At 44.0% G+C, this 144,179-nt stretch overlaps 1 protein-coding gene and 3 long non-coding RNA genes across 9 annotated transcripts; 2 read left to right on the top strand and 2 right to left on the bottom strand.

Annotated features, from left to right (window-relative positions):
* Nucleotides 1-54,985: 54,985 nt before the first annotated feature.
* On the bottom strand, nt 54,986-60,107 carry LOC137478354 (uncharacterized). The gene is made up of 3 exons (XR_011001523.1): nt 57,135-60,107; nt 55,574-55,731; nt 54,986-55,064 (listed from the first exon to the last, which is right to left on the bottom strand). It is a non-coding gene; the product is annotated as an uncharacterized lncRNA (long non-coding RNA).
* A 17,174-nt stretch (nt 60,108-77,281) lies between these two features.
* On the bottom strand, nt 77,282-86,257 carry EMX2 (empty spiracles homeobox 2). Of its 2 annotated transcripts, XM_068198192.1 has the most exons (4): nt 84,836-86,257; nt 83,601-84,081; nt 81,282-81,466; nt 77,282-78,745 (listed from the first exon to the last, which is right to left on the bottom strand). In XM_068198192.1, the coding sequence occupies exons 2-4, from the start codon at nt 83,989-83,991 to the stop codon at nt 78,578-78,580; spliced, it is 744 nt and encodes a 247-aa protein (XP_068054293.1). In that variant the 5' UTR covers nt 83,992-84,081; nt 84,836-86,257; the 3' UTR covers nt 77,282-78,577. The 2 variants fall into 2 exon arrangements, with proteins under 2 accessions (XP_068054293.1, XP_068054294.1); XM_068198193.1 differs by lacking the exons at nt 81,282-81,466; nt 84,836-86,257 and having other exon boundaries at nt 83,601-84,522.
* Nucleotides 79,346-80,455, top strand: LOC137478587 (uncharacterized). 2 transcript variants are annotated; one of them, XR_011001680.1, is made up of 3 exons: nt 79,346-79,602; nt 79,743-79,833; nt 80,272-80,455. It is a non-coding gene; the product is annotated as an uncharacterized lncRNA (long non-coding RNA). The 2 variants fall into 2 exon arrangements; XR_011001679.1 differs by having other exon boundaries at nt 80,267-80,455.
* Nucleotides 84,596-140,961, top strand: LOC137478352 (uncharacterized). Of its 4 annotated transcripts, none has more exons than XR_011001522.1 (4): nt 84,596-84,678; nt 86,415-87,365; nt 107,625-107,675; nt 140,366-140,961. It is a non-coding gene; the product is annotated as an uncharacterized lncRNA (long non-coding RNA). The 4 variants fall into 4 exon arrangements; XR_011001520.1 differs by lacking the exon at nt 140,366-140,961 and adding an exon at nt 117,845-118,098; XR_011001521.1 differs by lacking the exons at nt 107,625-107,675; nt 140,366-140,961 and adding an exon at nt 102,217-104,952 and having other exon boundaries at nt 84,597-84,678.
* Nucleotides 140,962-144,179: the final 3,218 nt, after the last annotated feature.

Raw genomic sequence — 144,179 nt, 5'->3', positions numbered from 1 at the left:
AGATTTTGCATGTGTTCCATCAAAAAGATCCTTATCTGTGGGGAATTGGGGCCTGATTTGCATGGAAGAAGACTTTGCTTTTGTAGGTACAATTTTTCTCAATATGTCACTCATTAGTATTTATAAACTACAGAGCAGTGAAGCCTTCAGCCCCTATTCATAATGAACAGTCATATCCCTGCTGGAGATACTGAACAAAGCTGTTTATTTATTTATTTAGTGGTCCTTTCCCTTTTGTAGCTAACCTAACCTGCAGAAAACTTGGATCTAAGGAGAGCTCTGAGCAACTTACATTTCATTTATTTTTTTGAAAGGGATGTGTGCATGTATATATTTGTATACATTTATATCCCTGAATGTATATACACAATTATTTAAACAACAATTAGCTGTGTAAGCAACACCTTTGTTTACACGCAGCAAAAAATCACCTTCCAAAATTTTCGATACCTTTCATAGATTTATTTTTAATTTCTCTCTCCCCGCTGCCAAAATTAATTCAGGCCCCAGTTCAGCCAAGCTTTGGAGCTAAGCAGGGCTTTGCTGAATGGGGGATTAGTGCTGTGCAAAGTGCTGGGTTAACAGGGCTGCAGGATGGAGTCCAGAGAGAGGCACAATGCTGCTGCCTCCTCCTCCTCCGGCCGCCCTTTGCTGCTGTCACCGAGTTGAACTTCACCTAGGGATAAGTGAGTGTTTAGTTCTCATAATCACATGGTCTTTGGCCCCTTAATGGAGGAGACAGCAGGGGCTGCCAGCACCTGTTGAGGTAATGGCTTTTGTAAGGAGGATTATCTGCCTGCCCAGGACTGGGCTGAGGCGGCACGTGGCCAGTTCTCGGGGTGCTCTGGATATGCTTATCCCAGGGTTTTGGATGGTTTTGCTGGAAATTTCTGACTGCTCTCTCCAGAATCAGCTGAAGCAAAAGTGTGAACAAAGCCCTGACCTAAAATTTCTCCTCCACTTGTATCTGGGATTGAGTATTCTGCAAAAATTCTGGCTTAGAGACTCTACAGGAGGCTCTTTTCTCACATCAATTTACTGTTTCACAGGCTGTAGATACATTTTTTGTTATTTTTAATATCTCCGTCTCAGTTCTAGATGCAAGAAAAATGCACAAAGGTGTATCAGACTTAAAATGAAGTTAGTATTTGTTTTACACATCTTAGTTTCTAACACAAAAACAGTCTTCTGCCAGCAGAAACACTGAATCTTGTTTGGTTAGCAAAACTTGTGCTGTATTTACATGAGCAAGTATCCAACAATTTAAAGGATAAAAGCCTCCCTAGCACAGAAATCAGTGTGAAAATAGGTCAGAGACCAAGCCTTTGGAAAACAACACGATAAAAGTACTGTGGAGTGATCAGTTCCAAAGTGGGTCAGGACTCTGTCTGCAGGAACAACACTTCTGCTTTATTTCTCCTGGAGAGTACTAATGTGCAAGCTACACCCCAGGACTCCCTTCTTCTGCAGGCTGAAGAGAAAAGGTTGCCTATGCCCCAAACAGCTCCTAGTCAAAACTAGAAATAAACTATAATGGATGCACAGAGTCAAAAAATGTTGTCAGAGGACAACACAAGGAAATTAATCTGCCTACTAAATGGCAGGGGGAATGTAGGATGGAATGCATCTGAGTCTTGTTTTATTTTGCTTTTCTACCAGCCTCTTGCTCCCATTATTTCCTTCTCTCTAGGATCTTAAGACATCTAACTCATTAAAAATCTTCTTTTTAATTATCTGCCAGGAAAAAAAATTAGCATAATTAAGGACATTGAAATTTAGATTAACAACCAACATGGCACTGCTTCCAAGAAGAGAACGTTTCTTTTAAATCATCATAGACTACCCAAAGATTTCCTTTTGGTTTCTGTCTAGATTTCTGCTCAGTATGGCTCTGAGAACATATTTGAGTGCATATCACTTGATCTGTTCAGTGGCGTGCTCTTGCTGGGTTTTTTTCACAGAATTACAGAATCACTGAATGGTTTTGATTGGAAAGGACCTTAAAGATCAAACCCCAAACCCCTGCCTTGGGCAGGGACACGTTCTACTAGACCAGGATGCTCAAAACCCTGCCCAGCCTGACCTTGAACACTTCCAGGGAGAGGACAGCCACAGCTTCCTGCTGATCTCCCATAAATTTCTACAGGAGCACCATCCTGCCAAATGCCTGCATGAACAGTGTCTCACTGACCTGAGGTGGAGCAGGTGGGTTTGTTCACCTGCTGAATCCAAGTGCCGCTGGTAGGAGACTGAATTTCAAAGGCTTGCTCTATCATCACTGCTGGAATGACTGGGTTTCAGGTGTAGACAGCCTGAGTACCTAAAAACAAATTTGAACCTACCAAAATAAATAAAACTGGCATAAATAAGACAGGAGAACATGTTTCCTTAGCTCACTTATAAAAACAAAGGTGTGTGTTGCTCGTGTGGCTTACACACACACATAAAAAAGTGATTTCAACTCTGTGTGTTCCCTTCTTGCCTTGTTTTCAATGATCTCTTGGAAATTTTCAAGTCACTAGTCAGTTCAAGCTCACCTGCCAGCAGAGGAGAAGTGACATGGGAAGGGTGTTCTGCAAGCTGAGGCATCCAGGGGATGCAGCTTCTACAGGGGGGAAGGAATGCTGACCAGTGTCAACACCAAGGCTGTGCTTGGTGAAGGAATATTCTGGTGGGGCTCCTCTCGTGTAGGAAATACCAGAAAAACTAATGGAACAAGTGCCACCAGGCACTGGCTGCACTGATTCTTGTGCTGCAACTTGCACCCTGTAAAATAGATGTGTATCTTTCTGTTTTGATGTGTTTCTGACAGTGGCAGTGTGATAAATATGCTGAAAACCCAATGAGACCCTACATCCAGATCTGCCCAGACCTTCTGTATGTCTCTGATCTGCACCTATTCAACAAAACCCAGCACTTCCAGGAGCCCAGAAACCCTGGATGGACAAATTCCCTAAAGAGCAGAGCCAAAACACCCTTAGCATTGTCTGAGTAAATCCCCACTTCTCAAAGCCCCACGCCAGGGACGGCTGCAGCAGGCGTGTGTTCCATGATCCACGGGGCTGAGCTCAACCCACAGTCACAAATCTTAGAGGAAACCAGGTTTCATCAGCTCTGCCTCTCACAGAGCTGTGTTGCTGTTAAGGTGAGAATATCCCCTCAGTGTGGAAAAAAAATGAAGCCTGAATAAATTAAAAACGGGAGCTATGTTACACGTTACTGTCATTTAATTAACATCTCATAATGTGTTGCTTAAGGAATCAAGGCTCTATCAGGATAAAGCCTATAAGCATTTTTCCTGTTTAATCAAAAATGTAGATCACATCACATTTTTTTTCTTAAAAAAATTACACACTTATTGAAAAAGCTATGATTAAATTTTATATTAAGTGCATTTCTTGGAATTAATTCTCCTCCTAAAAATTCAGTGTCAAAGAGGAACATGGAAATTAGTGTATGAAATTTGGAAATCTGCAAGGATAGATAGATGGGTTCATTTGACTTTATTAAATTTTGTTCATTGTACACTGATAATGACAATATTTATCCCTATAACACTCTATGTGAGTATATTCTGACATTGTAGTTTGGACTAGCCACCTCTTCTTAGACAACCTGGCAATTCCTACTGGAAAAAACTATTTTTTTTAGGTTTCCAATCTTCTTTTATTTTCTTTCTTTTTTTTAACTAGGGTGGATTTGTATTGTTTGGACTGAAATTGTGTGTGCTATCTGCCTGCTTCTAGTTAATAACCTATTTATTTTAGTCATCACCTTTCAGATCAGAGACAGGGCAGGGATGCTCTCATACGTTTTGGAGCACAGCATGAAATTTAGATAAAGCGAGGGGAAGGAAGCACAGCATCTTTTACTGTCCTTGAGAGGAGACCAGACCACAGAGCTCTTGTGACAGCTCCTGTACAGAGTAAAGCAAACATGAATGCTACAGACTCGCCTCCAAGGGCATTCATCAGTCACTTCTCAGAGGATAATTTCAGTGGGTGCAGTAAATTAGGGATGGAACCCATGCTCAATGAGCAAAATGTAGTACTAAATTGATGCCCTGAAAAAGCCCAGAGGGTGGTGAAAAAAAAGAATATTGTGTGACTATGTAGTTGCAGGCTGTACCACCATGGGGATGCACGAGGGACTGAGCACTTGACTACAACCCTACTTTCAGTCTTTCACATGTGAGGATTGCTGTGTAATCTCAGAAGAGAGATGTGATGAGCCATGCCCTTCCTGATCAGAAGAGTTTGAAGGGTTGGGCCAAAGCACTGTGATGTTGTGGTTCAGGTTTTCTGCTGCTGTCTTCTCCTTTTGTGGCATCGATGGCAAAATTGAGTGCCACAGAGCTTCACCTGGGTGAGAAATGTTAGCAGCTTTTATGACCCTCTCCATGGAAAGGAAAGGACAAGTTGGCCTGAAAAAAACACATTTCTAAGGGCTTAATTAGGTTACATTAATCTGAATTTGCATGAAGTTGTGGCTGACCTTATCAAACCATAAAGAGTGATAAAACTGTATTAAACCTTTGCCCTCTATCTGTCCAGACAGTACAGAACATGAATGATTTCACAATAGCTCTACATATATAGTGTTGATTACAGAAGTTTAATATGTAATAGAAGTAATAATAAGAACAAAGAAGAAGACTGCAGTCTAAAAAGCAACGCGTTAGCTGTTATATTTTATTAAAATAAATTAGCCAGCTAGACAGGGCTTGCTTTTCAGTTATCATGTAAGCTTTTCTTGAAACCCAGTCCAGACAGAAACAAGAGGCTTGAAACTTAAATTATAGGGAAGCAGAAGTTCCTCTGGGTGGAAAATAATCAATCTCCTCAGTGTTAACACCTCCTTTCAAGGCTCACTGGCATTCCCTCTGAGCTGAGTGGTGCATCTGTTTGCACAAGAGAAGGCATGGCTGGAGGTAGGAGTTGTGCCTGGAGCTACAGAAACTCAGTATCTCACTTGTAAGCTCTCTCAGAAATGGACTGTGGGGGGCCTGGTGGCTCCGCTGGTCCTTGCCTGGACTCTGGTGGTGGAGAGTCTCTTCCAAGGAGCTGCCTGACACTTCTGCTTGTAGCTCTTGGCAGGTCCCTCAGGTCTATTCGTGCCTCCAGCCACTGCCTGTGATGTAGGAATACTGATGTTTGCCCAGATGGGGCTAATCCTGTACAGATGTGTTCATGCATGTCTGAAATGGACTCACTCATTCTGACTTGGAAAAAAGATATCAAACAGGCATTTCCCTGGCAGGTATTCCTGTCTTAACTGACACATGCAATAGAACTGATGTGATTGTCATTTTGTGAGTACAAGGAAGAAAAATCACCTCTCTATATTTCAGCATGGTTGTTTTATTCCAGAGGGAGCTCTTTGGTTGCTGCCACCTTAGCGTTCTTGGTAGGACCTCTTGGAGTGCACCAGCTGACCATGAAGGGAACTGCTGGACAGTGCTTTGTGATTGCAGCCAACTCGCTGATTGCAGCGAGCCTGTGGAGCTCGCTGGGCAATCCTGGTGGCATCCTCTGAGCAGCACCAGGGAGTGCCTCTTCAGGTTCAACAGAGCTCTCAAAACACAGCACAATTACTGCTGGTTTGGGCATAAACAAAAAAAAATTCTGAGCTTGCAAGTCAGAGGCCATGGAAATTAAAAAAACATATACAACATGGACTTATTGCAAAGTTATCGAAGTTCATCATGGGTAAATAGCTGGTTAAATAGATTAAATGAGGAAAAACTCTGGAAAATATCCCAGGAATTGTCTTAGCCTACACAGTTTTCTATGCTGTTACATGTTTCATATTTGGTTTTAGGTGTCCATGGACTGAGGTCTAGGAAGAAAAAAAAAAGAGGATCCCATGTTCTGTGGGTCTGAGGGAAAAAAGTTTATAAAAATGGTAATGGTCCTGTACAATGTATCTTATGCCTTGGAATCCTTGCAAAGATCTCATTTCATAATCACTGATCTCATATCAGAGCTCAAAAGGCATCATGGTAAGAAAAAGTTTCCAAGCCCCTCTTGAACAATTAGCTGGTTTTGTATTCACGGAGAGGGATTGTACACAAGGTCCCAGGAAAATGTAGTTTTAGTTTGGAAGCTACTGCCTATATCAGGTGAAGGAAATGAATCGATTTGGTGATCACATCTGACAGAGAGATAAAAGTCACTTACTACCTTTGCAGTTTATTATACTTTTGATATCATATCTCATTTTCAGCATGACTGGAAAACTCAATTGATTTAAAGACAACTGTGCTTTAATTTACAGCAGAGGAAGCTCAGATCATCAGATATCAACATTTTCAGCAATCGTTAGAATTTCTATAGTTGACAGTTGCCTTTCTAGACATGGGCAGGCCCAGCATGTAAGCACACAGAATGTGCAGATCTTTGACTGCTTAGCCATTAATTTCTTTCTAAACCATGTGCTTGGCTGCCTGTACAGAGAGGGACAGTGTTTGAGTGGAGCAGGAGATAAAACTCCATATTTACGCTTCCATCTGCACATAGCCACCCACATCTCAGTGGAAGTAATATGGAGCTGAAAGAGTAACGTTACACAGCATTCGGTAAGATGTTTTGTTTCAGTACTGTGCTCTGTTTCCCTATAAAAAAAACAGTTGTTGCTTTCCAGCATGTAATACCTAATTTATTAGCAACCTGAGGATACCTGTGGGCCCTCAGAGCTATTTCAGGCAGCTCAGGACCATTATGGTTTCTATTTAACCATCCAGAACCAATGGAATGACAACTACAAGGAAAGTCAAGCTCTCACACTCAGACAAGTTCTGGACATATAGGATAACCCCAAAAAGCAATTGTGACAAACCTTCTCCTGGGTGAATCAGAGATCTCTTTGTTTGAGGCCTGGTTCCATGGGGCTTTGAGCAACCTGGTATAGTGGAAGGCTCTCTGCTCATAAAATATCTTTGAAAGCCAAGATATAGAAATTCTAGAAACAACCAGATATCTCAAAAAGATAGTCTTAAAATTTACGCCATTCTATATCACCCAATAGCTGATTCTTTAGTGCAAGCCTCAGACTTTATTTAGAGTTATGTTTCTTATAACATTATTTACATAGCAATGTGAATGGGGGCAAGGCTTTGCAGATGGCTAAAGATAAACTCCTTAGGGAGGGGGTGGTTTAAATATAAGCAACAATCGATATAAACTCAACTTTCAATAGCTAATGACAGTTCTAAAATTTATACCTCACTTGAAAAAAGGATGATGGTGAATCACTCTAGCTATTGAATTTTTTTGATAGCATTCTTTTTGGCTGATAAACATATGTCTGATGCTGGAGGAGTGTTCACTTGCATAAAAATGTCTGGAATATTCTGGTTTACCCATCTCTGACACAGCATTGAACTCGCTAGGAATGTTATGCTTTGCATGAGAAAGGAGCATCTTTTGTGGGGCTACAGATATTGCCTTGTTTTAACAACATCTGCAGAAACAAATTGTGATAACGATCACGCCTTATTGTGCATGAATAACTGCACTTTTCACGCTTTCATGGGAGTCTGGGAAAAGAAGAGGATGATCATCAGCTGAGTGAGAGAGACATCCACCCATGTGTTCTGCAGGAATTATGAGCATCAGTCACATGGCTTATGTGCCCACACAGGACCCAGGTACAACAGGGACAACTACCACCAAAATTGTGATTAAAGATATGGCTTTTCCAGTGCCTGCCTAATCTTGACAGTGCCTGGAAGTACCTGAACTCAACCCTCACAGATGCTTTGTGTAGCTCTGTGCACCCCCAGAACAGCCCCTATATCCCAAGCTGAACTGTGAAAAACTTTGTTGTCCCTGGTATTTACAGTGTCTCTGTCTGCTGCCTCCTCACACCAGATTTTTATACAATAGCACAGAATTCACAGAATTCACAGAATTCACAGAATGACTGGGTTGGAAGAGACATTAAAGATCATCAAGTCCAATCCACGCCCCAACACCTCAACTAAACCATGGCATCGAGTGCCACATCCAGTGTTTTTTTAAACACATCCAGGGATGGTGACTCCAGCCTGGTGGTGAGGTAGGGCAGAGAAGGAATGACTCCTTGGTCCTGTTCCCAGGATCTTGTATAGGTCATATTTAGTAAGACCTTACTATAAACCATGGGGGCTGAGGGAAGTACCAAGGTGATGACTCCTTTTAAAAGATGTGTTATTAGCACTAGTCCAGACAATCATCCTCTCTGTGCCTCATCTTGATGTGCAAAAATGTGCAAAAAGATCTGCCAAAATAATTCCAGCACACCTTTCTGCATGGTTCTGCTCTGGCAGCTTCATCTCAGCCTATAGATGGACAGGGAGAGCACTTTTAGGGCTGGATGGATGTCAGTTCCCACACCTGAGGAGACCTTATTGAACTGCACTTAGCATTGCCTAACCTCTGGATGCACTCTCCAAAAGAATAAAGGTCCTTTCACTTCTGGTAAAGTTTGCTTGAGAAGTGAGACCTCTCAGGCTATGTTAATATAGCTGATGTTGTGCCTCAAGGTATGAAGGAGGAGGAGATTTCCAAGGGCAGAGGGGACTTTGCATTCCAGTGGCATTGAACTTTTCATAGACAGAACTTCTAACATGCCTTGGAATAGCATCCTCTTTGGTATTGTTTATTTGACTCATGCCCCTTTCAGGAAGAAGGAAAACAATTCTGATCATTTAGAAAAACACAATTCTAGATGGATTTCGAGGTTTTTCTAAGCATCAAATTTTAATAGAAAAAACACATTAGTTTACAGTATTCCTTTTATCAATTCCAGACTCCTTGCCACTGTTCCATAGTTCTGGAAAACCATTCACAAATGTTAAAATAGTCCGACAGGAGTGAAGTAAGGATGGAAAAGAGCAGTGTGGGTCTGAGGGGGGAGGGGTTGTATCACAGTTCCCATCTCCTGCTTGCTGTCATATGTGACTCACAATCGGTTTTTGGCTGTGTGTTTTGTTAGTTTTTCCAGCACAGTGGTAGAGAGAACATTAATTGGGCTAATTATTGTGAGCCATAATTTAACTCAGTAATCAAACTCATAAACCAGGCATTATCAAATTTATAAACTCAGCATGCTCAAGTGCACTTAGCGATAATGAACTCGCTGAGTCAGATTATTCCCCTCCCACTGTTGATAATGTCAGAAACAGATTTGGACTGTCTTGAGTTTAGTATTTTCCACTGCTCTATTGCATAGAGAAGAAAAACTGGCAATACTTGAGAAGACAACTGTCAATATGGTTATTTTTTTAACCTAAAGCAGAAACTTTGTTTTTTGCTTGCATGTTTTAACTCTGCAAGACAGCGTTGTTCAATTTTCACTCTAATCTTTCATTACTTTGTGTACCTCAGTCCTTTCCTCATAATCATCTTTAGGTAAGACAAACAAGATTCTGGTATCTACAAAACGTCATTTCTACAGATTCAGAAAATTTTGGCCTCTTTACATAGGTCAAATGTTGTGCCAACAGAAGCAGGGCTGACTTCCTAACATTGTTGTATTAACATACCTCAGTTTTAGCCTGGGGGAGAGGGAAATGATGTTGTTTGGAATGAGATGGTAATTTACTTTCCATGCTTTCTCAGTCCTAAGGCATCTTTTCAGGATGAGATAGCCAGCTGTGTAAATTGAAATTGGTGAACAATTGTCCACTGGAGGCTCTAACATCTGAAAAGCAGAGTTATACGCTCTTCTCTGTCCATGTAGAATATGGTGTTTTCATTTTACAGGGATAAGGGGTTTACTGTTAAATTAATGGACATTTCAAATGGCGGTGGCAGCACATGGTGCTGCCTGCATTACTGGGAAATAAGTTGCATCTGTTCAAGTTATCACTTGGAAAGAAAAGCTTCCGGTTTCTGTGTGATGGCATGAGAAAATAACACTTTCTCCCTGTGTGCCAGGGGAAATGAGGTCACAGGCTCTTGCCACATGCCTTGCAGGTGGATATCTCATGTACAAGTTCGGACAGGCATTAAATTGGTTATGCTTCGACTTCTGATTTTTGTTTTCATTAACATCTGCACTCTTGCGTGGCCCGAAGCGTTTTGTCCTTTTTGTAGCCTTCATTGGTAAAGCCGTGGAAAGCTGATCTCAAATTCACATTAGTGGCCTTGGATTTTCAGGTCATTCCTTACAGCAAACGCTCCATTCTGCTGCTTTTCTCATGGTGTGACACCTAGAGCCCCACGGATATCCTCGCCTTCACAGCCTCTCTTCACATCAATGTTTTCAATTCTCCTTGGCTAAGTCATGACATCAGTCTCCAGAGTAAGTCAGACCTAAGTGCATCTTGACCAAAAGGATCAGAAAGCTACCACACTGCAAGCCACAGGGCTCTAAGGATTAGTGGGAATTTGCCCTACACACCACAAAAACCTGAAATCTACATGCACTCCTCAAGGTTTACAAGTGATCATACACTCTGATTCCTGAGCTTATTCCCTGTCTTCCTGAGTTGAGAACAGGAAAAGTAATATGTCTCATTTTTTTTCCAGCAAGACAGTGTATTTTGCAGAGAGTAATTATAATGTTTCTATATATACAGCTGAGATATAGATCAAAATTAAGTGAAATAAATTTGATTCAAATGTCTGTCTGTATGGCAAGACAATCTGGCAGAAATCACAGTGGTGCTAACACCAGTGCAGCTGTATAATTACAAGTTGTTGGTATGAGGACAGAAGGGTATTGCACGTAGGTGAAAAATTAGGGAAAATTATTGTGAGGTCAAATAACTCAGGCTGTTCGACCATTATTAGAAGTAGCACAGGTGTGATAATGAGGCAACTCCTCTTTCCCATCAGAGAAGTAGGATCACAGAACCACAAAATCGTTAGGTTGGAAAAGACCTATAAGATCATTGACCCCAACCACTAAGCCAGCAATTCAAAGCCCACCACTAAACCATGTCCACAAGCGACACATCTGCAAGTCTCTTGAGTCCCTCCAGGGATGGTGACTCCTCCACAGACCTGGGCAGCTGTTCCAATGCTAGGCCACTCTTCTAGTGAAGAAATCTTTCCCAATATCCAATCCAAACCTGTCCTGCTGCAATTTGAGGCCAGTTCTTCTCATCCTCTCACTTGTTACCTGGGAGTTTGACCTCTACCTGGCTCCACCCTCCTGTCAGGCAGTTGTAAAGAGTGATCAGTCCTCCCAGGAGCCTCCTTTTCTCCAGGCTAAGCCCCCCCAGCTCTCTCAAATACTCCTCATCAGACTTGTGCTCCAGATCCTTCCACAGATCTGTCTGTTAATGGTTTCCTTTTTTCTTCATGTAGCAAAGCTGCAGTCCAGACTAGAAGGAACTTGCACTGAGAAGAGATAAATTTTGCTATGAACCAAGCTTTCTTATAAAATAATTTATTTTAAAGTACATTGATATCATTAAGTGGTTCAGAACTTCTGCTTCAGCTCAGGCTAAGCAAGCACCACTCTAGAAGCATGTTCCCAACCCATTTTAACCTGGCAATAAATGTTTTTTTTTTCCCTTCATCTTCCTTTTTTTTGCCTTTCTGAGTTTAAGAAGAGACCATGTGGTAACACTGCTACATTGTCAATCAGATGACAAGCTGTCTTTTTCTATTTAGACGTGGTAGGAGGCCATTCTGAGGAATAAAAGATAGGTTCTATCCCTGGAACCTGGCAAAGCATTGAAAAATAATACCCATACAATGGCAAATTCTTCTAAGTATCACTAAAAATGATAAATCCTAATTTTCTCAGGCCTAATCCTGCAATATATTTTGTACACATAACCTCCAAGGTCAAAGGAAGATAAAAGACCTGGAAAAATACCCTAAGTCTGTCACATACCTCATTGTTTATTGCTTCTTCTATGAAGGAGTTTCAAGAAGCAGAAACACATAATTAAGACTTAACTGATGCTCCTATAATAACTGTTTTTGATTTAGGAGATAAAATTAAATTAGCAGATAAGCTCTTTTATTTCTGCTCAGCCACTAGCATATTCAAATAGGGTGTGACTTGTCCCTTTAAAAGGCACAGTAACAAAAACAAACGGGAAGGCAGTCACTTATTAATCTATGTTTTTGTATAGCTATCTGGAAACTCTGCTTTGCTGTCATTATTTAAAACTCACAAACAAGACACGCTGTCAGTGATTCTTGAGACTGGAATTCATGGGAATTGTCTAAACAAAACATATTCACTCCTCTTATGTGTAACCAAATGCATAAATGTTGTTGTCTTTTTATTCTTTACAGATGGTTTGTATCTCCAGAGATTTATAGAAGAATTCATAAATTGGCATCACTGGTATGTCAGAAATGTGAAGCAGCCTCTGCTCCCATTGTTCCCTGACTGTGAACCTGCCTCTGGCTGAAAGAGTTTGCTTAAAATATCAAACTCGGGGCTCAGCTCCAGTGTGATCACTAAGCTGAGCCTCTGCTGCTTGGGGACTCCTCAGCACTAAATATACAGCTTGATAATTAAGAATTGTCATCTCTTTTGGTCATCTATTTTTACATCCTTTCAGCCTCCTGGCCTGGCACCGCAGCCTGACAGGAGATACTGATTAAATAGCTCAAAGGGAGTGATTGTAACCAAATGCTCTGATGAGTGAACCCTCCAAGAGCTTCACAATCATAAGTGAGCTGGTGCACTTGTCATCAGGAGCAGCTTATTCATCCAACAATGACCTGTCAAATTGACTTGTTAGCATGGCTGATAATACTCCTGCCTTTTTCCTGCTAGAGAAAAGCAAGGAACATCCCAGATGCTTTTGAATAACTCACGAAGAGCATCAGGGGAAAAAAAAAAACTTATTCTACTTTCACCAAAGATTTGTGGAAAGGCTGGGAATTGAATCCAGATTGCCTGACTCCTTATGCAGGGCTGTATGCACAAGGCCAGCCCCTCTTTTGAAGCTTGATGTTCTGTTCTTTCTCTATTTGACAGTCCTTTCCCTTGTTCTCATTTGTCTTTCAGATATGCCGAGTGGCTCATGTGAAGATTGCTAAAATCACAGTGCACAGGATTTTATCAGATATGATTTTTTTTAGAACCTGTGTTGCATATATGTCATCTCACACAAGAACTGTGTAAATGGAGGAGGAGGAGGTTTCTATGAGACTGCCTGTAGGAAACTCACCTGTGGAAGAAGAGCAGATCACTGAGAATTTATCCAAGCAAAACCAAAAGTTACTTCTGTGAAATTCCCAAGACATGTTATACACCACTGTGGTATCATAGTGCTTTCCCTGCAGAATTAATGATTATATCTTTAATACATTTCCTCCTCTTTGAACGAATCCAGCAGCAATGGTGAGAAATGGATGTAAACTCAGTGGGTTTTTTGAGAATTAGAAGGAGATTCAATACTGTGCCAATCATTTACCAGAAAATTGCTTACGAAAGAAGAAATTCCTGAATTGCTTTCAAAAAATGTTTAAAACTTGGATTTATCTGATATTTTAAGTGAATTTACCCCATAAATTTGACCTCTTAAAAAGTACTGTCTCCAGATCTCAGACACTTTATTATTCTTTTTGTCTCCTAATGGATGCATTTGGTAAAATTATTCCTAGATATGTATTCACCTTACACTCTGCAGGATTGGGGGGTAATTTGCTAGGACATTAAGAGATTAGGACCCCAGCCTAAAACCAGAATCCACTGGACAGTGACCTTGTATATGTGAAAGGGCATAGGGATCATAGCCTAGAGCAGGGTAAACACCCATTTCATGCACAGCCAATGACCATATTCTGGCCTGGATGCAAAAAATCCCTGGATTTCTGTGGCCAAGTAGATGGGGCATAATTTTCTAATACTCTAATGGTGGAACAGTGCTTGTCTTGGCAAGTGAAGATACCAGGCCATCCAAGTGGAAAGAGAAGTCAAGGTAGAACCAAAGACCTCACTCTACTTGGACCTTACACGTGACCAAGATAAGGCAGAAACTGCCCCCTCTTTTTTTTCTCTTTGCTTGGCACTACTGGAGCATAAAGATTTCTTTTCTTTCATTGATTTTTCTTGGATACTCTCATATTTTAGTTGTGCAACACTTGCAACAGGTGAGAATCCACTGACTGAGCAGCTCCAGGAACTAAGAGGAATATAAGCAGCTGCAAAGGAGTCCCCAGGACCAGAAAAGAGGCAAATCCCAGCTTCATCTGTGGGATTCCAAGGAGCAGGGATGAACCTTGATTTATGGGGAGGCGCAAATCCTGCACAGGAGAATGCAGGAGGAAGAGCCTCAGGGGAACCTTTGATGAGGGAAAACAATCTAGACATAAATAAAGACTTCAATGGATTTGTCCCTTCATTACTTTGGAGCCTGATCCAAAGTCCCGTTAAGTCAATAGAAGGGCTCCAGCTGGGGTTTAGGTGAAGAACTGAGGGTGCAATTTGCACACAACTTGTGTCACTTGGGAATACTTCCTGTGCTGTAGGGAAAGGTGCTTGTTAAAGCACTGAGCTGATACCGAGAAGCTTTCAGCTATTACAGGATACGCTTTCATTGAGTTACCTGTTGCTGTCCCATAAAGTAAAATATAGGAAACCCTTTAGTGTTTCATCAAATTCTTGCTCATTTCAAAGAGGAGCAATATTTCTGTGTCTGTCTCACATATTAAAAACTTTCCGTGCATATTAAGTTTCATTTTTTTTTGTCATAGGCTTGGCTTCAGATCTTTCTATGACTTTTACTAGAGGCTATTTTTGAAGGATTCAAGTCTGTTTTGACAGTATAACCTTCAATTTCTAATGAGTGTTATTTCAAAAGAGACTTTTTCACTGGTAGGTAACAGAAAATAAAGTTACCTTGAAATTTAATAAGCATTATTTACTCTGTATCTGCTAATAAATCCCATCATACATCCTGCTTTCTAAAATGCTAGGGGTTATGATCTCTTCCTATTTGGCATACAGAAGTTAAAGAAACATTAAATTATTTCACTTGGGGGAATCAGACTTTTCTTTTTTTCCATTTTGATTTTTTATTTGCATGGCCAGGTAGTATTGTTACTACCACCAATTTTAAGAAAGCTTTTTTTAATAGGTACTGTATTTATTCTTCCTTTTCAGTCAAACATTCTCCTTCCAGTATTATGGTGATAATACATATCCTATTTTCATCATAACATACAGATATTTAATGCACTCTTGCCTTCCCATTTCTTCAAGGCCCAGTGCAAACCTAATTATAATTTTTGCAAAGGCTTCCCTTGAACATTAATAGATTTTAGATAAGGGATAAAACATGCCATAAATTCACATACATAAGCATTGCATGTGTATGTGTGCCTATATAAATCACTTGCAAACCATGTTACATTTCTTGGTAAATGTTTTTTTTAACAATATGCATATTTGTATATATACATATATACAAATATATATGTGCTGCAATAGCCCATTCACACCAAGAAGCTTTTTAAAATCAATTGTAGATATAAATCTGTATCTGCAGTTCCAGTGACCCAAATGCATTGCCATCATCTATAGTGGGGGGTTTTTGTTATAATATGCCTCCTGTGTTGTATTTTTAACTTTCAAATATACTATATTAATTGTCCTGCAATACCTGGGTTATAATTGGAATGAAGTGAGCACATTAAGTTCTGTGGTATTAAATATTTCTTTCCTTGATCTACAAGGATGATTTTAGTGCTGCTTTACAGGTAAAAAATATATAAGCATCTTCATCAGTTTAAGGAAATTTATTATATTTTTACATCCTGCAAACTGAGTATCTTTGGAGAGTTTCTGAAAATGTGTTTGAAGAAATAATCAACCAACTGTTATAAAAGTTAATAACCAGTATTTCCCAAATTATTTTCTGTTCATTAATGCAGCTTGAACAATTTTAATTTTCTTAAAAATAGAAAAAATCTGTTTCAGCCCAAAGTTTCTTCCTCCCCCGTTACATCACTAGTTAGATATTAAATATAAAATGCACATTAAAATGTAAACATCACCACACTGAACCGTTCTCTTTTGATCATTTTGAATTTGACTATTAATACTTTAATTTTCCTTACTCTGTGTGTGTAAGCGTATGGGTGCATGCATGTGCCTCTGATCTGGCTTATACACTGTACTAAATTGTTCAGTAAATACTCTGCAGCAGGATAAGGTCTAACTGGAAGAAAATTGTTGTGAGTTACAGGAAATTAAAAAATTCCTGCAATACCAACCCACTACTCAAAGTCAATCTGTGGTATCCCACAATCCACTCGGCTCTGAAGTCAAGCCAGAATGATTTTTGAAGAGTAATTTCAAGCCTTATAAAGGGTCACATCATGTATTAAAGCCATATTTGCTTCTGTGTTTTGTAAATTTTGAACTCATTACTAAACCATTGTCTCTTATGCTGTACGTCTGGCTCTGAACTCTCCTTCATCAATCTGATCCTTGAAACTCCAACAAAAAAAAAAAAAAAAAAACCCATGCAACACATTTTGCATGTGAAAAAGTGGTAAAACATAAATAGTTACAATCTTGAGGTGCCGGTATTTAAGGAAGGCTTTAAGAAGCTTATCTCTTTTTTTGGTACTTTAGATAGCAAAATCCCAAGCAAGAGGTTGCCCAAAACTGCTGTTTTCTGACCACCTCGGGGAAGTGCTGAGTGCCCTCAACTCCTGTTGACTTCACAAGAGATTAAGAGAGCTCAGCACCTCCCAGTATCAATCCCACTGAGACATATCTATATCTATACATATCTGTACATTTATATTTGTATATAAAATGAACTGCTAACAAATAGAGGCTCGCCTACTCTTTTTCTTGGCCAAAGTCTTTGTGAAAGGATCAGACCCAAAGTTAGAGGTAAAACCATATGCAATTTATGATAAGCAAAACGTGTCTATAAACAAAATACAATTGGAAATCTGGGAATCATTTGTATAGAAAGTGCTGGCAAAGTGCAGGCATATGTGTACAAAACAGTGCAGCACCTCTACAGATTTCAACAGTTCCATTTCTAAAGTTTCTACACTAAACCTTTATCACAACCTGGGGCTGAGAAACACACTGTTAAAGACAAGGGGGTTACCCCCACAACACATTCGGTGCTGGGGTGGGACTGCATGTCTTCAAACCCAACAAAGCTGTGTGCACAACTTGGGCTTTGATTCTTCTAAGCTCTCTGTTCCTGAAGGATATCACCACTGGTCTGCTCTCACTCAAGGTTTCCCACAGTATTCATTGTGTGCCTATATCACATTTACACCGACTGCTCTAAATTCCTCCCATTTTCCCTGAATACTTTCTTTTTTATACTGGTAATAGTCCTGGGCTGAATCAGCTAGAAGAAACTGCAAGAATCTAAACAGGGATTCCAAGAAAATATCCAGTAAAGTGGTTGCAAAATTAGAATGAGAAGCAGCTTGGGCAGGGCTGCAGCCTGCAGCAGCACGCGTGATGAAGCACAGGGGAAAAACTCCCCACCATGTGGCTTTCAGTGTCTCTGTCCCAAGGATGGCCCAGCCAGGCCTGACATGAGCAGGAAGCAAGAAGGATGTGCTTTGCCTTGCCTTCTGCACGTTGTTGAGGTCAGAGCTGGCCAGGTAGTCAGCAGAGGAGCACCCACTGCTGCTCTGAAGCCTGGCAGATGTTCCTGACCTGTCAGGGTGTGCTAGGCCAGCTGCACTGACCCAGCTGGGGCTGGGTAAGGCTCCCAGCTCTGCTCACACTCCAGCACGTCTGTGTGCACTGGGCCAGGTCCACACCTGTATTCCCCACGCCTCTGCTGTCCTTCATCAGCTCCTCAGGCTCCAAGAGACCACAGAGACTTGGCCCAGTGACCACACAGGTTTGAGTTTCAGGATTCAGTATGAAGGCAAACATCTCATCTCTACAGCCACTGTACAGCAGGAGCAGTCTTAGGCATCCACCTTGGTTCCAGAGCATATTTAGACTGCACAGGATGCAGCACTACCAAATTCTGGTTCTCTACACAGCCAGTGGAAAGCAGCCTTGATGCCTTTTTTTAGCAGCTTGAATAGGAATATTAAATGCAACCTTAATTTACCAGCTGTAAAACAATTGTACTCATTAGGGCAAGTAGTATTCTGTAGGTGTGGGGAGAAGAAGTATTTTGAGAAAGATTATGGGGATTATCTCATGCTATTATGATGAGGCAAATTTTCATGGCAGAAACCAAGAGAACTGAGATTAAGCAGAACTGGACAAAATTATGGAGGATTATGGAGACTGTAGAGAAATTCTACTGCAACTAGTGAGATACAAACTTTGCTCTGAGACAAACGAGACACAAATTCTTGTGTCTGATAATACAAGGCAGGTGGGTGATACATGTGATCTCTATGAGTCACTGGCCATCTGAGGTGGGAGAATGCAATATTAACAAGTATTCTACCAGAACAAAGAATCAAATACAAGGGTCTAGAAGTGAAATAATATCTGTTAAAAATACATAGATGAAATATATTTCAAAGAACACTGAAATTGTGATATAACAGTAAAATATGTGGAGGAAAATCTATAGAAGAGGACAAGAAAAGCAAAAGCTTACTTTATTTTTGTTTCAAGGAACAAAAATATTGTGTAGAAGATGGCATGTTGATATTATAGCACATAAAGGTTTAAACATATTAATTGCTGATCTACATTTCTTAATATAGATATAGGCTCAAAGGGTGTTGCATAGTATCTGTCTCTACCTGCACTTGTCAGAGCAGCTGTGCTTCTAGTGCAACAGAATCCTCTAAGCCCAATACGATGTAGACTAAATGACATAAACCAGCTAATGCAGCTCCACCTCTGACACGATTATACACATGGTTGTTATAAAATTACGTTGATAAATTTCTTTAGAACTGTAAAACTCATGTTTGGGGGGTTGGTTTCAGGTAAGGTGCATCAGAACCAAAATATGAAGAAAGAGGCATTCCTGGAAGTTCAGTGTGTCTGATTTAGAAATGTTTTCAGCCAAAAGACCTCTCCTTGGTGGCCAATAGAGAGAGGTTCTGCAGACCCCTTCTGCAGGAGCATATTCACATGTCAGAACAGGCATCAGTCCAGTCTGATCATTATATTCCCTTGAGCACTCCCTGTTAATTTGTGTCAGACCAGGTGACTGCACTCACACACAGTTTCCAGGTCCTTTAGAATAACTTCAAAATCTCAGTTTTAACAAATGAAGCGTCCTGGTAAAGCTGATTCTTTCAGAAATCAAATGGTTGGGAACATTGTAAAGATGTCTTGAAGCAATAGTCAGTTTGGATTGAAAATCAGACCTTCACCCTGCTCTACACAGGAAAATAAGGTTCTCCAAATGCCCTGCAAATTACATATTTATTTCTGTACATATCCCCTTCTCCCTCACCTTTTCTGAAAAGCAGGAAAATGAAAGATGAAAGAATATAATAATTTTACTCTCTTTGTACATTGAACACCTATTCAGGAGACAATAATTGCTAACTCACAGAAGTAGTTTGAGGAAATTTTGTAGTGGCACTAAATACTTACTTGTTGTGGAGATAGGTGATGAAGGAAAACCAAATTAAATTGACAGAAAGAAATTTAGCTCATTTGAATATTTGCACAACTGATTCTGATGTGATTTCCTTCTATGAATATAGGGTGCAAAAAGAAAAGAAAAAATTAACATGGAAAAAAAATGGCATTTTGTAATGAGACAGTGGCAGCTCTACCATAACTGTGGTTAGGATTATTTCCATCATAAATCCAATTTTCCCCTCCCACTGGTACAAATTACAATAAAATATCTTCAGCTTAAGATATGGCATATATGGCCCCTGGCCAGGAAATTGTTTGGGCAAATTTTAGGTCATATGTCAGACACCAAATATTTTATTGAAAGTGAGTCACAGTTTGTCTATTTCTATTCTATTTAGTCACACCATAAATAGCTGCTGTACCATGGGGCTGATCCAGAAAACATAAAAATATATTCCTGCACCTAAAATCTAGCCTGAGATGTGAAAAGCCTTTCATCGCATTTTAAAATTCCTTTTGAGAAAAATTCAGAAATATGAGATTGGTTAATGTATAAATCTTTGAGATTTAGAGCCAATGGGAAATTTGCCATGCTGGTGAGGTGTATGAAAATCAATTTTATCACAAATGCCAGTCTTTAGATCAGTGATCTCAGCACCACACATATCTGTCGTGGGGCTGAATGAGTGGGGACTGTCTTTGGAGCACTGTTGGAAGGAGTGTGAGTATCAGCAAAAAGGCAGCTTGTTTTCTTCTGGGCCATGTGTACAGAAATGTTTGCCCTTCTCAGATATATTGTGGCAGCATATTGAACTGTATTAATTGACAGCCTTCCTGTACAGGGAAAGAGGGACCTCCAGCAAATTCCAGCGGATGTTTTGGATAGGGGCAACTGAGAGGCCAGAACTGGATACAGCTCCAGAAATCATCTCCAGGACTGATAGCCCTGGAGGACATTTAAGGTTTCCAGATTTTCAATCTACATTAAATGTGTTTCCTTTTTCTTATGAAACTAAACTCTAGAGAGGAGTAGTTTTATATAAATCCTATCTTTGCCACATTTTAAGAAACTATGTGTTATAGATTCTTTCTTTAAAGGAATTCCTCTTTTTAGAAGGCCTGTGGGTCAACATGTAATTCAACGTACTTTAAGCATGACCAGGGAGAAGTATTCATGACCAAAGTAAAAGTTTTCTTCATAAAAGAACATATGATTGTCATCATGTGGAATTTGGGCATCACTACAGTGACTAACATATTTGTGGTACTGCTCCTCCAGGAATTTGATTCCCACCAATATAAGATCAGGTTCATTTGATGTTTATATTGAATCTTGCCATTGGTTTTGCCATAACCAAGTTGCTTTTGATAATCCATTAAACAGTTTCTGGAAAGTATTCAATGCTAAAATATCTTTTTATTAAGCTAATGGAAATCACTAGCCTGATATAAAGAGGTGCAATTATTAAGTCCACCTTGGAACAGCTGAACCTCTCTCATTTCATCCTGATAAAATCACAGTACAGCCATAATTTAAATAGGAGCCATCCTTTTAAAGGGTTGTGACTGAATGTTTTAGGTTAGCTGTAAGTTTTGGTAATACCTTAAGGATGTCCAAAATGCAAACTGATACTTAATACAAAAGTATCAAACTTCCAAATAATCATTAAAAGTTCATACAAAAAAAAAGAGCCAGGAAATTTGTATATAATAAAATTATGACATTTCTGTATGAAATGCGAAGACACATAACTGTTCTATCTCTGATTTTGAAAAGCCATTAGAGAAATTCTCTGCTTTTATTTTACTGGAGATAATATAGTTCTAGTCTAGCCTGGAAGTCTCTACTATGAAGAAAGTTTGACAACCCACGGAGATGTTTTCTTTGTCATTTGTCTTTTTTAAATAGATATTTGTAGTAACTTAACACTCAGATTCACTGGAATCATGAACTACAGGTTTTGATGCCAAATCCTGCAAATTAGTTCAGCTGAAGGTGAGTTTAATCACAATTCCCATTTACTTCAGAAAGGCAGGAATTCAGTCTCAGGTTAAACTACCACTAGAGTGAAAGATACTGGGAACGTGTGCTGAAATCCAAATTCCAAAACTCCTCATTCTTTCAAATTTTGGGTGCATGGAATTTACATAATCCAATATTTTAAGCCAAATAGACTCACATATTCAAGAAGGACATCACACTAGCCTGTATATTAATTAAATGGAGTGGTCATCTCCTCCTGCTTCCTGATGGATTTTTCTGGTTCTTTCACCAGCCCTGCCACATCAACCATGATACCCAGCACTTGAATGGAGCCCAATGAGTCTGCTTGTCCTTGCATACCAATAAAGCCAGAATAAACTGGGTTTTCTGAAGCTTTGCTTCATTGTTCAAGGTAAGGAGGCAGGGAGAGAGGCATCTAAAAGTGTTTTTCTTTTCTGCTAAAATGTTCTTGTGGAAAAATTTATTTGAAGAAGGGAAACCTATTGAAACATCTTCCAAAATGACAGTTTAGAAGTTTTTGTGTCTGAAACCACTTTCAATTACACAATTTCCTTCACTTTGATTGAAAAATAAGTGTTGAAATTCAGTATGAAAAATCTCATGTGCATCCAGAATAATTGTGTCCCATCTGGACAAGAGAAATACTTTTATCCATCATGAGTTTGTTTTCTCAATTTCTCAGAATTCCGGAAAAGAAATAGAATATCCTTGTATTTACACAGTTTTTAAACAATGATTTGGCTTGTTTGTTTTGGAGTTACCAGCAAGCCAAGAAAACAGTCTCATTCTTGATGATCTCCCTACTGTTAGGAAGCAGCATGAGAGGGAAGCTGCTGTTGTGCAATGTGAGGAGATGGGAAATCAGAGAGCAAAACTAAGAAATAAAACGGTAAAGGGTTGAAATCTAGAGAGAGGAAGGAGTGAAGACACAGGCAAGGAACAAAGAGAGAGATTATTTCTTTCATGGGGACTTCTGCTTCTTGCTGACCTGGCAGGGTGCATCCAAAGAATCCCCCTGTGGAGGATAATGAAAGGAGCCCAGAGCCAAAGAGTAAGCAGTAGTGCAAAGCCCCCAGCCACAATTATAACTGACAGCACATCATTTTTAAACAGAGATCTGGAGACTAGAGAGATGTTCAGTTTCTTAGCAAGGCAAAATTCCACGGAAAGCAGATATTGCTGGGGGCAGAAGTGGTAGAGAAATTAAAGGGTCATCATTCAACCAGATCCAGCTTTCCATCAAAAAAAGCCTTGATGCAAAATCTTCAGTCAATCTTGTTCGCGGTGCTTTCTTAAACTTGAGACCATGAAGGTTTTTTATATATTTGCATTCCCTTCTCACTTTTTAATGTGAAGTTTAGTTAAACCTGTGTTTCTCTAAATTATGTGTGTGCTCTTGAAGTAGGAAGAGGTGGCTTTAAGTTAGAGCTGGGGTTTAATATGAAGGGAGGTAGACTCTGTGAATGGGTTACATCAATTAAAAGGGGCAACAACAAGTATGCTGACAGATTATATACATGCCCATATTTGGATAAGATCACAGAATAAAAGTACTGTTGAATAAATCATCAATAAATATATAAATGCTAGTTTCCTCCTTATGTGGTTTTTCAGCATAACAACATTGTTTTTATTTGCACAGAAATATCTTCTACCTGTACACTTAAAGAGAATTAAGCAACCAGACAAATCTTCCTCTGTTCCTGAATTTTCGATGCCAGTTCACAGTGCAACAAGTTAGCACAGGCTAATTGGATGGGGGCAGAAATCTCTATTTCACAGCTGGTGTGTTCACTTTCCAAATGACACTTCCTAGTTCCTCTCCCAACAGAACCAAGTGGTCTCTTTACGTGTGCATTCTTCAGGACCTTGTCAGCTGGATCACTGCCACTTTTTCTGAAAGCTGGGAAGCAGACAAGATGATGGCATTTTTAATTGCAATCTCCAGGAGGAAGTCTTCTTGTCGAATAGGGTTACAACCCTAAACCCAGTGAATGTTATGTGCAGTTTTGGTCACCACAATGTAAAATATTAAGTTATTAGAGAGTGTCCAAAGGATGATAACAAAGATGGTGAAGGGCCTTGGGGGGAAGCTGCATGAGGACTGGCTGAAGGCACTTGGTCTGTTCAGCCTGGAGAAGAGTCCCTTGCAACTCAACGTATTCTGTGATTCTGTGATCCATCCATCTAGATCTCTGCACTGGTTTTGGGGTTCCTTGCTCTCTGAGTGTTGGCAGAGGATGCCATGGGTGCTCATCAAGAGCTGTTGACCATAAGCAAGCCTCTCTGCAAAGCCACATCCTTCCATACTAAGAGAATTAGGAGTGGGCTTTGACTTCCAGCACCAATTCAGAGTCCAATTTTTTCAGGAGGGTACAGAGAACATTAAAGATGTTGCTAACCTCCATACCAATGACTTTGAGAGGTAGGAGATCCCTCTTGAAAGCCAGTCTCTCTTCTCAGCACAAACAGGAGACACGAGCTGCACAAATAGGAGCATGGATTTATAGCCTCACAGCTGTGGGGATCTGAGCTGCTATTTATGTCTGTGTTGCAAGTGGGTTAAACTGCTGCAAGACACAGGAAAGCTTTTATTTGGAACTGACTGATTCAACCATCTCAGGTAGACACAGGTTGGTAGCTGTTCTGAGCTCTCCACAGACCACCTCTTCAGATTCATAATATAGCACAGAAAGGCCAAAGTTTAAATTCTGTGCTTGCCTTCTCTTCCACACTACCTCATATCTCCAGGCCAACTCTTCCCCATGAGGATCTCTCTTCAGTGGTGTAGACTCAAATGCTAAAATCCTTTGGGTGTGGAATCACCCAAATGCACTTGCCTTGCAGTGTGAGCAGAGCCTTTTTTGAGCACACAAAACCATTTCTCAGCCGGGGGTCTGTGCTCTGTAGAAGGTATATTTGTCACAGACTTTTATCATTGCACTACAACAGGTGCATTTCTTAACTTTCTGTCAAGGAATTTCATCCACTACAAGGCATAACATCCTGGCACTAGGCAAAATTCTTTCCAGGGAATATTTTATAGTGTGCACATGAAAAGGCATCAAGAGAGTAAACACCAATTAGGGAAAAGGCTAAGAACACTGTTAACCCCTAAGGTTCCGAGTAATCATTGCCAAAGTCTGTTTATTCAACCGTGGAATTTGTGTGCAACCACAGGGGATATAAAATGGAATTGAAATATGAGAAAGGGCTTGACTATGACTGCAACATAGCACGGCAGAGCTACTTTGATTCATTCCAGCAAAGATGCTGGTGTCCTGTGATTCACACTGTGTAGCAGCATTTTGGTGCATGACACCGCTGAATGTCTTTCCAGGATTTTCTTTGCCTTTTAAAATTAACTCGCACAACTCAGTGTGCTGAACCAGCTCACAGAACAATGGCACATCTTCAGAAGAAAGGGCTTTCTGAAGAGAAATGTGGAGCTTTTAAGCTCCCCTGCAAAGATGGGCAACAGAGAACCCACAGGGAATCCCCTAATCTTCCACCAGCAGTCAGAACATCCTGGGAGAGTGCACAGATTGAGGCATTGAACAGTAAGGACAAAATGTGAACGTGTACAGAGGCCATTCTCTGTGGCAGTGCCAGCCATGGGGAGGGCATCTCACACGGAAGGAGAGAAAACATCTTTTAAGCAGAGACAAGTGAGCAAAGACCATCACTGTCTTGCTTATGACATCCTAGATCCTCTCTGCTTCAACTGATAAGATTTCAGTGCTTGGACCAACACCAATCTACTCCTGCCTGACAAATAGGAAAAGGAGCAGTGGATGCTGTGCAGGAAATGGGACGTGAGCCTCACTCTCCAGGTGCTCACCTGGGAGATACCCACACAGAGCCCAGCAGAATCCTACAGACAGCTAAAAAGGGCCTTCAGTGAAGGATAATGAGGGACACAGCAAGCTTCTAAAATCTATCTTACAACAGGACCGAGTTTTTGTTGCTCTACCTCCACAAATGGTCTAGGCTCTGAGAGCAGGACTCGTATCTCAGCAGGCTGCACCTCCTTCCCCACACGACAGCCTCAGCCCTGTCTAATGGCATTTTCTGCAGCAACCATTTTATCCTTTCCCCAGCCATTCCCTGGGAAGGGGGCAGGCCGCAGCTGTGCTCAGGCCATGGCAAGAGGTGGGTCCTGCCAGGGCTGGTGGAGCCCAGAGCTGCACAGGGGGTTGGCTGCGTGTTGTTTGCCCCATCTCACCCATCAGGGGCGATGGGAGAGGGCAGACACTGTCAGTCTGCAGGCAGCACCGTGCCAGCATCACTGCACAGCTCTCAGATCAGGTGTCTGCCAGCCCTGAGCTCTGGCAGAGGACACAATGGTCTGTAAACAGCCCAGGGCTGTAAACAAGGGCGAGCGTTTGCGCGCTTGACTCTTGTTGATTTTGGTTTTGTTGATTTTGTTTTTACACCGTTGCACTACTCATTTGAAGCTTCTGAAATTTTTAATGGCTACTGTTGATTCAAAAGTTTGTGTAACTTCTGTATCTGACAAAGTCTTGATGTCTACACTTTGCCTGTATCCATTTTTTCTATTTTATTCTATTAGAATAAAGTCTGTAATGAAAAGTTGAAAACAAAAACTCCATGGAAGCACACTTCCTAACCATGGAAACACATTTCTCAACCCCAAAAGAGTGTATGATATGTGGAAATTTTAGAGTAATACTTCCCAGGAAATCTTGGGGTTTGGACTTACTTATGGAATATTATAAAACATTAATTACTACACTTTTGATCTGAATACAGTTATTATCCAAAATCATTAACCTTCATTTCTGTCTATACAGTATCTCCTTATGACATATTTCTTGAAAATGCACTAGGATACCAAGATGTGATCATTAATTACTTAAATATTCTTCTATTTTCAAGAAAAAGTCTTATTTCTAGTTTCTTTTTCTCTGCAGAATCAATTGCATGAATGCAAGCTCAAATCAATCTTACTGCAAACAATATTTCATATATATATATATATATATATATATATATATGCTGAACTACTACCACATCTGCTCATTGGCTTCTGTAGGGATCTTTCATTTGATCCAGAGGCAGAGAGAGGCAGGATAAATCATTCCAGCAGTCTGTGGCCTGCAAAGTGTTAACCAGTGACATCACTGCCAACAGCTGAGGACTGCTCTTAGCAGAATCAGCTGCTCCAAAATTGGTGTGCTTAAAAGCCAGTTTACAGGCTGCCCTGTAGCTTTTGGGGAAGGTGGAAGGGGGAAAGAAATAAGAGGGTTTATAGTGCTTCAGTTGCCTTTGATCCTGTGGTTTAGGGTGTGTTTGCTAAAGAAATCAATTTCTTTTGATTTAAAACAAAAAGTAGGGTTAAACTCATGCCTGATGTAACTCTCATAGAGTTACACCAGTGATTAATATTTTAGGGGAGTGGCATAAGCTCTTTTAAGTGCTGTGCTTTCTTTCAAGCACCTTTGAATATATATGTGAAATTCTAGAGTAGCATAAACTAAACATTATAAAGAGTTGTAAATACAGTCTGTGAAAACAGCACAAGAATCTAGTAACACAAAAAAAGGTGTTCTAGTCAGGAATGGATATCATTGGCTTCAGGATACCAACATGTCGCCAACACTGAGAAAGTCTTTTCCATAAAGATAACAGGAAAAAAATTAGAAAAGGCACAGTAAAGGCACAGATGAGGGGATGCCATGTTTATGACTCTGGAAAACATCCAGAGCTTAAGTTGAGGAATATATTGAGCTTTTTTTCTGCGTAGATGGATCCCTGTGAAGTGTAACTCATACCTCTGCTGGTTTGTGTGCAATGGGTTTCCAAGGGGACTCTGGAAAGAACATGAGATTATTTCCTGGATTCAAAGCAGATTTCCAGTGTGAGAGGTGGCTAAACGAAACATGGGAGAAGCACTCCTAAACTGGCTGCTGTCCTGATATTAAGGCAATACCTTTTAAACAGTTCACCTTTTTCCAGTACTAACATTTTACTCCTCCAATACTAATCTTTTACTTAGTGAATCATGCCTTAGAGGCTATTGCTGTTTTCACAAAGCATTTTATTCCATTTCCATAAGGTTTAACAGGAGAAGCTGCTATAGGCTGTGTGATGCAGTGCACCTGAAGGATGTTGAAAAGCCCTTTTCTTATCTCTTCACTGTATCAAATTAGACAGTTGAAAATACTCCTCTTTCCATGAGTATTAAAGATAGGGTGTTGGGTGTTCTGATGGTATAAATTTTCAGAAATGCAATTTTGTAAAATACATATAATTAGAACCAGCAGCATTCTTTTAGAAGAGAAATAGGTCTGGGTAGAGTTCTTCAGAAAAATCAATCTGCATTCACCAGCAATTCCAAAGAATTTTTCCACTCTGTCAACTGTTTCAAGCAGTAAATCATGGTTACTTTATATTACTTTACATAGAGATAACTTAAACTCTGGCTGATCGACAACGTTCTTATTCAGCCTTTGACATCAATTATCTATTATCTATTCTTCTGTCAATATCTGCTGTCTAAATCTCATGCAAAAGAATTACACCTTTAGAGAGGAAAAAGTGCCTTTACTACACTATCCAACATTTGAATGACTACATTTATTCAGTGTTCAATAGGACTGGGCAAATAATTTAATCAGCACAAAGCCACCCCAAATTTGTTAGAGTTAATGAGTTTTTTCAAGTCAAAACTTGAATGTCTTTACTATTCCCTTGAGAAGCCTGGGCAGGAAGGTCTCTGATGGTGGATCTCCCCACCTCTCTCCAGGCTGCTTTGCAGGGGGAGGAAATCACTGATGATGATCCTGTGCCTTGCAAATGCCCAGCTGCTGTTACAGCCCCTTGGACACTTTACTAATGGAAAAGCACATGCATTGATAAGGCAATTGTGGGATGGGCTGAAGGGACACCATGGGAGCAGTTCAGGTCTATTGAGATATAAATTAATTTAAGACTACCAACTAACTGCATCTCTTCCTTACTTCCAAACAGCTTTCCAGCCTCTGTGCATTAATAATGCTGCACAGTAAAAGAAAACACACATCTAAGGTGGAGCTGAGGCTTATACTCAAGTTTTCTAACATGGTGGGTTTTTTTTTTTCTGAAAGACTTTTCTTAAAAAAAAAATTAACTGAAAAATTGAAATTATATCAATGTCTTTATTCCATATGTATCAAAAAGCCACAAACCTAGCTGAGATGCTTCAGGTGCTTAGCAGTAAGTTTACTTTTCTCAAGAAAACAAAAATCTGCCAGCAAATTCTCAGTTAAAGCAGCCACCACTCCTCATGGCTTTCTTTTTAAGCTGACGCTAGCCCAGGTCAGAGTGTCCCAGCTTTGTCATTGTGTGTTTTAAAGCACACTTCAATCATCATTTTCTCTAGTGTCAATGTTTCCACTTTATTTTCCAGCATTGTTATTTGAACACAGTGACATTCTTCCATAAATCTAGGACAGGACTCGACAATTTGGATCTTGAACTAATGTCTTCTAAAATAGTGAAGGAAAAAGCAAAAGAAATGAAAAACCCAGGCACACACCATAAAAATTATTGAATTTGGATACATTAGGATCTTTTGGCTGTCATTTAAAGGGCCATTGTGATTTGCAGCAAAACAAGTCTATCCTTTAAATTTATTTTGTCTCTCACCAACAGCATCCACGTGCCTCTCCTGGAGAGCAGGAGCTCCATTCTGCTCAATGCTGATGTAATCTTTGCATTTCTCAAGATGCTAATGAATATAGCATTAATGTAATAAAGATCATTCCCCATGGCATGGAGACACATCTCCTGTCAATGCTCATTTCACAAGGACCACAGCAAGTTTTCACTGCCACCCAGCCTCACATTCAGACCACGTTGTAGTCACCTTATTAAATTGGTCTGTTCTCTGTGTATTTTACACATTTCTACAAAAAGTACAAAGTAGTTAGGGAAGAATTCTGCATCATTTATGAGCTGCTGCCCTGGTCTTCACTCCTTCAGGTGCTAATGAATGAAGATATTAAGAGATAGTAGCTAAAGTTCAAATATTATCAGAATTCTGGCAAGAAGTTCCCTTCACAATACTTGCCAGAATTTTGGAATTGACTTCCCTCCAGCCTTTGCAATGCCTTGACCTTGAGACAGGAAACCCCAATAATTGCTGTGTAAATATCCAGGTTCCTGTTCTGGCTCCTGAATCTCTTCATGGCAGGTTAGACCTACATTTTTTGTTGTTATCAAACTTTCTTCAGTCTTCTGGAGACAATTGTTTCACACCTTTGAAGCATTTTGAATATAGATTTTTATTAAATTTAATACAGAAAATTTACTAATGCAACTGTATCCTAATCTCTGTAGTATTTTGTTTGATAGAACTTTAGGTTTAGTGAGCACAGTCTGAGCATTTCCAAACCATGATACGTCCGTTTATTGTCTTCAGTCATCACAGCTCAAAATGGTCAGAATGCTGATTTCTACTCCTTGTCATTACTCAGATAAAAGCTGAGATTCTGAGTGAAAATTAGCAGGAGGGTGAATTTCAATGAAAATGCTGCAAACACAGAATACATATACAAACTCACTCTCCATTGTACCTCAGTGGTTTGATTCTTGAAAACTCATGGTAACCATGAACAGAAGAGCCTCTGGCTGAGACTGACAGCAGCAGTCAGATCCTGAAATGAGGAGCTGGGACTTAAAATTCTTTCAGAAAATGCAAAACCCTATCAATTCTAATAGTTATTAAAAGCTCAGAAAAAGCATTCTGTAATATTTTTTCAGAATTTCTAGCTTCCATTCATACAGGGGGTGTTTGTGTTTCACAAAGACATGGATACTCTCAAAAAGGGAAGAGCTCCCTTTTGAGGCTTGATGGATGATTCACATTTTTTCTACTAAATATTCATCTGATCATAACATCCAAGTTGAGAAAAGGCAAAAATAATCTCAATCCCTGGATATCAGATTAGTGGTTTGTTTACATGTGAGTTTTCTTCTCGTGGATGACAGGAATGAAAAGTCTCATTGTTCAAAGGCAGATAAATAAAACCCCATCTGCTGTAGACATTGAGAGAGTATATGTATCTATACTCTGTACAGAACTCTGCCATTAGCTAATAATAGCATTAACAGTTCAGAAGTAAAAAGAAGAAAAAAGTCTCTAATACTCAGTCTTAGCAGCTGATAATGTAAAATAGGGTGGCATTTGGAAGCATAGGATGATGCCAGTCCCTGGGGAGAGAAAGGTGTTAACTTCTAATAGCTTTTCAGTAATAGCCAAGCATCTGCAGTCCACCATAAAAAAGGGTTTTTAAAAATTAATAGAGCTGAATGTGCTTCACACTGAGGAGAATGCCAGATTAATAAGCGCATTAAGGACCGCTTTGGATTGGAAATAATTATGGAAGATGACAAGGAGCAGAGGTGGCATTGGTGGTGCTTTCAGGAATGCATTTTAAAAAGCAGTTTAAAGAGCCTTCAGATGTTGGTATTATCCTGCGTGACCAAATTAAGAGCAAATGAGAAAAGTTTATCTGGCATTTTGGAGTATTGAAAGGGCTTAGTGTTATAAATTATACAGTATGAGGATAGGCAGTGGTGAGTAAATTCGTGTTAAACATTATTGGCAGTTTAAATAGCAACTGCTTTATACAGCACTAAATATTTTAATTTGGAAGTAAAAGTGTACTCACTCCCCTTCCAAAAAAGCATGTTTGACTTATTTACTTGCCAGCCCAATCATTTAAGACAGTTTTTCACTGATGAATTGGTGAACATTGTTCCCAACAGGCTGTTACAAATGTAGAATAATTGAGGTGGGTTGTAGGTTTAGAATTCATTTAGAGCTCTACTGATGAAAAAGTTGAAAGCCACAATGACATCTTCATCTTCAGCTGTAGGGCAGGCTGCGTGCATTCAGGGCTGTTTCCACATGGGCCTGGTGTTTACCAATATGTAATCTTGTTTCAGCTCCTTTTTTACTACTTAATCTTTCAGCCCTTACAGCAGAGATATCTTCACACCATTGTTCTTGATGTTATTGATACAAACCAACCAGTCTCAGTCTCCTGATGATGATAACACAAACCCGGGCTTCCAGGTTTTAATTTTGTGGCACCACAAGACCTTTCTGACCACATCAGAGCTGTTGCAGTCCTGTCTGGTGGCTGGTTAACACAAGAATAGCCATCCCTGAACCACACAGATGCTCCCAGAGCAATTCCAGCAACAACAAAAGTGCTATTTCCTCTCTGTGTCGTGATCAGTTTCCCTAAGTACAAATAGAATAATGAAAAGCTTTTACATTAATAGAAAAGTCTGTGAAAACTCCCAAAGTGGTTTTAAGACTTTTTCCTCTCAGTCTAAAATGTGCTGCTTTTTTCTTTTACCTGAATAAGTATTTGCAAGAAGTTACAAAGAAAGAATGCCATTAATATCCAATTCTCTAATAATTACTTTAGCAAAAAGCAAAACTAATGCTGAAATATCTTTTAGGTGAGTGAAACTTGTGAAGAGGCAAACCCCACAATTATAACAGCATCTTCCATTAAACAGTTCTAAGTACTGTATATGCAACATGCTGGAGACTCATTATTTCAAATCCAACTTCTCAAAGATTTATTTTTCTTTTGAAACAATTTCTGACAGCTTTTGATCTTCTAAACTGAAAAAAATCAAAGAAATCTGTTTCTCTGGCATATTAATAGCAAAGGAATTTCTGGATGCTGCAAAGTAGGAACTGAATATAATAGCATCTCAGTTTTATTCATCTTCAAAGAAAACCAAATATATTTTTGAGACTAAAAAAATAGGATACCCTACAGATTTTGAAGGGATGGGATAAACCTCTTTTCACAAGAAAAGATGACAAGAAATTCATCTTGAAGGACGTTCACTATGCCTCTGTCCATTTAATACATTTACAAGCCAGCTGCCATGAGTTAATCTGGCTTTTACATCTGAAGCAAAATTATTTTATAATTTGGGGCTCATATGCCTAAGGGATTTTTTCTGTTCCCAAATTCTTTGGATATTGTGGCTCAACCTGCCAACAGACATGGCACTAGCAAACACTGTTGTCTAAAATTTATGCAAGGGGTTCATTAAAAATCCTTTTGTTAAAGTTATATATAGGAATCTTAAAATCTTCAATTCATGGCTTCCTCACTGAAACTCTTTGCAGGTGTAAAAATTAAGTAATAGCAGCTGATCAATTATCAGATGTGTGTGTTGTTTATCCATATAACTAGAACAGAACTAATATACGGTCAGACCCCTAAGAAATAAATACTTACAAAACCACATTTTACAAAGGTTCATAAATTTGGGTAATCCTGCAGAGTTTTTCTTGTAGAGCTGACTGGTGGAAATATTATCTTTGCTTAATGCCATGGTGCTCTCTGAGCAGGCCCAGGACATTCATCACACACAGCTACGAGCTTAGCTATGGCTGCCATGGGAAGTTGCAATCCTGGGGGAATTGTGTTACTTACAGTGCCAGGCTTGTCAGAAGGAGGTCAAAGGGATATCACAGAGAAGAGCTGCTGGCCACTAAAAATCAGCTGGGTATGCAAATTTCCAGTGATAAATTATACCAAAAAAAAAAAATTTAGACTGTAAGCAGTGAAGGGACAACGCCAAGGAGCTACCAGCAGTGATAGGGCTGAAAATCTCTTGCTGTGGAAACTGCTTAATTACACATCATAGGTGTAATTTTAGCACCTGCACGTCATTAGCACCCAAAAATAACAAAATAAGGAGCTGTGCACACTAATGTACATGAAATGAGTTGTACAACCTGCAGCCATTCTGACGGCACAGAGGATTTTATGTGTATTTACCAACTGAATTGCATCTATTCTGCTGTTTAGTAGAGGCAATTAGTGGATGGCATAAATACCACTTTTCCAAACTCCTTGGTTTTGCATGTATAAATAAAAGCTTTGATTTAATCTTAAATACCAGAAAGTAACAAATCTTGATAAAAATTCTTAGCTGGTGTAAATTGCTTTCATTTATTTATCTGTGGCAAATTCTGCCAGGTGAGATTCAAAGGACTCTAGAGATGGCATTGCCTCAGCATGATTAGGCATCAAGTCACAGTAGAGACATTCAGAGAAAAATGATGAAATTTAAAGGCCATATTTTAAGAAAAAGGAAAGAAAACCTGACATTTAAAAAATCACATTTAGGGGGAAAGAAACCCCAACAAACAAATGTTTGACTCTGCTGGATATGAATAACAAATGTACATGTAGCACTACTAGTTAGGCTTTCTCATGTTTTTTTTTCCCCAGAAAGTATTTTTCTAAACATCTGTTAAAAAAATAATAAAATATCTTATGGCAGACACCTGTAGCACACTATAGCAATTAAAGCAGCCACTCTGTAATTCTAATACTTCTTTGCTGGGTTTCTTTACAGAAGGAAATACAACTAATCAACCACAAACATGGGATCATACAAGAACAGTGCTACCTTCAAGCCAAAGATCTGAGGCACTGGAATTTGTACTGGAAATAAAAGAAGAAGTCTAGAAATTCATATGAGACTATATATCAGCAACAGTTTTGTAGAAAAGATTTGAATTTCCATTAATCACTCAGATTGATTAAAATAAGGAGGAACCAGAGTGTCAAGTCTTGACCTAGATGCAGATATTTTCAAATATTCTAAGGTTATAGTTTCACAGTCTTTGTCATGCAGCTGCAGAAGACAGATTTAAATTTTCCTGAGTTTAGGGTTGGGCTTTCTGTTTGGAGCTCCTTCTGATTTCACCACAAATTATCTCTCTACATAGGATGAGTAAAAGGCATAGCTAAATAAATTAGTTTCTTGAAAGTTCACACAGTCCTAAAGATATAAAATGCCTTCGAAAATTTGACTTAAAAAGAAGAAATAGGAACAGAAAAGTGAAGTCTATTCTACAAGAGACTCCAACAAGATTTTTGGTAGATTGCTGAGAAACAAATTATTCACTCATTTTCTGATTCATATGGAACAACTATTCTCTGCACTGACACAATTTATTAACTGGAATTCTATTATTAGAAAAATGTGAAGAACCCCTACAAATGAACAAGGCTTTAAAAATCCAGTAATTGTTTATGAAGTCTAGGAAGTCTCATTATGATTTCTGCCCCTCATAAAAAGCCAGGAAAGTTGGAGATTTATGGACTATTATAACTCACCTCAGACCAGGAAAATATGGGAAATAACCTGCTTTGAAATTGAATAAGTCAGCAGCTGTGTCCATGAAATCTGATGGTGAACCAGAAAAATTTTACAAAATACAGAAACACAGTCAACAAAATTTCATACAATTATTTGTAAATGCTCATACAGAGAACCTGGTTTTCTTGACTACTTTGAATTTAATATGTTTGTAAATTCTTTGGAGCAGGACTGACAGCTCCTTTGTCTTTGAACAAGGCCTAATGTGACTTTTTGTTTGGTTTTCAGTCATGACCACAGTGTTAACAAGGATTAAAAAAATCAAAACTTATATAATGCATATATTAAATGTATGTAATATTTATTTACATAATTATAATTATAAACTTATATTCTTTCATCAAAGTATTGGCAAAAATGTCATGGGATTCTAGATACACATCCCAATGAAAAATAAACATCTCCATATTCATGTGTTTGAATATAAGGTCTATGTTTGGCTTAAGGAGAAATAAGGTGGCAGTAATATTTTTAATGAATTCTTTATAATTCACCAGAAATTTGACTCTTGTGGTCCACAACTATGATTCAGAATTAGAAAGGTTAAAATTAGTGTCCTAAGCTTTGAAATTACACCAGACTTAGGCATTTGGATTCTTTATTATTATTATTGTTATTATTAGTGGTGGTGGTGATATTGTTGTCATTTTATTTCAAATATTAACCTATTCTTATCTCAATCCATGAATTGTCTCATTTTACTGGTCAATGGAAATGAAATCTCTGGAGTTCCTCACCCGCAGCAAGCCCAGAAGGAGATTTGATATTGTGTGAACGCAGTATGGGAAGCAACTATACAGGATCCACATAAGTATTCCTGTGCTTACCACCAGGAAAATCTTCAGCCAGGTCTCCGCAAGGTCCCTGCTAACAGAGGAGCTGTCAGGAAATTTCAGGGAGGAAAGGAGCTTGGAGTGGGACCATGAGAGGGGTTGGTAGATCAGAACCTGCAGAGATCTCCTCTAACATTTCTCCGTTCTTCACAACCAGCACCTTCATCCCTTCTAAAAAGGATCTAACCCTCTGCCAAGGGGGCTGAGAAAGGTGACCAAGAAATAAACTTTCCATGGAGAGAGCTCGGGATGGAGTGCTACAAGAGACTCCACACCTAACGAAACCCTATGGCACCAGCAAGCTCCTGAGCTGCTCACAAGGCTTTGCCTGAAAGCTTCCAGATATTTCCAAAGGCTGCATCGAATTCTCAGTGGGGTGGAAAGGCAAACAAAGCAAGGCCAGATGCATTAGCAGCTCCCACTTGTGTTGCTGTCCTCTCAGTTCCAGGCTCAGATGCATATGGAGCATCTGGATGTTTACAGCATTTAAATTCCATTAATTCTGTTAATTTGTGGTGTTTTCAGGATGGCATCGATGGGGCGTGGGGAAGAATAGGACATTCCCTCAGCACTGATGTTGTATTTGCCACTGCAGAAATTTTACAGTAATATTATCAGTTTTCCACCAGTTATATATTTCCACTTGTAGACTGGCTGCTGCTTCAAGCATGGAACTGGGTCTGTAACTTTAGACAGATAATGTGAAGCCTGAGCTCAAACGCAGTTGCAAAGCAAAAGAAACACATTTGTATCATTCAGAAATAATAAATTGCCACACATAATAAATGTAGGTAGGTAGATGATGTCTGTATAACTTGCTGTCCCAGAAGGAAGATAAAAACAAACCTGTAACAGACCTGAAAAAGAGACTGTGCTGATACAACACAAGTTCAGGTGAAAATCAATTCAGGTTAGGTTGTTTCTCATGTTACAAACTCTTCCTATAATCTGATGATCATCTTTACTAGCTTGAATAATTTTAAAGAGTAAAGAGTAAAGAGCATTAAGTCATTGAGCTGACAATGAAAAAGGAAAGTATCTATTTGGCCAGTTAAGTGAATTCTGTAATCTTTAAAGTGTCTTTTTATTTGAGTTACACATTGCTGATGCCAGAAAGTTTTGCTTTGTCACAGAAGACTTGTTTGTACCTGCAAGGAAAAACAGACTGTCAGCAAAACTCAGCAGGAAGTCAGACAAGAAATGTGGTATAATACCCCTGCAGACACCACCACACATGCTGGATTCAGAAAATAGATCAAAATGTTCAAAACAAGCCTCTACTTTGCAGTGAGACAAGGCTGTTGCTGTCACCAACGTGCCTGTAGGAGTGATGAGCGTTTGGGAGTGGGGTGCTGGAAGATGTTCTGTTTCATCACTGCTGGAAGATGTTCTGTTTCATCACTGCTGGAAGATGTTCTGTTTCATCACTGCTCACCACTCTGGAAGTGGTCAGCCTGAAGCACAGGAAGTTACAAGGAAATTGTGAGAAGTGTGGAAAGCACATGAAGGTTTACATGGATGGTGCACGCTGAAGGACAGCAGGTTTGCTCACTTGATGGGACGCTTCTTCAAAGCAGCTCCTAATGACCACTGCAAACATCAGAGTAGTCACTTGGAAGCTCTAGCAGCCAGCATGAAAAGCATCCTGGATGATTTTATCAGAGCTATACCAATAGAGTCATGTCTATTTTCAGATCTATGTAATGAAATGATTGGCAAACTTGTGAGCAATGGTTGTCAAAGAGCAAAGTACTTACTTAGTGCTTTGAACTCCAAAACTTCTTTCATGATGATCCATTTAAACATCTTCTTGAAATCTAAGCATGGCTTTGCTGAATTGTTTTCTCTCTGGTTGTTTTCATTCCTCAATGATTTCAAGTTACTTTTGCAAGCAAAGAGACTAATGGCTTTGAATATTCATGCTAGAACTGAGATATGAAAAAAAATCGGGTTTGAATTTAAATAAGGATTGTCCTTCATCATTTTTTGGCTCATAGTGATATAGGAAGTGAAGCAGAGGAGCACTTCTTAGTGTTCAAATGTAATTTTCTCTAATACTTCCATGAAGTGAGCACAGGGGGTGATTAGATAAGAAATGGAAGTGCTGCTCTGGTTGTAACCTGGCTACTGCAGAGAAACAACAAATTGCTTGAATTATCCAGCAAAGGTGACCTGGTGCTTGAATTCAAGCAAGACCCTCTTACCTGAATACAACAAAAAATGAAGAAAGAGAACCCTGGCTTACAGAGTAAATTATATTTTTATGCCATTCACAGCTGTGGATTTTTGTGAAGCTGGTGTTCAGTACAGTGCTAGTGAATATACAGTGCAATTATGAAATAGATATAAAAAGAGAACTCTATTTTAATCTGTCCTATCAAAGCTTCACTTTTCCTCTGCCAAAAAGCAATCTCAGTCATCTCAAATTATAAGTACATAGAGGTGTACCATTTTCTCCATTATTTTAACAACCAGTTTAACCATTTTTAATTAAAATGGTTCATTACAGGTACATTACAGATCAATTTATGTAAATAATGGTTCTCCAGATTCTCTATGTGTAAGGAATGACAAAATACTAAGGGTTCATAAAGTTTTTGTCAGATTAAGAACTTACCCTGGAACTGGTCCACTTGTTTTGAAGGCTTTATTAAAAGAAGGAATTATGGTCAGCATGAAAGCTCTCAAAGAACCATAAGATCTGGGGTTTTTTTACCTTTCGGTGATTTCATTTGCCTTAGTATAACAATCTGAGAAAGGCATTTTCTTAGTCTTATATCTGCATTTTGTTATATTTTATTCGTGTTTGAAAAACAAACCAACACCTTCATCTATAAAGCACCTGGGAGGGAGATGCTACAAGAGGCAAGAGAAACTGTGAGCTGAAACAGAAGTGCTGAATTTCAAGAACTTTCCAATCTGTATCAGAACCTCTCCCTTCCATTGATTACCCCAATATTTGTTATTTGCAGACCTCTAACCGAGGAAAATATGAAGAAATTCTTACCATAGCTTTAATTAAAAACTTTACTCTCTAGTCATTTAAGCTGTTTGAGGCAAAGAAACAATTTTTTTCTTTGTGTTTGGAAGCTTAAGAAACCAGGAAACAACAGAAATATTCTGCCTCCTGTTTTAAATAAATTGTTAAGGAACAATGTTATCCTGAAACCTGAACACTCACGTTAAAGGGGAGGGCAAATTTCATTTCGTGATCCCTCTATTTATTTTAATCTGCTCATTCCTGGGAAAAAATGAATGAGAATTTAAACACACACAGCAGTTTTACAAGAAGCAACTTTTTTTCTAATTATGTATTCTTTACTTATTAATCAGTGCTACAATTTCCTGTGACATTTAACACAGACACAAGTTATTTTCATTCCAAAAGTTAGCAGCTCACTGTATCCTATACACATGGCACAAGCATTGCAAATGTAAATAAATGTAGGCGTCTGGGTTTTAACCACTGCTTTCAGAGAAACGTCTTTTTTAATGTGGTATAACTTGCAATCACACTCAATGTCATCACAGCTTTTGAGAGTGGGCAAGTCTTCACGCAATCTTAATTTTTCACTGAAAAGAAAATCCTGGCATCTGTGCAAAAATAATGAAGTCCATAGAAGAGGAAAGAGAGGAATGTAGCTAATAATCCTATTTATGTTCTTACGCACTACATTTCATTTACGAGACATGGCATGGCTAAATTCTAATAAATAAATATACTAATTGGTCATTGGAAATGCAAATTTCAACAACAATCTTTAATGCAGTATAATAAAACCCATTACAAGCACCAGCTTTGTAGATGCTTTGATTGTAAATAAGAGATTAGTTTTAAATTCAGATGTGCTGAACAGGTTGGCATAATTTCAGGTAGCAGTGGATTTAGGCTGCTTGCCAATCTGTGGGAAGAGCAGATATATAAATACCTGCACTGTTTCTACTCTCATATGTTCAGTCTGAGTGTTTGCTATTTGCTACAATAAATTATATTGAGTGGCAGACATGAATATGGTTTTCGTCTTCCAGCTTCTTGCAGATCACTTTTCTTAAGTTTGGGAGATTCCATGGGGCCGTTTTGCCTCAGAGCTTGTCTCAGTTTTTCATCATGTCCAAACAACCTGTCTTGATGGCCACAGGATCAGCCACTTTCCCTTTGAAAATGAAAAGCTAATTTAAGTCCTAATTTCCCCTGCGCTGGGATATTGCAAACATGTGCCCTCACCACCCTTCATTTTCTCTGTCTGTGGTACTATCCATCCCAGCTCCCATGCAAGCAATGAGTAAAAGTCTCCCCTGGCAGATCTGCAGATGGTCTCAACTACACTAGCTCTGTGCCAGTTTACATTGGCCAAAGATCTATTCCCTGCCTGACACGACTGGCTTTACCACTGGGAGAGGGTGTGTGTGACACCACTCGAGCAGACAAAGGTCTTGGTGCTACACCACACCAGGCAGGAGAAGTTTTGGCCCAGTTTCTCTCAGAGGCAGAAAATCAAGCACTTAATTTTGGATAGGGCCACAACAGTGGGATTTATAGTTTCTCACTAAGCTCTGCTGGTTTTTGGGAGGACTTTTATCAGTCTAGGCTGTATTTTCATGGCTCCAAACTTTCACTCAAGCATCCATTAGAGAAGAGTATCTTAATGGGCTGTTAATAAGAACTGCCTGATTTGCCTGAACTCTGCTGCCCTGCTGAGAGTTTATCAGGTGGTTCTAGAGCTCTTTGAGCTTTCCCAGCCTCAGCCACCTGTCCTAATTCCTAAAATGAAGAATTCAGCTGATACTTGGGTACATAGCTGATAAATTTTGCAAACCACGCATTTCAGATTTTTTAAAGCACTTAAGCCCTAAATCACAACTGTATCCATTTTAGTTGTTTATACCTCAGCATAAAAAAAAAAAAAAAATTACAGCTGAGTCTAAACCACTGTGTGGAGCTAATCAGTGTGACCACTCAGTGCCACTATGGGTTTCCTTTCCAATCCCCTCACCTTAATTACTGTCTCACATACCCACTTGTTGCATCCTGCCTTAAATTACTTGTAAATTCTTTGGCACTGGGAATGTTTCCAGTTAGGCTTTAGCATACCCCTAAGCACAGCAGTCTGAGTAGGACCTGAGGGACTTTTGTAATAAGAATAATTAGTACTGAAATTGGGATGCTTTGGCCTGAAGGGGAAAAGCCACAACAGAGAAATTGATTGAGGTGTCTAAAATGAAGTCTGTTTAAAAAAAGAAAATGAAAAGCCCTGAGTGGCATCTCTGAGTGATGATATAACACAGTGACAGGTCTTTTTGATGCACTAAGTAAGCACAGTACCTAAGTAAGACAGTTTTGACATGTGCTGTAAGTACTTTGGGGCAAGACAACCTTTCTTTCCTTCAACAGCAGACAGCTGCCTTTTTTATCTTGAATTTTCCTCAGATTCTTTGGTGGCATACAAGCTTTGGTAGGAATTTTCATGGCCAAGTCCCAGAAAAAGTCTGGACACATTGAGAAAATCCCAGTCTGTGTGCCCAGTAATTTTCCTCTCTCTAGCTTGAAAGGACAGTAGACCTTCACAGCACCCCAGGTTCTGTGATAACACCATTTTATCAACTTTTTGAGATTATTGACGTTGGTATTCTTTAGGAATGACTGGTAAATTTTAGCTGACTTGTGTCAAATTTTGGTACCCACGGGATACAAAGGACAGGCTCCAATTTTACAGACCTTGGACATTTTGTTTAATGCTTTTCTCATAACCCATTGCAGACTGATCCAAACTCGTATATTTTTTATAAACTGGATACTCTATGAAGTGGTTGTCTAGTTTGGTTAACTATCTATATCTCCCTGCAGGGCATTTTTCATTCTGCAGCATTATCTTTAGCATGCCAAAGATCTTTGTACAAATGGATCAATTATTTATTAAAAGAGTGCTTAACTGAAGTACAACAGATCTAGAGACCCAAATTCCTTGCTAATGGAGTTAAACCAAGCTGTACATACTTCAGTGAGGTCCTGCCTCCTTACACTACTGCTATGTTTGACTGTCAGCCCTGAACTGTTATTAATAAATTATCTTAACGATTGTTTTTTAGCTAAGACAATAATTTGAAAATTTCCTGAATACATGCACACACAAAATTGCCGTGAGTTTTTACATTTTGATCTTTTACTTCTCATATCCTGTTGAATGCCCTACATAAATTATTCATTTTTTAGCCTTGCTTTGTCCCTTTCTCTTAGTAATGACTTGCTGGTGCCAAAGAATAAGATGTGATTCAGCATGAAGAGGATGAAGAGGACCCAGTGGGGCTGGCTTTAGTCTACTCCCTGTCATTGCAACCTGCTGGGTTTGTGCAAATAAACATAGCTTTGGGGCTAAACCAGCTAGACTAGGTATTTCCAAGGTAGTACCATATTAATGATCATAAAACACACTTCCTGACTCTATCCCAAGAGACCTTTTCAGAGCTGTTTTATGAGAGACTAGGGAGATCTGTTAATGAGTGAAGTAATTATTACCTGTGGGCACAGATTTAGAACGACTTCATGCTTCAGACTCCAAAAGCGTAAATCTCTTTGTTACAACTATGTTGTGTGCAGTAAACAAAAGGGATGCTCGCAGAATGACAGATATGGATGTTAGGATGCATAATGCTTTTTTTTTTTTTTTATTCAGAAAAAAAGTCACTGAGATAAACAGAAGATTTGGTATCATAAGCTCTTGAAACAAAAAAACAAAAAAGTGGCGTAATTTTCCATATAATGAGCATGATGAAATATACGACGTGTTGTTTATATACAAGCATGCACAAAATTAAACTTCATTGCCTGTTTAAATTACAGCATTAAACAAAGGCATAATATCAGATCCTGATACCACTAATTCAGAATGTGCTCACTTTTGTTTTGTTTCCAATATTGAATTCTTAATGTAATGTTTTGTGTTTTTCTGGTATATTTATAGAGTTACACATGTATTTGTGAGATGATATTATATAATTATAGTATAATCTATTTCATTGTAGCTTTTTTACACAGAACCAGCACCATACGAGACTCAAAAATGTCAGTGGCCATCTTGTGCAGTAGCTTTTGAGGTTTTTTGGGATCCTTTAAAGGGTTTGATAGTGCTCCACAACTGGATAAACTAGATGACAGGGAGGAGAAGCAGGGTTCTGGGTAGCATGGCCCGTACTATTCCTATTTTCAGCTTTCCACAGTCTTCAAGGGGCAAATATAACTCCAAGGAGGTCTTGAAGCTGCCACTCTCCCAGGGGCCAGGTGATGCCTGAACACACTGAGAAGCCATAAGCACAGAGCTACTACACACACACTCAGAGGTATTTGAGCCAGGATCTGCAACCCAAAGTCCCATAAAGACAGGAAAAAATAGACTGACAATGTTTTGTTGTTTTTTTTTTTTTTGACTCCTCTCTGCAAAGCTTTACTGAAATTATGTGGTTATAATGAAATGATGTCACACTTTTGAGGCACTGAGAGAGGTTGCCCAGAGAAGTTGTGGATGCTCCATCCCTGTTCGAGGCCAGGCTGGATGGAGCTCTGAGCAACCTGGTGTAGTGGAAGGTGTCCCTGTTCACTGCAGAGGATTGGAATGAGATAATCTTTAAGGTTCCTTCCAACCCATTCCATGATTCTGTGACTCTGAGAAGCACACTCATGCACAGGCATGCAAAACTTTCTTTCTGGACTCCTCCCGCAAAAGAGGAGATTCAGAGGGTGAATTCTTTCAAATATATACCAAATGTTATGTTTTCTCCTCTGCCTCCACTTCTCCAAATCCCCCAACAACCATCAGATGATGAAAGAAGGGGAAGGAAGCACCTGGCTTCATGTAGCCCACTGTGGTCTTGCTGAGGAGGAGCTTTCAGGGGTCTCTGCAGTGCTCCCAAGAGGAGAATCTCAGCTATCAGCTTCTCTAGCAAGTGGAAGCCCCACCATGGGGCAAATGCAGACTTGAGAAAACCAAGTGGGAAAACGGGTGTTTTCACAGAAGAAAAACTTTCCTATTTTTTTTTCTCTATTCCCATTTGGTTTAACTTCAACAGCTGGTGGGTCTATAGTGATCCCTCCTCAAGAGCCTGGTTTATCTTCTGGTAGTTTGAATAATTACAATTTAAAAGTCATTTTGATGGGTCTCCTCACCTTTAACACACGGCCATTACATTCCTGCTGGGGTATCCAGAGGGCAGAACACAAGGAGATGAGTGAGGAAGGAAAAGCTCTTATTTCAGACTAAATGTTTTTAGAACTTAGCAGTGATTATCTGAAAAGATTTTAAAAATAACTGTGTCATGGCTTAAGGTTCATTATAAATACATGTGAAGGTCTGAATTGCTCTGGGTACCTGCTTGCAAGCACTCAGTGGTTGCAGTTGTCAGGACAGGTAGGGAGCTCATTTAAAGTGTAGCTTAATGCAATCAAAAAAGAAAAATTATTTCTATTTGCAAAAGGAAGATGACTAAAAATAACACCTGGAAAAACCGATATAGTGGTTATCAGAATCTCACCTAAAGCAGTAAGAAAGGCAATTACCAGATCAACATCATACAGGAAACACATGGTCTAAATCTTGATTTTTGTTAGAGCACAACTCCACTGTGAGATTCTACCCCAAGAGTTGCATTTTGCTGCTTTGTGGATTTCTGACAAGTTAATTTAAGGGACATTTGGGGCTGGCTTTGGCCAGGTGTGTGATAAACATAAAAGATTTCTTCAGTGTTCTTTAATTCAAAATACTGTCTCAGCTAATGCATCCTTGGTGTAAAGCCACTGAAATCAGATATTGTCCAATCAATCAATTTTATTTTACATTCTACAGTTGAGCAATTGATATTCACCTGGCCTAAACTGGATCTCATCTTACTTGTTATTTCACTTTCTGGAAGATTTTCCTCCTTAAACAGTATTTCTTATTTTTGCTGTGGATTTTGCATTTTATTCAGGGGAAAAAAAAAGTCAAACATGCACATATATACCCCAGTAGCAGCTGGGTCCTGTATCTCTGTTTACTGAAAACATTAAATTAGGCAAGCCTTGATAAAACTGCTCATGTGGTTGTGTTTTGGAGTCTTCAGAAATGCAGAACCCAGTGAGTACCTGGACAAAGCTTCAATCCTTTTAAATGAGAACCTCTACTATGAAAAAAACTTTTAAAGCATTTTCATTCCTGAAGTCATAGTTTATCACTTATGTGCTTTTGTAAACTCCATTACACATTTAGCTGCAGCTTGAGTACCTAAATAGGATAAAAATATAACTTTGCTCCTTCCATATTTTTATTTTATATTTCTTGTTTAGGACTTATATCACAATGACTTGTCTCAAATAGGAACTGAACTCTTTTTTTTTTCCCACTGAAAGGTATGAATTCCTGAATGGCAATTTAACGTGGACACTTCAGGGAAACACTGGGTTTTCACATGATTTACATTAAGCTTTCATTAGAAATGAGAGTGGCTTAGATCCTACTGCATAAGAGCAGCAGAAAGTAGATGATGGTCTCCAGAAGCTGAATGGAGAAATGGAGAATTGTGTTATTCTTTGATTTTTTTACCCTCCCCTTTTCATATGTGAGGAATTGTAAGGTAGTTCTCCAGATAACAGGAAAAAGCTGAGGAGCAGTATCAGTTTGGGAAGATGGACTCATAGGGATTGAGCTGGTCAGGGACCCTCTCTGTTCACATGGAATAAAATCCAAGATTTTAGTGGGAGAATGGTTAAATTTTAGATCTTGTCCATGTGAGCCAGTTTGTCCTTTGGCCTGCATACAATCAGGAATATGGGGCTGCTAGCTATGTTCTTGCCTGTTGGACTCAGCACCAGCACCACCAGCTAAAATCTACAATATTGTCATGCAGAAATCCAGATTAAACAGAGATATTGGTCCCTGCTTGCCTTAAAATCTATGAATACATGCCCAATAAATGAAGATCATCTACCATGTAATTTTCAGCGAGATTGGAGCCATGGCGAGGGTGGGACAAGAATAGCATCAAATAAAGGCAAATATTCCTGAAATCTGCATGCTATTACTTCTACTCAGAAAAAGGGGTCTGCAGGTCCAGGATGGTGGTAGTGGGAAAGAACATCTGGCAGCTGGAAGGTAACCAGAAATAAGGAACATATGGAAAAAGGGCTGTGGAGAGGCGGGGACGGGGTGGTTTCCAATACCCTGTGTCATAATGCCTAACCCCAGATTTAGTAGGGGCCACTGAGTGAGTTTGTGTGGTTGCCAGTGCTTTGTGTAGCATTATTGTTGCTTTGTTTTGTTTCTAAGGAGAATTACAATCTGTTGCTATATTAAATAAGGGGTTTGTGTGTGTGTGTAGAGATGTGTGTGCTTCTCCTCTGCTTTCAGACATCGTTTTCAGCTTCAGAAGTAATTTTCAGATTCAGAAAGGGTGGGAGAGCCAAGGAAATGTGATTTGTTTGTCTACATTATCTGGGAGCTACATGACTTGCTGTTTCCTAGGGAAAGCTCTATAATTTGATTGCAGATCTATATTTAAATGTGGGAGAGAGTCTAAAGGGGACTTGACACCTCCACTGTAAAAACTCAGATAATACAGACTCCAGGAGTTTAGAGTTCAAGGTATTTACATATTGATGTTTTCCAGCACTGGTGCAAGCAATCTAACAGCACAGGATTTACCACCAAAGTCTGTTTGGTTTGGGAGTTTCTCAACTCTCATTTAAGTGCGAATTCCTAGATATTTGAATTTACAAAGGCAGGTCCACTGGATTTCCATTTGCATATTTTTGGCAGCAGTCCACCTCATTAATGCAGGAGAGAATCAGACAATATTATAAGAAAAACACATATGACACTCAGGGGAATTAGAAATATATTGTTAATTTGACGGAGTGTTAATAGGCCCCCTAATGTCACCAGTTTTTCCTAACAGTTTTCTGCAATGTTTATTTCTTGTTGTACCAACAAAATCATGGTTCATATTATAGATGTGAGCTCGGTGATGGTGGCTCTTTAAGAGAGATGTGTTCTCCAGTAGCTGTTCAGCACTTAGTACTTCTCTTCATTTTAATCAAAGAAAAGTCTCTAAGTCAAAGGAGGGAGGAAATCAAACTCTGACTCAAATCTCTCGTGTAGAAGTAGATATTATTTTTGAATGATGCCTCCTGAGAAACTTTCCATTGACCTCTAAAGCAGAAGGGCTGCAATGGAGCGGTTATCAGGTTTAACTTTTGTGACCCACAGCTGAAATCATTGTAGACGAGTGGCTACGGGGAGATTAAATTCAGAATGTCCTGTAAGCTGAAAGAAATATAAATCTAAGCAGTGCTCTTTAAGAAGCATTAAAGAGTGTGTATAGAAACTTTAAATTCCTCTGTGTTAAGTTACTTGGTATTCCTTTTCCATTCCTTGTAGATTTATGAAGGACTACACCATTATTTTCGACCTTTTCCTACGAAGGGCTGGGAGGTTATAAGTTTTGCTCTGGTAATTACCTATCAGTCTAACAAAGTAACCTTAATTAGTGGGATTTCTTCATCCCATATATAGGAATGGGGCATGGTGTGAACACATGTTATTATGATTTAACACCTCGCTCAGATCTCATGTATATCCTTTGTCTTCTGCTGTCACCACTGTAATTAGGCAGCAGAGGTGCAATATATTCAGATTTTTGTCAATACCTGCCCAAAGCTGTAAATGCACGTGTGATAGAAATGAAGGCTAATATGCAAAGAAAAGCTGTAATGACCATTGTAGACAACCAAGCTCCATTTAGCTCACTGTAGTGAGCCCACTCTGGTTAGCTCACAGAAGCTTTGCTCATGGGATCACTCTGGTTTCATCAAGATGGATTATTGCTTAGGGAGAGCAGATTTTTTTTCTCTTTCATTTTAGCACAAATCTGTTTTATCTTCCCTCAACCTGGCTTTTGATTAGAACAGGTTCAGAAGTGCTGCAGACAATACTTGTATCACATAATCTGTGGATTTCCAATTTGACTTGCACTGATTAACCAACTTCATTATGCACAAATTCCAAGCAGGCAATCCCACACATCCCTGTGCCACATTTCCTCCCTCCCCCTGTAAATCCAGTTCACTAGAACTTGGGAAAACATCTTCTTGCTGAACACAAGGGAGTCTTCCCTCCCTCTTCCCTCCTTCCCTGTGCTTACACATTGGGATTACATACACTCAGTTATTTTGTGCAAATTTCACAGGGAAAAAAATGAAACTAATCTATTGCTAGAGATATCCATTAAAGATTTGTTCACACAGTTTCCTAAAATGTTCCATTGCTTACTTATTTGTTTCCCATCTAGTAATGAGGTCTCAGTCTCCAGAGAATTTCTTCTCCTGATCCCAAGAGCAATATTTATTCACTCAGAGATTAGAACCTATAGGTGATATAGGGTAATAGGTGATATAGGTAACTAATCACATAACTCAGACAATGACTATCAAATAATTTCAATGAAATGTCTCCATGGAAAGAGAAAAGCAGCACAAAAGCTCTTATGGATGAAATGGGATTTATTTTTATTATTTTAGGTCTGCCAGGAGACAGTCAGAAAGCAGGAAAAAGGCAAATTTTGCTGCATAAGTTATTGTAAACAAGATGATGTCACCTGCTTTCTTCATCAAGCTTACAGTGTTCAGCAGAGAGCATGAACAGTGCTCTTAGTCCCTCTCAGTGAGAGACCTGCTTTTACTATCATTTACACTTTTCCTTCAATGCTTTGTTTGGAGCTATCAGCACCGCTTTACGACTGCTGCAGCAGTGAATAACTAATTTCTGAGGATCCCCACTGCAACCTTCATTGTGATAAAACAGCAGCTGTGCACAGTGACATTTGCGAGTGACCAGTTTCTGAAAGAAATTTTCTCATCTCTTACTTTTTTGGAAAGCTCAAGGGAAACTTTCCTCCAAGCCACCTTAGGGTGCAGCTCACTGAAGCTGTGTATGAGGTGAAGAGCCTGGAGGGGAGGGATGGTGCTACAAGACACAGGAGGGGAATGGATGCAGAATACACAGGATGTATACGGTGGGAGAGAGATGGAAAAGGATGAAAGGAGTGTATGGGAATGCAATCTAAATACTGGGAAAATATAAATTATTGCAAAGCCATACGTTGGGCTTTAAATTAAGTTTGACATGTCCTTCCAGTGAAGTCCATGGGTCTTCTTGAAAATAAAGTAGTAATTAGCATTAACTAATGTACACATTTTGTAAATAAACCAAGAAAACACATAAAGTGGGTGGTTAAAAGCAGACATCCAGGTGCAAGTGACTTGCTGAACTTTTCCTCATAATCAAATAAATACTGCCAGGACAACCCATCCTACCAAAAAAAAATCTAAAAAATTCTGTGAATTGCACCTTATTCTTACCTGATGACTGTGATAATCACATCGCAGTCAGATGTCATCCAGAAAAACAGCTCAGAGGAAGATATCTGAATTTCATGCAGCTAAACTAGGTGAGAGGAGCATTACCCACATCCCATCAAATTCAGAGAAAAAATAAGCAACAGAAGGAATAAACAAAATTTTATACTAGCAAAAGACATACTCTCCACCGAGTGACTGTAGTTTTCATTTTTGTGATGTAAGAGTTATAATGCTCATTGACTGGAAGGTGACAACTCTTGATACTATGAATTATCCTTTGACATCATTAAAATTATAATGTTAGCAAAGTTTCAGGAATTATTAAATGCTTCTTTAACTATGTCTTTAAGTTAAGTAACATAAATATATTAAAAGCCATCTATTTCAGAGGTATAGGTCATCCTTTACTAGAGGCACAAGAGTCAATGTTCTGTAAATATCACTTAACACATTTTTGTCTATGAAATACACTATGAGAAGTCTCATCAGGTTAATGTGTCAATATATCCACGTTAAAGAATGCTCTTTACAAAATAAATGTATCATGATATCTACCTTAGGTTTAAAACTCAAGGCTAAGAAAAGTAATGTAATTCAGAAATCTAAGGCAACAAACCATCTCTGAAGGTAGAAATGCAGGATGATTTCTTCTTTTCTGCTGGTTCCTGTGCAAGTGGCAATGTATTTTATTTTCTCCAACAGGCTTCCTCACCAGACAGGCAGATCCATGGCTGAAAGATGCACAGGAGGACAGGCTTTTGCAGCTTTATTCCTGTACAAATCATCTGGCTGTACCAGGACTTGAAAAATATATTCATTTTTATGTACATTTCTATGGTATCCACCATACTGTGCACAAACTAATGCAGGCCTAGGCATGGCTCAATTCTTACTCTGCTTTCTGCCAGTGCAACATTGACTTCAATGTGCTTATTTCAGATTTTCTCTAAAGGAATTGAAATTGGAGGCAGATTGCTCTTTGAGCAGCACTCAGAGCTATGTAGTTCAGCAGAATTTACACAGTTTCTATTAGCACTTATTCAAAGTTGGCCACAAGTGTCAAATGAAGCTCCCATTTACAGAAATCAAGGTACTTAATTAAAATCTTACCAATAAAAAAGGGATTTTCCATTGTGTAATTGGAAGTCCAGCTACTTAATCCTACTTAAAAATAACAAGTGCTTACACTTTTAAATCAAGAAGTGCCCTTTTTAGTTTACTTTCAATAGTGTGTGAACAGTAAGCTCCCTATGGTTTTAACCACTGAATTATTATAATTTAAATGTTTTTGAACTTCTAGTGAGTGTTCATATTTGTTTTTGACTTTGAATTTGATTATGCCATTTATACTGTGATGTCCCCAGAGCTTTGTCAGGGTAGGGAAGCTTCATTTAGAAATCAAGATTTCCTTAGGATTTATAGATGAAAGTAGGCTGTATCTTTTTAAGCTAGTGCTGGGAAATATCTAATTTGCCAAGTCACTTGAACCAGCAGTTCAGGATCATGTCCAGAGGGTTGGATACTGCTTTTCTACCTGGCCATCCAAGGCAAACAAGGAGGTAGAGGATGCCTAATGATGATTTGGAGTCTGTGTAGCAGCTGTAGAGCATCCTGGAGAACATCTCTATCATGGAGATACAGACTTCAGACTCTTTTTTTCAGTGGGAATCTACATCTCATGCTCTAATTTAACAGATGGAGAAACCGGGCTGTGGAGGATGGGGTAAGATGTATTTCAGGTGATGCAGCAGGACGGTGGCAGGTCTTTGTGAAGACCTCAGGGCTGCATCCAGGAGGTCAGGCTACCTAAAAATTAATTTATCATGGCCTCAGACTCCACAGCTGCTTTTCAGGGAGCAGTCAAGTCACTGAAAAGTCAGTCACACCTGTGGAAGACACATCTTTTGACCAGTGAGAGCTCCAAGTACAGAAAGACCAGCCCAACACTGTTATAACAATTACACCATTCATTTCCAAACTGACAGCCATGAGGGTGCTCACTGAGTTTCCTGAGGTGCTATAGCAATTTATGAAATGATCAGGAAAGTATTTATTTGGACATTGTTTAAACAGGACCCTCTGGGAATTCTTTTTAATATAGGCAGAAACTAATGGAGAACTTCTCCAATTTGGCAGGGTACTGTGCAGGGACTGGTGTGTGCTTACATCTTCAAATTAAATTGCCTTTCTGCTTGTTCTGCATACCAGGCCAGCCATGAATCATTGTCTCTGAACAATTTTATCTACAGTTTGAGATCATTGTGCTGTGCTGGGTTACTGTGGACAGAGTATTTTTTAATCACTGCTGAAGTGCAGGTGGAACAACAGGAGGCATCTCAGGAGTCTTGTAACATTCACCTTCTCTCATTTGAAGGCAAAAAAACTTTGTGAGGTTTCTCTTTGTGGAGAATTTCCTCCTCTCCAGAAACCACCATAGGTTTTGGCAGAGTCACATGCCATTTGGCAGGATTCATGAGGGTTCGAGGACTGCCAGGCCTTCTTTTGCCAGGGAATAAAACTGATCCAAGCTTTAAAGAAGTCTGTTGAGAGCATTCCCATGGATTTTGAGAGCTTTAGAGCAAGCCTAGGTCAGAGATGATGCACCATAACAAAGCATTTCTAAGCAATAAGCACAGCCTTGTGCCCACTACACCCAGAGAAGCCAGTTTGGTTACACTGGGTGAGATTCACTGGCAGGATCCACTGCGATGTCCTGGCATTTCTCTCTCTGGGGCTTTCATTTTTAGGATCATTGAGACATTTCACCTGATATGGAAATAGGAACACACAGCTGGGTGCAATTATAGGGACCTCAGTAACCCATATAAGCTCTTTTAGACCCATTTATTCTCCTGCTGATACACAGACCCAGTCAAAAGGGACACTGGGCTGTCTCTGGCATAGTGAGCTCTGTTCCCAGAGGGAGTGGGAATGAGGCACTGCCCACCATCCTCCAAAGCCTGGGCAACAGCACAGGTAAACCAACAGTATGCTGTGACTCTCAGACAGACAAACTTTCAGAGGTGTGACACAGGGGCTTTGGAGGTGCGCTGTTTACCACAGAGATATTTGCTCAATTTTTAATAATTCACATGACTAGATATATTGGATATTACATCTCAACACTCTAGTCATCCTCTATATCTCCTTTGCAGACTTCCACATACTGCAATAAGGGAGAGACTGCACTAAAATAAAACCTGCGAGAGTCTTGTCCACTGTGCAGAATGAAGTTAGCTAAATACAGTGCCTGTTTTCAGTCTCCTAGTAAAAAGATGGACATCATCCTTAGAGATAATTAAACTGTAAGCTTTCAGGTCTTGTAAAGATGTTTAACTCTCCTGAATTTGGGCAGCGTTAAACCCTGACTCTGAGCTAAAATCCCTCTCTTCCTATCCACAAGCCAAGCTGTGTGCAGTGTTCTTAGTGTAGGATCCCACTCCAAGAGGAATCTGTTTACGGCAGACACAACACAAACCACAGCCACCATTTAGCTGATAGGATCAAAACTATGAATATAAGAATAGCTGTCGTGCTCTTATTCTAATTATTATCCACTTTCTCTAGTTCTCTCCAGAGATTTGCAGCTTGTTTGTTGCAGCAGACATATCTATTATTAATCTTTAGGTAGTCAGTAGAATAATTTGCAGCATTCATTAAAAAGTATCACCTTATGGATTACTAAAAAGCATCTATGCTTTTGCTAATGAGCCCCAGTAGTGCAATACTTTACATATTTTATGGTCAGACAATTATGTGATGTCTTGTTTTTTATAGTCAACCTGAAAATAAATTGTTTCAGACTTAGAGATAGTAGCCAACATGAGAGAAGTTAGCGCTGGGAAATCTTGCCTCCTGAGCTGCTGAGTTATAACTATGAAGAGGTGGCACATTCCCAAAGCATTCTTTTATTATTTTTAAAATCCTGCAGCCCAAAAAAATGTCTGTTATTCACACTTAGGATAAAGCATGATAAATGCAAACAAAAAGAAGCCAGGGAATTTCAGAAATAAACTGTTCCTTTATGGATTTTTTTTACTTTGTTTTTAAACATGTTTCATCTGAAAATAGTATAGGTATTTAACATTTGCCTACTTAAGGTGATAACAAAATCTGTGTTTCATCTATAAGTAGATGGTGAAATCATTCATCTCTCAAAAAGAGGCAGCATCAGTATGAAGTTATTTGCTCATATGAAGTGGTTGCATCCGTGAAGAGTCACCAGTTTACATAAAGAAATTCACCCATTTGACCTCACAATTATCCAAGAAAAAGTACTTGCTTCTGTTCCAAGATGCCTTTGAGAAATAACATGCTATTCTTTTATTTTCCCTGCTACTCTAAGCTTCTCGTTTCTCCCTTTTGTCTTTATCCTTTAAAAATATTAGTGAAGCAAATCCATCACCAGAGGTGGCAGCTCAGGAGTCTGGCTCTGGCCTGCCCAAGCACAGCCCTGGAGGGACCACCTTGAGGCGTGTGGCAATAATTCACTCTCAATGCCCATTAAATCTTTAGCCTCTCCTTGGAGACTGCAACAAGGGTGCCAATTAATGTCAATTGTCACCGTGGTTTGTGTGGCTGGGACACCTGCCCACGAGGGGCTGAGCAGAGATCCCCAGCAGCCCTTGTCTGTGGTGCTCCAGAGTAGAAATTATTGCACAGGTGAGGAAGCAGCACTGACTCATCACAAATTTCATTCATTGCTGGCAGGAGGGGGACAGGAGCTGCAGTTCAGCCAGAGGGGAGGACTCTGCAGCACAGCTCAGCCCTTCTGTGATCTTCTCCTCTTTCCATGATGTCTCTCTTGTAGCAGGGCTGACATTCTCTATTTTCTCCTTTGCAAACTGACAAGAATCAATACTTCATTGAAAGCTGCTGCTTACACAGCTTTGCAGCCCAGCAGGTACAGACCAAGCTGCTGACATGACAGATGCAACTTATTTAAGTAATATTTGTTCTAGACCCATAAAAGTGGTCTAGAAATAGTGTAGGAGTTATCAGTTATTGCAATTTATTACTCTTCAAATGTTTCTTAGCTTATTAAAAAGAGAGCAGAGTGTTAATCGGAAAAAATCTCCTGTCAGCTTCCACTCTCCTCAGCTCCCCATTTTGTATCACCAGCCACAGCCTGTGGAGACTGGGAATAACTGCCCACAGCTTGGGTTTCCAAAATCTACGTTTTGGCAGCGGGCAGTTAATTTTGAGAGTGAATATGGTGAATTATAATAACTGAATTATGACTGAAGGTACTTGGGCTTTCCCCAGCCAGGCTTGTGCAACCTGTCCTGCCTGCAGACCACACTTAGGTCTCCCTCATGTCTCATATGTTTATATATTTCCTCTTTCTTTTTCCCCAGATGTAAACACTCACCTGATTTTCTCTGGAATAATATTTGGCCTCATTCCCTGATTTTCAGAGGAGCCTCTGTTAAAATTAATTGGTCCCCTGGGACTACCATTTGCCCATATCACCAATAACCTGTTGTACACAGAAGCAGATTCTGCTCACCCAGGGGAATAATTAGGGAGAGAATTCAGTGTGGAAAACTTTGTGGACCTTTTTTTCACTCTCTTCCTCACTGACATGGGCTTTACCAAGAAATTTGCTCGTAATCCTGACATGCTAATAAACTTTTTGTTGTCAGCCAGTTCAGTGAGCTCTTATATTGTGCCACAGGATGAGATGGACAATTTTCTTCCTTTCTTCTGACATGTCCAGCTATTAGTCAGTTATATTCTGTTTTTAAACTGGCCCAATCACCTCAAAATCTGAATCATCCATCTAACAGTAAGCCATGAAAACTGCAGAATGCAATTAATTCTATGATATAATTAGTGTATTTTCCTGGATTTCTGAGTCATGTCTTTCCAACATTCTGCAGTGAGAATTATAGAGGTGTTTCAGGCTTAGGTGTTCATGGGAATGAGATTCCTTTTGTGAGAAGCTCCTGAAAACATAAAAGGCTGTTCAGAACTAAATTAAATTATATTGAGATATTATGCTGCATTTGAGAACTGATGCTGGATTGCACACATACAGGCACACTGTTGTACACACTGGAATAAGAAAGAATAAAAAAAAACTTCTGAACATTAAAATCATATTGTAAGTACAGCAGGGCAATGTCTTTATCTTCTTGCAAATTTAGATACCATTAAACCCCTGAAGAACATAGAATAGGTATTAAATATCTGATCTTTTAATTACATCTCACATCCCTCCAGATCTTTCCCATGCATAGTGCAAAACTAAGGCCTGAGCCCATCCACTGTGCAGGTGCATCCCTCCTTGGACAAACAACAGAATTTTCCTCCCATCAGAGAACTGTGGGCAACATGGAGAAGTTTTCATCTGAGCTTCTATTTTCTAACCTTTTGATGGCTGACCCACAGAAAATGGAAACGGACACCCACATTTACCCAGTGGGGATCTGTTGGCACCCCGGTGGATCCCAGGGAGAGGGGAGGCAGGGCTGAGTGTTTGTGTTTGTTCTGCACTGCCTGTGGGCTGGGCTGAGCGCTGAACGCTGCGCATTTACTGATGCGTAACCAGAGTTTTTCTCATTTTGCCAATGGCCCTGGACCCTGGCTGGGGGGGTGTAATTTGCATAATCACTACCCAGGTACAGGCAGTGTGTGCATGCCCTGCTCTGGCAATCAGCCCCTGCTCACCCAATCAGGGATTTGCATAATCCCCTTGCAGCTCCTTCCCAGCAGCTTCATTCTGGATATGCAAAGCCCTCCATTCTCCTTGGTTGCTGCAATCCCCCTGTGCCTCTGCTGCTTCATTTTTCATGTGTTTTCCAGCAATAAAGACATTTCTTTTGCCCCTGATGTCCCATGAAAAGAAGAGAGAGAACACACAGAAATCTTGGCACAGATTGGTCTTTCCAGTAACTTCGCTTTCCATTTCTTTTTGATCTTATCTCTAAATTTCTAGGGTGAGGCTGAGGGAGAGGATTCTGCTTATCTAACCTACTTCAGCAAGACTCCACCTGGAGTTCTGTGCCCAGTTCTGGGGTCCTCAGCACAGGAAAGACATGGACCTGTTGGAGCAGGTCAAGAGGAGAACCACAGAGATGGTCAGAGGAATTGAACACTTCTCCTGGGAGGAAAGGCTGAGAGAGTTGGGGTTGTTCATCTGCAGCAGGGAAGGCCACCGAGAGACCTTAGAGCACCTTCCAGGACCTACAGAGGACAAGCTTTTCAGCAGGGGTTATTGGAAAAGGACAAGGAGTGACGGTTTTGAAATAAGAGAGGGTCAATTTAAATTAGATATAAGGAAGAAGTGTTTTACCATGAGGGTGACAAAACACTGGAGCATCTTGTCCAGAAAGGTGGCAGATGTCTCTTCCCTAGGAACATCCAAAGCCAGGCTTGATGGGGCTCTGAGCAACCTGATCTAGTTGAAGATGTCCCAGTTCTTTGCAGGGGGTTGGACTAGGTGACCTTTAGAGACCCCTTCCAACCCTGCCATTCTAATATTCTGTGCTTCTGTGATCTTCCCTGTCCCATCATCCTGCACAGGGCAAGGCTCCCAGGCCATCTGTCCTGGTCATGTTTCCACCAGGAGAACCATGTCCCAGTTCCCGCTTGACCTTTGCAAGATGGCAGGTACACCCAGGCCAGGTCCTTTGGGAATGAAAAAGGGAAAGGAGGGGAAGAATGGGGAACACCAAGCAATTTATGAATGGAGAGATCACCTCCAGTGATACACATCCCAAATACCTTGCTGTACTTAGTCTGTAAAATTTCCTCTGCTCTTCCTGGCCTTTCTGGTCTTAGACTGAAGATTCTAATTTGTTTTCAAGGCAATGCAATATATAAAAGCAGCTAAAATGAGCTCCATAATACCAGTGTCCCTCGTGTATCCCATTTAATATCATTGTCTGTTACATAGCTGTGAAAGTTAGAGATAAATTCCTTGACTTCACCAAATGAAGTGCCAGTGAGAGTAGAAGCAAACTGCACAAAAGCAGCAGTGAGTGTGACTGATTTTCCTTCCAAACTAATTTAAATGAAGATATATAACTTAATTTGCTTTCCATGTGTGGTACAACTACACAAGAAAATCACATTTAATGAGTGCATGAGGCATCATCAAACTCAGAAATAAGGTTGATTACAAACATCAACATCATCCTAAAGTTGAGCTCACGGCTTCAATCTGGAAAAAAAACATTTAAAACCTCAAGGTAATGATTTTCTTTGTAAAAAAGTAAATGGCATTAACTTCAACTGCTAATGGAGTAAAAGGTGCTCCCAGCCTGGCTCCTGAGGTCATAGACTATTTGTGATATACAACACCTTTTCCAAGACCTATCAAGGAAATAACCTTAGGAATGATGTATGGCAGAGCCTAATGGTCTAAGAAGAGTCTTTTGCTGACCACCAAATAGTCGTGCACTCAGATTCCCCACATTTTATGATGTCACAGAACATAGCAATCCATAAATCTTTGGTAAATGCCTACTTATCTCTAAAGCACCTACACACATTGTTGACAACGTTTTTTGTAGAACTGTAAATTCTTACTAGTTACAGGTATTTTAATGTTTCTACAGCTCAGATATTTACTGTTCTGCCTTAGGAAGAAATATGCTCAAGGCAAAATTTTTACTTTATTGCTGTCTGTAATAGGCAGATATTTTTCTTGCAAGGGATTTCCTGCAATAAATACCATTGTCATTCTTATGACTGAAGTTGTTGGCTTGAAACACCTTGTCCTGAAATACTGCCTTTCCAAGCCATTATTATATAATTACTGCAGCTTTTGACCTAGTTACACAAAACAGGATGCAGTCCTTTTCTCTTCAGTATTCCTGAGGAAAGGACAAAGGGGACATATTTATTTTTCAGGTGAAAAATTGTTAACTTAGAATTACCAGGAGACAGGTACAAACCCCCCTTTGAGTTGTGTCTGGGGCTGAGTGTACTTTATAGCCCCAGCAAACACCTGTGTTTGCAATGGAGAACAATTGCAAAAAAACACAGCAGGCATGGTCCAACTGCCATTAAACCAGTCAGACCACAAGGGGACAAAGGAATTGCTGTAAGGGGTACAGGGGTGTCACAGACTGATGGGAGTTTTTTACTGTGAGCCTGTGAGCTCTGGTGCACTGAGAGGATGGGCTCTACAAGGCCCCTGTCTCCCATTCCCAGGGTTATGCGGTGCTGAAGGGGCAGGACTGTCCCCCGAAGCTGATCTTTCATGTCAGATTTGTGGGGACACAAGCAAACCAGAGGAAAGGAAAGGTTCAGTGGAGATAGTCTAGCCAAAAATAGTAGCCACATTCAGCCACTTTTGGGTATACCCTCAGCAGTACAGTTCATGCCTGGGTGCTGAGGAGAAACAATTTGCTCCCATTCACAGTTATCCACACCCAAGTGCTTGAAAAGCCTTCTGCATAGAGGACTATGGTTAGCATCACCACAAGAGGCCTGAAGTAATCTTCCCCTGTCAAATAGAAGCCTGAAGGTGAAAAACTATTTTAATATGTCCTTGGGAAAATTTTAAAAATTGCTGTGAAACCAGATGAATGTGGGAGATGAACCTCATTGTTTGACCATTCTGAACAGTTGCTCTTTTTATTCATTGCATATTTGTCCCAATACTAGTCAGACAATTCTAATACAATAATTAAGAATATGGTATTTCTACAATGCAAAACACAAAAATGCTTTATTATTATCCCAGACTTTATTGCAGTCATATAGCTTAATTTGTTTTCAAAAAAAAATTCTTTTTTCCATCTGAATTATGCTCTTCCTTTACATGCAATGAAATGTTGGCTTCCTTGTTTGAGTGCTGCTGCTTCTTGTTTGCAAGTACCAGAACCCATGCTCCTTAAACTGCAGTTGTTATTAATAAAGGTCTCAATGACTGACAAATCCCTACTTCATGCCTCTTTATTTTACCCATGGGAGCTAGTTAAGCTGTATTGTTTGATTTGTATACATTGATGTTCTGATAGCACTGGCCACTTCTGTTTCAGTTGGAGTGGAAATACATTCCTTGTTGGCTCCTTATTAAACATTTCTTGGGCAGCTTTTGTGTCCACTCACAATCCCTTATTTTCAAACTACTTAAACACTGCTCTATTTTTTTTTTTTTTTGGTCATTTTCTAATCTCCTGTGTCTTCTGAGTGTAGGAAGAAAAATAACTCACTTATTTATGTCTGGTTCTCCCTTAACTTGCCCGGTTCTTCCAAAGAAGAGTCTCTGTATAATTACCGTGCTGTTAAACCATCGCTCCAGAATTCCTTAGAAATTTACTTCTTATCTCCCTTGGAAGTAAATCACAGTTTAATCACCTGCCAAAGCTGGTATTAAGTGTCCAATTAAAAACCAAGCCTTTTGCAGCTTATCACCTTATGCTGTAAGGAACAGGTGTGTTTTTAGGTGAGTCCTGGGCTGATTTCTATTGAATTATCTGGTAGGACTCCCACTGGCTTCAGGGCGTGTGGAATGAGGGAGATGGTGGAGGGTTTCTTTGGAATAAGGACCTGATGGATGTCTTCCGAGCCTAGATAACTCCCCCAAGGCTCATTGAAGCCTGCAGGTCCAAAATTCCCAACGATCTAACCCTATTACATTCCTCAGCCATACAGCTGTGGATTTGTAAATTAGGCAGAACTGGAAAGAAGCAACATTAGGAAAAGCTGCTGGAATAGCTGGAGAATGACTGAGGGGCACATCCTAAATGGATGTCTCAGCCACTGGCCCAGGATTCCTACCTTTGTTTTGAGATGGGTGAACACTTGTCACCGTGCACCCAGAGATGATAAATTTGGCAGAAAGTTTGTCCTGGTTGCGCCTGTGCCATGGTTGTCACATTATTCATGACTATGAAGTGTCAGCAGTTTTGTGCATATTTCACCAGACACTGTCCCAATAAAATGTTCAGCCCATGCTGTTGGGCATTTAGGTGGGTTTATGCTGGAAAGCTGCTGATGTCTCCCATCATTCACAGTCATATCTGCCTTGCCCTTACCTGCCCATGTTTAGAATCTGATCCCTACCTGCTACATCAGAGCTACTCCAGTTCTTTTTCTGGGAGACTCTGCATCTGGGGAGATAACCAGCTGGATTTGATCTTTATGAACCTGCAAGGATTCCATCACCATGCACAGAGAAAGATTATTTAATTTATACTTGTTCTGGCCTATTTGTGTGCCAGTGACATTCACATACAAAGCTCTGTCCCATACATGGGAAGTGCAGCAAGCCCTGAAAGCCCTTCCTGACCACAAACACCAGAGCAGCTTCAGCATCACATCCCAGTTGTTCTTATCAATGCTCACAACCCAGACAGTCTCCAGAGACTCTCTTCTTTTCCTGCACATTGTATTTCCCTGGTGCTGAATAATCCACTGCACACTCCCTTCTTCCCACATATCTCCATTTTCTAATCTCTTATGTGATCGTTACACATGATATATGATAAAAGGTAACTTTTCCATAGCCAGAAATGGTGTCATTCCATAAACAGGACATTTTGTCATGAGATAGCACAAAAGATGTTCATACTCACTTAGTAAATGCCCTAAGGGGATGCCAAGGCACAGGAGATTGTGCCTGAATGGAAACTTCAATTCTTCTGATTCACTCTGCTATTACCATGTGCTAAACCCTTTCCAGTGGCTGTTGTTGCAAATGGATATGTCTGGGTCAGACCTGGAAGACCCTGCCTAAGGAAAACTCTGCTGAACTGAAGCCCTGGGTGAGAAGTAGAGTCAGAACCTCAAAGTCTGTTCAAATAAATCAGGGCTGATTATCAGTGATTGGTGAAATTGCAGTTTTTACACAATGATATGTACACATTTGGCTGTTTGAGTTTTTTGTAGTTACATTCATTTTCAGTCATCTTGTTAAATGCAAAACAGATGCCACCAACAAGTATTAGAGCTCACAAAGATGGATTTACACATTTCTTTTACTGCGTGTTTTTATCAATAATGCACATGAAAAAGGTCTTGGAAGTTTTATTGCATTAGTTTAGCCACCATAAATCAGTACAGAATACAAAGCTCACTAAAATTACCACCTTAGGGCCAACATAGCAAAGCTGAAGTGTTATGTTCTAACCCTTAGAACAGAGTGGGGGATGACCCTCTTCGCTAACATTGGTGAAGTGATCATGAGTGCACTTTGTGACTGTTTCATTCTGCTCATCCAGAAGGAAAGCAAAGGCAGGCCTGGGGAAAGCAGCTCTCAGGGGATGCTGTGTTTTCAGCCAGGGCCAGGACAGGGTGCTGTGGCACTGCACACTGCTGGGTGTTTGCTCAGCCTCAGTGCAACTCCTGCTTTTGCCTGACAGCAGTTTCCTGGAGGAAAGTGATCCTCTGGAGGAATCTTCACTCAAAAGGGATTTGAACTTCTGGGGCCAGCCAGGAGGAAGGACACAACCCATGGGTGACCCTGTGCCACTGCTCCTCCCCACCACAGTGCATCTCCAGGAAGGGTGGGAGCAGCTGCAGCCCTGCCTGCAAAAGCAGGACCCAGTTCATGCAATAAAAGCTGCTGCTTTTGAGTCTCAGGCAGTGACAGCCTTGGTTCTGCCCCTTGCCAAGGCAGTGCAGCCACAGATGCTTTCCTAATCCGACCACAGCTTGCATCCCTCATCTCAGCCCTGCTTTGCAGTAATCCCATTCAACTGCATAATTACTGCCATACTCAGACAACTGTATAATTTCCTCTTGTGAATTAATAACAGTAATAATAGTACTGATAATAATAACAGTAATAAACTATTGTTGGGATTCCCCCCGTTATTAATTGCTTGCTCCTTTGGCCTTCCTATGGAGATGGCCAGCAATAATGCCAAGCAGAAAATTGTTCTTTGATTTGAATATTGTCATATGCCTCCTAGAGCTCCTGTAGAGACCACCAGTTTGTTCCAGAGAGGACATGCTCAGTTACTATCAGATGATGATGACTAACTGGTTTATGAGTTCAAGTCAGTGGTCTAGAAGTGAAAGGATTTATTTTTCTGTTTGCTTTTTTAATCTCAGCATCAATCCTCAGAGCCAGAGTCATCCCATTTTTGTCCCTCCATCAAGCTGCGGTTATACTTATTCATCAAGATGGTTTGAAATTCTTTTCTCTTGTCCTTTGAGGTCAGAGGCTTCTTTGTTCCTTAATATTTTCCTCTCCTCAGTGTATTTTAGGATGATTCTCTAACCCTGTCTTGTTAAAGCTAATTGGACAGGACCTTAATCAGGGTGACTACATCAAATGTCCTGTTTTCCTCTTCTCTGACCACTACTGTAGCCTCTTCCAGGAGTTATTATTTTGGAGAAACTTTTTCTTAGGAAGTATAAACATTTGGAAAAGAAATTAGCTCCAAATGTGACTAGCCACTCACCCATAAGTCATGATTTGCCTATTTTCCCAGGCTTTGTTTCTTGTACCAGTCAAAGGAAAGCTGAAAACAAAATTGATTAAATGTTTTTGCAACGTAGCATCAAAGGCTATAATTTTGCTCATTCAAGTAATTTAAGCAAGATCAGACAAAGGGAATACTTGGAAGGGACCCATTCTAAACTCACAGGAAACCCAAGCATTTCAGGAACCGATGGTGTCTGTGCGAGATGGGCAGTTAGTGCTGAAGCGATGCCACAGTGTGGTTTTCAGAGAAAATTGTGAGAAATTAATCAGTTTCAATAGATCCAGTCAAAATAAGGGAACATTTTGTACATCAGATTTATGGCTTTGGTTAGAAGAAGTGAGATTCATTGAGTACAACATATCTTTTGAAAGCACTTTAAGTGGGGATGTGGTGCTTTCCAAGCACTGAATGTTGTTCGTGTATGGGTTTTTTTTTCCACTGGCTCCTTTTTTGACTGCCTTTTTTGACTGAAATGCAAAGCTTTTTTCTTGATCCCATGATACTTTTCAAAGTGGTTAGTACACAGCTGAAGAAATATGCACCGTGAACTAATTAGACAGTGAAAACAAGGCTGTTTTCCTTCTTGTGAATTGTCTCAGCAAACATAGAACCTTACAAATCCTAACACTTTGCTCATTTACCGTGCCAGCAAGGAAATACAAGAATCTTTGGATTTAAAATAAGGCTGGAGCTGAGGACTTCACCAAACCTTTCTAACGATGTTCAAAGCCCACAGTGACCCTCTGCCCACCTCCTGTGCTGGGGACAGCACCAAAGACAGCTGCTCAAGCCCAGCAGGACTTCAGAGGCCACAGGGCTGTGTTTCATTAGTGTGAGAGCAAGTCAGAGAGACAACGGCAAGCTTTTTCTTGTGTCCAACAGGCTCATCAAATCAAATATGTTACATCCGTTGCACTGGTGTCCTGGTGAGCTATTACGTCACCCAGCAGGAAAAAATATTCACATTTGGATCATCCAGACGCAAACCCAAGAGCTTATTAGTGAAACTGTGTTTGGAGACATTGAATCACACTCAATTATGTGTTCTAACAATTGCCCAATTGCATGTCATACAACTTCAGCCTTGAGTTTCTCTTCTTAAATTTCTTTACACTGCTCATGAAAACATTGATTGCTCTGTAAAGGCTAAAGAAATGCCTAATTGCATTTCAGTAATGTATTTTTCTACAAAACAATTTTTAAAACCACTCACAGATAAACCCATTGCCATTTAAACTGTGTATGAAACATGAGTTTTTATTCAGGGTGAAATCCTGGCCCCAGTGAAATCAATGGGAGTTTTGCCATTGACTTCAGTGGGGCCAAGATTTCTCCCTTGATGCACATGATATATTTTTCCTGACATTTAGAATGATGAAACAGCCCTGGTTCTGATTAGCCCAGGGTATAAATAGTATCACTCAACTAGAGCAAAATTCAAATCAAACCTCAGGCATCTTTGCTGATGCTGCTTAGTTTTGCAGGGCTGTGCGCTCATGGAGAGACCCAAATGGCCATTTGGAGTCAAGGACTTCATCTGAACCCTGTTTTCTGGGCTTACCCTTCAGTGTACATCAGTACATGGGGAGCAAAGGGTTAGTAAGCATGGAGGCATCCAGTCATATGTCTTGTGACATGCATTTTTCCAGCGTGAATTCTTCATTAAAAGAACCCTTGATGTCTCACAGCTTGTTACCAAATTGGGCCTTGACTCTTAATATAATTTAGATGAGTCTAAAATACGCCTCTAAGAAAAGCTGCCTCCACACTTATAAAAACTGTATACCATAATATTAGGGAGAAATCTGCTGCTTGTTTTGACAAGTTGCATTTTTTTTAGTATCTTATGAATATATTTTAACCTGCTGCTTTATGTTTGAATCAGCATTACTGCAGGAGGAAAGCAAAGTAGTTGGATTTCTGAGACTATTCAGTAAATTGCTTGCACATTGCACAGCGGAAAAAATTATTTCTATCCTTTCCCTAAAATTTAGGTCCCTTTTTTAGACAGAAGGAGTCATTGGTAAGCAGAACTAATGGAGACATGGAGCAGAGATGAATAGATGCTGAATGTAGAGGGAATCGTTGCAATCATGTCATTTACTTTGCAGAGTTACTCCATAGCTTCCTGGTTGTGTAGTTTCCCTGGCCATCCTCAGAGCATCTTCCAGACAGCTCCAGCATGGATGGGAGCTCACCAGCTGGAGGGAGGCTCTCTCCAGAAGTGGGGAGGCAGTGGCACAGCCCTTCTGCTCCTCCTGCCCCTCCCCAACCCCTCTTATCTCCACCACTCCCTTATCTGCCTCTGCAGCACACGTGGGGCTGTGATAGTTCATGAGACATGATAGAGAGTAAGGACCTGTTATTGGCCTGCTATTCAGGCAAAACTCCCACTGGCATCTCTGAGCCCTTAAATAGTACAGCATGTTGCAAGTGGAATTGTTTATTGTGTTCAGTCAGAGCCGGCTGCAGCCAGCTCTCACTACTGACTCAACTACACGAAATCTCACCCTCCTGTCATCCCACACTGCTGCACTCACTGGGCCCAGCTCTGTTTCCACTTAAATGTTGGGGGGAAAATGGAGTTAGGATTGTTCCACCATCTTCTTCTTCTTCTTCTGAATTCTTTTCACTCTTGAAAAACTGTGAAAGAGTCTGAAAGATGAAGACAGCAGGTCAGGCACTGTGTTGGTGCAAAAGGCAGTGTGATTTACACTGCCCTGGCAGCCAGGGGTGACCTGAGCCCAGGACCTGCTTTTCCTGTAGCTCACCCCTCTGAAGACCAGCAGATCAAAACCATGGAGTGGCTCAAGGTGAATATCAACAGCAGAATTTGATCCCTAGTGGGTCAAACAGATAAACTGTCCCTGCTCTTCTGTTTTGTGCTCCAGTAGCATCCCAGCTCCTTCCTGTAGATTTTTCCCCAACCATCAAACAGTGGCTGGACTTAGGACTTACAGGTATTTTTGCAATTTACTTGGCTCTATAAAGCACCCTTGCAGCCTTATTCACACACACCACTGAGGAATGCCACATGCAGCAGGTTGTTTTGTCACTTTAGCAGTGTTAAAATTCATCTGGTATCTCTTTCTTGCTAAGTGCAGGTAGAGACACACTCTTGAGTGAATAGGATATGCTCCACTTGTGAATTGTAGAAGCAGGTCAATAGACAACTTTCAAAAGGAACCATTTAGGATAATTAAGCAGCACATACACACCAGCAAGAGTTTATTTTGTATTGGAAGGCATGTGGTTAGGGAAACAATAGCAGTTTTTTCCCTGGAGAACGTTAATTAAATTGAACACCCTGGAAAACTGAACTATTCTTACCACAAATCTATAAATCAAACTGTTCTGTTTGCTTAATATAATGCTTTGCTATTCTAGTCACACTGAAGTGGGCCAGCCACACAATGCCAAGATATTTCCATGATGAGCACATTAGAAACACTGATTGACTATAGATCTTACGGATGTGAGTCCAAACCCGTATCTCATTTACTCCAGAATAACCAAGATCAAAATCTGGCCCACACTGTTCAGATTAGTACATAAATAACATGAAAGGTTTGTGAGCTCTGTAGCAGATGCATTATGTACTTGTTCTTTGTGCTGTGGAAGTCCCTGGCAACTCCAATAATGCACCAGGACTCTGCTGTGTTAGGTGCTGTGCAAATACAGGGCAAAAGGATTTGTCTTTTCTGCTTTGCCAAAGTAGCTTGAAAATACCTGTGAGTATTCACCTCCCCAACTTATCTCAGCAGAGTGAGAGGGCAGCACTCTCTGCTAGAGGTACAGGAGGACAGGCATTAGCAGCATGGTCTGCTTGGTCCTGTCTTCTCACAGGCTAAAGGGGCTCTTTTCGCTAAGATTTATTCTGACTCTGAAGCTGAGATTCACAAATTTTTTACCCAGGGGCCAGCTGAATTTTCATCTGGAATAAACCAAATTTCTCAGCCAGGCTGAGGCTGCCTGCAGGGGGTTTGGCCAGCTCAGCAGCAGGTCCTGAGAGCATCACCCACAGCAGGGCTCCAGTGCCACGGTGACTTCAGCTGCCACTCAGGTCTGCATCACGAGAACACATCAAAATGCACTGCACACGTGGTGTAAACCTGGTGAAGCATTTTCATGTTTTCTTGAGTAGGCTGTGACTCAGGTTCCCATGGAAAACCCTGGCATGCAGTTGTTTCCCTTCACACGCAGTTGTTACTCATTGGAAGAAAGGTCATTTTACCTCCAGCCTGCCAGCTTGTTATCTATGTCTCACTTAGATGCTAAATAGAATTTAGGCAAGGAAAAGATCCAAAATTTCAGGCTCTGAAGGGAATTTTACATGCACTGAGGAAAGTAGCTTAATATCTGGCTGTTTGCTCTGCAAATGCAGTGCACATGACTGAGCATGCCTCCCTGAGTCAGGGCCAGGCTTCAGGAGCAGCCATGTACAGAGGAATGGAGGAGCCACACCAGCTTCACGTGGGAAATCACTGGCTGCACCAATCAGCAGTGGATCACTATCTCTGGAAGAGGTGCTCCTTCAATGGAAGGGATCCAAGAAATGCACAATTGGGAACGGTCTTTGTGGTATACAGAAGATTTTCTAGACTTTGTTTGCATCACAGAACGTGTATCAGTCAGCAGGGCAAAGACAGAGAGAGCTGGGCTTGAATAGCCATAGGAATATAGAATGCAAAGGCACCTCAAACTCACCAGTGACACGTCTGCTGTGCCCTGTGCTGAAGGGGCTTTCACTGTAAGGTCACCTGCACAGCATCCCAGCACTGAAAATAAAAGCTTCTGACACCAGTCATGACGAAAAGCAGCCTCATTTATCACAATCCGCAAGTCTGGTTCATTGGAAAATCAAAACAGGTGGCTTTTTCCACCAATCACAGGATGGCAGCTGAAAGGCTTGCACAAATTTCTGCATTCTTTTCCAAGCAGTGCTCACTCACCCTCTTTCAACCTCATCCCTGGGCCAGAAGTGGAAAAGTTTCCAGTGTTTGACCTGATGGCTCCATTCAGAATAGCAATCTTATCTTGAATTATTAAGTCTGGGTGACAGTGGATAGGCAGGAAAAGACAGATATTTTGTATCCCCCTAGAAAACTAAGTGACATTATGGAAGAGGGGCTATTAATATCTGCACAGCTCTTTCACAATTTACTGGCCTTCCTTTGTGAGATAAAATGTAAAGCCTTTATTTTAGAGCATGTAGAGTTACTGATCTTTAATATATAGCCCAAATATGCTACATATACCCGCTGGAATGGTTTAGCTGCTACTGGATTGCAGTTATCACTTGTAAAAAAAAGACAATTCTTCAGCAGTAAAATAGCGTCATGAGATGTATACAGCTGTAACTTTCCAAACCATGTAATTTAGCCTTTCTGAGGGAGTTATTTTTGATTCTGTCATGTATGAATGTTTTGGGCTCTCTCACAAGAATTGCAGATATATGTTATATTAAGGGAGAGGTCTGGTATAAATCACACTTGTTCAGCCAGACATCAGTCACATTACAGGAAAAAATGAACACTTCTTTCGTTCTCGTGTCTGACCCCTCCAACACAGTATTGTCCCTGCTAATGAGCTGAACATTTTTGCTGATTTGTTACATACAGCAAATATAGAAGCAATGAAACCCATGTGTGTAATTTATTCATTGATTTCGACTTGAATCCAAGTGTGTTCTAAGTAGTTCTTGTCTGTGTGCATGTGTGTGAGAGAGAATAGCTCACCAAAAACAAAAAGTCTTAAACTTACCTGCTTGAAATATTTATGAATAATGGAAAATACCCTGGATCTCCTCCTGTGCAACCCAGCAGCCATTTCAGAAATGGTTTAGTGTTAAGTAAGGGCTGCTGGTTTCAGCCCTCTATTTGCAGTAAGATCAAAGACCATTTTTAGGGAGGTCTCCTGATAATCCTTTCCATTTAAAAAATGAACAAATAAAAATATCAGGGAAGGATGGAAGGCTGAAATAAAATAAAGGAAGCTCAAACACACTTTATATCTCCTCCTTAATGCTGAAAATATACATTGTGATGGTAGTTTTGTGCATCCCCTATGATTTCAACTTTCTGTAAAAGAGTTTTAATTTGGGGGAGCGTCACTGTTTCTACCCTGCGCTCTTCAAAACACTGCTGATTCCAACTCACCTGTTAAAAATCTGTTTTCTTCAAGCTACCTAAGGGCCTATCTCTTTTATTTCAGAGACAAAGTAATGTTGTGAAGGAATTGGTTTTAAACAAACAGTTGGTTTGACCTTGTTTAAGTTTCTATTTCACATCTCCAGCCACTGTGGATATTTGGTTCGGGATGCAGGGCTTGTATAAAGCCTCCCACACAAACATTCCCACCTGCACAAGCAGCTCTTTCTGTGCTCTATAATGAATGACAGAGGGAGGTTTATTGAGCAAAGCTTCTGGAGGGGTGAAGGTTTGCATGTCCATCCCGAACTTTCCGATCACACGGCTGCTTTCTACATGGGAAATGCAAAGGCAGAGGTGCTGAATGGTGCTCCTGCTCTGCAGACACCCTCTGGTTCATAATTACAACAGGCTGATGCCAGACCTCATGGGATCCAAATGAAGAAAGGGAAGAAAAAAAATAAATTTAACAAAGAAAGGAGAACAGATTAAACCACGGAGGATATATTACACTCAGCAAATGGAGTAACAGTCGGATTGAACACAGACAGGGTTCGCTCAGAAACCCTTCCTTCTTTACAAGTGGAACATTAACAAACTGACCAGGTCTGAGGTAAGTCAGACTTTTTCTCCATTCTGCAGGTTTTTTGGTTTATTATTTTCTCCCCTGACTGAGTGCTGGTGGCAACAGATTAACAGGTCACCGGACTGGCTCTGAGAAGTGCTGCCAATTACCTCGTCTCTGCTTGTTGCTCTACAGTCTAATGGCATCATTTAACATGCGCCTCTCTCCCCGCCGCTCAGCTGGTGGCACCCAATAAACAGCCTGGCTGACATAAGTCTGCCTGGGTACGTCGAGGGGGAAGTGAGGCTCATCATTTCAGGGTTAAATGTCCTTTCCCCTTCCTTTATCTTCTTCCCCATCCAGGCAGGGTGAGCCGGAGCCTGCGGAGGCAGCTTGCTGCGGGGCACGGAGGTGTCGGGCCTCCTGCCGTCCGTCCTGCCCAGCCGGGAGCAGCGGGGCCCCGGCCCGGCCACTCCGCTCGCTCCGGCTCCGAACCTCCGAGCCCCAGCTCTTCCCCCTCAGACAGCAATGACGGCGAGAAACATCTGAATCAACACAGCAACATTTACTTACAGAATTGACAGCCCTTCCACTCGAACTGGTTTAAATTAGTCGACGCCACATTCTTTTCCTTCTGTGTGTTTTGTTTTCTGCCTTTTTTTTCTTTCCCCCCCTTTCAATAGGGATATAAAACCGCTATTTCACCCAGCTGAATGCGAAATAGTCCAGCGCAGGAGAGAGAGAAGCGGCGGGCACGGCTGGACTGGTGAGCGAGGGAGATGAGATGCGCAGCCGGGAGATGCGCAGCCGGGAGGTGCGCGCCCGCGGGAGGCTGCGGAGGGCTCCGCGGGTGCGGGTCCCGCCCGGGCTGGGCAGTGTTTCTCAGCCCTGGCTTCCTAACGGGAACTTACCTTCCGGACATGTGCAGATGGAAAAGTGGGGACATTAAAATCAAATTACATGCAGGTATAAAGACAGAGCCCTTCGCTGGCAGCAGGAATGATTAAACGGAGCAGCTCGGGAAACCTCCTGTATGAATATTTCATGTGAAATGATGCGATTCCCCCCAAGGTACAAGGACCCTCCTTAATTAAACTGGTGTAAACGTTGCCTTTTACACTTTTTTTATTTAAGTTATCGGAAGGAGCGGGCAGATTGGCCGAGTTTTACCCTTACACCCGAAAAAGAAGGAGCAGCCCCTTTCTACGGGAGGGGCACGGGGCCGGGGCTGCAGCTCCCGCTGCGCTGAGCGCATCCTTGGGGCCGGGTGCGGGGACAGAGATCCTGGGGCGACACGAGAGTCGCTGGCTGGGACGGGCGAAGCTTAAACGATGGTAGAGGAGGGCAGGGATAAGCTCTGGGCCCGTAATTGCCGGCCCGCATCTCCATCCTCTCCCGCGGTCGCCCCAACAAAGCGGGGACGAGAGAGGGTTGTTGGCCAGTGTCAGTGCCCGTTTTCTGCCGCCCAGCTCAGAGTCACCCCTCGCCTATCTCTGACCCTCCTGTCAGGGTGGAAAAGGAGCCAGAGTGGCTCTTCCCGGCAGTCACTCGCAAGACGAGCTCCTGCCCACCGACGGACGAGGCGAGGGAAGGTCGATTCGGGTCCCGACAGCGGCAGCGCGGCTGGGGTCCCTGGCAGGTCCCTGCCGGGGCACCCGGAGCTGAGCCTCCGGGAACTTTGATGTGCAGCTGCCGCGGTTTCCATGGCGATGCGCGGGGTGGCAGCGGGAAGGTGGTCCCCGCCACGCAGGACACGGCTGCCCACCGCGGGCAGCCCTCGCTCTCCCTTCCTGCCTTTCCAAGGCCAGGATCGGGCGCTCGGGTAGGAGAAGCGCCCACTGGGGAGAGGGGAAAGGCCCCGGCAGAGGGGCCGCCCTGCCAGCCCTGCCCGGCGATGTCCCCGGGCGCTGCACTGGTGGCACTGCTCCCCGCCCGCCAGGACCCTCCGCTTTTGATTTGCAGGGAAAACCTACAGTAAACACCGACTGCAACCTCTCAGGACTTCGCCACAATGGTGGGAAGAAAGCGGATTTCCGACAGCCCTTGACTCTCCTAAAGACAAATTGACGTGAATTTCCAAGTCGGTCGGAACTAACGACCCTTCCGCCCAGACTCCTGGCAATGTCCCTGCGACGGTTTCACTCAATCCCACACTGGGACCTTGGCTTCTCCTTACACCCGACATTTCCTTCCTTCCTTCCTTCCTTCCTTCCTTCCTTCCTTCCTTCCTTCCTTCCTTCCTTCCTTCCTTCCTTCCTTCCTTCCTTCCTTCCCCTCTGTTTTTTTTCTCTTTTCCCCTATCTCTCACCTGCATTTTTTCATCTTTATTTTTTTTTTCACTCTTTTTCTTTTCCTCTCTGTTTCCTTGCAGATTTTCGTCAGTGTGGGCTTTCTATTATTTTTCATTCCCAGGGAATTTAAACAAAATAAAGTTATTCTTATGAAAATACCTTTTCGTGGTTTATTTGAACAACCTTTATTCTTCCAAATCACGTCTTCCCCTTTCCTCTCTTTTCCTTGATTCTGAGCAGATATTTGGCAGCCCACGGAGAAGCAGGTAAGGTATGGGCTACAAAAAGGCAACGTGCTTACCGGGACAAGGAGGGTGGCACAGGAGATAACTCTCTGAAAAAGGTTTTTAAATCATATTTGGATCTTAAAGTTCCCGTCACAGCAAACGCCTCCTCTCGACACATGTATGCCAAATAAAATAGCCGTGATCGCGTGGATTATAAATGAGATCACAGAAGAGTTTATCTGGGAATATCTCAGCCTCGCAACCCACAAGAATGCACTTTCTTCCCTGCCTCTGATACCCACTTGCTGATCTAAAGATAAAATAACAGCCGTGCTTGTATTCTCCGGCCTTGCGGAGAAAGTCAGGACTTCGCGCGTTCTGTGAGCACAGCAAAACCACAAAAAGGTTGTTCAAATACTGATAAAACTATGAGTGTAACTCCACAAAAACACCGGAATCCAGCAGCTTTTCATGAGTCAGGCTTGCATCAGCTGCTGCTTCCAGTTGTTCGGGATTTGACAGATGAGTTTCCAGACCTTATCTAAGTTTATTTGGGTCCAGGTCACCAACACTCGTTCAGACAACACTTTAACTGGGGGAAATTGTTTCGAATTCTTCATTCCTTTTTTTTCTTTTTTTTTTCTTTTTTTTTTTTTATTATTTTTTCAATTCATTTTTAAATAAAAAGCACAATTATATAGGAAAAGGGAAAAAAAAAAAAAAAAAACGCAGCTGAAGCCGAGCATCTCTGCTCTTCTGAACTGTTCCCTTCCTGACTGGAAATCCCTGGAACTTTCCAGAGCTCCATGTGTCAGGCGGGAGAGAGTGGAGCGGGGAAAATGAATACTACCAGCTTGTCCTTTCCTTTATAGGTAAAGGACTTTTAGAAAGGTAATTCCAAGCAGGAGTCTAGGTAAGAACACTGTTCCCTGTGGAGCGTCTTTCTGCCCCCTTCAAGCCCCCAAGGAATGTTTTCAGGCATTGCAGGAGGCAGGGAGATCCCCCGGTCCCACTTTATAGCCAGGCTGTAAACGCCTCGCGGAGGTTTACTCACACTCAAACGCTTAATTAAGAAAACATTAAGGGTCCAGCTTAAACCAACAAAAGCCAAGCAGCTCCAAGACGGATTCCCACTTTCCACACGGCGGCTGCGAGCCCCCTCCCCGCCCAGAGCCGCCGTGCCTCCATCCCCTGTGGGTGTAGGCTGGGGCTGCCCGAGTGCCCGAGCTCCGCATCCTTCTCTCCTCCTGCGGGGCTGATGCTTCTCCTCTCCTTCCCTTCCAGGGGCAATCGGCACTCAAAGCCTTTCCCGCCCCTTCCCTCAGCCCAGACCGACCAAACGCAGCCGGGACTCGATTTTTTTGGAGTCCCCCCCCCCCAGAATCTGAAGGAAACAACCACTCGTGGGAGGGTGTCCTGGGGTCTGTGCGAAAGCAACCCGGGGTGGGGTTGTGGGGGATGTCCCCTCCCGTGCCCTGCCAGTCCTCACCACCCCGAGCGGAGGACCAGGGCTTTTCTACCTGTCCGGGATAACAGGCCGGGTTTCTTCGGACTGCGAGATCCTTTGCTGCCCCCAGATCCTGCCTCTGACTGCTCCCTATTATTGAACTGTCCCAGGGAAAAAATGGGCCCGTTTTTCTGTCTGTCCAGCCTTGGGGAAGGAAGCAGAATTAACACGGGGGAGGCGACGTGCAGAGCATTGGCAGAAAAGCGTGGACTATGTTTTAAGACATCAAAAAGGAAAGACAGAAAAGGATGGACACTACCTTCCAATACACTTTAGTTGGCTGGCGACAAAAACTCCGGGCATGCTCTGAATGCGTAATTACCCCCAACTGAAAATTCCCTATCTAATTTGATATTTGGTGCTCAGCAGAAGCTAGCCTTCGTAAATAATATACAAAGTAAGAAACCTAATCCAGCAGGCTAGAATGTTTAATTCATCATTATGCGAGCTAATTGGAAGGTGATTATATGGTAATTGCTCATTAGTGGTGTATATTTATCGCTGTACCTTATGTCAAGGCCATGGGAATTGTGTAGAGTCTGTTCTCTCATTTCAAGGATCAGTTTCAGAAGCAGGAGCAAAGCGGGCGAGATCAAGTTCTTCCTGACGTCAGGTCCAGCCGTGGGCGATGGAGAGCGGGTCTATAAATGCTCTCCGGAGCCCCCGCAGCAGCCGGGGCTCCAGCCAGGCCGTGCGGGGAGATGGGGCTCCCGAGGCAGCAGGGCCGAGCGGCCCTACGGCGGGGACAAGGAGAAGGAGAAGGATGAGAGAAGGCAGATCCTGCTCTGGCCAGGGCAGCCACCTGCGAGGCGGGCTGAGCCCGGTGCGGGAGCGGTGCCCGCAGCATCCTCCCAGCCGTGCCTGGCGGGGACACCCGCGGAGCTGGGGCGGCCACGGTCCCCCCGGGAAAGAGGGGTCCGAGGGGACAGCGGGAGGGTTCCCGCACAACCGATGGGTCGCCTTCCCTGCAACAGGCGCTAATTGCAAAAGGTCAATTAAAAGCGAAGGAGGGAAGGTGATTAATGGCCCTTTCGGTTTCAAGCGTGGGCCACGGGCTGGGCTTCCCGGCTGCGAGTGTCCCACCAGGAGAGAGGCTGGCGAGGAGAGAGGTTACGGCTCGGGGTCAGGAGGTTCTCTAAACTCCCGCTTCCCCCTCGCAGCGGGACCCTTTGCAGAAGTAAATCAATGGCTGTATTAGCTCCGAGCGGTTCTGAACCGCTGATGGACACGGGAGCAGGGGCCGGGAGAATCCCGTTCATCAGGGACCGCGGCCCGAGCTGCTCTGCCTGTTTCCTACGGGCTGTGCGGAGGCTGGGTGCTAATTAGGGGGGACCGCTAATTTCCGCCGAGCCCTCGCAGGTAACAGCGCCATCCGTCAGAGGAGGAAAGCAAATAAACAGCGTTTAAACACAACAAAGAGAGGGCTCCAAAGGCCTCCGGCCTCAGCCCGGTCCAGTGGCAAAGAGAGGGCTGCGTGGGTGCGGCTTGCGCCGCGTGGGGAGCGCAAATCCCACCGGTGGGAAGCAACTCTGCCTGGGAGCCGCTGGCTGTGTCAGAAGGGAAAGGGTTAAAAAGGCAAGGCCGGAGGGGTCAGGTCCCGGACGCGGAGCCAGCGGCGCTGCGGAGGGTGCGGATCCGGCCCCCTGCGGGAGCGGCAGCGGCGGGGACCCCGGGCTGAGAGGGGCCGGGGGAGGCGAGGGGCGGGGGCGGGATGCGCTGACCTTGGCCGACAGACAGAGCAAAGCCGCGGAGGAGGGACAGCACGCGAAGCCGGCCGGCCGGAGCTGCAGCCCCGCTGCCGGGACGCTGCGCAGGGCAGCGCGCTCCGCTCCGCACCCGCGGCCGCCGGGCAGCGCTGCGAGAGCGGCCCGGGGCCCTGGGGTGCGGGGGTCCCCGCTTGTCCCGCAGCCCCCTGAGCAGCCCGGGGAGCCAGCGGGCCAAATTCTCCGCGAGGCACCGAGGGCCGCGCGTCCTCCGGAGGGAGAGCCGGTGCCCGGCAGCCGTCCCCCAGCTTTCCTTCAAAAAAGCCGTAGAAATCCGCCCGAGTTTGCAATTCGCCACCCGGAATCCACGCTCCCTCCCCCACCCCTCTCAGTTATTTAATATAAAATGTATTTTTGAACACCCGCTCGGATAGCATCTCGCCAATATTTATATTTCCACGTTGCCTGGCATCCACTGTCCCACATTAGACTCTGCCTCTCTCTCCCTCTAATCCTGCCACTTTAAATAGATGAATTAATAAAGCAAATGAGGGTCTAATAAGCTGACTGTCCTGCCTATTGAGGCAGGGGGAGAGAGACTAGAAAGTGCGCCAAATTTGTTTGCAGTGGATCAAGGCTAGCCGCCTTTGCTTCACTTTCTTTATCTTAATTCCGACTTGAAAAGATATAATTATCTAGTTTGAACAGAGCTGCTATCAAATCCTTCTCTAGGCAAGGCAGGGGAGAGCTGGAGTGGATTGCAGTGTTCTGAGCCGCTTGGTGCAGCCGGAGATAGGGAGTAATGAAGTTGTGGAGTCCTGAGATACAAAGGGCATTAACCTCATTAGCATGAAACCTTTTCTTCTAACCATTGTGGGACCCTTTCAGACTCCTAATCCCCCCTATTTTCAAAGCTGGGTTTGTAATAAAGCTTTTAGGGTTTTTTTTCAAAGCTAATGGCATTCTCTGAAGATTTTATTGCTGTTACGCTACATAGGACGCTTAATTTTTTCTCCTCTATCCCTCTCTTCCCTCACGGTTAAAAAAAAAAAATAGAAAAAAAAAAAGGGTGGGGGGAGAAGTATATGGCTCCTGCAGAAACAAGCCTTTTATCAAGATGGGAAACAATTTCTAGAAAGGCCCAAATCTGCTGTTCGGCCGCAATCCGTTTAATGTTTGCCCATTTGCCCGGGTTTGAAGTGGAGAGCAAGGCAGCTTGGGCGAGTTCAGGGGAAATGTGCGTCCTGCTTGGTTTCCAGATCTGCACCATCAGCTGTTCGAGGAGGGAAGAAACGCGACGAGAAGTTTACCTTGGGAATAGCTCTACTAAATAATTAGCCTAGGTTTAAATGGAAGGGACTGCATTGCGACATGCGTCCTAACCCTGACTGGGCCTCTCTCATATTTGTAGCACAAGTGAATGGAAAGTCACCGGGATTGTATAAGAAGAGATGCTAAAAAAAATAATAAGAGCGGATATTTTTTAAAAAATAAAATTTACATAGTACCCGATAGAGCCAACACGTGCACAGAATGTCTAATCTTAACTTTTCAAGGCAGTATGTTTAACAAAGCTCGTATTTTTGCGATGCATTGTAACTTCGCCTTATCACAGTGTAAAGGGTAGTCAGATTGTCCTAAATTATGTCCAACTAGCCCCCCTGGATCCACGGATTAAGAGATTAAAGGAGACCACTGGGCAATGCCTCCTCTTTCCCCTTCATATTCCTGGTATGATAATTGCCTAAACTGATTTGCACTTTCACAAAAGCTTGCAGGATTCTTTGTAGCTCGAACAGAGCAGACGAGGTTTCTCTATCAATGGAAATAAAACTGATTAATGCAGTCTATCAGGCTAAGGAGCAAATGAAGCATGAAAAAACAACTGTGTACCCCCAGAAAACCAGCTAGTTTCCTCAAGGACCCAGAGCAACATTTCTTTTCTTTTTTTTTTTTTTCTTTTTTTTTTTTTTTTCTTCCCTTTCCCCACCTCTTTAATGTCAGAGTTTTACTCTGTGCCCAGGATCGCTCCCTGAGAGCGGCAGGGAGAGCAGCAGCTGGGGCGCAGCCTCTGCTCTCAGGACCTGTTCCTCACCGCACCGACCTGGACAGGGAATGAAAAAGATGGGGAAAAAGACCAAAAAAAAAAAAAAAATCCTCTGTCGCTGAATAAAACACATCTTTTTTCCAAGGAAAGCCTCTCTCGGCGGAGCGCGGCTGCTGCCGACCAGTTTCACGATCACGAACCGCTCCGCACTTCAGTTTCTAACCAGAGAAGGGGCTGGGTTTCTCCTTGAGGTTTTTGTTTGGTTGGTTGGTTCTGTTTCGGGGGGTTTGGGGTATTTATATACAGCAAGTGCGCCTCTGCGGCTTATTTTTAGAGGTCTATTTAGCAGCCAGCGAATACATTAAGAAAATGCGCCTATGGCCGCAGGAATGCGCGGCGCGGCCGCGGGGGTTCAGCAGCTAAAAACAAGGCGGTGTGGGGGGAAACCATCGGTTTCCGAAAAATTTGGGGGTGAAGGGGAAAAGATATTGCTTTAAAAATTAGGGCATATTGATAAATCTTTATTGACAAAATATTGACAATGACATACTTCTTGGAAGTATATAGTGTGTTAGAATTCTAACAAATTAAACACAAAACACAAAAATATTTACATTCTGGTATAGGAGACATGAAGAAAACATTTGTCACTTTTTTTTTTTTTTTAGTAGCTCTATGATCTCGGAATATTATAAGGTCAGTGCTTGAAAATTGACCCAATGAAAATGGTCATTAGGAAAAAAAAAAAAAATCAATCCGCGATTTTAAGTCCCTTTTCTCTGGATCCTCCCAGCCTAGAAGGTGTCCCCACCGCCAAAACTGGTCGCTGGGTTTGCGCTTTGTAAATCTTAAAAAAAAAAAGTGATCATCATCCGGTTTTGCAATGGGGATACAGCTGGGGGGAGGGGGGAGATAATTCCATTTGATTTTTTTTCTTTTTTTTTTCTTTTTTTTTTTTGCGGCAAAAGTTATGACCAACCCCAACCTCCCCCGCCCCCCGCCTTTCCCTCCCGTCCCTCCCCTCCCCACCGTGTTTGTCCATCCGGAAGGAACACTATGCTTTGTTACTGCTACTTCATTTAGCTTTCACAAACACTTTGACGCCAGAAGTTATTATAAAATGTTTACAGACTGCACATTTCTCGTAAAATAAAATTAAAAAGCACACAGAACCTGTCTTAAAGGGAAAAAAATTACAATTAATTTCTGTCTTTAGGAACCGGAGTAATTTTTTTTCCGGTTTTCTTCCTTTTTTTTTTTTTTGTTTTGTTTTGTTTTTTTCCCCAGACGGCTTTACACATGCAATTCAAGTTTCTGAAACAGGTGTGGATTTTGGCTGCTTATGGAAATTTCTCTTTCAAAGACGGAAAAAACCGTGAAGTGCAAAATGTCCCGTAAGGTGTTAATTTTTGTGGTTTGGTTGGGGGCTTTTTTTGCTTCTATATTTTTTTTTTCCTTTTTAAGATTTTTTCTATATATTTTTAATTTTTTTTTTAACGTTATGCTTTTAAAAGCGGACTGCGATAAACGGAATACCTGTCAATCACCTCGTCCCGGTGTTTTGGCTTTGATTGACAGATCCCCTTTGCCAGAGCGGTGCCGGCAGTGCCACAGTTCGGAGCCCTCGCTGGCTGGCCCTCGCTCGCTCCCGGCTCCCTCCCGGGCGGGAATCGTGTTTTGATGAAGATCTCCGTGTCCTTCCCCGCACCGCCACGCCGCGGGGGTGGGGGGGGGTGAGCCTTTAACACTTTCGGTTGGTGGGGTGCTGGCTTTGAAAAGTCCTAAAGTGCCAGTTTTTAATCGTCCGACGTGACGTCGATTTCCTCTGGACTGGCTTGTTTGGTGGCGATTCTCCACCGGTTAATGTGATGAGTCCCTTTTTTCTTCTGTTGTGAGTCTGAACCTTCCTCTTCCAACTTTTGCCGCTTGAACTTTGTCCGTCTGTTCTGAAACCATACTTTTACCTGCGGGAGGAAAGGTACCGGGCGTTAGTCCGACGCCTGCCCGGACCAGGGAGATGCTTCACTCCCGCCTGCTCCGTGTGCCACCGGGGCCGTGCCCTGCCCGCGCTGCGCTCTGTGTCCCCACTGCTGTCACCCTGGCCAGCCTGGCGGGGCCGAGCAGAGCCGGGGCCCCGCTGCCACCCAAACCTCTGCGAGAAAGGCACGGGCAGGCTGCCCCACGCCCCCCGGGCACCTCCGGAGCTCCCAGCGCTCGGGAGCGGGCAGCACCGCCGGGGGATGCACCGTGCGCGCACCCGGAGCTTCCGCGGGCGCGCAGCCCCGAGCAGCGCCCAGGTAGCCCACGCTGCGCGGAGCTCGCCCGTGGGCCGTCACCTCGACGGCCCCGCCGCCCGGAGAGGCTCCGGTTCCCCGCTCCTGGCGAGGCGTTCCCCGGCCCCCAGCCCCGGGAGAGCCGTCGGGGCTGCGGCGGGGAGGCCGGGCCGGCCGCGGGGCTCCCACCTGCCCGGCAGAGCACAGCAAAGGCAGGACCTCGTCCGTTCTAACGGGGCGCCAGGATGGGGCTGGGGAGCGGACGCACGGGATTTTTTCCTTGTGGAAAAGCGAAAAAAATGAACAAAAATGCCCCGAGTAGAAAAACGTCCATCGCTCTCCGCAGCATCTCCCTGGGACGTGCCGTCCAGGAGCGATCACAGCGCGGCGAAACCGGTAAGTGGCATCATAAATATCCCTCTGATTTTGTTCAGCGCCGCGTAAATCTGACCGAACCATCCGGCAGCTGACTTCAGTGCTTTAATTACAGATAGTATTGATCTGGGAGCTATCTCCAGGGCTGGCCACACTCCTTGTAGCGTCCAAAGGTAAACTTTTTTTTTTTTTTTTTAAAGCAATTTAAACTCTGGTTCTGTCTGAAAGTGTCTGATAAAGGCCTCAGCAAGGGGGGGAAAGGGAACTGGAGCATTTTAATAAGCTGGTTTAACCCGCTTCGCTGCCTCTTCAGAACAGAGACCTGACTGGCCGGACACACATCTCTGCTGCATTTTCATATTCTCCAAAAGTCCCCCATTAAAAAGCTGAGCGGGGAACAAGGGGTGAGTTTAATTTGCTTTTAGTTTGCTAATTGAAGGGGAGGACGGTTCATTTCTGCACGCTGATCTCCCAAAAGGGAGCTCATTTGTAGGGGACTGGGGGTTTGACATCCGGACAAAAGACCCCAACCAGCTTCGGAATCAAGCAGCACAAAGACCACCTTAAATACAGCTTTCCAGTAGAAATAAGCCTGTGACCGGTCCCTTGTTCGGGGAACCTCATAAAAGTGGCGATCCCTTTTTATTGTTTTGTTAGGGAGACATTTTAAAACAAAAGCTCCAACCTCTTTATTGCTTCCCCCACGAAAAGGAGTTAAGAAAAAAAAAAAGTGTTACAACTTAATCCGCCCAGAGAACGCTGTGTTTACTGGGAACTTTGAACTAGGCTGCGGCTGGGTATTTTGGCTTTTTTTTTTTTTTTTTTTTTTTTTTTTAGTACAGTGCCACATACTGTAGCAGAGACAATCCCCATCTGGAACCCTCTCTCCACGAGTCTCCTGGAAGGGCACAAAACAAAAGCCCGACACAACAACAACAACAACAACAACAACAACAACAACTACCACCACCAATCCTCCAAACTCCAGCCTTTCTTCCGGCGGGGAGAAAACCGCGTGAAAAACGCGCTCGCAGCGGCCCCGCCGGCCCTGGGTCCCCGGCCGTCGGGGGGAGCCTGCGCCCGCCCCCGCCGCCGCTCTCGGCCCGTTCCGCCCCCCGCCACGAGTGCCCGGCCCCGGTACCTGCCGAGACCCTCGGCCCGGCACGACCGTGGCAGAAACATCGCCGAGCGTCCCGCCGGAGAGACCGAAACAGGCTCCGGTGCGGTTCTGGCCCGCAGCCAGAACCGGGGCGGGGGAAGGAGGGGGGGTTCCTTGTGAGTAATTTCTCTGCTTTTATTTTTCATCTTTCTGCCCTCCTGAGCCAGCTCGTCACATCCCCTCTGTCGGCTAGAAACGAGCGAAAATTCATCCAAGAAACAGTGTTTCTGCTTTAGGGTCTAAAGGGGAGGTTCTCCCCCTTGCCCCCCTATTTGTTTTGGGGGCTTTTCCCCTAACATCGAACTCCTTCTTGAGGGTCAGACCAGTCCCGCAGCAAAACGACCGGACCCTCAGATCGCAGCTGTGGCCGCTGCCTCCCCGCTCGGGCCGGAGCTCCAGCCGGGGCTGCCCGGGGGATCCCAGATGGCGCCCCGAGCGCTGCGGCTCCCCACGCCCGGCCGAGGCACCGCGACCCCCGGCACGGGCCGTGAAATCCCGAACGGGAAGAAGATTTTACGACACTCAGGCTGGGGAGATCCCTCTCCCCACTGCACCGGTTCGGGACTGGAGGCCTAAACACCCCAAGAATTTGCCCTTACCGCTGCCCGAATCTCGGCCCGGCCGGGTGGGTTTTCCAAAGGAGATGCCGGTACTTTCGCTTTCCCAGCTGCCCGTTCCCTGCTTGCCCCTTACCTGAGTTTCCGTGAGGCTGAGGCTGTGTGCCAGCTGTTTTCTCTCCGCTCCTACTACATAATGGTTCTTCTCAAAGGCATGTTCCAGTCTCAGTAATTGGGATGGGGAGAAAGCTGTACGGATCCGTTTGGGTTTCCTGGCCAGTGCATTGTGCAATAGGAAGCTCTCCGGGCTGGTTTCATTCCCTGGGAAACAGGGTAAAACAGATTAGTAAAACACCTTCCCCAGACGCATTCGACAGCACTTTTTAGAGCAAGAATTTTTGTCTCCCACCATTATCCTCAGGATAAATCCAACAACAGTTTCTTTTTTATTTTTCCCCTCCTTCTTTGTATTGAATTTTCCTTTGATAAATACGTGGAGGGGAAGGATAAATAAACAGGGGTAGGAGAGGACTGGTATAAATTAAAATGCTAAAACACAACCCGGGGAGCACTACAAAAAATAAAGCAGAAGGAATAATAAAAAAAAAGAATTGGCCAGAGAACGGCTGCGGTGTCTGCGGCTACACCTCACGGCTGCCCCCCTGCCCCCGACCACCGGAGCCTCACGTCTTTCCCTATTTGTTTGTTATTTCCACCTTCCCTTCGCGGCCAGCTGCTCTTGGGGCTCTCTGGCCGAGCCCCGCGCGTCTCCCTGGCCGCCCACCAGGCTCCGGTAGCCGCCCGCCTTCTCCCCTGGCCTGTCTCGGCTTCCTTCGCCCAAAACTTCGGCCGGAGCCTTTCTCCCGCCGCTTGCCTTCGTTCCACCGGTGTGCTGCCCGCAGCGGGGCTCCCACCGCCGCCTTCCCCGGCCCAATGACCCTCCCCGCTGCCTCGGCGGCGCTGGGGACCGGCGTGGAAATGAAGAATCAAACTCTGAGGAGGCCACAGAGCAGCCATCCCATCCCATCCCATCCCATTCCATCCCATCCCATCCCATCCCATCCCATCCCATTCCTGCCGGCCTGCATTGGAGCGGGGGCGGGAGCGGGGGGTGGTGAGCCGGGGCTTTTCGGTGGGCATTTCCCTCCGGGGTGCCCCTGTGCCGCTTCTCCGGGCTGGTCCTTCCAAAGTGGAAACGGCACCGAGGGGCTCTCTCTGTAAGTGCTTTAAAATCGTTGGAGGAGGAGGGTGTGTTTGAAATCAGGCTGTGGCTCAACACCAGGACATTTCCGCCTTTCATCTACCCCTCGTTACCAATCGCCTGGTGCCTGCGACAAATAATTTGGTGAGCGAAACCTGTAATTTTATTCTGAAAGGGTAATAATCCATTTTGTGTCTCAGACCGCCTGGCTTCGGAGAGAGTGGCTCCTTTTCCAACCCGGCTGCAGCGGCCCGGCTGTGGAAGGCCGGGGAAAATGCAACATGCAGGTGGTTTGTTTTCGTTCCGAATTAATAAATAAAAATACAAGGAAAAAAAAAAAAGGCAGATGGATCCCTGCGAGTGGAGGCTGATTTGTTTGTGTGTTTGTTTGTTGGTTTGCCTATAATGAAAGTGGCAGAAGCCGGACCCATTACGGGAGAAATCGGCTCACCCCTCGGAGAAGACGCTGCTGGTTACAAAGGGTTAAGCAAGGGGGATCTTATTGATTGTCCGCCATTGGATTCGGTTATTTCGCTTCAGCTGGTTATTAATCGCTTGGCATTTGGAGCCCCTCGCTGACCGCACGGTCGGGATCGCCCTCCGTGCCCCTTCCCCGGCTATCCTACGCAGCCCCATCTCCCCGCGCTGCTCCGGCGCTGGGATTAATTCCCTCCACACACTCCCCTCCTCCTTTCTCTGGGGTTCGCTTCGTTTCTTCCCCTCTAACAAGGGCAGCGGCCGGACTTGTGGCGGCGGCGGGGGCTTCCTGCGGCCCCGCAGCTCGGCCCCGCAGCTCGGCGGGCACCGCCGCCTTCCCGGGGGAACTCAGCCTCACCACCTCTCCTTTCCCCGCTCTGCGCGGCCGCTTCCTTCGGGGGCTCCTCTATAGCTCTCAAAACACCGGAACAAAAAATATCCACCTTTTCCTCTGCTTTTAACGGGGGCAGAAAGCTGACGAAGTCCCAGCCGGCCTTGCCTTCCCGCTTGCCCCCCCCTTCCCGGGAAACCAAAACAAACCGGGAAAAGCAGCAAAACAAAACCAAGCCCAAGCCCCTCGGCTCTGACAGCTCTCCCAAGTTTGGCGGAGGGGGAGACAGGGACAAAAGACCCCGGGCCCGGCCGAGCCGAGCCTTCCGCTCCGGGCAGGGGCCGCCCGCCCACCCGCCGTCCCCCAACATCCGCACGGCGGGGACCGGCCGGGGGCCGCCGCAGGATGCAGGGCTGGATCGGAAGGAGACGAAAAGTTGCACGTACCTTGGAACCTGTGGCCCAGATACCGGTAGCGATGTATTAGCCACGGGTAGAAGGTGGAGGGGTCCCTTTGCTGCGAGGCGAAGAGCGGGTGCGTGGAGTGCGAAGCAGGCAGCGGGTGGGCGGCCAGGGCGTGAGGAGGGGGCACGGGATGGACCGGCACGGCCGGGTTCGGCGGGTGGGAGACGGCCTCTGCAAAGACCAAGTCCGGGTTGGAGTAGACCCCCCTGCCAGTGGAGTGGAAGCCGTTGAGAAAAGGGTTCATCGGGCTGGAATTGGCATAGCTGAGCGCCGCCGGCCGGATAGGATCCTCGGAGCGAGACGCGGGCAAGGGGCTGTCTTTGGCCACCAGCGACTCGATGGTGAAACACCGCTTGGGTGTGGGCTGAAACATGCTGCCGCGACGAGAGTCCCCGACCCAATCTCTGCCCGTCTCTCTCTGGTGCGCGGGAGACGATCCGGGGAAGTTTGCAGCAGGGAGTGACTTGAGGAGGGATAGATACACACATAAATAGACAGGGGCTGGAGGAAAAGGAGGCAGCGGCAGCCAGCGGTACCCAAAAGGGAGACACACACACGCACCACGCACACACTCACAAAAAAAAAAAAAAAAAAAAAAAAAAAAAAAAAAAAAAAGTTGCTGGGAGAAGTTTCCCTCCTGCAAGGAAAAGGCGGTCGCGCCCCCCCCTCCCCCCCTAAGTCCAAAGACAATCCATGGATGTGATCGGCCCCTTCACAAGTTGTGCAAACGATTTGTTAGTTCATGAGCCTAATTAGTGCTGGGATCACATAAACAGCTTCCTCTGAAGCCTGGTAAATGGCTTGATGATTGGTCGCTATTACTCGCCTTGAGGTTGAAGGGGGAGACTCTTTAAAGTGCGTCAGAGGGGAGGCGAGCGCCGGGCAGCGCCATCGGGAGGGATGGAGCCGCGGATCGGAGTGCGGCGGGAGCGCGCCCGCCAGCGCGGGGGGAGCGCGCCGCGCCGCGCAGCCGCCCCCGCCCCGCCGCCGCCCCCGCGCCGCTCCGCGCCCCTCCGCAGCCGCGCTGCCCTCCCTCCCCTGCCGCCGCTCGGCGACCAAGGTAGGCGGACGGGGGCCGGGGGGGGGAGGCTCAGCGGGACAGGAGATGGGGGGCCCTGCATCTCCTCGGGTGGGGGCAGGGGGGAGTTGGGCTGCTCCGCCAGCGCGACACCCCTGTCCCTGCCACCTCTCGGGTACTCTGAGCCCGGCGAGGTTACCTTGATCGGCCCCGGGGCGTCAGGGAGAGATGCCCCGCTTGGGAAAGATTTCGTCTCGGTGAGAGAACGGGTCGTCCTCCTGCTCCGAACTTATTTATTTCCCCTTCGCTCCTCCGCGCTGCCCGCACCGCGCGGTGCGGAGCACAAAGCGCAGGGCAGCCGCATCGTGCAAAGCTGGGACACGCCGGGCTCCCGCAGACGGGACAGGGGATCGAGTCTCCGGTTCCAGCCTTGTCCGTATTTTCGCGTTTACCTTTGGGTCCGGAGATGATTTTAGGGCTGAGTTCTCCTCCTCCCATTGGCTGGAGCTGCAGAATAATTATGATCACATCCTAATACTCTTGGCTGGTGCTTACTGTTTATTGGTAGTTAAGGATCTATTATCTATTCATCAACCTCCCATTTTTGCCAATTACATTCTTCTAAAGTGAAGTACCAGCAGGTATTTTGCACATTTACAATTAATGATAAAAAAATCTGGCGTACTTTAAATCTATTACGCCGCTGTGTAATTTATCTTAAAGATGCAGAATTGCTAATGTAAATTAATGTTTCTGTTGAACCAAGGGATGGGGGGAGTCTTAAAACCAGTCAAGCGTTTCTTTCTTTTTCTCTCGGACGTTGTTTTCTATTTTCTTTCCACTTTACACACTAAAAATCCGTTACTTCACTGCATTAAATTATGCTAAAAAACAAATCGCCGTCTAAATGGTTGTTTCCAGTAAAGGGCGAGGTGAATTCTATTCTCCTTCCCCACTCTCTGCTAAAAGCATCTGTTCCCAGCCTGCCGATATTTTTAACACAATACCAAATCGAGGGGATAATGTAAGTGACAAAACAGTGTTGGGCACGCAATGATGCCGCTGTTCTTGCTCCTTTGTTTGAGGCCGTATTTCCCTTTGTGCACCCCGCGCTGTGTGCACTTTGTGGAGGGAGAAGTTCACTTTCTGTAGGAAATGTAAATCTGATCTCCAGGCGTGGGGCGGCTGCACGTATAGACACCCACAGCCACACGTGCGTGCGAGCGCAGAACAAAGTGAGCTTTACACCGCAAAACTCAAGTCTTTGGGCAGATTTTGCTGCGAGGTGCCATTCTCCCAGGTCTCACACGTTTGGGAAAACCTTTCCTGCCCGAAGACGCCAGAGTGCAGGGCTCCGGCCCCGCTGAGCTGAGAGAGCCGAGCAAGGGAGAGAAGGATTTCCCTTCAGCCCCACTCGTGTCCCTCGTGAATCGCTAGTATCTTAACTTTTTAAGTCCCCTCACCCCTTCTCTGTGCAACTTTTTTCCCCTCAAGCGGTGGTCGCTACGCCTCTTCTCGAAAAGTTCTGGGGTTATAGACACGAGCAAGGATGAGAAAGTGCCCTAAATAGGATGGGTTTTTGATATGCTGATTTCGACTGGGGTCTTGGTTCCAGAGCACTGAAAATGAAGAAAAAAAAAGAGAGAGAGAGAGAGAGAGAAACTTCTCCTAGGAAGAACAGTGTTGTGCATCTGTGTATTTACACTTCTCCGGGACTGAAGAATGAATCTGAATTGGAAAAACTTCAACTCCTTTTTTTTGCCTTTTTTTTCCCCCAGACATCCTGACATAATCACAGGGTTCCTTTGAAAACTGCATCGAGTAATTTAGCACTTGGGGAGGGAGGAATTATATCCGTTTGAAAAGAAACCTCACACACGCAGAACCTCCAAAACGATCGATAAATTTCCCTCGACCTTCTCTACCGCCGGGGAAATATCCTCTAGCCTAAAATCCGTCTCCGAAGAGGGGTCCCGTTGTTTTGGAGCTGAACGGAGGAGGCTACGCTTGCAGCGGGGAGCTCTCCACGGCCAAGTCCGATGTTTTTCGGGAAAAACGAGTGATCTCGGCCGCAGCACCCTGGAGGTCCGAGTCCTGCTCGCTGTCTGTGCTCTGTACATACGTACACATATCTGTGTGCATGTTGTGTGTGTGCGCGGGGACACATCCAGGCAGACGAACCGCAAGCAGAGCCTGGAGAACACAAGCTTTCCCTGGGTTTTGTCAGAGATAAAACAGGCCGGGAGCAATGAGAACAAAACCTCAAAGGACTCGGGATGGGATTTCCCGGAATTTTCCTCTTCTCCCTAAACTTTTGTATCATTCTCGCACTCGTCGCCGTGGCCATTTCTCGTGGGCGCCTCCCGCGCAGCCCCGGCCTCTGCTGGCCCGGCCACGGCCGCTGGGCTCCAGCCTGGCCTGCCCCGGGAACACGTCCCGAAGTCCCTCTCTTGAACTTTTCCTACCCAAGGTCTTGACAGGTTGCTCTCGCTGTCCTCTTGGCGTCTACACGGAGAAAATCTGGCAGGGGCTCCCTTCCCAGCAATCCCCGATCCGCTCGGAGCGCACGGAGAGGCAGCCTCTCTCGGAAGGAGGGTGCGCTACATTCGCAGTCAAATTACATGCTGGCCTCGCAGGCGCTAGCTCCGGATTTCCAAACTAATACTCATCTTTTAAAAAACGAGCCAAGAAGAAATTGCGAGGAAGGTCTCAGATGCGGGGACCTCGGGGTAAGACGGTTTTTCATGGGCTAAACCAGGCTGAACTTTCGCGGGTATTGGGGTGGCGGTGAGGGAAGTTTCAGCCTCCCCTTAACTTTGTTTTCCAGGTGAGATCTGTCTCCCCTTTTCCCCTCCTGTCCCAGAGATTCATGAACACAGCAGGGAGGAGAGGTGACCTAGGCAGGTCGTGTCTGGCATGGGGCTGAGTGAGTTAAAGGAGAGGGTGAAATGCCTAATTTAATTCTTTTGTGGATGCCCTAAACCCCACTCAGTGTGTCTAAGCCTCCTGCGAATGCTTCGCAAAGCGCAGTGCTCGGCAGGAGCGACGAGCCGGGCCGGGCCGAGCCCAGCCGGGTTCCCAGGACCCGGACCGGGCTGCGGGGCTGCGGGAGAACCTGGGGTCGGGTACCACGGCCTCGGCCGAGCAGGTGGATTCCGTTCGCAGCCGGTCCCGAGCAGCCGGAGCCACGCGTGGACAGGGCCTTGCTCCCCGCTCATCCTGGGTTCCCGGGTGGGACGGACATGCGGGACGCTTCCCATGGACCTCCCCACCAAGGAGACCAGCCCTGCAAACCTCAGCGCTCTATTTCGGTACCCCAGAGCCGGGCCAGCGCTGGAGCCGCTGGGATCCCGTCTCAGCGGCAGAGAACCGGCACCGGGACTGGGACCAGGAGCAGAAAAAGGCCTTGCTGTCCGTATTCCTCTCACCGACCCGGGAACAGCGCTAGGGCAGGGTTGCTTTAGTTTTTGTCTTTTCGACGCTAATTCAGGGCTCCGTCCCCTCTCACTCCCGAACCAGCGCCACTTGTGCGCTGCACAGCCCGGCCCCGCCGTGGTTCCGCGCGGTTATTTTCGTCCCGGGGGTGTCGGACTCGCGGTTCCAATACACTGTCATTAACACGGGACTTCCGTAACCCCCGGTTTACACGCGAAGCCCTAACCCGCACCCGTCCGTGCCAGACCCTTTAAACATCAACATGTGCGGTGGAAGCGGGAGGAAATACCCGCAGCTGCGTGCGGGCGCGGTGAGCAGCGCGGTGCCGAGAGTGTGTGCGGCCGGACCGGGCCGGGCCGGGCCGGGCCGGGCCGGGTCGCTCGGCCGCTGGGAGCGCGCCCGCCCGCCGCTCCTGCTCCTGCCGTTCCCTGGGCGCTCCCGTGCCGGTCCCGCCCGCTGCGCGGGGCGCGGGCGCGGGGCCGCGGGCGCGCATCCGCGGGGCGGCAGCGCCCCCTGCCGGCCCCGCGCAGCTCCCGCCCGCCCGCGGTCCCGCCGCCGGCAGCGGATCCCGGGCGGGCCCGGCCGCTCCCGAGCTCCCCGATCCCGTCAAAAGGCCACCAGAAGCATTAAGGCCTATTAATGTGTCTATTAATAAAAGTAATCAAGCCCTAAAGGGCTTTTTCTTTCTTTTTTTCTTTTTTCTTTTTTTGTGTTTGTGTTTTTGGTTTGTTTTTTTTTGTTTTGTTTTGTTTTGTTTTGTTTTGAGGGGCGCAGCATGCACGGAGAAAGTTTCACGCGTGTGTAGTCACACACGGCCACGCACACACGCACTCCAAACTCTCCCCGGTGAGTTGGCAGAGCGCTTGATTTAAACTATCCACTGAGGGACCAGCCCGTCTGAAATCTGTCCCTCCGGGGCAGCCGCCGGAACAGCCGGATCCAAACACTGCATCCAGCCCCTGAACTTATTTCCACGCTTTGACCAAAATCTCGGCTCGAGCCATGCCGTGTACTGCGACTTGTCGTGTGTGATGCGGTACAAGCGAGAGGGTTTTGAAAAGGCGTCCGTCTCTCCTGCCCGCCTGTCCGGTTGACCTGCGGGCTCTGTCCCGAAGGAATAGGTCATGTGGGGACTCCCGTGGGCTCGGAAACGCTGGCTTGTCGGCGATGCGGGACCGCACGCCGGTGAGTTACAGCAGTTTCCAGCTGTTGAGTGCTGAATTCATGGCAGATACACGGGCTTTGCCCGTGGCTACCTGGGCAAGCCCTGATTGTGTCAGCCACAGGGACTTTTCCTTGAAAGTTCCTCAGACTCACAAGAGGAAAGGAAAGGAAAGGAAAGGAAAGGAAAGGAAAGGAAAGGAAAGGAAAGGAAAGGAAAGGAAAGGAAAGGAAAGGAAAGGAAAGGAAAGGAAAGGAAAGGAAAGGAAAGGAAAGGAAAGGAAAGGAAAGGAAAGGAAAGGAAAGGAAAGGAAAGAAAAGAAAAGAAAAGAAAAGAAAAAAAAGAAAAGAAAAGAAAAGAAAAGAAAAGAAAAGAAAAGAAAAGAAAAGAAAAGAAAAGAAAAGAAAAGAAAAGAAAAGAAAAAAAGAAAAGAAAAAGAAAAGGAAAAAGAAGCAGAGGCAGAGTTGCAGGCCAGCCAGGGACTGCAGGTGTCCGCACTCAGGACACTCCGTGGGAAACCGCTCTTCTCGAATGGGAAAGAAAAGGTGTCCGAGCCTCCACTGATGTGGAGGTTGCGTGGGAAGAACGTGCGGGAGATGCACTTCCACCCGGTGCTTTTTTGTCTTAGTGGAGTACAATGCATACCAAAACAGAAACTCAGTGTCCACCACATAAACCCCTGCTCTGCACCTGGGTTCCTGCCCTGAGCGGGCCGGGGGGGGACACGGGGGCCCCGCGGGTGCGCAGCACTCGCCGCCCCGCGCGGTGCAGCGCGGAGCTGCCTTACATTCCCGGCTCTTCTCGTTCCCCATCCCATCTCATACCACAGTGCTCCCCATCAGTGCCGTGCTTCTCTCTGCAGCCGCGGGGCTCCGTCCTGCCCGGGTGTCCCGCAGGTCCCGCACCGCAGCCCCAGCATCGGCCGGGAGCGGCCGGGGGGAGGCAGAAACTCTTCCCGGCGGGAGAGATCCCGCCCGAGGAGGGGGCTGTGGTTATAAACTTTCCAAACTTTCCTCTGGACCCAGCTCACCTCTGCCCGTTCGGGGATGGGGAAGAAGGGAGAAGAAGCAAACTAAATAATGTCTTCACAAGCAAAATTTTGTTTCTAAGGGGAAACAGAAAACCACAATGTAATTTACCACGAGTTCTGTTCGGCACTTTTTGCTACTACTGACATAATTTTAGTTTCTCGTTCAGACATTCAAATTTTGTGAATGATTCCATTTTAACTTGCTCCTAGAGAGCCCGATCCCGCAGACCCGACTAAATTTGCTTTGCATTTCACGAAGAGTTTTTCTGGGCAACGGAGAGAATGTCATCTCTATTTTCCAGTGCCTCCTGACTGGGCTTGGAGAGAGCCGGGAACGAAGTTAGCTCTGCTGGGGGTCAGCTCCCTCTCCTCTCTTTGCCCCATGGTCTGGTTGGGGTTTTTTGGTGTTTCTTTTTAAGTTTGTTTTTTTTTTTTTTTTTTTTTTTTTTAATTCTGTGTTTGTGCGTGAGTCCACTCTTGTCCATCCTTTGGGGAAAATTGAGTTTGCAAGGAGTAGAGGGTTTTTCAGAGCGGTTCTGTGTGCATCCCCACAAGCCCCTCCATCCACCCGAGTTATCTTTCTCTTGGTGACCTGCATGAGGCACAAAGAGTTCGCAGTGAAAGAGACCAATCAACTTCCAAATAACTCTCCAATCTTCTACAATTTAGCGACTAAATATTAGCGCGTTGATGTGTCATTGAGGACAGCAATTAAAACTTATTTCATTTTAAAACATGCATTTTTTCGAGGACCTCAAGTACATAATCGCTTGTAGCGGCATCCTGGAATAGGAATAGAAGTAATCAGCTTTGAAACGCATAACCTCACTGAATTCCTTCATTTGCTAATGTGTTCCCAAATATTCCAGCTCACAGGGATATGCGCGCTGTGGAAGTCATACAGAATGTAATAAAACAGAACTCCTAAAGAAAATTAGTGGTTTCTCTGGATGTTCCAGGCCTCCGAAGCCCGGGGTTGCTTTTTTTTTTTACACGCATAATGTATGTCAAACATAGACATGGGGGCTTTTGCTTAAACTATGTGTGTGATTCCATGGGGCTGCCGCTCCATTACCTTGCTTCCATCCAACAACTTTTTCCATAGATTAGTTCCGAACTAAGAGTGCTTTTACAGACTAATCTTTTTTTGTCTTTCTTTCCTCCCTGAAATGGAAACAAAACAGAGAAAAGTCTTTTTTCGGAGTTTTAGAAAACTTCACCTCGGTGTAGGGCACAGATGAGGGAATACCTGGGCAGAGGTGCTGCCTTTCCCCGCGTCCCTTCGCTGGCCATTTCCCTGGGGTGATGCAGGTCGCTCATCGCTTGTCCGGCTCTTCTCGCCGCAAGAACACCGGTAAAGGTCAGGCCGCTGCGGGGAGTCGCTGCTCGGCTCCCGCCTGCGCGCATCCTGCTCCGCGGGCGAGCACCGCGCTGCGGGTGGACACCGGCCGTGCTGCTCGGTGTGCCTCCGCTCCTTCACAGCCGCCAGGTCACTCCGCCAGCACCCAAACACAGCGGTCGGTGTCAGGGCCGGGCTGGAATAGAGGAGAGGAGTACGAGCAGAGAACGGGCCGCCGGCAGCGCCTGCCCGGGCAGGGCTTGGCCCCGAGCCGGTGCTGGCCGGGCACGGAGCGGGGCGGCGGCACGGAGCGCGCCCGGGGAGCTGCGAGGGACTCGGGACCCGGTTCCTTTCTCCTCTCTCCGGCCGTGAAGGCTGCAGGAGTAGCAGCCGGGAATCGAAAGTGACCCCCTCTCCCGACTCCTGCCAGGTCTGCGCTGTTTGATGCTGCGATCCAACGAAAGTCGGAACTTCAGCGATAATCTTCTCCATATGGGTAAAGAGAGAGCGCACACGGCGGTTCTCTCCACAAATCACCTACCTTCAATCAGTTTTCACTTTCCACAGACTGTTACAGGGGGAATAAATAAAATGAAAATGAAAAGAAAGGGGGAAAATGATATGGCAAAGCAAGTGGTTTTCTGACCGCAGGTCGGAAAAAGCAACCGGTGTCTCACCGGTGAGGGGCGGGAGCGCTGCTGCCCGCAGGCTCCGTCCGAGAGCCGCGGGTGTCCCGGAGAGGGAGTGCTCCCCACAGCTAAAGGCAGCGGATGGTGGAGGCAGAGCAGGAGCCTGGACCTCCCTGTGGGAAGAAGTGCGTGCGTCTGCGAGGGGTCTGCTTCGCAGGCAGTGCCGATGCAGAGCCTAGCTGCTGAAAATCTGCTCTGCAGCTTCCCCGCGCCCCAGCGCAGCGCAGCCAAGCCAAGGAGAGCGCTGTCCACAGCTTCCCGCAGCTTCCCGCAGCTTCCCGCAGCTTCCCGCAGCTTCCCGCACAGGCAGAGCGGGCAGCGGAGGCACCGTGGCGGGCAGGGGCAGGGTGCTGGCGAAGGGGGCCGGCGGCAGGGAGAAAGGCCGCCTGGTCTCCGCTTCCCACCTCCCCGGGAGGTTAGCAGGGGTGGCTTGTTCTCCCCTTTCGCTGTATTTCAGAAGAAGGGAGCGGGGAAGGAAGAGGACAAGCTTGCGGAGGGCTTGGGAGAGGTTGCAGCCGGGCCGCGGTTTGACATTGCAGAGAGGAGCCGCGGCGCTGCAGGGAAGCAGTACGCGACCCTCCGGGGGCAGCGGGGACCCTCCGAGTCAGTGTAATGATTTATATATATATATATATATATATTTTTAAGGTTTCAGTGAAACTAGCAGTTTTATTTGTGTTTCGCTCCTTCCAGCCCAAGGAGCAATCCCACGCACCCACAGGCGAGGATGTTTACGGAGGTGGCAGATGGTTCCTCGCCTGCTTCCCCGCTCGTGTCACGACGGGACTGAGTTTCTTCGCGAAGCAATCTTCCCAATTTAGGGCGCTTCCTTCCAAACGAGCAAACACGATGTGTGCGTTTGTTTGTTTGTTTGATTGTTTGTAAGAGTTGCGCTGTTTTCCTGCTCGCAATTTGACTGTGGGCAGAGAAACCCGCTCCCGGCGGTCGCCGCCGTGACGTTGAGTCAAGGAAATACTACAGGTGTTACTGCGGTGTTCGGGAATTAATTCTCCTTCCTTTCCCCCTCCTCTTTCCCCGAGTTATTTCCTAGCCTACCCAGATAGCTGGGAAAGGGTCCCATATACCCCGGAGCTGTAAATTGAGCGCTGAAATACTTGATCTCACTGATCTTTGGAGAATTAAATCTGGCCTCATTTTACAGGAGGAAGCGAAGTCAATCTCGGAGGTTTTGCGAAGAAAGGCTGTTATTTCCTAGAGGATAGGCGTTTAAGTTGTTAAATATTAGTTTTTAATTACGTATTGTTCTTTTAAAAAATAATATTTATACTTAGGTCCGTGAAGGTATTCAATTGAATTTTCAAGCCATCAGCTAACCATTCTTTACACGCCTGATGGAAAACAGCCCATTGTACCAGCGCCCGGCTATGTTTCATCAGCAGACGGCGCTTAAAGTGTACCCCATTGTCCCCCGCGCCCTCAGCGAGGCCGCCGGGCAGCGCCGGGCCCGGGGCTTCACATGCGGGCCGGGAGCCGGCGGTGACCTCGTAGGGGGCTTCTTTGTCACAAACCTGCTGGGGGGCACGGCAGGGAGCAGGACACGCTCTGGCATGGTCGTGCAAAGCCATAGAGCCAAGAAACTAAAGGGCAAGAGCTAGTGATAATGAATAAAAAATTCGGGATTAAACGTACCCGCGATCCCCGCGGTGATTTACGAGCTGTCCCCACCAGGTCCCCGAGGCAAAACGCATTTCCCGGCCCGCCGGGCACCGCGTACAGGGACCTGGTGGCAGGGTGACCGCGGATGCTCCAGCCCCTGCGGGGCGTCGTGTGCGGCCGAGCTGGAGCCCAGCCCGGCTGCGGGGCCGGGGGTGCGTGAGCAAGGCGGGACTGGCCGCACATCTGGAGCGGGGACCCCCGGATTAACCCCTTATCCCCCGCAGCGCCTCCCCCTCCGCTCCCCAGCACCCCCGGCGCTGTCCGGGGCACGGGAACACCGCGGCCACTCGGCCGTTTGCAAACACCTTCAACAGGAGGCTTTGCCCCCGCCATCAGAAGAGGCCATTTTACAAAACCGAGCGATTTGAGCTCCCTCCGGCCTCACCATCTCCCGGGCCAGGGCCCTGCCCGCCTCTGCAGAGCCCCAGAGCCGCGGGAAGGGGGAGCCGGGGGTCTCCTGCAGCTGGGCAGGGGTCCGGCCATTAGGTAAACACGCTTTAAAACAGCGGGGCAGGCACCACGAGCTGAGGCCGCCTGGGCTGGAAGTTAAGTTTGTGGTTTGGAGCGGGTGAGGGATTTATTTCGGTGTGTAAATATTTCTGCTCTCCATAAACTTGCGGAGTGGACTAAAGGGAGCACATGCGGTTCAGCATCTGTTTAGCTGGATGCATCTCACAGATGAATATTGACTTTTCACCTCCCGATCCTAAATGAGAAATAAAAAGAGGTTGGTGTCCTCTATTGTGTTTGCAATTGCCTATCCCAGGATTAAAGAGATCTCCATTTTGGAGACCAGAGATGGAAAATATTTGCCGAGAAAAAAAGAATTGCTGCATGGGATCATTTGCAATTCAGTGTGAAAATATTCTACCAAACCCATTTCTATCCCAGTGCAGTTGGAAAAAAAAAAAAAAAAAAAAAAAAAAAGGCATAGCCGTCAACAGCCCATTCCACTCTGCTGGACAGCACGGAAAGTTTTAGGCAACTAAATTCCTGATGGGAGACAGCAGCAAACAGCACAATCATGTCTTTGACTAAACTATGTGGCAGCTTTAATTGCTAGAAATGCTTAGAAATTAGCTAAAATATTACAGTTTTGGTAAACGGGAGACTCTCCAACTATGGTGAACGGTACAGCCTGTATGGACAGACCCCAGCAGAAGCCTCAGCTTCAGGTGGTGTGGTTGGAATTGCAGAGGAATGAGCACTTGGAAGGAAGTCAGGATAAAGGCAGAGACGTCCAACGTAGCACGCAGGGTGTGTACTCGAGAGAAGCAAATCCAGAAACAGCTGCATTTCAAAGTGACAAAGAAATGAGCATAATTTGTCTTCAAATACCATTTCATTACTGCTGCTACCATGGGCGGGACATTTCACACAAAAATATGCTTTGCAAAGCGTGAGCGGAACCGGCCACCCTCGGTCGCCCCCAGAGCGTTGGTTTAGTTGGGGCGGAGAGCTCTGCCCAGCGCCGGGAGCAAATCCCTTCTCCCTGAGCTGCCCGGGCCGCTGGTGGCTGTGCCCACCCCGGGCAGCAGGAGCCGCAGCCGGACAGTGCCCACTTGTGGCTGACCTCGCTTGGAGCAGACCTAAAGAGTCCCTGAGAGGCAGGAAATTCTTTGAAAACGCAGTGTTTGTCTTGTCCAGAGCTGGTTCTTTCTCGCTTTGAACATCCCAAAATGCACAGGCAGGGAGAAAGGAGGGAATTACTGGCAGCGGTGTATCCACGCTGCGTTGGAGCTGCATGTGAGCATCCAGGACACCTGAAGAATGCCAGCTCTCATGAATCTCAGCTCTGCACTGGGCACTGCAGTCATGCACAATTCAGTGGAACTCTGATGCTTTGGCATCTAAAAGCCTCCCTGGAGAAGGGTTTGGTTATGGATAACTCATTTGCTTTGCAATAGTATTTAGTGTACCCTGTCATGGACTAAGGATCAATTGTGCCACACTCTTTTTCAGTGCACAGATGACAATCCTTGGCACAGTAATCTCAGTAAGAGGGCAAAGCTAGTGTCTGTGCTTTGAAAAAAGCCAAAAAAGAAAGAATCAACACTACAGTAAATAATAGGTAAGAAATGGTGAAGCTGAGGACAAAAGGACACTCCTAACTCCAGTGTACAGATTATGAACTATTTTCCACTGTGGATAAAGCCAGTAGTAAATTGTCTCTTGGTACTCAGAGTGCAAGATTAAACCACATTACATATTGATATAATTGTATTTAGCTCTCAAACAGTATTTCTCATCTTATTTTTTTCCTACAGCCTGAAACATATGCATTGTCACACAGCACTGTACATTATTCAGTACAGAGGCAGATCCACCAAGAAGGTCAAAAAGCAAATCACAGGAGGAGCTGTAGAAGCAGGATGTGCAGCCACAGTGGAGGTGTTTCCTCTATGCAGTTTAGGAATTACATTGCAACACTTACTCTCTGAGTTTCAGCATCACTGTGGAAAATGCTTTGTTAATACTTCCTATAGAAAATCTCCTTTCATAGTTAGAACAATTAAATAGTTACCAAGTCATCAAAAAATGGCCATGTGAGCTCAGAGAAGGGAGCTTACCACTAAATTCTTTTTCAGACCATGATGCTTTATAACCTGTATCTGCAGTCAAAATGAAGAAAGAAAACTGACACCTCAGAGGAAATCAGTCACATCAGATGATTCACAGATGTATTTAGATTAGTATCTTGATTTTTCCAGCTTTTCCACCAGACACTGATTCCTCATTTGTTATCCTTAGGCTGGAGAGTCTCAGAGAAGGTGTGAGGAGCTGCAGCTTCTTCCTTCACCGTAATCAAAACCTGCCAGTATCCAGGGAAGCTCACTAACGTGAATGAAAAGATAAAGCTCTTGCAGGGACACAGCCACTCCAAGCTATCCTTCCTCTCCAGCTGTATCTGACTGGAGACTGCACCTAAAACAAGGATGAGCTCCCCTTCAGTTCCAGGCACAGTTCTTGCTGTCAGATGCCTTTTGGAGAAGATACAGAGCGTCATTATTTCCCAGGAAACTCCTCCCTTAAGGCTTTCTGTTGGGCAACTTTCCTGAGCCATAAACATGTCCTGCAATTCAGACCAGAAGCAACAGCAACTACCAAACAAACACACAGAACACACGCAGGCAGTCAGAGCAGGATAAATGCCTGGTCAGGCCTCTGCTGTGCAAATACTTTCAGATAGGTAAAGCAGTGCTATGTTACCTCCAAAAAGTTCATTAAAAGCTCCCCTGGAGCTGTGGTTTTTACCCACAGCAGTCAGTTTTCAGGTCACTCACCATGTAACCTGCCAGGTGCCAGCCGTATTATTTGGCATTACTGTTTGCATTGCTGCTGTGCCAGGCAAGCAGACTCTGTGGCAAGAGACAGAAATACAGAACAAAATCATGGTCCTTGCCCCAGAGCACTTCCAGTCTTAATCTAAGATGTGAAAAAGGAAGTAAAAAAAATAAAAAGGAAAAGAAAACAGCAGGTGGAGACAGGAAAGGGGAAAGAAAGGATGAGACAAGACTGATTAGTGTGATACTGAACAGCCTCAACACAACAGCTGCTATCTGGCATCAAATTCTGCACATAAGTGATGGCTGGATGGGGCCTGCAGGGAACTTGCCAGCACATTTTACCACATGAGCCATACGTTCTGTGTCACAACTGCCAAAAGCGCTCTGGGGTTGTAAGGATGGCTTGTGGTTGTGGCTTGGCAAGAAGTCTAAGGAGGCAAGAGAGTGTGTCTTTCAACTGTACTGATATGCCAAGAATAAAGGAAAAAAATGCAGGGAGGCTCTCAAGCTCAGTCCTTGTGACACTATCATGAAAAGAAATGTTTGTTTATAACAAGAGAGCAAATTTGTGAATCACAAAACCTAAATGGCAGCTTCCAGTGATGTGTACGAATCAGCTTGAAAGTCTTCTTCCCTCCACTATGTATTTAGGCTGCAATCGCAGGCACAGTCACCTCGTGCTGACTAGCAGCCCACACAGTGCTTGGCAAGCCTGATTTTTGAAGGGAGGCCGAGATTTGGGACCTCCTGGTTCCTGCAAGGAGCTGCCAGATGTTCACAGGAGGTTGTCTCACAGTGGGGGTCAGAGCTGGACTGCCCCAGTTTTTTGGTTTCTTTTTTTTTTTCTTTTCTTGAATGTATCTGGCACGATACACACCTCAGTTTGGAAACCTTGACCCATATTAGGTTACACTTCTAGTTAAAACCTCGTTCATGTCAGTTTGAAAACCACATACTTCAAAACGTAATGTACTTTAACATTCTTTTGCTCCCCCTGCACCCCATGGCCTCTAATTTAGTAGGTCCTTAAGAGCATCATGTGCTTGAACTTTGAGCTGCTCCCAGGCATCTAAAAAAAAAAAAAATTGGAGTATTTAGGCTTTAAATGGATTCTCTTCTCAATCTAAATGGTATCACACATCAGATATGTCAGTACGAGTGGTTAAAGAGAGATTAGAAATTCTCCTAAACAGTCTGGTAATTAAATCATTTATACATCCACATATTTGTTTGAAGAAGCTCTGCCTGCCCCAGGCCTCATCTGCTCTGTGCTTCCACCACCTCAGAGTGTGGGGTTTGAAAACCCATCCTGCCTGAAGGCAGCGGGTGTCAGCCCCTCTCTCGGCTGTTCACTCAGGATTTCTCAGGACTCTCCCCTGAAGGAACACTACTTTCTCAACAGAAACCCACAAGCCTGACTCTAGACAGCAGCTGATGGAATTAGACACTAAAAAACCTTCAGAATTTATGCCTTCATTTTTTTATTCCTTTCATACAGTATCTAGTGCCTATCAGCCATTGCAAATAGGAATATGGTAAGTAATGGCTAAATTCTGCTTCAAGTTCAGACCTGAGAGCTGTTGTTATAATTAAACCATATTAGCTACTTATCTTTTCAGTTCCTTTTTTAAAGCCCATACATTCTTATCTTCTCTGAAAAGAAGCACAAGCAGCAGCAGGAATGGTCCTGCTTCACGTGGGGTAATGGCTGGTACCACTACACAAACTGGCTGAGGATGCACTTGCCTGTGGCCCTTGAGTGTTCGCTGTTTCTAGACAGGTTATCACTGCAAAGAGATTGCAGAAATTCCAGAACAACCTATTGATCGCAAAATAGGGCACACCTAAAATAGACTTCATTGGTTATGAGTAGCCCAAACGATCTCTTTAATGTTCTTGTCTATCAGCTTTATTTTCTTTCTTTGATTTGCTTACAGAGGAGCTGATGCATGTATGTGCTCACCTTTTGTTAGTGTTAACTTTGCAGAGCTGTGTGCTGGGACAATCCTGACACACAAACATAGATAGGCCCTTTTCCTACTCCTTTCCTTCCAAAATGTATCAAAAATATGAAGAGGTAATGCAGAAATTTTCACATCTTGTCATTGCACTCAGTCCCATGACATGGAGCAGCAGCTCTTTTGCTAACTGCACCCTTCTCATTAGAGTAATTGCTACAATAACTCAGAAATACACAGCCTCAAACACACGTGCCCAACTATAACAAAGGATAATGAGATTTTTATGGTCACCAGCAGTGAATCAAATCATATCAGCTAAAGCTTAGCAAATATTTTATCTTAAAATCAAGACAGAATTCCTCTACTTTGTCACAATGCTCATCCTGTGTGCCTTCTGAACGTAGCAGAATGAGATGCTAAACCTAAACAATGACCCACTGCTGGGTGGATTTTGCATTCTGCAAGATCAGTTTCTTTATGCTTGGGAAGGAGTGACTCACAGCAGCCCAGTAACCAGAGGTAATTATGCAATATATACAGTGACTCCAGCAGGCTTCCCAAGGGCACTTGTTCCACACCCTCTTCCACGAGGCACGGAGCAGCCACGTGCTTCTGACCAGATTTCAGGTATTTCATATAAAACACAGAGGTTTACAGTTAGCATGTCTTAGGCACCTGGGCTTGTGGCATGCACATCATCAAGGGAGAAAAATCCCTTCACTTTAGGTGCAGTTTTAAAATAATGTTAATACTTTTTATAAATTCCCCTCCCTTATCCTGAGCTTATAGCACCAAAGTAATCATGCCTGTGGCAAGACCCAAGTGGCAGAGCGTGTCAAACCATCTGTCTTTCAAGTGCCTGCAGCCTTTACATTTGCTGCTTTATTTTGTCTTTCTGAAAATGCTCTTCAATTAATTGAATTACTTTCAGTTATAAATCTAGATGAAATATTAGGCAGGTCTGGTTCTCCATCCTTCAAGTAATACCCATATGCACATTCCTTCCTCTTTCCAATCCCTGTTTATTCATGGTTCTGCTGAATTTAAAGCAAAGGGCCTTGCATGTGGTAGCAGCGCTCCACTGGTCACGATTCAAGGCAGCTGCAGATTTCCAAATTAAATACAATGTGGAAGTCCTTAAAACAAACAGAGATGCTTGGACTTGTAAGGCCAGAAGTGTTTGAGATTCCTTAAATATACACAACAGCTCATTCTTTGTGCTTCCGAAGCTCGCTGGAGGAAGCAGGGCTTGTCATTTATTAGAGTAATTATAATGATTCATTATTATGATTATTAATTATAATCACACAATCACAGTAATGATTAATAATTATAGTCATTACTATTTATGTTAGAAGAGATCCTAGAGGCCCCAGTCAGAATAGAGGGCTCCATTGTGCTTCTTAAGGTCAGGACAGATGATTAGGGGCATCCTAAGGAGGTGGGGACAGTGGGGAAGGACCCAGATCCTCCAGATCTGAGCACTGCCTGTGCTTAGTGCCACATGCACAGTGTGCTGGGGCATCCTCTCACGAATGGGGTGTCAGAGGGCAGGGGATGCCTTGGGGAATGCCAGTGGGACAATGACAGGGGACACATGAAGTGACAGTCACAGTTTGGAGAAGGGACCTGCGAGGCAGTGTTTGCAAAACCACTGTGTGCTTCTATGCATCCCCTGGTGCTCCACTTTGTGACAAACCTGTGCTTGGCTGAGGTGGGCTGCTGTGACAAGCACTGCCTAGCCCCCCTGGTTTCCAGATCATCAGCTCACTCAGCTCATGTGGATGCATTGCTCTAGGTGTTTTCCTGCCCTGGCTTGGGAGGGATTTGCCCCATTCTCCCCTCTCTTCTCCAGCATCCTCCCCTTGTCTACATAGAATCAAGAAATGGTTGGAGCTGGAAGGGACACCAAAGTTCTTCTCATTTCAATGTCCTGCCATGGAAAGGGACGTCTTCCTCTAGACCAGGTTTCTCCAAACCCTGTCCAACCTGTCCTGGAACACTTCCAGGAATGGGGCATCTACAACTTCTCTGGGCAACCTGTGCCCGTGCCTCAACACCCTGTCAGTAAATAATTTCTTCCTAACATTTAACCTAAACTTACCCATTTTCAGTTTGAAGCTGTTCTCCCTTGTGTTATCATTACCTGCCCTTGTAAATAGTCCCTCCCCAACTTTCTTGTAGCTCCCCTTTCAACTTTGATTTAAACTTGGGGATTTTGAGATGTAGAAATACCACCTATACTTGGATAAACATTATTTATATCATATATTACCAAGCAGGGGACAACAATATCTTGTCTGCCCAGCACTGCCTGCAGTAATTGCAGAGCCCATGACCCCCTGTAGCACATTTTGTTCACTCTTGCAATTTGCTCTCTGCATCAGTTAAAAACAGTGCACATCAATGAAATAGTCTAATACTGCATGCTCAGAACCCTCCTGAAGCCAAGGTACTACCAAAATTAATGAGGCTAATCATAAGACTAAAGATAAGTGTGTATAACCCTTTGAAAGATGAAGTCCTTGGCCTCTTGTTCTGTCTGTACATAAATTGCTGCTTTCTTTCCACCTCCTTGTATATGCTTGAAGATGTAAGAGAAGAGAGCTCTGCATCCAGTGCTGTGATTTCTCTGTTCTTCTCCAGGCTGCTCCTAAAATCAAATTTCTCTATACTTCTAGTCTAGTCTCAAATTTCTTGGTTAACCAATAAAAGCTATTTGCATTGCTCTATTTAGAGACTACAGGACATATTCAACTACTGGGTTGTGAGCCAGGCCAACTTAAAGAGCTTTAAAGATGTCTATACCCTCTCCAGTTATAGAAGCAAGGAACAAAATCCTTTTGTAAAATATGAGAAAACTCTGGATTTCAAAACGTTGGGGAGCATAAAAAGTGGTGATGCTTTATACATCTCCCCTCAACTCCCTCACAGAGGGGAAGCCACAGGTGATAATATTTTTATTACTAAACACTGAAAAGTTGATCTCTTATTTCCCAGGCAGATCTGCTGCAAACCTCATTAGGCAAGTTGAGGAAATTATATCTGGCACGTGCTCCATGACACAGTGCAGAAGAGCAAACCAGGAGCAGCCATGGAAGTGTCCTTGTTCTTTCAGAAAAGCAAGAAAAGGGCCCAGCTGATGCTCAGGTACAGCTGTCCTCCTATCTGCAGGACACTGATGCTGTTCAACAGTGCGATGCAACTTTCAGGGAATTATTTTGATACTGCAAAGTTTTACATGCCTAGGGATTCTCAGTAAAAACATCCACAGGAAAAAAAAAAATCCGAGGCTAAAAAAATAAGTTTGGAAATGACAAATGTAAAGCCTTCTTGTGCTCCAGTCCCTGAATACATGATCACAGATGTGTGTCAAACAGGGAGCAGGGTGGAGCTGGATGCTCCAAGTGAGTGAGTTCTGGTGGAGCCTTGTCTGATTCACTCCAAAGGTTGGATGGTATGCACTCCATGAGACATGTGGTTGCACAGCAAACAATGAGCATAAAAATAAAACCTGAACAGCTGCCTCATTTGCTAAGCACGTCCATCTTCTACATTGAGCAAGTCTGGGTTTCTGTGTGGAGAAAAAAACCCCATCTGATGGTCTTAGCTATATATATACATGCTGCATGTGGATACATCAATATCGGATGCTTTATAAGGCTGGGATATGTCCTGGACTCCAGACAGATATAAGAAGAAAAGACATCTTAGAGAATATTGCATTTTTGGCAACATGTGCTGGCTCAAAGGAATTGTAAAGGAAGTAAATTAAATAGTACTAAGAATGTGCATATTTATAGCACTTTTCATACAAGGATCCCCAAACACCTCTCAAAAAATTAAGCTTCACAACATTGCTGTGATCTAAGTAACAAGAATTACTTTTTTCCCAATGTATGAAGTGAATCAGAAAAAGACAAAGTAATTTGTCTTTTTTCATCAAGAGTAAGAAAGTCTGAATTTTAGGCTCAGATTTTAACTCTTAGCTAAACTGTCTTCTGTGAACACATACAGGGAAGCTATTGATTTTCATGCTTCCTTGCTCTTCTCCAACAATCCAGCACAGTGCTCAGGCATATGGTTAACTTAAGGCCATTGACTGTTGGCTTACGGTTCTGAAAAAACCTTTTGGCATGAAGTACACACAGTTTGAGGAAAAAAAAAAGAAGTAGGTTTTTAAGAGCATTGGTCATTTTACCAACTGTGCCTAGAATTTCCTGGACGTTATAAATGTTCAGCTGAATCCCTAGTGTCGGATTGTATTAAAAGACTGTCCTCAGGAAGGAACATGCCAAATTTCCATGAGCTTTGCCAGTTTCCAATGATTTGATGTTTATTTGAGCTATTGTACAAAGTTTTCTGTTGAGTCAGATCATTCAGGACTAGCTGCTGGGACCACAGAGTGTCAGCAGAACATAATTCATCTGCGGCTGATGGCAGCACAGCTTATTGGATAGGTAATGCTTCTTCAGGCAGAGATACCACCAGGAAACTTGGTGGGGTTTATTTCCTGTTAAAACAGAAATCAAGCATTCTGTTGCCCCTCTGCTTGTTGGACCTCTTTAGGGGATGGAGAAATACCCGTAGCATCTTTCTGGGGTGAAAGAGAGAGGGAGAAGTATCATGATTTTAAAGAATGTTCCCAGCATGCTCTTTTCTGTATCATCTGTGCTGCCTTGAGTCTTTTGTTGGCTTTTTGTCTTTTTTTATCTTTATGCTTCCCACATATACACACACACATCTGCTGAACCTCTGCCTTTTCAGTCTATTCCAAAGGGAATTCCCTCAGACTGCATGAAGTACCAAGCTCTTTTTCTTTATAATAGAAGAAATACCTACCAAGATTATGCCTTGCTTTTGTGGTATGAACTACAGTTGAATAAAACTTCCTCAGCTGCACAGTGAGACCAAGTCTTTGAGCTCACATGTGCTTTCTGTGAAAACAGCTCACCCAGAAATGTAAAGCAAGACATTTTTTTCTTTTTTTCTTTTTTTTCTTTTTGTGACTGGTTCTCAAAAGTAGCTGTGCATGGAGCTCTAATTAGCTTTTACCTCTGTAGATGGGACATCTTGGCTTCAAGATAGAGCCTGTGTTGACTTAATTACTTAGATCTTAAGCTATGCAAGGCTCTTGGTGTAGTACCTGGCAGTGCTGGAACTGGACTGAAGTTCCTCAGCAAGACCTCAATGCAAATAATGAATGAAGCTACATAAGAGGACTTTGAGTAACTCGTTCTAAACCACGAGATGTTTGGACTGCAAATAAAGAAGGATATGTGGGATATAATCTGCTGTTGAGCTGTAGCACAATTCCTGTTAACTCTGAGCCTGACACAGCCAGAACAATAGCAGGCTATAGATTTTGTTTCTGTCCCTGACATTTACTAAGCACTGCAAGACTAAAACATTTTGAAGGTTATATCCAACGTCTTGCAGAACGAATGACAAATGTCAACCCTTACACTCTTGCAAGATCTGAGCAGGAATAAGACAACTCTATAGACTGAGGCAAGTTTATTATTACAAATACCTTATTAAATCTAAATGGTAATGGCATTCCAATTAGCTCATTGTTAGAAATCTTTCATGTTTGACTTTCATTTAGACTGATTACGGGAATAATGCAGACCCTGTATAAGTAATTGGCACAAAATAAAAGCATCTGAGCTGCAAAAACCCTCCTAGAGGCTGTGCTCTTTAAAAAAAATAAATAAAAGCTTCCTATCTTTCCCAGCTCATGAGCTCTCTCTGTTCACCATAATAATGAGACAACCCATTGAGTCTCCTGTGGGCCTGGTGGTATCAGGGCTCCCTTTTTACCTACCCCTCTCTTCTCAGAAGCTGTAGGGGGGCTCCTTCTCTTTTACTCTCCACCATCCTATTCTCTGCTCCCTTCGTCACAAGCCTTGGCACTGTTTTATTGATCCTGCTCAACTGTGGATTCTTTCACACCCAGATCACAGGCTAGCCTCTGTCTCTCCCACACCCTCCTCCTCCTTCTCCTAACAGCCCTGCTGGTCTTTCCAGACGAGCAGCTGGGAACTTGCCTTTCTGTCCTGGCTCCCTGCTCCTTGGAGAGAAAAGGTGTTTCCTTTTGCAGCAGAGCCGGACAGAGACTATTGGTGATTCCTCACAGCAGTTTTCTGCTTGCTGCCTTCAGAGGGCAGAATGTGAGAAAGGACTTTTTCAATTCTTTCTGCAACCTGGGATGGAGATTTTCCCTTCTTCCCGTGGCAGAAGGAGGTTAGGAGAAAGAGCATCCACTGTGGTGTCCCTCTTGCCATGAGTAAGGTGGAGCTCAGCCAGGCTGGTGGGTCCTGGCCTCCCCTCATCGCTTAAGTTCCAGCAGGGCAAGGTTGCACTGAGCCTGGAGAACCTGGCTTACAATTTTGTGGAGGCTGAGGAGGAAATATCCCATTCCAAGAGACACTGGTTTTGGGGAAAGGCACCAAAAGCCACTGCCTGGAGCCCCAGCTTGTTAGGCTAAGAGAAGGAGCAGCAGGAGATACTTGGTGAAGCATCCATCCCTGCCAGACCTCCCTTCCTCCTCTGACTAATGTGGTGCCAGCCCTGGCATGTTTCTGGGCACAGAAGCTACAGTAAAATAAGCCACATAGGAAAGATTTCCTGCTTTTTGGTCTGGGTATGCACATCCATGTCACCCTGCTCTGTGCCAGGGCCAGCACATCCCCAAACATTCTGCCCCTTCCCACCCCAGTGTGGGTGAGAATGGCACACAGCAGTGGGCTCTGGGGATCTGAGACACACTCCAGATTCCCCAGCACTGGGATCAAGCTGGGAGCAGGGCTCTGGATTGCAGCTTCCTGGCAGTGCAGACACAGCATGTGTTATCCGTATGACGGCGCGCCAGGAAAGGTCTCTGGTGTGGGAAAGGCCAGCAGTTCCTACTTAGGAACTGTTTGGCTTCTGCAGGGCTCTGGAGGGTGAGCTAGGAGTTACAAGTAAGCAGCAACAGCAGCAGGAATTTGGGAAAATCTGGGGAAGTCGATGGGAACAGCAGGCAGCTGTAGAAGAGCAGGAAACTGAAAGCTGCACCGAAATCTGCCTGGCTGCTGCTGGAGGGGAACAGTGCTCGTGGCACAGAGGGGCTGCACTCACTGGGCAGTGCAGCAGGGCCCAGAAAGGTCCTCTCCATTCTTGGAGGTTCTCAAGGCTGAGATGAACAAAGCCCTGAGCTTTGTTCAGGTCTGAATTCAGTGTTGAACCCACTCTGAGGTGGAGCTTAGACTGCAGAGGTCCCTTTTGGCAGTAATTGCATGTCTGGGTATGGATTGGGAATGCCTGCTTTGTTCTGTCCATTTGGTGAAAGCATCTTTCACTTCTGACAGGGCTGATCAAACAATACCTTCCATTGCTGGAACTGAGAAAACTGTCTGTGCAGGAGGGCACAGTCTCTGGGGTGCTGGTGGTGCTCACTGCACAGCCAGCCTACAAATCTGTAAATCAGTCTGGTAATTCTTGGCATTCTGGTAATCAGTCTGGTAATTCTTCTCCTAGAGTGTCTCTCTAGGGCTGGTGACCCTTTGCCTGCTGGTGGAATACCTTCCTTCACTCCTCTCGCCTGTTATGGACTGGCAGGTGACTCTCCTGATGAAATCAGGGAAGATTTACATGGATTTCCATAGGAGAGTCTGGAATTTCAAGGGTCTCTAGGCAGTGATGCTCAGTGGACTTTTCATATTGGCTGGATCATGATCTGGTACAAACCCCAGCAGTGATCTACAACATTTGATCGACTGTAACCAAGTATCACAATATTGTTATGAATTATTTACTTCAAAAAGAAAAGCAGCAAATAATGAAACAACTGGCTCAAAAAGCTGTGACAGGTGAAATGATGACAAGTAATGGGCACATGCTTAAATAAAGTGTATAGTTAAGCATGTGCTTAATTACTTTGCAGGATTGATTATGGGTACTTTCTTGAACTGAAATGAAAATTTCTCCATAGCTTAAGCACATAAACAGACCTGTGCAAGAGATCCTGTATTGTGTGAATAAGAAATACTCCCATGGATGGCTAAGTTTTAAATTAACTCTGATTTTTATGGGACTCTTTGAACCAGAAACCACAACAGAACTTTTAATACTAAGCTGGCAGTAATTTAGGCATTGCTGTATTGTCAGGCCTATTTATCCTGCCTTTGTGTTTGTAACTGGGCTATATTTACTTGTCACATTAAAATAACCAAGAGTTCACTTTTGTGTGTTTGAGCCATTCCATGAGGTACACGAGGATCAGAGCCTTGTTATCTGTCTGCAGCAATAAAGATGAAAAATCTGCTGACATCCCCAACAAGCTGTAAACCAGGTTGTTTAACAAGGTTTGTTTTGATGCTCAGAATCACCATGTTGTCACTGTTAATTAGGAACTTTCACTTCAGGTGAAACCTTGGATATGTCTAAAGTGACCTGCAACAATGGATCTGGAGCTGGTAACTGGCTTAATAGCTACAAAATTCTTCTGAATAACCCTACTTACACTTCTGTCTATAAGGTTAACCAGAAAGGAAATTATGCAGAGTAAATTTTCTCTGTTTAAAACCCATAAGCCTTACAAATTATATTTACATTTAATTAAAAAATAGACACATTAGCCTTTTTTTTTTCCTGCACTCTTTTTTTCTTTCAGTTTCTGCAGTGATTAAAAATTCTCTGCAAGATATTTAATGATAATCTTTTTATAAATAATAAGATAGTTAGACAGGGTTGCCTTTAACCCCAGGTCTTGATTTGTAAGTTTAATCAGTTTCCAAACATATTATTAAGAATTGTGAACATACCAAAAAAAAAAAAAAAAAAAAAAAGAGAGAGAGAGAGAAGAAAGAACTGAGGTGCATTAATAATACTCAGGAGTGATACTGTTCCATCCCACAGAGCTGGATGAATTCCCTGTGTAGCCCTTGAAATTCACCCTGCTTATCTGTTGTAGAATTAAATCCCCTCCTTATCTCAGCTGTATATTCATACTATACTCTTGATCACATAATGTATGCTCTGTCAACATCCTAAAATTTACATCCACAGTGATTAGTGATTTTGGTATCTGGATTTTGGCATGAGGCTACTCAGAATGAGCCTAATTTGGGTTGTGATTTCTTTGTTTCTCTGTTTGTTTTCACGTCTTCCTCTAAGAAGAATATTTAATTTGAAAACCAAAACAAAACAAAACGATTTTAGGCTTCTGGACATTAGATTTCCCAAGTTTACATGAATTTCAAGCACTGCTCAGTTATCCATACAGCCCTGTCCTCTGCATACACCAGTTTGGACCCATGATTTCCGAGGGAGCTCCAGGAAATGACACATAAAACAAATCCCAAGGAGATCTTTTAGATTAGGAACAAAACCTTGTTCACAGGTGACAGCAGCCCATCAGGACACTGCTGTCCCTAAGCTCTGCATTGCTAAATTAGCACCATCTGAGCCAAATTAGGCTTTTTTGGGATCAAAGTAATAAAGAGGAGAGGAGTGAATGTATTTCTCATAACAAGTGACTTCAAATGAGAAAGATGAGATAATCAGGCCAGAGGGAGGTGAAAGAGGGAATTCTGATGATTATAGTTATTTGGAAATCCAGTGGAGGGAGGAACCCTATGGCTGAAAAACATGTCCACACCTACAATTTGTGGAGGATGAGGTTTTGGTGGTGACTACTTCTTTGATGTCTTTTCTTTTCCCCGCCTTTATCTAAGCTTCACTTGAACCTTAACCAGCAGCTTGCTCCCAGGTGAGGTTAATTCCTAGATGCTGTGAGGAGCTATCAGCTGACTTCTTAAACCACTGTTTAATTAGCAGTGACATTACATTTTCAGAATGGAAGCATGTACACAGAGGGCTGGAGTTATAAATTACACTAACAGAGGATAATCTGCAGAGAGACAAGGAGAAGATGTATTAATGCAGTGCCCAGACATGCCCATGCATTGTGCTCAAAGCTGCCCCAGTGATGAGTGTGTATGTGGAATATTTGACTAAAGGCTCACATAGCACAAAACAAAATAAAGTAAATAGAGGGAGGTAAAGAGGAAGGAAAAAATAAGACTTAATTCCCCAAGCCATTACATCACCTGCAAATTCAGACATCAGTAGCCTTTCGTTGAAGATGCAGCTACACAAAAATTAGGCAGAAGGTTTCCCTAGGTGCAGTGTGAAATAAATACACAACGATATCTCACAGGGCAGGAGCCTGTACTGCCACCATGATCTTGCTTCACAGTACATCATTCCCAAATCAGAGTAATTTACCGCAAAGTCAAATTAAAGTCCTTTTTTTTTCCTGTAGCTCCATAGCCACTTTGGAAAAGCCTGATTAGCTGATGACTATGAAAAGTATTTTTTCCTCCTGCAACAATGGAATCCCATTTTAAATATCAGGTTTAGAGAAACACATCGAGCAATAATCCCACCTCCCTATGACCCAGCTTCCACTTGACAAAACCAGGACAGCTCAGAGTAAAAAGCCACTTAGAGAATCAAACCAAACCTGAACAGCTTGTGTATGAAACCCCAAACTGAATGGTTTGAGCAGCTCCGGACCTGACATTGCAGCTCCTCAGTGGCAAAAGGAAAGAAAGGGCAAGATAGGATCATCAAATCTTTCTTTGCAGAAGTCACAGCTAGGCCAGAGTTATGTGCAAATTTGATCACTAAGTGAAACAACAATATTTGGATAAGTTATGATGGCTCTAGCTGTTAGTAAACTAGGCACAAATTTAAATACTATTAAGGAGGAAAACCAGCATATTTGATGAGCAGTATTTTAACAAAATGGATCTTCAACAATGAAGATCCTGAAATACTCCTGATGAGTATTTCACAGGTTTTTGCCCTTTTCTCAGAAGAGCAAACATGACATTATTGTGTTTTAGAAACCACAGAATCACAGGAACATTTAGATTGGAAAAGACCTCTGAGATCATCAAGTCCAACCTATGACCAAACACGACCTTGCCAACCAGACCATGGCACTGAGTGCCACGTCCAATCTTTTCTTAAACACCTCCAGGGATGGAGACTCCACCACCTCCCTGGGCAGCCCACTCCAATGTCTAACCACCCTTTCTGAGAAGGAATTCCTTCTAATGTCCAACCTAAACTTCTCCTGGCACAGCTGAAGGCAGTGTCCTTTTGTCCTGTCACTGGTTGCCTGGGAGGAGAGGCCAACCCTCACCTGGCTCCAGCCTCCTGCCACGTTCTCAGATGCCCTGAAAAAACACACATTTTCTTCTTTTCTCATTTACAGCTTGGAGGTCCATCCATGTTTTCCACAGCAAGTCATGAAAATAGCACTACCCTTGTAATCTTTCCACCAGGAAAGGGGGGTTTTGTCTAAAATATAGAGAGAGCAGTGAGCAACCTGAGTACCTTCAGGGATCCACTCTTAGTGACTCACAAAGTGTTTAGCAGAGGAACAGCTGACACATGCTGGGTGTGCAAGATGGACAGCTGTCTGTGGGACTGTCACAGGGCTGATGTTAGTGGTGACAAAAAATGCAATTGGCTGAGTCACGGATTGTAAGGAAGATCCAGATGCTCAGAGGTACATAACTGTGCTGGGCCCTGGTCCTTGGAGCAGTACAGGGCTAAAGTGCCCAGTCTTGGCAGAGGGGTTAAGCAGTCCAAAGCAACTTAGCCTGGTTGAAGAGCAACCAGCAACTTTGTCCATGTGCAAAGCTTGAAGCAGAAGAGATGTAATTTGGCACTCCAGAGTTGAGGCAGACTCCTCTTGACAAGTCAGGCACCACAGAATTTGCCATCACTTATAAAAATTAATGTATTATTTAATAATTAGATATTATCATTACTCTGCAATATTACTCTCTGAATTACAAGCAGGGGAGTTGAGGTTGTGGGCAACCTGCAGGCCAATTAAATTTCAAGAGGAGCAAGATTTCAGACTTCTAGAGCTGTTTCTCTTTGCTCTGCATGGAGTGTTCCTGTCTGGCTGAGTGATATGTGGAGCTAGGGTGACAGCCTGTGGCAAAACAGAAGAATTTCAGTATCTTAATCCTTTTGATTCCCACTTGCTTTTGATCTTTTCTCCACCTCCTGCTTGTCCGTCCGGACAAAGGTGGTCATGTTGTGGTTGCTACCATTACCTCTGGTTTGAAGAATGGGAAATTGCCATCCTCTCTCCCTCTCCCTATTCTTCTTTGTTGGCGTTTTTGGGTGCTGCATAAACTAAAAACCCATTTGACAAATGGGCAGCTCCTGGCTGCACAATCTGAAGGAAATAATCTTATATGGGTCTTTGTAAGGATCACACCAGGGGATGGCTGGTTGGTTCCTTTTGATTCCGAAAGAGAGGAGCAATGGAGCAGTGATTCTCATGTTTTGCTTCTCATCTATTCCTTCATCAATGATATGGAACTTAGTTAAAGCCATCTCATGTTGAGATCTATTTGCTAGGGCAAAACACATCAGAGTTAAGAGGGAGGCAGGAGCTTCTGCACTTTTAATAACACTTTAGGCAATTTTTATTTGCAAAATTTTTTTTTTCTGAGGCAGAGTTTTCTTCATAGAATAGCCTGGGTTGGAAGTGACCTTAAAGATTACTTAGCTCCAACTCCCATCATGTGGACAGGAACATCTTTCACTAGAGCTGGTTGCTTACAGCTCCATCCTGACTTTGAACACTTCCACGGATGGGGCAAACATTTCCAGGGATGGGGCAAATCTGCTGCTGCTTCTTTCTCTTTAGCAGTAGAGTTTGGTTTTTTTAAAAAAAGTACATTCTCTTTATACTCTGCCCAAATTAATAAAATAAATTTTCTTTAAAGCAACACTAAATGAGTCACAGATGCTGTTGCCCTTTTACAGGTTGCAGAAATCACCCATTACAGTTCTTTTAATTTATCAGTGAGGGAAAATAAGAAGGCCTCTTGCTCCCTTGGCAGTAATAATCAGAAACAGTCTATTTGGAGCTTAATTTAACCCAAATACGTATTGATAGTTGCAATGAAGAATATGTGACCTCTTTGGGAGTCACCAGTGGACAGAAGGTGGATAGCTTTTATAAAACCACCTTTAATAAAAAAGAGTGTTATATTGTGTATGTTTGGTGGGGTATTTAAGCATATGGTTTCCATATTAGGAGCGAAGATGGCAAACACATGCTCCACCTTCCGAAAAACCTTTCTTTTGCTCATCACTCCTTGCAAAATAAGAGAGCTGTGAGGGTTTGTTTTATTTATTTTATTTTTATTTTGCAAGTCTGATTATGCGGGCGAGCTGAAGTAATTCCACAAGGAATGTTAAACTTGCATCTCGTTCGCTTGTTTTCCTGCTCGTACGAAGAGAGGTGATGGAATCTGCCCAGAGGCTCTGCCCGGTCCCGGTAGATCCCTCGGGGGAGGATCGCGCCGACAATTACGGATCTGCGGAGCCGAGCAGATCCGGCCGGCGGCTCTGGGCACATGCCCGGCTGTGGATCCCCGCCATGTGTCCGTGCTGCCCCAGCCCGGGGACAGCATCCCTCCCCGGCCACATGCCCGGCTGTGGATCCCCGCCATGTGTCCGTGCTGCCCCAGCCCGGGGACAGCATCCCTCCCCGGCCACATGCCCGGCTGTGGATCCCCGCCATGTGTCCGTGCTGCCCCAGCCCGGGGACAGCATCCCTCCCCGGCCACATGCCCGGCTGTGGATCCCCGCCATGTGTCCGTGCTGCCCCAGCCCGGGGACAGCATCCCTCCCCGGCCACATGCCCGGCTGTGGATCCCCGCCATGTGTCCGTGCGAGCCCCAGCCCGGGGACAGCATCCCTCCCCGGCCACATGCCCGGCTGTGGATCCCCGCCATGTGTCCGTGCTGCCCCAGCCCGGGGACAGCATCCCTCCCCGGCCACATGCCCGGCTGTGGATCCCCGCCATGTGTCCGTGCTGCCCCAGCCCGGGGACAGCATCCCTCCCCGGCCACATGCCCGGCTGTGGATCCCCGCCATGTGTCCGTGCTGCCCCAGCCCGGGGACAGCATCCCTCCCCGGCCACATGCCCGGCTGTGGATCCCCGCCATGTGTCCGTGCTGCCCCAGCCCGGGGACAGCATCCCTCCCCGGCCACATGCCCGGCTGTGGATCCCCGCCATGTGTCCGTGCTGCCCCACCCGGGGACAGCATCCCTCCCCGGCCACATGCCCGGCTGTGGATCCCCGCCATGTGTCCGTGCTGCCCCAGCCCGGGGACAGCATCCCTCCCCGGCCACATGCCCGGCTGTGGATCCCCGCCATGTGTCCGTGCTGCCCCAGCCCGGGGACAGCATCCCTCCCCGGCGGCGGAGCTCGCCGCGGGCCGGGCGGCTCCCGGGGCCGCCGCCGCCCTCCGGAGCGGGGCTGCTCGGCCGCTCGGCGATAAATCTCGCGGTCCTCTCGCTTTTTCGTCACTCGCCTAATCCCGTGCCCCCCTTTCATGTGCGGTAATTGCGAGCAGCTGCTGCCGCGGCCCGGCCGCGGAGCGCGCAGAGACAGAACAATGGCAACAGCTGTTTCATTTCGCCTCGGGCAGCGCTTCCTGCTCAGTCTGCATCTGCCCTTCTGGGTCCAATTTATGCTCCTGGGCTGTTGCTGGTATTTTTTTGTTTTTTTTTTTTTCCCCTGTGACCCCGCTCTCCGTTGAGGAGGGATTTGGAGGAGGACACGCTCCAGCCGGGACCCTCTGCCCATCGCCAGGGGCAAGGGGAGAGAGGGATGCCGTGCTTCTTCAAATGAAAATAAGAACAAATGTCATGGGGGGAGAAAAAAACCCCAAAACACCCTGAAGTAACAGAAAAGAGCTGTAAGGCTGGGTTGAGGTGCGAGGTGGGCAGCCCCCGGGAACATCCATTCCCTGTGGGAAGCTGGGTGGCCAAGGTGCAGCAGGGGCTGGCTGGTCACAGAATCACAGAATGATTTGGGTTGAAGGGACCTTAAAAATCCCTTGGTTCCAAGCCCCTGCCATGGGCAGGGTCACCTTCCACTATCCCAGGTTGCTCCAAGCCCTGTCCAGCCTGGTCTGGAACACTTCCAGGGGCAGGGTGTCAACAGCTTCTCTGGGTAACCTGTGCCAGGGCCTCACCAGCCTCACAGTAAAGGATTTCTTTACTTTCTTCACAGTAAAGGATTTCTTCCCAATATCTAAACTAAATCTACCCCCCTTCAGCATCAAGCCATTCCCCCTTGTCCTATCACTGCATACCCCTGTAAAGGGTCCCTGTCCAGCTTTCCCAGAGCTGCTTTAGGTCAGCCAGGACCCACATAATCTTTACAGTCCCCAGAGAGCACACTGGTGGTGGCTTTTAGGGTCCCTTTAAGCCCCTGCTCAGTCGCCTAAATCTTTGATTTCCTGGTACCCAAACAACCATTTTCTGGGCAAGGGTAAGCAAATGGTCCCAGCGCTTCTGGGCACAAAGAGAGGTGATTTGGGCTGGAACCCACAAGAGTTCAGGACCAGGACTGAGCCTTGTTAAACTGTGGGCTTATTTAAAGGTCTGGAGCTGCTCAGGATGTTTCTTTTGAGTCAGATATTCACTCAGGATCTGCAGGATCGGCCTTTCATGCTTCACCTTTTAACATGAATCCTTCCTTCCCTCCCTTCTGTTTTTTTTTTTTTTTTTCCTGAGAAAGTGGCTGCATTCTTTCCTGAGTTAATTGTATCTTTCTGGGTTGGATAAGGCATATCTCATTAGAAGGGGAAAGAGATTTAATGTGAACTTCAAGCTGCCTTCTCCATGCTACAGAAAAGAAATCCCTAATCAGCACAGTATATATTTTGTATAATTGCTCTTTGACATTCCCTCTTTGCTTGTTAATTAAAGTGAAAGAAAATGGTGGTGAAATGTTCCAGTGCGTTTTTCTAGGACAAGAAAAACTAAACCCCTCCTTTGTTTATAAATACAGGGTATTTCAAGGGCCCAGCAAATCAGATGTTTTCACAGGCACACTGCTGAAATTTATAATTATTTTCCTTTGGAGCCTGGCATTGAGCACATCTGCAGCTGGGGATCAGCTCTGCAGAGGTGTGAATGGCCCGGTGGAGGTCACCCAGTCACACCCAGGTGACAGCCTTGTGACAGGTGATGCTGTGTGTCTGCTGGGAAGCATGGAAAGGGCAGTCTCCTCCTGAGCTCTGTGACGGCCTCGGGCCAATGTAGTTTAGAGTAAAATACTCAGTTTTGTTTAGTGAAATATTTTATTTTTCTTTCAAGAATGAAAATTATAGCAATAAAAAGTAAGCAAAATGTAAACTGTAGCATAGATCTGCAGCTACTGCTGATTATTTCTAGTGTTCTGGAGACTGTATCATGATTTTTTTCCAGTATTGCTCATTCAGAAAAGGCTTGTTTCCTCATCCTGCCAAGTTTGTGTATCTGTCTGTTTTTCCTATAAGCATGTTCTTGTCAGGGGAGATGCTACCAGGCATCATTTCTCTTGATGGGATCTTCTGCATCACAAGGGTGACACTTGGTATCTTTTTGAGATGTGTGAGAATTCATTTAAAAGCCTTCCATCACACAACAAACAGGTGAAAATGTACTGGTTCAGCTAAGGAAAATTAATTGTAATATGCATTTCATGTGGCCCTGACGTGAGAGTTACCCAAGGTGTTAGTCCATGCCCATGTGTTCCCAGTCCAGTCAGAGCTGTGCAGCACAAGGCTGTCCCTCTGCCCTGCTGATGGTGTCACCCTCTGTCCAGCCCGCTCTGGGCCACGTCAGCCCCTGCACCGAGCCACCAGGCCACGCTGCCTTGTTTGATCACACCTTTGTTGTGATGACATCAGATCACATCATAGCCCTCTGGAAAGGACCCAGAAGGGCATTCAAAGCTGCTGATCACACAGGGGAGCCAGGGTAACTGGCTGCTGACAGATTTATAGGTTTTAGTCCAATTAAAGTGCTGTTTATTGCCTTTAGAAGGGGCCTGTTTGTTTCTAATTTTAGAAGTCAGTTTGGGAAGTGACTGCCTTGGCAGTAAGTTGTGAGTATGGGACCTGAAATTTTCCAATAGCACTACTGTTGCTGTTAACTAATGAGTATTATTAATAACTATTTGGCCTTGGACATCATTCTTACATGGCAGGGCAGGAATTCAGGACCCAGAGAACAACAACAAAATTACTTTTGCTGTGAAAGTGCTCAGCTTTGCTCCTCTCATCATGAATTACATCTGCTTTGACCAGGACTTGATTTGTCTCCAGTTTTTCCAGACACAGCCTCTTGCTTTCCACCCTTCCTGCCACTCTTCTCAGCTTCATCATCAGCATGGCTGTAGCCATCACCTCCAAAGGTGATGAGCCAAGTCAGGAGCAGCCAGCACTGGTTTGGGACATGCAGTTGGTGTTTGAACCTGTTGCTCCTCTTCCTTGCACACCTTCTCTTCTGATTGCTCAAATTTATCCATTTCATTGATTCATGTTAAAGAGAGGAAGAAGTCTCAAGCTAAAAAAAAGTACATTGGTGTAAATGATCAAGTGTATCTCTGGCCAGCAGTAACGGCAAATTTGGATAAATAAGAAGTGCAGAAATAACAAATCTTGTTTGAGAATGAAACTAGAGCTGGAATTGGGATGTATTAGTTCTGTTCACAGGTTGGTGCAGTTTTGACGTGTGATTGTGGGAAAGCCATTTGGACGTCAGCTTTCCTACTATCTAGAAAACCTGGAATGAGAAACTGTTATAAAACTGGGCTATTTATTTGTGAAGTACTTTCAGAGCCTTTGGTGAAAGGTACTGAATAGCTGCACGCTTCCCTGTGGTTCATTAAATACACATTGATCACCATTCACCAGAGGCAATGACATGTCTTCAGCAGGAGGAGACCCAGCCCAAGCACAGGATCCTCACGTTTCCAGACCTTGGAGAGGTCCAAATGCTGAACTCAGACCCAAAGCTGGCGTTGTTGCAGGAAGCAGAACGAAAACCACAAGTCTCCATGCAAGCCTTGAAGTCTCAAGGAGAAGACAGGGGCTTAACCCCATCTCCTGCCTGGTGGTTCTTAATCTCCTGTAGGAATGTTGACATTCCAGAAAAGCTTGGGGTGATAAAGCGTTCATTGCCAGAACCTATTGATATGTACCTTTCCTTCTTCCCTGAATCATCGGTGATAATACTTTAGCTGGGTTCTGAAAGCATAGGGGATAAAAAAAGAAAAGATGAAAGGGAGCTTGAATCAACACTATCTCCTGTGGTAGAAAGGGCTTTAAAAATGCCTAAAGATCCCTTTGATTGCACACTGTTTGGGCCATATGCCACCATTTTATTACTTATCCATGTATTGGAGAGGTCACCGATGTTCTGTTGAAAATATATTTTTCTTTTGGCCAAATCCAGGGATATTTTTAGCAGAAAAATAAAAGGCTGAAATTATTAAATTATTTTTTTCCTCAAATGATCCTTTCTTCCCCTGAGTAAAGAAAATCAGATATTTTATGAGAAAATTTTGAGCTAAGTAGCATATAAATATCTGCTGAAATATATTTAAAGTCAACTTTTTGCCTATGGCTATTCTTTTTGTCTAACATACAGTAACTCCTTGGGAACCTCTCCTCTGTAAACAGGATTATTGCTGAAAATAAGAAGAGAGTGAGAATGCCAGAAGAGGGAAATGTAAATTCACCATTTTCTTTTATCCTAGCCAGATCACTTCATTGGGCTAACAGCCAGGAAGGCTCAAATACAAATGGATCCTGCACAGACCACACCAGATGGAAAAGATCTGAGCTGGGCAAAAAGCTCTTTGTTGGAAGTTGTACTTTTGGGTGAAAGCATTTCAGAAAGGTAGAGCGTTAGGCAAAGGAGCACCTCCATCCTTTGGATACATTTTTGTGCTGTTTCAAAGGAAAAGTCCTGAATTCTTGCTTGTGTTGTCATGGGTGTATATTCCTTCTAGCTCTCAAAATCTTCCTTCTTCAGTGAGGCTGGGTCTGTGCTACCAAGGGAAGTGCCTCAGCTGCACAGAGGTGTCTGCCCCTGCCCTCCCTGCAGGTTGTGGGCTGATTTTAGACCAGGTCTGTAGGGACTTGGCACCTTTTTCATATTTAGATGGGCAGGAGGAAGGAGGAGGCAGCAGTGATAGAGAGTCAGGGTGAATCTCTTACTTTCAAGTGCCTCTAACCTCCCTCTAATGAGCTAATGTTTTTACAGCCCTGGAAAAAAAATTAATTAGATGATCCATGACATCAGGTTTCTTTGGGAATTCATTGCAAGAGTCCTGTAGGCTTTTAACTGGAGCTCAATGGGAAAAAAATGTTCCTATGCATCATGAAGAATAACTCTAGGGCAAGTGAATAGATTCACTATTTAACACTGTTTGCTGTCCTGTACTGCTGTGCTGTCACTGAGATGCCTCAGTGCCCTCTCGACAGCAGGGGAAGTCAACACCAAGAGGCAAAGCAACAACACCCCATTTTCCAGGGGCAGAGGAAAGAACTGTTCCAGCAGCAGCAATCCACAGTCCCACCAGGAATATAGCACTTAGGCCTGGAAGGTAATGGAGCATATTTTCAGGACTTCCCATGCCCAGTGGTGTTTTGGGGACAATCCACTCTCTGGGCGTGGTGTTAATGCAAAAACCCTGTGTCATGCTCACGGTGAAACAGGATGAATTCTGTTTTCCACACATCCCTGACATGAGCTAAGGTCCCAAACTGAATCCCTTTGTAATACCCAGTGATCCCAGAAGCTGCTAACACACTGAGCCTCTGCAGCAAAGACCTTTTAAGTAAAATCCAGGCTCCTTTTCCTGCTTAAAAACAGTGCAGCTGAAAATACAAAAGAGTCACAACTCATAGAAGTCACTTAAATCTGCAGCTGATGCTTCTGAGCCTTGCTGGGCACCTCTTAATATGACACAAATCCTGCTGACAGGTAACTGTGGGCACAGAGCTGTCCCTGTCTAAACCAAATCTGGATTAGATACAAGTTCTTGCGCTAAATACTTAGGAGCAATGCTTATCCAAGTCTCTTCACAGCCCTTGGGAAGCAAAACCAAATCTATTTCTGTCTCTCTTTTATCAAAGGGACTACCTGGACAGCCAGCCAGTGTTTTCCTTGAAGCTGAAACCCAGAGGCATCTGGCCATGCCCAGAGCAGCCCTGCACCCTTGTCATGCAGGCAGGGGTCTGGATGTGGGCACTGGGCTTCACTGGCCATGCAAGGATGGCCAAAGGGCAGAGGTGGCACTGGGATGCCCAGACTTTGTACAGGGTGTGCCAGGATCCAGTCTGCCCACGGCCAGGAGAGAGCTGCTGTGGGAGGCTGGGGTTCAAGAGAGGGAAGCAGCTCCCAGTGGGGTGATCCAGCAGTGGTCCCTGCACTGGAAATGAAGTTTCCAAACTCTTGAGCTCTTATGTCAAATGAAATACCTGGCTCAGCTGGGCTTTCCTGGCTGACCAAGGTGCCTGTGCTGATTTGTTTCAAATACCAAGTACCAAACAATGCTAATATGTGAGAAGGTTCAGCTTACATTCATGCTGTGTTGTCTAGTGAGCTGGAAATGTGGGAAAGTTTCCAAGTGAGGTAGGAACTGAAATACTTTTGCATGTGGAAAAAACTCATCTTTCGAGGGAAAGACCCAGATCTGACCAAATGGGAGGTGTGCTGTCTTTAGTCAGATTCAGCAGAAATTAATGAAAACTGGCTTAAAAGGCTCAAAATTACAGTGTGATTCTACACCTTTCCTTTTTACCCAGGTGCTGTTCACCTTCTCCAGCATCTTTCACTGCCCCCCTTTCCTCTATAAGAGAGAAATGTAGCTCCATGTACCACGGCCTGTTGGATGTCTCAGGCACTGCTGACTGAAATAAAAACCTTATTTTTTTTCCTGCCTTTTTTTTTTCCTCTGTTTTAATATTAAATGCCAGGGAGATTGGTAAAGATTTCAGAAAAACAAATTGACATTTGGCCTAATAAAACATTGTACACAGTTTTTCCTTTCTGCTTTGACTTGGCAGAAGAGTGCATGAAAGCTCAGAGAAGAAATATTCCATTTTTCCTGGAGGGAGGCAGGAATCCATTAACATACAGTGCTGGAGCACAATATCCTGATATGCCCTTAAAAACTGACACAAAAATGTGAGATCTGTACATTAAAATTAAATTCAGAAATCACAAATGTGGTGGTGGCAGCAGCTCTTCTAAGCAAGATTTATTGTTGTCAGCTCTCACAGTTTTTTCATGTCATATACAGCACTTCCCTTTAAAGCTCCATCTGAGGGAAGCATGCAATCAAGAGAAAGTCTTAGAATTGTGTTTTTAAAGGAGGTTTTTTTGAGGAAGGTATCTTTTAAAATTGTAAAAATGCACCCTTCAGAAGGGAAATTAGGCACAGCCACAAATGCAATGCTCTTATTATTAAGCTAATCACACGTGTTTGTGGATTTCACTCTTTTCTCTTTAAAACATTTTGGTATTGGCAGTCTCAAAAAACTGCCTCTCGGCTTTTTGCTATGGGGCCATGTAGTGAATTAACAAATCTCCCCACCCCTTTGCAGCCTGGTTTCTCCACCCCAAGAGCTGAGTTGGCCTCCAGGCCAGTTTTTAGCTCTCTCCCTCCCAGATGACAGCTCAGGGTTCCTCCAGGGCCTCTGGTGTGGTGTCCCTGAGCTCAGTGCCCTCTGCTCCAGTCCCTCAGCATGACCCACCGGGTACTGCCACCATTCTCCACCTACTAAATAATGGGGATGAGCTAACGGGAAATTAACATTCCCTTGCTACCTTCCAAGAGAGGATGTCTGGATCTGCCTGCAAGCAGCCCCTCCCCACTGTTTAAAAAAGCTGGGCTTCTGCACGAGGTGCAAAATGACATTTTATCAGCCTAATAACTCAGAGGGTCAAAACCTCCCGTGATGGCTCTCAGCAAATTTCTGTGGCAAACTGGGGGGAAAGATAATAAAATGAATGTTACTATTGAAATAAATGACAGAAGGCATTGTGGTTTCATTCCCTAAAATCATCCACTTCTCAGCTTACTGGGCACTGCCAGTTTACCATGAAGCAGATGGCTGCCATTTTGCATGCCTTTGGCTCTGTAAGTTGATGATACAGTTTTTTTACCGGCTTTACAGGCTACACAGCATTAGCCAGGGCAGAACCCTGGAAGATGATAAAAGGCTTGAAGTAAAAAAAATGTTGGTAATTTTAACCTGCATAGCTGGAAATGGGCCAGTGCCTTGGCTTTGGCAAGATCTGTGGCTCTTTAATTTGGGAGCAGGAGTGGAAATTACATCAGCAGCAAGCAAGAAGCCCAATGGATGTAAGGGAACTGAGCTGTTCTTCCTGGAAAATAGAATTAAAAAGTAATGATTGAAACAATGAAGGTCCTTCCTCTCAGGCCAGAGGAGCAAAGCCAAGGAGTGCAGGAGCAGGGATTGCAGTGAGAGATGGAGATTTGCCTCCACCAGTTCCCAGAGGACTGGGGAGAAGAGACCCTGAATGCAGCCCTTGAGAGGGGAGCACAAGGCACCACTGATGAGCTGCTCCAGCTGCATTCCAGGGCCGTGGGAGCCAGTCCTGCTGTGTGCCCAGCTGCAGTGCCCAGTCTAGAGAGGACACTGCGCTGCAGCATCTGCCACGCTTGTTTGGTTTTACTTTAAAAATAGGGCACAGACAGGAGTGTCAGAAGAAAAACTGCTTTTACTTCTGTCTGCACTGAGTGAGCGTGTAAACAGCTACTGGAACCCAGCAGAGGAAGGCTGTCAGCCTGGCAGAAGCTCGGTCAGATTTTCAGCTGATGTAAATCAGGAGGACTCTGTTATTAGCACTGAACTGGCTCACAACAGCTGAGGCTCTAGCTGAGCCACTGAAGTGGTAAATAGTGCTGACAGCAAGTTGTGGCTTCAACAACCTTAAATGAACTCCATTAAGTGCTCATTTCTGAAGAGAATGTTGTTGAAACCTGGAAATAAGTCTTTCAAAGGTTTAACATATTTGTCTGTTGTAGAGGGTTTTATTTTGAAACCAGATGCACTGAGCAGCTCAGCATTGCTCCACATGGCAGGAGAGGCAGCAAAGTAGGGATGGATCCTGCTCCCTCCTTCCTGCTGAAATTGGAAGTAACCTCTGCAGAGTCAATGTCATCACATTAGTGTCAGCAGGACCAGAGGTAGAGCAAGTGTGAGTAATTCCTTCCAGGGAGATGGAGATGATGACAGCCTAAAACCTATCTGAATAATTGAAAAATGTTGGTGATGTTGCATTCTTGGAAATAAAACTGGCACACGTTCCACAGAAAACTCAAAGTAGCTGAAACAATTGATCATGACAGGCTTGAGTGAAGAAACGAAACAGACTCTGTGGGTTTGAGCGACTCCCAGGCAGTTTTAGTAAAACACAGAGTGGGCAGGGGCAGAATCAGGCAGCAAAAATCTGGAGAGAGCAACTTAGGGTGAAGTTTACTATATGAGCCAGGCAGGGAGAGCTCGGGAGGTGGGGCTGACCACACCAGGAGAGGGGATGGGGCCTCATGCAAGAGATCATCCCAAGGGACTGATGTGCCACACAACTCACAGCACCAAAAGCAAGCACTGGCCTCAGGTTAGAGTCAGCAGAGGGCTTTCTCTGCCTTGATTTTTCAAGTACTTGGTTAAGATGTGCCTGCACCATATTTTCAAAGGAGTGATTTTCACTGCAGCTGTGCTGAGGGAAGCTGTGCTGAGGGAAGAGTCCTGCTGGTGTTCTTAACCCTGGCAGTGGGGCTGTCAGTGCTGCTCAGGGAGCAGTGGAGAGGTTTTGGGTAAAGCAGCCACTGCTGAAAGCAGCACAGTGGGAACAGAGTGAACACATCCATGTCCAGGTGAGGGTCCACCTCCTCCTCATACCCAGCAGCTCCAGGGCCCAGGGGAGGCTTTGTGGTTTAGGGGATGCAGAGGCAGTGCTGGATGGATGGTTGGGCTCTGGATGATTTGAAGGTCCTTTCCAACCTTGATGAGTCTATGGTTCTATGTAAACGTTTTTCACAAGTCAGGCAGCAGAAGGTGAATTGGCTTCTAGTGCCCTGCTTGACTCTAGTGCTGGTTCACTCAAGTGCCACAGCCTTTAAGAGAGATATTGGAAAAGAAGCTGGCTGTCTGGAATCACAATAGAGTGAGTGGACATGTTCCATCACTGCATTAATGCTCCTCACTATCCCACATTCAATTCCTTGGCCAGATCCAGCAAAGGACAGAGGCATCTCCCAGAAGAATTTCAATAGAATTCCAGAGAATTACAATGGAATTACACAACAGCACAGAAGATATAATTTATTGGTTATTATGGCTTGTATTTTGTGGATTCCAAAAAAACTCAGCTGAGTCTGAATACTCCAAAAGCTATTGGAGTCCATTCCCTCTCTGAGAAAAAAAAAAAAAAAACAACTCCCAAAATCCCAAAAACCCAAAACCCCAAAAACCCAAACAGGCACATATAAAGCTCTACTCAGTGTATTGTTGTTTATTCATTCAACAACCCTTTAAAAGCCAGTGACACAGATGTGTCAGCGACAAGTTGTTCTTATCTGAAGAGTCAGGCTGGAGAAAACACAAACCATCAGCTAGAGGAAAGAACAGGTGACAGATGAGGTTTTGCTTAGACTGCAGGGTCTGGTTTTTCTCTCTTTCTTGCCATTCCCAGCACAGTTGTGGCCCTCGGCTCTTAGGCTTGCCTACAGTAGAAACTATAAACACCAACAACACAATAAGGTCTAAGATATTTTAAGATTGGCTGTCTGGAGGAAACCATTAGGCATCCATCATGTGGCAGTGTGAACACAAGCTCTGTATGCCTCAGACTGGGAGGTTTTTTTGGTGAGTTCTCAAAACTGAAATATGCAGTTAAAATGGCATGTCAGTAATCTCTGTGTTGATGCTGTTTTTCACAATACAGGTATATTTTTTTTGGGGAATCATAAATACTTTTAATTTTTTTATCCTGCTTTACACTGTATAAGGACAGAGACATTTCTTTGATTATGAAAGCCTGGTTTGGTTTTGTTTTGTTCCCCCCTCCCGATTTCTTGTTGACATGAATAGTCTTTGTCTTTTCTTTTCCCACATTGCTGGAGGATGGTAGCAAAACCATTAATAGATTTGGACCAGCAACACCATTTAAAGACTGTGAGGGGATAAAGAAAGTCTCATTCTTCACTACTGAAGCCTGATACTATTTCACCAGTTAATCCATAGCACCATCTTTGCTGCAACAGATACAGGGATTCCAGGCACAAATGAGCCACTAAATGAGAAAAAAGTCTTTAAACTGATCAAATGAGAGCAAAGCATAAATCATCTCATGCAGATTCCCATATCAGATCCCAGCAAAGATATTTGCCTAACTGTCATGTAGAAAAGACCATCATGCATTGCACAGAAAAATATCTTAATCTTACTGTAGGCAAGTACTGCAGCTAAATTATTTTTGATCATTTTCAGTGAATATGAAATCAGAAAAAAAGATCCTGGCAATCAAATAGAAGATTGTAGGTTTTTAGTGAGCCTCCAAATGTAGATGTCCAGCATCCTGTTAAAACCATGAAACAAAATAATAAAAATATCGGTTACAAGCTGCATGGATAATCAACACTGAAATGTGATACCTTTTAATTGGGGGATATTTTTAAAAAGCCTTGGGAGAAGAAGGAGAAGGAGAAGGAGAAGGAGAAGGAGAAGGAGAAGGAGAAGGAGAAGGAGAAGGAGAAGGAGAAGGAGAAGGAGAAGGAGAAGGAGAAGGAGAAGGAGGAGAAGGAGAAGGAGAAGGAGAAGGAGAAGGAGAAGGAGAAGGAAGGAAGGAAGGAAGGAAGGAAGGAAGGAAGGAAGGAAGGAAGGAAGGAAGGAAGGAAGGAAGGAAGGAAGGAAGGAAGGAAGGAAAGAAAAGAAAAGAAAAGAAAAGAAAAGAAAAGAAAAGAAAAGAAAAGAAAAGAAAAGAAAAGAAAAGAAAAGAAAAGAAAAGAAAAGAAAAGAAAAGAAAAGAAAAGAAAAGAAAAGAAAAGAAAAGAAAAGAAAAGAAAAGAAAAGAGAAAGAAAGAAGAGTGTTTAATTGCAAGAGCAATATTTGGTACTTGGGAAGTTGAAATCAACTTCTGAAATCCAGCTTCCCAAAAGCAAGTTTATCAGAGTTAGGCTGCTGTAAAACAACAGATTTTGTAGCACTCTTAGATTACCATTGAGATACAGGACCTGTTTATTTAAGTGAATTCATGTGGTTTAGTGTACTTTCTATGCTCCAAGTACAATAAGGAGAATGAAGTACCCCATTCAGAGAATTCCATTCAGACCTATGGCACGGCACCTGCAAACAAAACCCTCCTGACCACAACCTCTCAACAAACCCAACAGCTACCCTAAAGCTATTACAGTGCAGAGGCAGCCATTTCCCCACATTTGAATGGTTCCAGAGAAGATAAAAACATCCAAGCCAACTGCTATTTAGCATTAAATTTCCCTTAGCCAGCTACTGCTAATATGTTTTGGGTTTTTTAAAAACCAGTTTTGTACAACTTTGAATCTCCCTCCAAGAGCTCCAGCACATCCTGCACTGCACACAGGATGCTGGGGTGATGGATTGGCCTGGAGCTCTTGTTCCCTCCCTGTCTGTGTTGTCCTGCATGCCACAGGAGCAGCTGGGATGGAAACAGGGCTGTTCTTGCCACTCAGTCAGCTCCTCAGGAGCAGTGCTTTGGCACCTGAGGCATGCCTGCTTCCTGAGTGCTGCTTTTTCTTTTCCATGACCCCATGGGGCAGCTCCCTCTCATGAGATTTCACAGAATCACTGGGTTGGAAGAGACCTTCAAGACCATCGAGTCCAACCCAGCCCCAACAACTCAACTCAACCCTGGCACCCAGTGCCACATCCAGGCTTTGTTAAACGCACCCAGGGATGGTGACTGCACCACCTCCCTGGGCAGGCCATTCCAGAACTTTATCATCCTTTTTGTAAAAATCTTCTTTGTAACATCCAACCTGTATTTCCCTTGGTGCAGCTTGAGGCTGTGTCCTCTGGTTCTGTCGGTGCTGCCTGGAGACAGAGCCCAACCCCACCTGAGCACAGCCACCTTTCAGGAGCTGTGGAGAGTGCTGAGGTCACCCCTGAGTCTCCTTTTCTCCAGGCTGAGCACCCCCAGCTCCCTCAGCCGTTCCTCACGGGGTTTGTGTTCCCAGCCCCTCTCCAGCCTCTAACTGGATGTGCTGTGTCTGAGCTCCAGCTGTAAGTTCCTTGGAGAACAGCCAGCCCATGCTCCTTCCCAAAGCCAGGGGAGGCAGAGCCATCGTGTGCAGTGAGGGAAGAGATGCGGCGCTGGGACCGTGCTGCAGGAAAATCGTCAGCTGAACCACCATCATCCATACACCATTGCCTACTCTTGGCTTGTTCAAGAAGTATTTTTCCAAATAAGAGGATTTTTGCTTTCAGAATAAGTGATTTATAGATGATTTTACCCACAGCAAATCAGCAGGGGGTGAGTTTAGCTGCATTTTGCCTACTCCAGAGGAAGAGAAGCTCACTCTTCTGAAAATCATCCTCTAAATTAATGAAGACATGAATCTACATTAGGATGAACTCCTTTAGCTTATTAAAGCCTCTCTCAGATAATTTCCCTCTGTGTGTGTCTCTACATCACAGGCTCTTCTGTTTGTAATTTCCAAAGCTGAAAAAAAGGGAGATTTTATCTTTTTTTAAGGGTTACCCTCAGCTTTCAGCAGTCAGAAGCAATATGCACAGTAGTCAGCCTAAAATCCCATAGCAAGATTAAAGGCCATGCTGTATGCAGTTATTATAATAATGACAATTTTACCACATTCATCAAGCATAATGTGAGGTGTGTGCCACTGTTAGCAAGGAAAGAAGAACCTAAATGTGATGCCAGTTTATGTTCTGCTGTGTTGGACTTATTACTGGAATCTTTGTTTTATAAAATTTTGCCTAGGATCATTCTTAGTCTCCTGAGGGAAATAAAATCTTTTGTCAATGCCAGTTTCTTTGACTCCCATTGTTTTCACTGTCTTTGGGAACAGATCCTTATTTTTTCTTTATTTTTTTTTATTCTCTTTTGCATCCTCCTATCTAGTGAATAGTCTGATGCAAGAAAATCAGCAAAGGGAAACTGCATTGATGGAAAATAAGGAAGTTATAAAAAAATTACAGAGGCCATTTCAGGAGAAAGAAGAACAATTTTCTGTAGAATGAAGATGCACACTGTTCTTTTACCCTGAAAGACACCCAGAATTTTTCTGCTGTTATTGGGGTGAGGTTCCCCAAAATCTCCTGCATAGTTTTCATGCTGTTGAAGTAGGAAAAACAAGAAAAAATGGAGGATGACATAAATGACACATTCTAATCTGTGGTTCAGTTGTGCAGCCTCTCACACCTCTCTCCTCATAAAGAGGACACAGTGGACATATCTGTGGACAAACTTGCCTTAAAAAGATCCACAAGTGAAACAGAACTTTCCCCAGCCAGAATAAGAACTTCAGCATTGCAATTAACTCCAATTAACCACGACACAGATTTTTTGAATTTACAGTGTCAGCAAATTAGGTTCCTTCTAGAAATTTCTAGATTAAAAAATTGTAGCATTCTTTTGCATTCATCCAGCACCTGTTCTTCTTGGGTTGAACAGAATTTTAAAAATGAGCAGTCATAAATTCTCCAGCCTTATAAATTCCAGTGGGTGGAGAGTGGCTTTTAGCCAGCAGTCCAGTGACTCCTGGCAGTGGTGGAGATGCTCCAGCCCTGCAGAGCTGCCCATCTCACCCCAAAGAGGGGTGGGGTGCCCCTGGTCCTGCTGCTGCAGTAACTCCTGTGGGACCTGTGGGGTTTTAGTGCAGAGCATGGATCCACAGCAGTGGAGGAAGGTCCTTGGCTGCTCTCTTCCACAGTACTTTGTGTTTAGTGACCTTGCTTTGATAACTTTTTACTTGGTTTTCCTTTGCTTTTTAAAAAAAACTTTTCCCCAGCTACACTTCTGTCAAATCCCAGCTTCTACATGAAGTTTTGCACCAAACTGAGTGAAAGCACCAAGATAATCTATTTCTAATAAAATACTTTTCCCTCCCTTTAGTAAACTTAGTGCTTCCCTGTAAAAACAAAATCTTTAGTTACTCAGGTGTGACTAGTCACCATATTAAATCACCATATTACCTCCTTAGTGTAATAATACATTTATTTTAAATTGCATTTTGGAATAACTCTTCTCTTGCTGACATTTAATTTTGCACAGGAGTAACACTATCATAAAAGAACACAGGTGTAAAAATATTACATTTTTAGTAATTATGCACTGTCCATTACTACTAAAAACTAGTAAAACTATCAATATTTCTCAAAATTGCCTGGAATTACTAAGTTTAAACATTTAAGAGGAATCATCTAAGGGCTCTTTTGCAGCATAAGTGTGTGCCAGCTACACTTGACCAGCTACCCTTGACCACTTGCTGAGGCATTTTTTAAGGTCAAATTAAACTTTTTCACGGGTAAACAGCATATTTTAACACTGTAACATTAACATTGCTAAGATACAGCTCAGTTCAGTGCAGGAGAGCATCAGGAGAAGGAGAGACCAAGAGGAGTCACAGGTTTGGTGAATGCCATTTTGCCAGGTTTGTGTCTTTGGCTTTCAGATGTTCTTTCGGCCTCCCAAATGGAGCTCAGATTCTTCCAACAGGAACAATCATCACTGCAGTACCTTTCAGTTCTTGTGGTTGGGGTGTTAATTTTGATAACAATTCCAGCCTGGACTGAGAACTTTCCCCAGGTACTGTTTGAACCAACATGGTTTCCCTACCCTGACCGAAAGAAAAAGTTTTTAATTTGGAGAAGCAGCAATATAGACATTCCTCCAAATAAAAGAGCTTAACTGATTTATTTTTCCCCCAGCAAATTTTATTTCCAAATGCACATGCCCTTGTAGGACCTGACCCAAACATGTCAAAGTCCTCCAGGTGGATTCTTCTAATTGAACATGAGCCACGTGAATGCTGGATGTTTAAAGCTGAACAAACCCTGAGGTTGCTGTTCTGGTCCATGGAGCAAGAGAGAAGCAACCAGGCACCCTGACTCACCTGTTGTAGGCACCTGCTTCAGGGTGGCATGAATCCTCCCCTGGTGTTTCTCACAGTTTCACTCACTGCAGACTCTATTTCTCCATGAATGAAAAAATGCCCCTAGCTGGTAACCTGTTAGTTACCTTGTTGTTAAACCACACTGGCAAAGCTCTCAGGGATTAATTCCAGCCTGTTTTGTCAATTTCTTGGGTTAGACTCTGGATCCTTCAAGTTCCACTACAAAGAGCCTCCAGTACATCAAATTAAGACAGAAGAACCTTGTGGTGACCCATGTGATATGGGAGAGCTGACCTCACCAGTAAGTCTGAACAGGCAGGTGTCAAGGTCACTGGGCTAGTGTGTGCTGTGAGGAGAGCCTTTCTCTGTTTGTTAATATAAAACACCAGGGAGTCATGGCTACATTCTAGCACAGACCAGATTAGACCATTTTTACAATAGAAGTTTTCATAGGCTAGAAAATATTACTTCCCCTTTCATCACTCTAAAAGACTGTTCCAGAGGGCAGACAAAAATCTGCACTAAACACCAGCTGACTTTGAATTCTGGCTTCCATGCAGGGGCCAATATTATCTTTCCTAGGCTAACAAGAGTCGGTCCATTCAGTTTTGATGCTGTGAGACTCAGACTTTACTCTGCTATTTGTTATTTGGGCCACTGCTGTTGTCTCAGAGCCCGAGCAGGGGACTGAGCCTGGATTGTGTTGCACCAGGCTAAAAGAGCAGGAAAAACAGCTTCTCTCACAAAGTGAGAGCAAGAGCTGAGGTTTTCCTCCAGACCTGAGCTGTAGCAAGGTTGCAACAGCAGCACTACATCATAGTACAACCTCCTCCTCCGGGCAGAGATGTTCAAGGTGAGCCAGAAGATCTGGGGTGTTTCTCCTCCTTTTGTAATGTTCAGTGACTGGGGAGGTTCTCCAGAGCTATCACAGCTTCTCAACTCCATGTTCTCACAATTGCTTTCCCTCGTGATCTTCTCTACTCTGTTGGCATTTCAGCACATCTGAATCTCTTAATTTTCTCTTTCTCCTTATTTTTCTCCCTGATTTCTCTGAGAATTTTTCCAGACGTTGTTATCTGCAGCTCCCATCTCTGCCTCCTTGCTGCTCATTTTCCCGAGCTGCAAGTGGTTTGCATGGTGGTTTCTCCTGTCATGTTTTTATCAGCCCTTCTCCAGTAACATTCCTGCATTTGCCCATTTTTGCCCAAGGTTTTGTTTACCTTCTCTATCTGCTCTGGGTCCACATGTTTTGGGGCTGTTGGATTTCTCATAATTGCACGGTTTGGGTATTTTTTTTAAAGGGTTGGGGTTTTATCTTGCTAAGATGTATGTTTCTCTTTTCTTCCTGCATTCGTCTGTTCATTTAAAAAACTTTCTTTTAATCAAATGAAAGGAATTAAAAATGAGGAGGGAAAGCCCAAGAATTTAAATTCCAGTCTTCTTTCTACCACAAGGAACCAAGAATTCTTTCTATTTAAGACAATCACAGATTTTATCATTGTGACTGGTTTCCATTAACTTTGTAAGTAGAAAGACATTTAGTAAAGTTGAAAGCTGTCTCTTACATGATGACAGACTTTGCCTGTTTTAATATTTTTACTGGTTAACTACCAAATCCCAAGTCTACCACTGTCTACAGCCAACATTTAGTGTTCACTACTCCTCTGGCAAGAAACATGACTTAGAAATATCTCTTTCCTACTAAGCTTTTGAAATGTATAGTGTTTTGTGTTAGAAAAATAGCAGTCTTAACATGTGAAAGAAATTGTCACAGCAAGGCCCCCCCACAGAGAAAGAAACAGCAAAAGAAAGGATGAAAAGTGTTAGGCAGAGACTTTTCTTCAGTAAAAGCAAGCCATGAGAGTCTACTCTAATAAATACTGGTGCATACACCTCAGGCAGGATGAACTGGTTATATAGATTGAGAAACTGGTTAAACCAACGATGGTGCCATGCTGGGATGCAGTGATGCCAAGAGGGATTTTCTTTTTAGAAGTCAGGACCCAGTTTAGTCACGTTGAAACCCTTATTGTTGCTGTCAGCATGCCAAATGAAGCCCTGGAACCTGGGATGTCACCTGCCCCCACACCTGGTGCCACGGCCACCTGCAGCTGCTCTCACTCCTCTCCTCACTCAGGAAAATGGGAACAATAGGAGCTAAAAGAATTCTGAGCAGGGATGTAGGTAACACTTTCAGTGTAAGCAGCATTGACTGCACTACTTCCAGCTCCAAGCTCAGGTCCAACCAACAGCAGGAAGGCACTGCCAGCCCAGTTCTGCTGTGAGGAGTAAAACACATCCCCCTGGGAGAGTTATGTTGGTAAAAATGGCTGTGTAGGTAGAGCAGATGTCCAAAGAGCTGCTCCCAGCACAGCTGGCTCAGAGTGACCCCACAGAAACCAGTTCTGATGGCTGCCTGGTCCTGATGGCTGCTGGCCAGGGGGCACAAGGGAGGGCAGTGATGCTCACCTGGCCTGCCCAGCGGTGCTGAATTGAGACCCCTCATCCTCCACCTGGTTTTCCCCCTCTGCCGAGGAAAGCAACAAGAAGCAAGGCACTTCGCTGTGCCTGTGAAAGGAGAAATTTGCTCTTTCTGGTTCTTCTGAGGTTTGTCTTCCGTGCTGCAGAGTCCATCTGGCCCCAGTGACACATGACAAATGTCCCAAAGCTGCCTTTACCTTCTGCACCTTTTCCAGGTGCTGTCTGTTTTAGACTAAAGGCCAGAGAAGTCACATTTGGATAGAGGACTGAGAAGGGAGACAAGCTCCTCCCTTAACCCATATCCTTCCTGCCCAGCTTTTTCTCCTTACAGTTTCTTGGGAAAGCTTTTCTGTCACAAAAAGTTTTTCTCTGATGTCCTTCTACATCGCATGTACCTCAGTATCTGAGCTTCTGAAAGGCTCCAATATTATGAAAAGTTGAAAAAAAACCCCAAAGAAGGCCCACAAAGCTTTGCAAAATTCCCTTCAAGAGGGTTCCAGGGCTCCCCAGCAGGGATGGTGTGGAGACACATGGGGAGTCTCCTCCAAGCCAGGCAGGGGAGGACTCAGTCAACCCAAACACCACTGATCTCACCTGCCCTCAGAACTGCAGTTGTGACTTTTCATCCTGTTTGCTTCTCCTCAGATACATCTGTTGCTAATTTCATTCTCAGTTTATTATCAAGAAAATTCTTCCTTACTTAATTATTAGGAACAGAGAATCCATAATGTACTCAAAGCTGTGAAAATGTAATCCTGGATAATTTTTTACTCTCTGAGAAAAGTCACTAGGACTGATCTATTCTTTCAATCAAGTACACCCATTTAGTTTATTTTTAACATTCCTTTCATTATGTTATGAGCTTCTTAAGGATAATGAAATAATTGCTTGTCTCTTTGATTGATCTTTGTTTTGAAAGGGAACTTTAATACTGTTATTTCTAGAGCAGGCTTACAATATAATACAATTAAAGGAAAACATGACATTAAAACACATTAAAGCACATGTTCCAATAATTAGACCTACAATTCTTGTCAACCAGAGCCCTGTGTAAGGAGGAGTTACTGTAAGAATTTATGAGGGAATAATTCATATTATTCTGCCTAATAAAGCAAATATATTAATAATGACATTTTATGACATTGTGTAGATGTGGCAATCAGTGAAGAAGTTCCTTCCCCAGACTGCTCTGGAAAGCTGGAAACATGATCCCTGGCATTTTATTTTGTTAACAGGAAAACATGTCAGTAGGAAGTGGTGCAGAGGAAACCTTGGACAAGCTCTGATCTTCCAGATCTAAGAATTCTAGTTTGCACAATTGTCTGAGATAGCAAATGATGTGGGAATTCAAAACCTGACATAATGGGGTATATCTGAAATGTGGATGTGCATACATGCAAATTAGAAGGCAAAATAAAAGGGGTGAAGAAAGCAGAGATCCTGAACCTGGATGTTCATGCTGCCAGGCAGGAATATAGTTGTGCTGATGATTAGACTGCAAATGGGAGAGTATAGGCAGATTATACTAGACTGAATAGGCAGGCATCTCCCCCAAAGAATTAAACAGAATTGGTCAGAAGAGCCTTTCACCATGTTAGGACACTGATACAAGGGTAAGGCTGTAGCACTGGGGTCAAGGATTTTCTAAAATATACTTTCTTTTCCACTTTCTGTAACCTCATTTCTCAGTAAGAAGGCTGAGATCCCAGATAATCAAAATACTCAGTTTTGGTGAGGTTTTTAAGGTCCAGTTGCATTCAATTTAAATATTTGGGGTTTGGCAAGAAAGGGTGGAATGGTGGAAATTTTTCACTTTTTTTGAATCCTAAACCAAATAATCTTTTCTTCATTTGAGATCCGTGAAATCACTTAGAGACTGCTTAGAGTTTGGTTGGATTTGTACTGGACACATAGCCTGCCCTCTGCCTTGGAGGAAAGGACAAGTGGGTCTGGAGCATCCGAGGGGGCTCTCTGTGGATGCATGTGGCTCTGATGAGGTTTCAGTGATTTTGAAGTGAGTTTTTATAGCAAATGCAGATTCTCTAACGATAACGACTGTCTTTAACATCCACTCACACGTGGCACACGCAGTGCAAACCCACATCAGCGCTTGAGCAATATCTGGCAGGGTGATTTGGCAACTTAGGAGGGAAAGGGAAGACTCTTGAGTGAACTAAGAAGGTTTAGGTCATGCTCTGCGCTTGTCCAAACTGGAATCACAGGTTTTATACTTCTGCTTTGGAGAGCCTGGGCCACCGTTCACAGCTGACCGCCGTTACTTCTGCTGTGTGCATGGCATCTCCAGGTCTTCTCTGAGAGCTCTCCTGGCTCTAGGGCATGTAAGAAGCAGTTCCAACCTGGGACTATCCAGAATTCAGAGCTCATGCTGGGAAAGAACAGTGTCCTTGTTTTTCAGGAGGCCTGCAAGCCTGCGTTCGTAAGCGCAGATGACGGCAATAAGGCCTTTGGGAGAATCTTGGCATGTTGGGACTGACTGTTTTTCTGATGGAGAGCTGAGATAGGATAGGAGAAACCTTTATCCTCTGGCTGAGCAAGAACATCTTGAATTTGTTTATATGTATATGAAAAAAATTAATCAAACCTCCACAGGCGAGATTCCTCAAGGATGATAAACACTCGGCTAGCTTAGGAATCCTGCACAAGAAGTATGGGTTAACCTGGAGAGCTGTTTAACTCCAGATACACTTGAGGAGCAAAGCTGTGGGGCACAAGTAGAGAAATATCACCAGGAGAGGTCCAGCATTTTCTGTGCACAGAGCAGGTACTGGGCCACTCCAGTTTTACCCACTTGGGTGTCTTTCACTCTCTGTTATTAACAAGGCCAACAAATATTACTCCCCTCCTTGCTTTTATTTGGTGTCCCAGAGGTCAGAACCTGATCTCTGCCAGGATGAGTAAGGATCCTGGCTCGGTGGCAGATAATCTCTGAGTTTCAGTTTAAGGAGGATTAAAAAGAAATCAAACACAGCAATGAAACACTGGTTTCTCTGGAAGATGGGTAGGGGTGAAAGCGAGCCCAGCCTCACCTCTGCATGACTGAGACAGATGATGGTTGGATGTCAAAGTGATTTGGTTTAGCCTGAGAGGTAAAACGGAGGCCACTGCTTGGTTTTGTTCCCCATCCCACCTTCCCTGCAGCCCAAGAACTGAGGAAAGCCTCAAGTGAGACAAGTAGCTGGTCAAACCTTGGGCTGCTTGAGTCATTCACTCATCATTCCTACACAGCAAGATGCTAATGATAGCTGCCTCCTGAGGGGTGGATTCAAATCCACTTTTCCAGAGAGATTTGAACCTGCCATCTCCCACACCCTGGCTGAGTGCCTTAAATATTTGGTAGAGTATCTGGATATCCTCTACAGAGTTGTAAACCTAGGCCAAAAATAGTTTCCAGCTGCAACTATATGACTGATTTGACCTGAGACTACTTGGGAAGGGGTGGGGGATGGTGTCAAGTATTTTATTCACAGAAGAAAAATAATTTCCCTCCTCTATTAAGAAGACTGAAAGGAAGAAGCTCTGTTGCTACAGGAAATGAGCAGTGAGATCTTTTAGACAAGGTTAGGAGGCTACATTAATAAACACCACCTTTTCCCAATCTGTAGTTTGAAAAAAATATAGAGTTCTTCTCCCTTTCTCCTTTTGTATATAGCCATACACTTATGTTTGGGGTTTCAGGATGTCCTAGCATATGTCCAGCATATTCTCATCATGTGCACTAATAATGACACACATTTTATGGTTGTTACCCCTGGGAGTGCAAGTGGGTATCTCAAATGCACAATGCCTTTCCAGAAAAAAATAAAGACCAAACAATCCACATTCAAAGTATAGAATCATAGAATTATTTAGGTTGGAAAAAACCTTTAAGACCGTAAGAATCTGGTCCTAGGTTTTAAAAGGTTTTTGAAGTCAGGCTTCTAGAATTGTATTTAGGCTTATAAATAAATAACCAAATTTTCACATGGGCTACATTCAGCTTCTCTTAGATTACAAGGTTGCAGCAGGAAGGTAAACATTTTGAAAATCAGCATAATTAGGGGCTTGAATGCAGTCTCAAAGTAGAGATTTGCAAAGGGAGTTAGGAGCACAAGTTCTATTGAGAAAAGGTTTAGCAGTTCCACAAGCACAATTTTTAGGTATCCATTAGGAAAATCACAGCTTTGCTGGAAACACCTCTGGATTCCTGAGACTTCGTCCATTTGGCAGCCAGGCACCAAGTTCTGTCGTCTGACCCGAAAAGAAGTCTACTGAGTTCTGTATAACTTATGTAGCCTTTCTTTGGAAAATAAATAAATCACTCAACTGGAAATACTCAGAAAAGCTGGGCATACGTCCAGATACAGTGTGCCTAGCTTAGTGGCAAAAAAGTTACGGCACACATCCTGCATTGTCAAGAACACTGAATGTTTTGGCTGCCCTAATAGAAAAACAATAATTCAATCATGTATTGTAAAGGAATTTCCTGCAGAAGTTTGGGCCCACTCAATCATCCTATTAGATTTATCCTTAATGTGGAAGAACAGCACATTAGATTCATTACATACATTAGGCCAGCTACGTTCATTTCCAGATGGGTTTCCGTAGAGTGGTCAAAATGCCTAAAAAAAGGTATTTTGAAGATGCCTTTATATGTAACTCCTAAAGCATGATAATAACTGTGCAGTCTTACACCACTGTATGCCCAGTAATTCCTCCTTGCAATGGAAGGACACATTTAACACAACTAGCTGCAAGTATTTTATAAATCAGTAATGACAGGCCCACAGGGCTGGGATCATTGTTTTATTTTGCTGGCAGGGGCCCACAAGACTAGGATATTATGCAAAGAAGAGAGAGGATGTGTGAGGAGATAGTTATGCTAATATACAGCACTCCCCCCCTCCCTCTCTCCTCCCTGGAGTAACTGTCTTAACATTACACGTGGTGATTTGTCCTTGGCAGTTCCAAATTATCTACACCTGTTGGCTCTGGCACACTAAATAAATACCACATTAAAGATTTCTCTATTCACCAAGAATGAGGAAAATGCAGTTCAAAGTGCTCTGCTACAGCCCTACAATCCTCACTGAAGTGTTTTAGCTAGCTTTTGATGAGGGGAGCTAGATGAGTATCAACACTTTTGAAAATAGGGCTGCAGAGCAATCTTTATGCAATTTTAGAGATTTAGCTTTCCTAGAGCCTTGCAGACTTGGTCCTGGCTGGGGTCTGGGATGGTGCTACTGGGAAATAGCCCTGTGCTCCCATCAGAGCCTGTAAGGGACTGTGTCTATGATGGAACAAAAACAAAAGTGAGGGAGATGTGTTGCCTCTGGAGACAATACTCTCTTCTCATGCAATGCTGGCTAGAATCCTTTTCTTAAAGCTTCTCAAGGACCAGAACCTCTTGTGTTTGTGAAGACTGGTTGGTCCTTCACTGTGTGACCTTTTCCCACTGCCAAAACACAGCCCTCAGCAGACTCTTAGTGTTGAAAAGATACCCTTTAAATTCTCAGGGTCCTTTAGATATTTCCTCCTCACATTCTCATTCCTCTCACAAATGTACCATGTGTCCAGCTTCTTCTCCCTCGATCAGAGACCTGGATGCTGCTGGTTAGCCAAAGGACCAGTGATCACTTCCCATCGGGGTCCCAGGCCAGAGGAAGAGCCGAACTTTGAGGGGCAACTTTTGTAAGTCTCTCCATGAGAAAAACAGAACTGCCTCTTCAGAGGGAAGATGAGCTTATTGTGGGAGGTGGGTTTTGCTTTTCTGGTGTATAGCACCTTCTCTGCTGATCACACTGGACACACTGCAGATGTGCAGGGATGGGCTGAGGTACTATTTCAGTAAAAAAATCACTCCTGAACTGAATTTGCAAAAAACTGCTCCAAAAACGCTCATTACTTTAATAAAAAAGCACACGTAATTAAAGGACTTTGTTTTTTGCTCTATGCCTTTGCACATGCAGGGTGCCCAACCCAGACCAGCACCCAGTTGTGATTATGAAACATCACAGAGCAGCTGCCCCACTCAGCTGCACTGGGCTGGGCGCTATTTGGGGCCACTTCTCTGCCAGGGTTACCAGAGATGTGGAAGTTCCACAGCAGGAGTTTTGACTGATGCAGATATGGAGAGTTGTTAATTACACACAGCAAATGACTGCAAACCATCACTCTGACTGTACTTGATGCTGGGAAAGGTTTTACTATTCTTGGATCTGCCACAAAAACATTTCAAGCTGTTACAATGCTTCTCTCTGCAAAGAGGCAGAAGGCTCCAGTATTTCAGCTGGGCCAGTGCAAACAGTTTCCTCACCACCTTTACTCAAGTGTCTCCTGATGATGCCCCTGGACCTTGTGTTACACTCCATTACACACATGCTGCCACATGTAAAATACATCTGCCTTCCATGCATGTGTAAATATACATGCTTTGCATTCACGCATGTAATACAGGTATCAACTTTCCTAAGTCCACAAGATCTGCAGCTTTACTGGTGCACAAGCATGTCCTCTGCATACTTAGAAATTATATCAACAAGATGTGTGTGCCAAGACTTTTCAGGAAGGAATCTGAACCGGGTGACCAGCCAGAAATTTCAATAAGTGCCCATAAAGTGCTGTAACATGCACTGGAGCTGCATGTTTGCTCCTCCCCGTGCCAGCAGCAGGGGCAGGCAGAATGCTTTGTGGTGGCACTCCATCTGTCCTCCTGCACATCCAGAGTTTTTAAGCAATAACTCCTGTACCCTGCTGGGACAATTTGCCAATAATATAATTTTACATATGTTTGAACTGCTTTTGTGGTCTCAAAAAAATGCTAAAAGCACACGTATTTGTAAAAACTCTGGGTTGCCTGATGTGCTGGAAACTTGCTAGGTGCCTATAATGTTTCAAACTGAATCTTTTCCCTGTTCATTTCTTGCCAGGTTTTCTGTAGTCCCAAGGGGTAAAGTTCTCATCTGTCAATTTCAAATTACTGAAACTATAAAGTTGAGAATATGACAATTACCAAAATCGCAGAAATGATAAATGGAGGGCCTATTTAGAATATTTTTCTATGTGATCTCCTGCTGTGATGAATCCAGTCCCCACTCTTCAAGTCCTGAGTCCTTTGTTCTGCACTGATGGAAATAGTTTCATACAATTTCCCATGTCCCACAGGAACAGTTCACTGTGCTCATTGCATTAATTAATCTTTTCTCTGAACTTGCAATGTCTCTAATACTAGATCTGTGTTTATTGTCAAATTCCATCTGTAAATTTGTAAGTTTGCAATTTTCTTCACCTTTCCTGACAGTCAACACCTTTCTTCCTCAGTGTTTGTGATATCCAGAGCAAAAAAGAGGAAACTGAGATACAGGTCAACTAGACAGTCTTTCTGTATATCAGTTCATTTTTATTGTTTATTAAAAATGGAGAAAACCTGATTTGAAAAGTGAAATCCTTATTAAGTACACTGTTAAAACTAAGTAGCAATTTGTTGCTCTTGATACAGGGAGGCTTGACACATTTTTCTTTCTTGTATATTTTCCAGCCTTATTTTGCTCCATCACTTAACATCCATTGCAGGAGAGCAAAGCCTCTCCCTGAACAAAGCTCTGCAGACAAACTGGGATTACAGACTTCATTCTGATTTCCTGTATGTTAGAGAAAATACAGTATGATGCCAATTACTTCGGGGGGGACTGGCTTTGGATTTATACCACTCTATCTGAGATCATAATTCTCCTTGTGAGTAATTGGGGTCACGTGTCTTCCTTTTTAACTTCACCACTGCAATGCCTACGCCTCATGCTGGAGGGTGAGTAGCCTGAACCATCCCAGATGACTGAGTCATGAACATTTTTTCTAGATGAATACATAAGAGTTTATATGAGAGCAAGTAATTGCTCTTCATATGTGCCTGGGATATTATTTCATTAACCAAACTACTCCCTGTTCATGCAGAAGCCCTAAAGATCAAGCAGCTGCTAGTGCCAAATTAGGTTTTCCGTGGGGTTAGAGCACAAAGCCAAAACTTTTGGGTCCTTTTTCTTTGCCTTCTTCAATTTGTGACTTTAGACAAATTCCCTGGGATCTCTGTACATCAGTTACCTATCTATAAAGTTCAATGAAAGCTTAATTTACAAGGGAAAAGAGATGTGAAAGTTAAGCATAAGGGGCCAAATTCTGTCCTCTTACTCATACTGAAACAGTCCCAGGCTCTGTGTTCCTTGACTGTTTGGCTCCATGACATCACCAAGGAAAGCTGCACTTGGTGTAAGTTCATGTGTTTACCCCGGCTCTCCAGACAGGTAAAACACTCTGGAACAGGCTGAAATTCTCCAGTGAAAGCTACCCTATAAATGCAAAATGTTCTTGTGACTCAGGTTCACTCTTTGTTTGGGTACAGATTCAACATCTCACTTCATTGGCTTATGGGACAGGTTGTTATTACAACACTCTTTCCTACCTCCTAACACCTACTTAAACAGAAATCACTTCTTACTGGTCTCATGTTCAGGGCACAGAAATCTATTTAAACTTGCCTTGTGACATGAAGAAAATCATTAAAATCAACCTCAACCCCTCTGCCCCTGAGGGATTGCTGTCTTGTAACACCAAACTGCTACAGGTAAAGCCTTTTCTTTTCTCTCTTTTCTTAGGAAGGACCTCAGCTTCTGAGACTGAAGAGAATTCTCTGAAGCCATGAGAAAACAGCATGAGGAAGCAAGGGCATGGGGGAAAAGAGAGGTTCTGCTCCCAAAGGAGGGGTTTTAACGTGGCTGAAGAAGGGAATTAAGACTTCAGATCGAGTCTTTAGCGCCATGTTGGGTAAGTGGCACCTTTTAGCATAAAATCACTGTATGGAGAGTAAGCAGAATATTATCAGCTATGTTTATATAATAATTTTATTCTTATATTAATTTCATGCATGCATGAGTGGATATATAACCTATAAGGCACTAGAGATCTGTTTTGCCACATTTTCTCCCCATGGCAGTAACTTTTCCTCCCTATATGTAATGTTTATGCTATAGTCACCCAGGTTAGTGATTTAAAAAATGTTATTTTCAAAATCTCACTGCTGTAATGTTGGCAGGTTGGTTTAGTACCAGGATGGGGTCAAACAGAATGACCCTGAGCCCAGCAGCCCACCTAACACCCCCTCACACACACACTGGACACTTCTTACCTTGCTTTTCACAAGCCCAAGAGTCCAAACCCATCTGTGTTCCAGAGATCTATTAGTGCACACACTAAAGAGCATATTTATGATACCACAAATATTTAAGCACGGTCTCTGCAAGTGGGAGGAGAAACTGCTCTCTCCAAGAGCTTTTGGCCATAGGATTTCCCTTTCTTGCCAGCCTCCATGTGTCCCCCTGAAGCAATGGGTTTGGCAGGGAGGACTCAGATAATCATCTGACATCTTTCACAGTGCTCATAAAAAGAGCTAGGAAGAACTCCTTACATATTATCATATGTATTTGAGTTTCCACAGGACAAAGCAACACTTCCAGGAAAGGAGGGAGAAGTGTGCAGTGGGTGCTAAGGCATTTAGGGGGTCATCTGCCAGGCAGTGGAGTGGGAAAGGAAGGATGCTGCCAACGTGTCTCATAAAGCTCTGGCCAGCTCCTTCCCTCTTCGCTTTCTTGTTGGGAAAATTCAAGTTTTCTAGCCTAATGTATAGTGAGACTATGAAATGAAGCCGATGAAAATGGGTCAGTGTCAGAGGAGGCTCCCTCTTGAAAGGCTCAGAAGGCCTACTATGCCAAGCAGACTCATTTCTTAGGGAAGTGTACTGCCTTCCTAGAGTCCAGACTAAAGATATGAAGAGAAAGCTTTCTGCCCTGGTATGAGTGTTGGGTTTCTATCCATTACTGATTTTTCAGATAGGAAGTGACAAATTTGTGACAAGAATTTCAAGCGCAATCAAGAGAGGCTTCAGGGACTTGGGACAACAAGGGATCAGGAGCACAGGCAGTGTTCTCCTCCATCTTTCTAGTTGCAGAGAATGATGAGGGAAGAAACAGGAAGATCAATAACTGGCTCCAAGCCCGATGTCATCGGCAGAATTTTGGGGGTTTTGATCATGGCAACAGATGGGGTACACCTGTGTCAAAATAGGAAAGGATCCTTGCACAGGAATTAGCAGGGCTCATTGAGACAGCTTTAAACTAGATTTGAGGGGGAAAGGGATAAAGCCAAGCTTGCTAGAGAGAAGCCTGGGCCATCACCCCAAAATTTGAGGGACAGGGTGCTGGTGAGGTCCTTTGGTCTGCTCTTTCAGTGAAAGAAGGGATGGAGATTTGTGCAGCAGCAGAGACATGAGGGTTATTGATATGTTAGAAACCATGGAAGCAGCTGAGAATTGTCAGGCAGGAATTAGGACTTCTCCCCTGAAGAGGTGGCAGGAGCGTGCAGGAGAGAACTTCCTGACACAGCTGGTGAGGGAGCTGTGGAAAGGCATCTATTGACCCTGCTCTTTGTCCAGTCTTTCCAGAGAAGGTCTGGTGGGGGATGTGGTTGGAAGCTGCCTGGGGCACAGGGATCATGGAATGATAGAGATTTTGATTCTCAGAGAAGTAAGGAGAAGGATCCACAGAACTGCTTTGTTGGTCATCTGGAGAGAAGACTTAGCCCTCTTTAGGAGACAGATTCATGGAGTTCCTCAGAAGAAGAACTGAAGAGTTCAGGAAGGCTGGGCATTATTCAGGAAGGAAACCTTCAAGGCTGAGGAGCAGGCTGTTCCCATGTGCTCAAAGATGAGCTGGTGGGGAAACACTGGCATAGGCTGCCGAGTGAACTGGTGGAGTCACCGACCTAGGAAGTATTTCAAAGTCCAGTAGATGTAGTGCTTAGGGACAGGGTTTTGTGGTGGCTTTGGCAGTGCTGGCTTATTGGTTGGACACAGGGATCTTAAAGGTACTTCCAACCTAAGAAATTCTATAATTCCATGATTCTAAAAGATTATTTAAAGTTGATATTCAAGCCAGTATCCTGGTTTGGACTAATAAATAGCTTTCCTGTAATATGCTGCTTTACGGAATGGTTGAAGAGAAGTCAAACTGAACCCCTGCAAAATGGAAATGATCCTTGTCCCAAAGTTTACATTTTCAGCTGAAAAGAAGGGATCAGGTTCTCTCCCTCAGGCTGAGCAGATTCTTACTCTGCAAGTAATCGTGCTGAAACCAGCGGTAGTGCAATGGAGTTGAAAGATGTCCTGGCATGGTGTAGAGGCACCTAGCTTTGATTCCAAACATCCATTCACCTTGTTTACTTATGTATTAAAAAGCTTTAAATGCCCTACAGGCATTGTAGTATATTGGGACTGAGATGCCATGGCTGAGCTTTGCTGCCTGCTTGGCTCTCCCAGCATACATGAAGAAATCCAGGGTCAGAAAGGATAGAGCAAATTTATCCAAAAAGCCATTTTGTTTCTTCTGATTGTATTTTTTGATTATGTTTTGTGTGGGGTTTTTTTTGTTTGTTTGTTCCTGGGGTTTTTTTGTTTTGGTTTTTTTTTTTTTTTTTTTTTCCTCCTCCCTCCAGCCAAATTCCCAGTCACACTGGTAGAGTGAGTATACTTCACTGGATACCCAGATTTAAATAAGCTTTTCCACTAGCAGATGAAAAGGGTGGGTACCATGGGCATGGTACTGCTGCTTCTTTTCCTGAACAAAGTCAGCCAGTTAGGTGAAGTACCTGCTCTGTGCCCCCTCTGTGCTGTTAGATGCATTTCTTTTGTTTCATAATGTCATTTCATGACATGAATACAATTCTGCACACGGTGCTATTTCCCCACAGCATCAATATGGATCTGCACATAAGGAAACAGGAGGAAAAAGTGGAGCTCCTGAAGACCTCCTTGGCTTATCCTTTAGCTCTCACTGAAACAGGTTGGAAAATCTCAGAGAGGAAATGCTGGCAAAATGTCAGATTGATTAAATCAAAATGAGCCTCCCAGCATAAATCTGAGGAGTTCCTCAGGTTTCTAATGAGGTCAGTGGGCTGGTGATGGGGAGAGCCCTGGCTCAGCCCCATAAGAGCCACAGCTCTGTGAGATAACTGGGTGTTGGTCACCACTATCTTTATCTGGTTATGTCACTGCAGGAGCTCAGCAAGCTGATGTAATTCACCCTGGACCAAGCTTGTGGCTTGGATGATGAAGCTGTAAGGCCATGTTCTGCTCTTCAAGAGCTTGTGATGGGCTCGGGAGCCCTGCAGCTCCCAAATCTGTGCTTTTGTAAATACCTGAACCACCCCAAACAACACCCAATCACAAACTGGGTCACGAGGGGAAGGTACTCCAAAAAAGCATTCAAAGCACTTCCAGGTGGTAAGGAGGAGCTCAAAGGCAGTAATTTTGGATTGCCTATACCAAGTTAATTGCCCCTGTATAAAAAATCTCCATCCCTTTAGCTGTCTGGTCCTGTTCTCCTCCCAGGCTGTCACCCAGTTTTTAAGTGGCTTGGG

Source organism: Anomalospiza imberbis, chromosome 8 (genome assembly GCF_031753505.1).
Source record: "Anomalospiza imberbis isolate Cuckoo-Finch-1a 21T00152 chromosome 8, ASM3175350v1, whole genome shotgun sequence".
Lineage (NCBI taxonomy): Eukaryota > Metazoa > Chordata > Aves > Passeriformes > Viduidae > Anomalospiza > Anomalospiza imberbis.
Note: the sequence above shows the minus strand (reverse complement) of the source record. Positions and strands in the feature narration are given on the sequence as shown.

Excerpts from the sequence above, each read along its gene's own strand:
- EMX2 (XM_068198192.1), bottom strand. The coding sequence starts at position 83,991 with ATGTTTCAGCCCACACCCAAGCGGTGTTTCACCATCGAGTCGCTGGTG. Across the intron at positions 81,467-83,600 it reads TCTGGGCCACAGGTTCCAAG|GGAATGAAACCAGCCCGGAG; the intron begins GTACGTGCAACT and ends CCTGTTTCCCAG. Across the intron at positions 78,746-81,281 it reads TCAGCCTCACGGAAACTCAG|GTAAAAGTATGGTTTCAGAA; the intron begins GTAAGGGGCAAG and ends TTCCTCCCGCAG.